This window comes from Bombina bombina, chromosome 1 (assembly GCF_027579735.1).
Source record: "Bombina bombina isolate aBomBom1 chromosome 1, aBomBom1.pri, whole genome shotgun sequence".
Lineage (NCBI taxonomy): Eukaryota > Metazoa > Chordata > Amphibia > Anura > Bombinatoridae > Bombina > Bombina bombina.
This window is the reverse complement of record NC_069499.1, coordinates 1,321,460,040-1,321,604,218: the sequence shown is the minus strand read 5'-3', so window position 1 is coordinate 1,321,604,218 and position 144,179 is coordinate 1,321,460,040. Positions and strand designations below refer to the sequence as shown.

At 38.7% G+C, this 144,179-nt stretch overlaps 1 protein-coding gene across 2 annotated transcripts; it reads left to right on the top strand.

Annotated features, from left to right (window-relative positions):
• Nucleotides 1-29,928: 29,928 nt before the first annotated feature.
• Nucleotides 29,929-137,195, top strand: MYLK3 (myosin light chain kinase 3). 2 transcript variants are annotated; one of them, XM_053701886.1, is made up of 14 exons: nucleotides 29,929-30,522; nucleotides 38,518-38,706; nucleotides 73,291-73,387; nucleotides 99,370-99,721; nucleotides 101,786-102,201; nucleotides 105,220-105,325; nucleotides 107,701-107,794; nucleotides 116,406-116,515; nucleotides 117,401-117,542; nucleotides 119,624-119,694; nucleotides 120,241-120,369; nucleotides 125,197-125,349; nucleotides 125,582-125,714; nucleotides 134,866-137,195. In XM_053701886.1, exons 1-14 carry the CDS (start codon nucleotides 30,007-30,009, stop codon nucleotides 134,935-134,937), a joined length of 2,580 nt encoding a protein of 859 aa, XP_053557861.1. In that variant the 5' UTR covers nucleotides 29,929-30,006; the 3' UTR covers nucleotides 134,938-137,195. The 2 variants fall into 2 exon arrangements, with proteins under 2 accessions (XP_053557861.1, XP_053557870.1); XM_053701895.1 differs by lacking the exon at nucleotides 38,518-38,706 and having other exon boundaries at nucleotides 29,933-30,522.
• The last annotated feature ends 6,984 nt before the right edge of the window (nucleotides 137,196-144,179 follow it).

Sequence of the window (144,179 nt, the reverse complement as noted above, 5' to 3'; positions counted from 1 at the left end):
AATCACACCAATCTTCTGGTGACGATCAATTCTGATCTCTGTGGGTGTTAAGTTTCTTATCATTATGGGAAAATCTTTACACCAGTGATTCCGCCAGTCTTTCACCTCAGGTATGAGAGTCCACCCTTTTTTTGCATCCTCCTCAGGCAAGGACTCAATGAGGTATTGCCTGGTTCCTCCTGATATTTCATGGTGCATAGATGCTATGGCTCGTAGAGTCTTAGTCTCTCCAGGCCTTACAAATAAAGGTTCTTTCCCCGAGTAGTGGCATGATCCTGGTCTAGCTTGTAGGGCTAGTCGATGGCATTCTTTCCCTAGAACAGGGCTGACTTCCATCAGTCTGGTTAGAGATACATCTCCCACTTCAGTTAGGTAGGCCCTGAACATGTCCTGCACCATTCTTGCGTTGGTACCCAAAATTATTGGGGCGCACATTGTTTTCTTCATGGAGCATACAAGAGCTTCCAATTCCATAGGGCAGATCATTCCTGTGTTTAACTGTGGGATTGTTATTGTCACTCTTATACATCCCTCTACAGGCTGGGCCTGAGATCCCACTCCCCACAACTGCAACTCTCCTGCTGGCTCCAGGGGAATATGTTTTAGATGATGGTCATAGAAGTCTCTATTAATGATGGTGACCTGGGATCCAGTATCTAACAAGGCCGAGGCATGAATATCTTCTATTTGTAACTGTATCAGAGATTTGGGCCCGATCTTGGCCCCCACAGATAATATGGGTGTGGTTCTTTTTCCTCTTTTCCTGAAAGGACTGGTAGCTTGAGCCTCCTCCAGCTCAATAGCTAGCACATCCACTTCTGTATCTGATGAATTAGTGGGACACTCCCGCTTGAAATGCCCTGATTTTCCACACTTAAAACAGTTCCCTCGGGGGGACTGTTCCTCTGGGAATAACCTTCCTGTGGTCTCCCTGCGGTGCTGCCTCCTGGTAGGAGAATAATCTGTTCTTCTTGGCGATGACTTAGACAATAATTCTAATTCAGCTACCTTTTTTTTAAGGACGAACAGTTCCATATCCTCTTTATCTGCAGCTTTAGAAGAATTTCCTTTTTGTGGAGGAGATGGGGACATTTGGTTCTCCAGTATTTTTGCTTTTCGGATCAGTGTGGAATAGGACAAGACTTGATCATCCAACTTAACTCTTAACATGATCATGACTGGATCATTGCTAAGGCCTCCCTTCTGAATTTGTTTGGATAGTCGAGCATCCAACTCAGATGCAGTGACTGCTCCATTATGAAACAGTTTTCCCAGTGACAATTGTAATCGATTGATATAGTCTGAAGCTTTCTCATGTTCCTTCTGTTTAGTGGCTAGGAACTTGATTAATAGATCATCAGAGTCCTCAGATTTTCCATACGCATCCTGCAAAACTTTCAGGTAATCTTGTGCGGTAGCTTGTTCATTCACTCCCCTAAACAGCCTTATCATATTTGTAGCTGGGAAACGAAGACTCTCCATTATCCGTTGTTTTTTTATGTTATCCGTACAAGACCATTCTTCCAATAATTGTACAGCATTATCCTTCCAGGCCTTAAAGGGCTCCTCCCCGGCAGGAACAGGTTGATTCCCAGAAAACACTTTCAGCTTACGGTAACTGTGGGTATGGGTAGCTGTTACTATGGCTTCTGAGAGTTTTTGCAGTATTTCAGATATGTTACTCTCTCCTGAACTTGTGGTTCTCAATAGGGAATCGCCTGGTTTTGGGGATGTTGGAGATGAGGGAACCACTAGATCTGGGGTCTTAGGGGCAGTTGTCCCTTGCACACTGGAAAAGTAGACATTTCGTTTGGGGATGGCCCCAGTCTCTACAGGGGTAACCGGTAATCTCCTGGGGGGTTTCTCTGACAAAGGGGACAGAATCTGGGAATAACTTGATACATTAAAGTCTCTTTGGCCTATAGTGGAGGGTTGCTGCAGTGTAACCCCTTCCTCCTTATCAGGGAGAGCGTACACTAAGCGACATCCTTCAGGAGCTGTTTCAAGAAGGTATAGACATGTAGGCCTATGACGGCCTCTCAAATCTGCATGGGAATATACTAACATGTAAGTTTGACCGTATGAATCATGCAGGATGTCTCTGATCCCAGTATAATCTCTACGCACTTGGTGACATGTTTTATCTCACTATAGGGAGGTACCTGGCATATCATCACTGCATGATGCAATGGTACCTTCTGTTGCTGGGCCCAATCTGTTACAAATGGGAGTGTGGGCCGGGGAATTAACGGATCCTTACTGGGTGTACCCCAATTTATCTCAGCAGTACCACCAAATGTAACGGGGTTTGGCCTAGGCCCACAATTACCCCTGTGGGTCTTTACCCCAGCTACCTCCATGTGCTCTGCAGGCTGATCCTGAGTCTCCGCTACCTGGGAGTTGGGGTACATGACTGTGGCAGTGCCTCCACCTGACTGGGCATCCAGGGCAAGAATGGGTTTCCCAGACAGGAACATAATAAATAACTACAACACACACAGTAATAACAGTAAAACAGTATGAACATGTATTAAAGGATTATGGTAAATAAAAATAAGGCAAGAAATACAGTGGCTAACTAACACACCGACTCTCTCTAACCAGGCCCAGCACCCTCCCAAACCACCTGCGAACCCACCCTCAGGCTTCACCCTAATGGCTGATGGGTACCAGTTGGTGCACATAAATGTTGGGGCCCTTTAAGGTAATCCACATGCATTTAAACAGTTGCAGCTCATAGGAAACTGCAATCCACAGGAAGAGCTGTTTATAAGTTTATGTGATGGACAGAATGCCCTGTCAGTATGACAAGGAGAGAGGATACTTCTTACCACTGACAGGATTCTGCACAGGCTGAAAGAAAACTCCAAGGTCTGCCAGTCATTTACTTTGTCTGCATTCTTCTCCACAGCTCTCTAACAGGGACAGACTGCAGCTGGCAGCATACACTAAATCAGCAGAGGGATGCTGTTACTTTACAAGATGAAGTCTGCAGCTCTCACACAGCCAGGCCTCACACACACACCTTCACTGCTCTGACATGTCTGCTTCCTCCTGTGTCTTACACTCTTCTTTCAGTTTCACTTGATCACATGACCAACCAGTCTAATAGTTGCCTAGGCAACTTCTCCTGCAGACTGTATACAGGTGTAAATGTTCAACAGGAAGGGCTACACATATATACAGGCATATATATATATTACTAAATGGGACATAAAACAATTTTTTCTTTTATGATGCAAAAGATCATATAATTTTAAACAACTTTCCAATTTACGTCTATCAAATTTTATTTATCAAATTGTCTTTGTTCTTTGGTATCCTTTGTTAAAAAAAAGCAGGTAGGTAAGCTCAGGAGCCTGCACGTGTATGAAGCACTATATGGCAGAAGTTTTGCAAAACTGTTATACATTATCAAGAGAATTAGATGGCAGCACTTTGTCCAGGGACAAATCCTTAAAAAAAACTTAGTGTTTATCTAATTTCTTTTGCTGCAGCCAATTAGGGACATAAGCAAATAAGCTCCTGTACTGATCAAGCAATCATATTGTGTAATCATGTAGGGCTGAGCTATAGGAACCTGCAGTTTCTATTCCAGCTATTTTGTTGTTGAAATGAAAAAGCACTAAGTAGTTGCGTATACTTAAAAGAGCTAATTAGAATATGTATTATTCATCTATTTAAATTTATTAAAACTTGTATTCATTTTTTACACTACATTTGTGCTTCCTGTCACAGTCCTACAAGGAGGAGACCTTTGCAGGAAGGTTTATCTTAGCCTGATGTCATATTTTGGCCTAGGCAAACAAGGCACTTGCCTAGGGCAGCAGATTGGAGGGGGCAGCACATTTTTTGTGGCTATATTTATAAGAAATTTACAGATATTTTAGAAGTATTATATATAGTATATAACCAGATATTTTGCCCAAGGAGCTTACATTCTAGGGGCCTAAAAAGAGAGTGTCCATGGAGCTTACAGTTTAGAGGTATATTTAGCTAGCTGTTGCCTTTAGTTCTGTTGGCTTTCAGCACTCAGTATTGTGTTTAGGGAAGTATTGTTTTTAAGAAATCTGTTTTTTTGATAGATTTATTTCAGGAATAGATAGATAGATAGATGTGTGTCTGTCTGTGGATTTCTGTATGTGTGTGTATATATGTATGTGTGCGCACGTGGCAATGTATGTGTGCGCATAACTGTGTGTGACTATGTGTGTATGTGTGTGTTTGTTTATACGTATATTTGTGTGTGTGTGTGTGTGTGTGCCTGTGTATGAGTGTATGCAAGTGTTTTGCAAGTCCTAGAGAACATTTACTTTGGAAATGCCTTAAATAAAAAAACAATCACGTTATTCCCTGAGCAAAAAATATTATGGTCAAAAAAGGCCTAAAACCTAGGTGGGCAGCAGAACTTGAGTGCCTAGGGCAGCACAAAACCTAAATACGCCACTGTAGTGAATAGACTACATAACAGGAGGTCAGAGTTGCTCATGCCCAGAACTGACAGAAGAAAAACTTAGGTTTATATCCTATGCTCTTATCGCACTGGACAGGAGCTACACCGAGAATTTAAAGTGCTACTTTTGCAAAAAAACAAGTAAGTTATTTGTTAATTTTTACACAATCTTTTTCTTTTTATATTTATTATGATTTAACATATTTGTTTTTACCAAAAGAGCACTGTTTAATATCCCTTTAAAGGAACATAAGAGTGCACAAAGAAAATGTTCTTATGGGGTTATTATTGCACCCTTACTTGCATATAACTGTGTGTTTAAAGGGATATTAAACAGTATTAGATTGTAATATCAAATGTTTAATTATAAGTTGTTAAAAAAAAATACAATAAACTTGTCCTGTAATTTTACTGTGAAAATTGTTGTTTTTTAAATTGCACTGAGTTTCTGTAAAGGAATGGGCGCCAGCATGTTTTCCCCTTATCTTACTGTCCTGCGAACAATTAGGGACAGATGTAAAACAGGCAATAAAACAGACTATCCAAACAAGGCTGCCTGGGTTATCACACAGCCTTGTTTACACAAATTCTATTTATCGCCTGGTCTATATATTATTCCCTAATTGTCCACTCGACCTGTCACCAGCTAGCTTATCTAGATATACATTTAACAAAGGATACCAAAAGAACAAAGTGATAATTAAAGTTAAAAAATTGCAATGCTCTTTCCGAACCACAAAAGTCTAAGTTTGACTTTCATATCCCTTTAAACATGTTATGGGGACTGAAACTATGAGTTTAAAGGGACAATAAACACCTTCAGATTTTTATATAAGATGTTTAGTTATGCCTAATGAAACAACTTTGCAATATATTAGCAATATTTATTTTTCCACCCTTTCATGTAGTTTATCTCTGAAAATGATAGCCTTGTTGCTTGTGGACTAAAGCCCATATTGGTTCATCCAAATAAGGCAAATGGTCTGTGCAGTTTGGCTATTGAAAAATAACTGCAGGAAAAGCATTTTAATTTGTTTTAATGGACCACTCGGTGCAGTAGAATAACATAATTAACAAGTGCATAATAAAAAGACACTGAAATTGCACCTACTCTGAATTTCAAATAAGCAGTCGATTTTTTTCTGACAGGTTTATTTGTTCTCCCATTTTCCAGCCCCCTGTATCATGTGACGGACATCAGCCAATCACAGACAAGTATAGGTATACCCTATGAGCTTGTGCACATGCTCAGTAGGATCTTGTTCCCCAGAAAGTGTGAATATAAAAAGACTGCAAAATTTGATAATGGAAATAAATTGGAAAGAGTCTTAAAACTGCTGCTCTGTCTGACTCATAACATTTTTATTAGTTTTTATTAAAAACATTAAGGCTTGGCTGATATGTTATTTTATAGCAACACAAGAGAAATGCAATTGCAAAGGGCTAGATTACAAGTGGAGTGCTAATTTATCTTGTGCCCGCATTTGCCAGTTTACGGGCGCGCAATAAATAACCAGCCATTACAACTGGCTGGTAGCAATTAGTGCTGGTTCATTTTTTAAAAGTGCCCCAATTGGCTCTAAAATAAAGTGTGAGCTCCCTTTTTTAAAAACAAAACAAAACATGTAGCATATTTTGTTTGTTTGTTTTTAAAAAACTGCACATCATCGCTGCGCCACTTACCCCCTTCACTGCGTTAGGTTCTCATGACATGAGAACGAGGTTCGCATTGCAGGGGACTTCACATACCAGAACAAGTTTGCATGCACTGGTATTATGAGTGGAGCGCAGAAAAAAAAAAGTGTTTTACTGTCCCTTTAATAGTCCTTTAAGTGAGTATATTTATAAACTTCACATGCTTTAATCCCTGTCACCATGACATACTGTATAAAGTTCACAGTACTTTTTAGCATAGCTTTCAGGATTGGTTTATAAATATGCAGCATGTAAAAAACTCTTATGCATAACAAAAATATGCCTCATTCTTTCTATTTATAGTTAATAATATTTTGGATGGTGCTACAAGGGTTTATAAAGTGAGAAGTATTAGCATAGTGAGCTTTTCATCTGTCTGTAGCTTGTATATAATTTCTACAATACAGCAGCCTCTCTGAATTTATTTTCCCCCAATTATTTTATAAAAATAATCTTCTTTTTTATTATTTCATGTTGTATTAACTTGTCCTGAAGCTACCCGTTTTTTTTTTCTATTCTTCATCATAATAAGAACAGCAGCATATTGTCAGTAAGCATTTTAAGCCAAAATATGTAGGTGGTAGCCATATGCTTTTTCAACCAAATGGAGCATCTAATAACAGTGTCTTCATGAATTGACAAGGTTTTTTGGCTGCTATCTCCTGTATTACAAAATAAAAATCAACTTGATTTATAAAAAAAAAAAAAAAAAAAAACATAGCTTTACACAGGAATATGTGTATGAAACAATTAATGCCATTTATATACTAGTTTTAACATACAAAATCATTTTTGGGTGATGAAGTGGTTTGCCTTACACTTTATCTTGCTTTATATCTTGGCTAATACATAAGTTACAAGAAGGACAGACAACCAACCTGACCTAGAGCAGTGAATCTCAAGACAGGTGTTGAGTAGGGTTGTCAGGTGTCCAGCTTTGAACAGTCAGGTATTTCAGCTAGATGTCTAGTAAAAGTCATGTGAGTGGTTCATTTTTTACAGCAGTATGAGTTACTGGCAGGTAAGTGAGCTACACAATTATCTTGCATGTCACTGGAAGCCTGGTAGTGGGTCAAATCACATCTATGTGTAGTTCTAGCAGCCAAATGGGTCACATCATTACTTTGTGTGTGGAAGTCAATGCAGAGTAAAATAACTTCTTGTGTACAAAATGTATGTTATGGGGTAAAGCGTAGAGTGTAGAATAGAGTCTGGTGGAGGGACTATTGTATGATACCACACAGTAACCTGTTGGTTGTCCCCCTTTTTTTTTAGAATGAAGCTAGCAAGCCTAGTGTTGAGGGGTTGTGTCACAATAGCCGCCTGAAGTTTCTATAGTGAGTTAGGATTCTGATGTGCAGCAAGCAGTGAGTGATCAGATATAAATGGTGGGTATATCATAGAGGCAAATATAATGAAGTAAAACCTTAGTAAATACAGATACTATTCATAGCTGAGACTATTCAATGTTGGATATCACATATTGGGGCACTTAACACAATTACAGATATAATAGTGTGGATACCCACAAACAGTAGAAAAGACAGGTGAAGCGAGTCTCGAGAAATCTCGCTTTAAGAAGAAGGCCCTTTCGGTAGCCTAACATGCATCTCTAAATATCAAGGAAGGATTATGTTCATTTTATACTACCTATTTCTTTTACTTGCCTTTTATTTTTTTAATAACTTTAATATTATAAGCATGAGTTTGTTTTTCTCTCAGATTTTTGAGGACGAGATGTAAACAATGTGATCTTTAACCTGTTCAGCATGTGGAAATGTTTATCCAGGTGGAAAAAACACTCCAAATAGTGTCTCTCAGTCTATTAGTATAACTGGAGTGGGTGTTGTATCCTGTTGAGTGAACACTGATGACCTAATGTGATGGTCTGTGCATAACATGTCTCAGGCATTGGCTTCTCTTACAACTCAGTTGCTGCACTGATTCAGCCAACAATTAAAAAAAGGCTGCATTAGACTATAGAAATATGTTTATATGTCACATTTGTACAGCTTCTGTTGATATGAGGATACTGCCTTTAAAGGAACATCATTAACCTCTTAAGGACCGGGAATTTTAGAGAACAACTTGCCCTGAATACCTGTGAATTTTCAGGATTTTTTATATCACTTAATTTAAACAGAAATAGAGCCTTGTTTTTAATTTTTTTTTTATTTACCTATCAAAACTGTATATAGTGTTTTAGTAGAGAACACATGGTATTGAGCTAGGCCCATTTTGCTATATTTCATGTCACTGTTTTGCCGCTAAATGCGATCATATTAAAAAATTTGTTAACTTTTTCACAAACTTTGGGGTTGAAACTGAAGGGGTTAATTAGTTAGCTGGTAAGGGTAACAGTATTAAAATGTATGTATTGCCCTCCCACCTTACACCTCCTACCTCCCTGATCCCTCTCCCCTCTCATTATATTATTTTTCTAGGTAGTGGATACCTCCCTCCCTCTGTGTAAAAGATTTTTTTGCAGCGTAGCAAGACCGCCACCTTCATCCCCATCCAGCTCCCCTCCAGCGGTGTGCTACACCGACCTCCCTTCTGACCCTCCCACACCAGCTACTGCACCACCACAAGCCGATGCAAACAGTAACACTGCATCAGTAACACTGCATCAGTGATCTGCTTCATATGATCTGCTTTACATGGTAATGCTTCGTATGATCTGCTTCATATGGTAATGCCTCATAAGATCTGCTTCATATGGTAATGCTTCATAAGATCTGCTTCATATGATATGCTTCATGTCGTAATTCTTCATATAGTAATGCTTCATTTGATCTGCTTCACATGGTAATGCTTTATATGATCTGCTTCATAAGGTAATGCTTCATATGATATGCTTCACATGGTAATGCTTCAAATGATCTGCTTTATATGGTAATGCTTCATATGATATGCTTCACATGGTAATGCTTCAAATGATCTGCTTCATATCGTAATGCTTCATATGATTTGCTTCATATGGTAATCCTTCATATGATCTGGGGGGGTGTTTGTATTTTTTTTACAGGTAAAAGAGTGATTTCTTTGGGGCAATGCCCCGCAAAAGGCCCTTTTAAGGGCTATTGGTAGTTTAGTTTAGGCTAGGGTTTTTTTTTATTTTGGGGGGCTTTTTTTATTTTGATAGGGCTATTAGATTAGGTGTAATTAGTTTAAAGATCTGGAATTTGTTTTTTATTTTCTGTAATTTAGTGGGTTTTTTTTTTGTAATTTAGCTAATTTTATTTAATTTATTTAATTGTATTTAATGTAGGGAATTTATTTAATTGTAGTGTTAGGTGTTAGTGTAACTTAGGTTTTGTTTTATTTTACAGGTAAATTTGTATTTATTTTAGCTAGGTAGTTATTAAAAAGTTAATAACTATTTAATAACTATTCTACCTAGTTAAAATAAATACAAACTTGCCTGTAAAATAAAAATAAACCCTAAGATAGCACCAATGTAACTATTAGTTATATTGTAGCTAGCTTAGGGTTTATTTTATAGGTAAGTATTTCGTTTTAAATAGGAATAATTTAGTTAATGATAGGAATTTTATTTAGATTTATTTAAATTATATTTAAGTTAGGGGGTGTTAGGGTTAGGATTAGATTTAGATTTAGGGGTTGATACATTTAAAATAGTGGCGGCGACGTTGGGGGAGGCAGATTAGGGGTTAATAAGTGTAGGTAGGTTGCAGCGACATTGGGGGCGGAGGATTAGGGGTTAATAAATATAATGTAGGTGTTGGCGATGTTGGGGGCAGCAGATTAGGAGTAAATAAGTATAATGTAGGTGGCGGCGATGTCTGGAGCCGCAGATTAGGGGTTAATTTGTATAATGTAGGTGTTGGCGATGTCGGGGGCAGCAGATTAAGGGTTAATAAGTGTAAGATTAGGGGTGTTTAGACTCAGGGTTCATGAAATGTGTTTCCCCATAGAAATCAATGGGGCTGAGTTACTGAGATTTATGCTGCTTTTTTGCAGGTGTTAGACTTTTTCTCAGCCGGCTCTCCCCATTGATGTCTATGGGGAAGTCGTGCATGAGCACGTACGACCAGCTCACCGCTGACTTAAGCAGCGCTGGTATTGGAGTGCGGTATGGAGCACAATTTTGCTCTACGCTCACTTCTTGCCTTTTAACGCCGGGTTTATAAAAACCTGTAATACCAGCGCTGTAGATAAGTGAGCGGTGAGAAAAAAACTGCACGGTAGCACCGCACAACTCATAACGCAAGACTTGTAATCTAGCTGTTATTTTTTTGTGTGGATTACATTTTTTCAGTGGAAATAGCTGTTTTTATTTTATCCCTCCCTTTCTAGTGAATCTCCTGTGGTCTTCCACATCTTGGGTATTGCTATCCCATACGTCACTAGCTCATGGACTCTTGCCAATTGCATGAAAGAAAACATAATTTATGTAAGAACTTACCTGATAAATGAATTTCTTTTATATTGGCAAGAGTCTATAAGGCCCACCCTTTTTTTGGTGGTTATGATTTTTGTATAAAAGCACAATTGTTTTTCCAGTTCCTCTTTTTGTATGCTTTTTTACTCCTTATTTTATCACCCCACTACTTGGCTATTCGTTAAACTGAATTGTGGGTGTGGTGAGGGCTGTATTTATAGCCATTTTGAGGTTTGGGAAACTTTGCCCCTCCTGGTAGGATTGTATATCCCATACGTCATTAACTAATGGACTCTTGCCAATATGAAAGAAATTAATTTATCAGGTAAGTTCTTACATAAATTATGTTTTTATATAACTGCATGTAACAGACAGACACTACTATAAAAAAAGAATATGCACAGATACTGATCTAAAATTCCAGTATAAAACCTTTTAAAAACTTACTTAGAAGCTCCCAGTTTAGCACTGTAATGAGGTTAGGCTGGGATAACCAGTGAAGGGGGTTGGGAAAGCAGACACTCCCCCCTTCAATGTATATGAAAAGACAGATTACACAAACAGGAGTCAGCAGGAGTTTGTAATCGTGCGTGTACATTTAATACTTTGGGGCTTGTTTAGGAGTCTAAAAATCAGAACTATGTTAATAAAAAATAAACAGCACTATACATCGTTACAAAACACTCCCAGATGGGCTTTATAAATGGTTTATCTACAAAACAGTTATGCAAAGAAAAATCTAGCATACAGTGTCCCTTTAACCTCCTAAAAAAACATACTTGTATGGGGGTTGATTAGGTTAGGGCATCTTAGAGGTTAATAGTGCATTTATCTACAATGTTTAAAATATTTTTCATTCTTATGTATGATGCATATTCTTTTAACTATTATATATAAATTAATATGTATTTATTTATTCTTGTGTTTTGTATTGTAAACATAACTATATTTAAAAAAAATTATATTTATGTTACAAAAGGCATTAGTATTACAATTGCATTACTACATAACAGGCATGCAGTTATGTAATACTATAATTATAATGCAACTGTCTTTTATAACATAAATATATATTTTAAAAATATATTTATATTTAAAATAAAAAACAAATCAAGCAAGAATATCTACATTTTAATTTATATCCAATACTTAAATTAATATGCATTAATTAATATTCCCAATTGCATTTTAATTTATATGCAAATATTAATAATATGCATTCTACATAACAATGCATCATTTTAAATATTGAATAGTATGTGTAGGGCCTTAGCTTCTACAGTTAGTATTAGGTTATGGCAGTTAAGGTTAAAATTATATAGTCATTAAAGTATTGTATATATCTATAGATTAAAAGGTATTTAATGATGCTTTATATTATTTTAAACATAAACATATGTTTTCATACCTGACGTGTCCCTTAAACGTGTTGTGATATCGATATTGAGTAACACAGGTCTGGCCAGGCAAGTGTTTCTGTTTTGCTCACTGTCATTTTGGAGATTTTTTATAAGATTGTTTGTCTTTTTTTTTTTTGTTTTGTTTTAAATCATCTGTTAATTTGTATGTGCGCAGTAAATGGGTAGATAGTCGTGGAGATCTAACGGCGACACATGTGATATACTTTACGCCAAGTTAATTTCAATGGCAAAATTCCTTTAATACACTATATACAGACAAATCGAAGGTGAAATATGGCACATATTCTTCCTATTATTGTGCTATATTTGGACACTTTGTCTGCTACTACATCCTATTTGATATGGTTTTATTATGTATATATGTCAAAGAAAGACCCATATGCTGTGCTATATTTGAGACAAGAGTCTCTTTTTGTTAAAACTTTGATTACATATTAAAGATTTTAAAGAAATACAATTTTGTGTATAGCACCATTTTGTGTATAGCACATAGCACGGCTTGTGTTTGTAAAATATTAGTAAGCAACCATTAAATCCTTTTTATGATATCTACAATACTTTAAATAATCTACATTATACATGACAATGCATATTTTGTCAACAAGATGTGGTAAATGTCCAGCGCTTCTTAAAAGGGGTGCCGATCGAGCAGGGTGCAGGGGATCATGTCGCCCTTTTAGTATGTTGTTGGCAATTTGATGAAGCACTATAATTCCTGTCCCCCATTCCTCTCAGAAGGTAGCACCCCCAAACAAGTGGTATCCCTAGGTAAATTTAAAGTGTCTTAAAAGGACATGCTGTATCTGAATCAAGTTTCCAGTTTACTTCTGTACCCTAATTTGCTTTGTTCTCTTGGCATTCTTTTATTGAATAGCATACCTAGATAGATAGATTCAGTAGCAGCAGAAGACTACTGGTAGCTAGCTGCTGATTGGTGGCTGCACATGTATGCCTTTTGTGATTGGCTCACCTGTTGTGCTCAGTTAGCTCCCAGTAGTGCATTGCTGCTCCATAAAAAGGATACAGAGAGAATGAAGCAAATTTAATAATAATAAGTATATTAGAAAGAAAAATGTCATGGTTATATGAATCTTGAAAGATTTTTTGTTCCCTTGAATTAAACTTTTTTCAAGGGGTTCAAGTTTTCTATTGTCTATTTAATTGTTTGCGGTACAATGAGGGAGCAGAAAATCAGGGTTAAAGGGACAGTCTACAATATAATTTTTATTGTTTTATTATCCATTCCCCAGTTTTGCACAACCAACCGTTATATTAACATACTTTTTACCTCTGGGATTACCTTGTATCTAAACATCTTCTGGCAGCCCCCTGATCACATGACTTAAAGGGACACTGAACCCAAAATTTTTCTTTCGTGATTCAGATAGAGCATGAAATTTTAAGCAACTTTCTAATTTACTCCTATTATAACATTTTCTTCATTCTCTTGGAATCTTTATTTGAAATGCAAGAATGTAAGTTTAGATGCTGGCCCATTTTTGGTGAACAACCTGGGTTGTCCTTGCTGATTGGTGGATAAATTCATCCACCAATAAAGAAGAGCAGTCCAGAGTCCTGAACCAAATAAAAAAAAGCTTAGATGCCAACTTTTTCAAATAAAGATAGCAAGAGAACGAAGAAAAATTGATAATAGGAGTAAATAAGAAAGTTACTTAAAATTGCATGCTCTATCTGAATCAAGAAAGAAAAAAATTTGGGTTCAGTGTCCTTTAAGTTATTATCTATTGACTTGCATTTAGTATTGCGTTGTGCTAAATCTTAAACTCCTCGCTGCTTGAACACAATGTTATCTATATGGCCCACATGAACTAGCAGTCTCTTGCAAATACAAAAGCATGTGATAAGGGGCTGTCTATAGTGGCTTAGAAACAGGCAGAACTTTTGAGGTTTAAATGTTATAAAGTTTAATAATATATCAATGTTGGTTGTGCAAAGCTGGGGAGAGGTTAGTAAAGGCATTATCTCTCTTTTTAAACAATAACAGTTTTAGTGTAGACTGTCCTTTTAAAGTGAAGGTAAACTTTGATGAATGAAAGCCCGTTTTTAAAAAATACTATTAAAAACAGGGGCACTTTCATTCATCAAAGTTTAGAAAGCAGCCGTTTTGATTAAAAACTTAGCTTTGTTTTTTTCACAGCCACAGCAGCTTTCCCCACCCGGAGATCCTCTCTTCACACGTCATCAATGACTAATCCAGCTTCCTCTAATCACTGATTTCCCCCCAGGGTAGTCATTGCTGCTTTCCCCCCAGGGTAGTCATTGGGTAGTCACGGCTATGCCGTGATTGGAGGAAGCTGGATTAGTCATTGCTGATGTGTGAAGAGAGGATCTCCGGGTGGGGGAAGCTGCTCTGGCTGTGAAAAAAACAAATGTAAGTTTTTAATCAAAACGGCTGCCTTCTAAACTTTGATGAATGAAAGTGCCCCTGTTTTTAATAGTATTTTTTAAAAACAGGCTTTCATTCATCAAAGTTTACCTTCACTTTAAGCCATAATCTCATATGAAAACAAACACTCCAAATAGTGTCTGTCACTGTCTATAAATTTGAACTAATAGCTCTATACTTTGTGCTGGGTCTTGAAGAGTGCACAAGGTAGCCACCAATCAGCAAGCACTACCCAGCATTTTGAACCAAAAATAGGCTTTCTCCTAAGCTTAGATTCCTGCTTTTTCAAATAAAGATAGCAAGAGAGCAAATACAAATTGATAATAAGAGTAAATTAGAAAGATTAAAAATTGCATGCTCTATCTGAATCATGAGAAAAAAGATTTGGGTATAGTATCCCTTTAATATACTTTATAACCTTAAATCTCTGTCTGTTTCTAAGCCTCTGCAGGTCACCTCTTATCTGAGTGCATTTAGTTAGCTTTTCACAGCCAGACAGTACTAGTTCATGTGTGCCATATAGATAACATTGTGTTCACTCCCGTGCAGTAATGCAGGAACCAGCACTAATTGGCAAAAATGCAAATGTGTAAAAAGCACTGTGATAATGGGCAGTCTGCAGAGACTTAGATACAAGGTAATCACAGAGGTAAAAAGTATATTAATATAACAGTGTTGGTTATGAATAAATTTCAATTAAACGGTCCTTTTAATTAATTTTTTGTTGTATGCATTTGTTCCTTCATTGACTCGTTAAATGAACCTTTCCTTTATATATAAAAAAGAAAAACAATTTGAATGCACATATTTACTTTGTACTATTATGTTTGTGTCACTGATCATAAACAGAGCTCTGAAAATTGTCTTTATTAGCCAACAAATACTCTCTGTCTTGAGATTAATTGCTCACACGTGTTTTTCTTGTTCATTTCAAAAACAATATAAACTGGTTTTGCTTGACTTTTTTATGTTGCTTAGATGTTAAATGTGCTTAAATAGTGCTAGATTGTTTTGTATTTAACCCTTTAAGGACACAGCTTTCAGTTTGCTCAATTGTTTTATGTACTTAAGAGGTTAATATCCCTTTAATGTGTAGCTTGTATTTTTATTTTTATGGGTCAAGGTTGTAACAAAGGTAAAAGCAGAAAAGACATATCTTAAAGGGACATGAAACCCAAAAAATGTCTTTCATGATTCAGATAGAGAAAGCATTTTTTTTTTTTTATTATTTATTTATAACCAGCAATGAATACAAAATCCATAATATAGAAATCAGAAAACGGAAAATATTTTAGTTGTCATACATGTTATGTCAGCATCAAAGAAAAACAGGAACAAAGATCAATTGAGAAAAAACAAAACAAAAGCAGACATACATGAAATGTATATTACAGGTCATATACACAAATAATTGAACTGAAATATTTACCAATTTACTTACTACTCATTGTTGGGGTTTTTATTATTTATATAAGAAGAAGAAAGAAGAAAGAAAATAATAAAATAAAAAAGAAGAAGGAAAGAAAGAAGAGAAAAAAAAGGGGGGGGGAGGGAGAAGGGGAAAGGGGAGGGGAAATCCCGATTCTCTCTAACCCTCACCAATTTACCAAATACCAAGCAGAACTATCTCTTCTAGTTCTTAAATGGAAAAATCAAATAATCAATTTCTCTCTCAGGGAATATCTTAATGAACAGTGCCCATTTATCAAAAAATTTCCTTACATCTAATTCATTATCTATGTTTGTATTTTTTTGTTCTAGAACACATTGTTTCTTTAGATGATTCCTAATTTCAGGGATGGTTGGTAATGATCTCGATTTCCATTTCTTGCAAATCAAGTATCTAGTAGCTAAAATGGACAGGTTTACTAATTTCTCATTAGGCTGAAATCTATCTTCAGATTTTAGACATAGTATGATCTGAAACAGTGAAAGAGCTAATAGTTCAATTTTTAATTTATTCTTAAGCCAGTATTCTAACTTAGTCCATAGATTTCTCAGTCTAGGGCATTGCCAGAACATATGAATTAGATCAGCAGCTATGTAGGAGCATTTGGGGCATTTATTAAATTCCTGATTTCGAACTCTGAGGCCCCTTTCCGGGGTGCAGTATGCCCTGTGCAAAAGTTTTAAATGTGCATCACGCCAGTTAGAAGAAAGGGTTGTTTTTACTACTTTGTTCACTGATAGTTGAATAGTTTTCGGTTCAATGTTACTACAGGGAGTGCAGAATTATTAGGCAAGTTGTATTTTTGAGGATTAATTTTATTATTGAACAACAACCATGTTCTCAATGAACCCAAAAAACTCATTAATATCAAAGCTGAATAGTTTTGGAAGTAGTTTTTAGTTTGTTTTTAGTTATAGCTATTTTAGGGGGATATCTGTGTGTGCAGGTGACTATTACTGTGCATAATTATTAGGCAACTTAACAAAAAACAAATATATACCCATTTCAATTATTTATTTTTACCAGTGAAACCAATATAACATCTCAACATTCACAAATATACATTTCTGACATTCAAAAACAAAAGAAAAACAAATCAGTGACCAATATAGCCCCTTTCTTTGCAAGGGCACTCAAAAGCCTGCCATCCATGGATTCTGTCAGTGTTTTGATCTGTTCACCATCAACATTGCGTGCAGCAGCAACCACAGCCTCCCAGACACTGTTCAGAGAGGTGTACTGTTTTCCCTCCTTGTAAATCTCACATTTGATGATGGACCACAGGTTCTCAATGGGGTTCAGATCAGGTGAACAAGGAGGCCATGTCATTAGATTTTCTTCTTTTATACCCTTTCTTGCCAGCCACGCTGTGGAATACTTGGACGCGTGTGATGGAGCATTGTCCTGCATGAAAATCATGTTTTTCTTGAAGGATGCAGACTTCTTCCTGTACCACTGCTTGAAGAAGGTGTCTTCCAGAAACTGGCAGTAGGACTGGGAGTTGAGCTTGACTCCATCCTCAACCCGAAAAGGCCCCACAAGCTCATCTTTGATGATACCAGCCCAAACCAGTACTCCACCTCCACCTTGCTGGCGTCTGAGTCGGACTGGAGCTCTCTGCCCTTTACCAATCCAGCCACGGCCCATCCATCTGGCCCATCAAGACTCACTCTCATTTCATCAGTCCATAAAACCTTAGAAAAATCAGTCTTGAGATATTTCTTGGCCCAGTCTTGACGTTTCAGCTTGTGTGTCTTGTTCAGTGGTGGTCGTCTTTCAGCCTTTCTTACCTTGGCCATGTCTCTGAGTATTGCACACCTTGTGCTTTTGGGCACTCCAGTGATGTTGCAGCTCTGAGATATGGCCAAACTGGTGGCAAGTGGCATCTTGGCAGCTGCACGCTTGACTTTTCTCAGTTCATGGGCAGTTATTTTGCACCTTGGTTTTTCCACACGCTTCTTGCGACCCTGTTGACTATTTTGAATGAAACGCTTGATTGTTCGATGATCACGCTTCAGAAGCTTTGCAATTTTAAGAGTGCTGCATCCCTCTGCAAGATATCTCACTATTTTTGACTTTTCTGAGCCTGTCAAGTCCTTCTTTTGACCAATTTTGCCAAAGGAAAGGAAGTTGCCTAATAATTCTGCACACATGATATAGGGTGTTGATGTCATTAGACCACACCCCTTCTCATTACAGAGATGCACATCACCTAATATGCTTAATTGGTAGTAGGCTTTCGAGCCTATACAGCTTGGAGTAAGACAACATGCATAAAGAGGATGATGTGGTCAAAATACTCATTTGCCTAATAATTCTGCACTCCCTGTATGTGGAATTAGGGCATTCCAAGTCAGGGCCAGATTCTCCATAATAGAAGTACCTTTACTATGACCCAGAATATAATAGCAGGGAGCAATGGACATGGAGCTATTTTTAGTTATTGTTAGCCAGTTTTCCAATTTGCCCAGAGTCCAGCTCCATCCAACCTTATGGATAAGATCCAAGACATAATGCCTTATCTGCAGATATGCAAAAAAGTCTTTGTTTGGCAGATTGAATTCACTCCTCAGCTCTTCAAAGGACTTAACACACTTTCTATCCTGATCAATTAAATATATAACCCTATCCAGACCATTATTATGCCATCTATTAAAGACCAAAGAGTCTAGGCCTGGTTGGAAATTAGGGTTTCTGGTCAAGGGAAGGTATTTTGATGCTATACAGTTTATTGAAAAAGATTTGGTTAACTTATACCACGCTTTGAGAGGATTCATAATTAATTTAAGTTCTTTAATGCCTATTGGGAGGTCTCTAGATTCAGAGTGCGCCAAAGCTACTGGTGAATACGGTTCACATATGTTTAGTTCGAGTTCATTGTTTAAAACAAAGTTCTTAGAGGAAAACCAGTCCGCTACTATGCGAGCTAGGAAACATAAATTGTAAGATCTTAGATTTGGTAATGCTAGACCTCCCAGCTCTCTTGGCACTCCCAGTTTAGAAAGGGCTATCTTAGATCTTTTCCCCTGCCAAATAAATTGCCTAATTGAAGAGTTCATTAGCTGTACATCTTTTTCAAATAAGATTACTGGGACATTCTGGAGGATGTAAAGCAGCTTTGGAAGGAGAACCATCTTAAATAAAGCTGACCGACCAGATATTGATAGTGGTAGATTTTGCCAGGCCTTAAGCCTTTCTTTTAGCTGAACGAGCATTGGGGTTACATTTACTTTATATAGGTCTCTCAAATTGATTGGGATATTGATTCCTAAGTATTTCAAAGATTCTGTTACCACTCTGAAAGGTAAATCTAAATTACTTCTAGTGCTTTTCCTAAGCTAAATTAACTCGGATTTTGTAGCATTTACTTTATACCCTGAAAATGCACCAAAATGATCAGTGATCTGTAGAAGCTTTGGAATATTCTGATCAGTATTGGACAAGTAAACAAGTAAGTCGTCAGCGTATAATCCGATTTTCATTTCATGATTTCGGATTTTTATATCCTCCAGAGAGCTCCTTATCATAATTGCCAAGGGCTCTATAGCTACATCGAAGAGGAGCGGGGAGAGAGGACAACCCTGGCGTGTGCCCCTATTCAATGCAATTGGAGAGGAGATGTCATTGTTAATAATCAGGCTTGAAAAAGATTGGTTATATAAATTCTCTACAAACTTAGGGAGATTGCCCTCAATCCCAAACTTTGTTAGGGAAGTTATTATATGCTTATGAGTTACTAAGTGAAAGGCCTTTTCTGCATCGATTGACAAGATGGCCAGGTCCGGGAGGTCCTCTCTCCCCGCCCCCCCGTGCGCGTAACCCTTGGATATATTCCATAGTAACAAGTAGTTCCCTAATTTTTGCTGAAGAGTTGCGATTATTAAGGAAGCCAGCTTGGTCCGGATGGATTACTTTTGATAAGATAGTCTGAAGCCTGGTTGCTAAGATTGAAGAGAGGATTTTGTAGTCCGAATTTAACAGAGCGATTGGTCTATAAGACTCTTTGCGTGTGGGGTCTTTCCCCTCTTTTAAAATCAAAGTAGTGAATGAAGAAGAGAAAGAGGATGTAACCTGTTTATTATTAATAAAGATATCATTATACAAGTTGCCCAAGTAAGGGACTATCTCTGATGATAAAATTTTGTAGAACTCATTGGGTAATCCATCCAGGCCAGCCGCTTTGTTAAGAGAGAGTTTGGTGATCGTTTTTTCTATTTCTTCCCTTGTGATAGGGGAATTAAGTCTATCAATTGCTTCAGGAGTAGCTATGGGGAATGTAATTTTATTCCAAAATTCAGTCGCTTTCTCTAGGTCAAACTCTTTGCTAGTGTATAGTTCCTGAAAATATTGATGAAATATACTTGAGATTTCTTCAGGCTTTTATAGATGTGTCCCATTATGCAGAATTTTGTCAATAATAGATTTTTTTGTTCTCGTTCTTGATTAATTTGGCTAACATTTTTCCGGACTTGTTACCAAATCTATGCATTTTGGCTTGCAGTCTAAGCTCGTTGTGAGTTTCCTGGGTTAAACAAAAGGTATCTCTTGCGGCTTTGGCACGTATATATCTTGCCCAATTTAAGGGAGTTCTTTCAAGTAAAAAAAGATTATAAGAATTGATCACTGAGTTACAAACTTCCTTCTCTCTTGCCTTCCTTCTCTTGTTTTGTATAACAGTATATGCAGTAATTTCCCCTCTGAGAACTGCCTTAGCAGTTTCCCAGAAGATATCTGTATGACCTACGTAGTTATTATTAAAGGGACAGTAAAGTCAAAACTAAACTTTCATGATTCAGATAGGGCATGCAATTTTAAACAACTTTCCTATTTACTTTTATCATCAAATTAGCTTTGTTCCCTTGGTGGTATTTTTGAAAAGCTAAACCTAGCTAGGCTCAAACTGATTTCTAAACAGTTGAAAACCGCCTCCTAGCTCAGAGCATTTTGAAAGTTTTTCACAGTTAGACTGTGCTAGTTCACATGTGTCATATAGATAACATTGTGCTCACTCCCGTGAAGTTATTTAGGAGTCTTCACTGATTGACTACACTGCATGTCTGTCAAAGGCACTTAGATAAGGAGGCTGTCTGCAAAGGCTTAGATACAAGGTAATCACAGAGGTAAAAAGTATATTAATATAACTGTGTTGGTTATGCAAAAACGGGGAATGGGTAATAAAGGGATTATCTATCTTTTTAAATAAGAAAAATGTTGGTGTAGACTGTCCCTTTAAATTGAACATATTCCTTAAATTTATTCCTAAACCAATCTTTAAACTTCAAATCAGTAACAGAGTAATAAGGAAAAAAGAATCGTAAGGTCTTTAATTTCGGTTGAACAAAATTAAGCTCAAGGGAAATAGGCCCATGATCAGACAGAAAAATCGGCATTATCCCTGTTTTTACCTTTGTGATGCTTAATCATCATCGATTAAAAACAGGTCAATCCTAGATAACGCTTTGTGAGCCTTGGAAAGACATGTGAAATCCTGAATATCAGGATTCTGAGATCTCCAAGGATCTGTTTAATTGTATTAATAATTTTAAAATCAAGGCTATCTTTCTTTTGTTTCAAGAGCTTGGTGTCTCTTCTAAGTCTGTCTATAGGACATTGTGGGGCCATATTGAAATCTCCTCCCAGGATTAGATGGCCTTCACTGCTTAGAAGGAGTTTGGCCTGTAACAAATCCCAGAACTCAGGATCAGTTTTATTTGGGCCATAGACATTACAAATTGTATATTTCACCTGACCTACTTTCATTTTGAGAGTTGGCCTCAGAGTATAAAATCTCCACTTGGGCTCTTTTACCTATAAGTATAGCGACCCCCCGTTTCTTTCCAAAGCTCGGAGCAGCAATAACTTCCTTTACCCAAGATGACTTTAATTTTAATGATTCCTCTAGTTTTAAATGAGTTTCCGGTATAAGTTCAATATCAGCTTGGGCTTTCCGTAAATGTGTCAGAATTGCCTTCCGTTTAATGGGGGCCAAATTCCCCCTACGTTCCAGGATACGAATTTAAGATTGTCTAATTTTTGCGTCATTTATCTCTAAGAAGTATAAAGAGATAAAGAAAGATAGGAGAACGGGGGGGGGGGGGGGGGGGGGAGAACCGGGCGGGGAGAGAAACAAGAGAAGAGAATTTTCTGCAGCTTGACCATCCTCAAATATGTGTTGTCTCCTTTACTACCACTCTAAGTTTAGAGGGATAGATCAGAGCAGCTCTATACCCATGTTGGATAAATTTGGAGCAGATCGGGGCCAGCTCTCTTCTCTTAAGGGCTGTATCCGCCGAGAAATCTTGAAAGATCAAGATCCTGTTGTCCTCTATAAAAATTGGTTGATTTTTACGAAAATGCTGCAGTAGTAAGTTATTATCTTTATAATTGAGTAGTCTTGCGATTACAGGTCTAGGTCTGCTACTGTTATTACTGTCTGAGCGGGGGGCACCTATTCTGTGGGCTCTTTCGACTATAATCGGTGGGTGTGTGGGTGAAATTTTTAAAGCTTTAGTGAGTCTGTCAGATATGAAAGTATCAAGGTTTTCAAATTGTTTTCTTTCAGGAAGACCTATTATTCTTAAATTGTTCCATCTGGAACGGTTTTCAAGATCCTCCAGCCTATCAATTAGTTTTTGCAGATTTTTAGTTGAGGTCTCAAGTTTAGCACTATGTGAAATTACTTGATCTTCCAAATCCGAGACCCTCTGCTCTACTTCCTGCAGCCTATTCGAGAACTGCCTTACCTCTTGAGTTAAGGAGGAGATATCTTGTTTAATTTCAGATTTAAGTGTCAGATTTAAGTGTCTCAATGTTAGTCACTAACGTCTGCATGTTGAAAATTTCTGGTATTGCTGCGGCATTAATAGGATTTATTTGAGGGTCAGTAATCGAATCCTGTGTGTGCTTAAGTTTCCTATCCCTAAGCCTACCTGTCATATTTGGGGAAGGTGTTTTAAGAGAGTTGGAGAGAAATTTATCCATGTACCAGGTGATTAGAAAAAGAAGTGAAGAAGGAAGTATTTAGTAAAACGTTTCTACTAGTTGAGTGCAATAAAAAGAAAAGGGAGGGGGATTGTGAATGTGATGTGTGATGTTAAAGTTATTAATTAATAAAGGGTGAAGTTGTGCCAGTGCGAGATGAGTGAGAAGCTTGTGTAATGGGGCACCAGAAGCCCAAAAGTGCAAAAAACTCAAAACCAATTAGTAATGTGAATTATGGAGAGTGATACAAGTTTGTAAGTTATAAATTATGTAACATTTTGTGGAAACACTTTTTTTTAGAGGACCCCACAGCTTATGAAGAAGTGCAAGCTTATTATATAGCGGCCAGCTATTGCTCTTACCATGGTTTCTTGCCTTGCTTCTATTGTCTTTCTCATCTCTATTATTCATGCAGAGTAGATTATGGTTGTGTCTATTATGTTTCAGTCAGCGTACAAAATTTATTTCCTTAGTACAGTTTCTTGCTGAATGATTTTTGCTCTAATCCTATCTCCCCTCTTACAAGTGAATAACAACAAATCTTAATAAACTTGTTATTACAATTAGCAGAGTTCCCTCTTTATCTCAAGTGGCCCCAAGGTGATCTTCTTAACCTAATTATGTCTTGTTAATATTAACCCTTTGTGTTATCCAAAGTTTGCGGGCAGTTTTAATTTTATAGCAAACAAGTTGATTTCTATTTCAAAGAAAAAAACAATCAAGAATTCTAAAATACCGACTTTTAAATCTAGAGTTTAGGACGATTCTGTCCGTAGAGGATTAAATAAAGAGCTATACCTTTATTAGTTTGGGCAAACTTTCAGGAGTGAATTTTACAGCCCCTTCAAAAGACTTACTGTGTTTTCTTTAGTCTGTTATTATATAAGAAAACGTGGGAGATAAGGAGCCTTTTTAGAAAGGTATACAATTAAGTCCTCATACAGAAGACAATTTAATATGGTATAAACACTTATCTAAGGGTCCCAAAATGTTCTGAAAAAATATATTCTTTCCCTATAGTTAGACAATAAATATTGTGGATATAAGAAAGTTTTTACTAAAGTACAGGTAGTCCGTAACAATACACCCTCTTAATTTTAAGCCAAGTGGTTTCTATCTCAATAAACAAGCAAAGATTCTAATATACAATCTTTTAAGCCTAGAGCTTTTAAGTGTTATTATTTATAAAGGGTTGGAAAAAAGGCTGTATCTTTGTTGATTTAAACAATTATTCAGAGATTAAATTTTACAACCCCTTCATGGGATTCACTCTATCTTCTCCAATCTGTTATTAAGTAAAACAAAGATGAAAAATAAGGGACCTTTTGGAGAAGCACACAGTTAGATCCTCCTAAGAAAAACAGTAGAGCATGCTAAAAACACTTTTCCACAAGTCCCTAGATGTTATATTGAACCATTTGTATCTTATTAAAAGTAACCATTTGTAACCATTCATGTGATAGTGGTTGTATCAAATTTTAGACCGGCCTCTTATGCTTCTATAAAAGAAGCAAGGGTTCTAAAGTACACAGCTTTTGAGGCAATAACTTTTATCTATTATTTATACAAAGTCTCCAAGGGTTGTTTATGAGAGAGAAAGATAGATTTTCCCTCTTAGGTTAGACACAAACTAGAGAAAAAAGAAAAAAAACATAGCACTTATAGGGAACTTTTTCTGATGTAAACCAATCAGTGGCAAAATAAATAATGGCCATATATACTCTACTGTATAAATCCTTATCTAATTAGTGTTTTACGTCCAGGTGTTATGTCAGTTTCTATTTTTATCTTTCTTTTTCCTTTCTTTCGTTCCCCTCCTTTTTATAATAAATTTTAAACAACAGTGATAAATCTTCGGCTCGTTTCTGAGTCCTTTCAAGGCAGAGTTTTTTCCTTCTTATGGGCCTTAGTATTAGAGGTACAAATCCCCAGCGTTAACCATGAGATGAGAAGTCTCTCCCTGTGTTCCCTCACGAGAATGATTCACACACTCACCTCCTCCTTCCCCACTCAACCGCTGGTAGTCTTCCTGCTAAAGCTCCTTCGGGGAGACTTACTTGCGTGCCGGATTGCTAGGGGATTCCCCCTCACCGCTCCTCCTCGGCGTTCGTAGCTCAGCCGCTAACCTACCTCCTCTCACGTAGCAACGGTGGGAGAGGAGGCGGAGGGATCCAGGCAGAGGTCCGTCAAACGGGTCAGCGATCCAAGTCGCATTCCTCTGCTACGCCCCTGTACCCCCTCTCACGCAGCACCGGTGGGAGAGGGGGAGGGAAACACTAAGAGCTGAACCGAGTCCTTTCACGGATTCCAGAGCAGAGGCAGTCCGCTCCTGTCAGCAAGTTGCAACTCTGTGGCAAAAGGGTCTCAGCTGTCGCTGGAGGTGGGAAGGAAGAGACAGGTGAGGAAGACACAGGGGGTGCCAAGGTATCCTTCAGCTGTATGTCGGTTCAGTTAGTTTCTTTTCTGCCTCTTTAGATTAATTGGAAAAAAAAAAAAAAACGGTAGCCACTGTATTGGAGCTCCTTAAGGTGGTTAGGTGTAGAAAACAGTACAAGTGTCCCTTTGTAGCAATCTGAATATAGGGTATGTCTATCAGCTTGCTTGCTTTATCAGCGGGATGTAGTGCCGCTGAGTAGGTTCCTTGAGTGTTAGCATTGACTGTCCTAAAAGCAGGCTCCCAAACTTGGGAGAGGCGCGAGAATCACCGCCAGCAGCTGTGGGACTGGAGACCAAAGCTCAGCTTCACCTGCTTGCTCCTCCTCCACCGGAACCGCTGCCTGGGAATCAGAGAATGCAATTTTAAACAACTTTCTAATTTACTTATATTATCTAATTTGTTTTATTCGTTTGGTATTATTTGTTGAAGGAGCAGCAATGCACTACTGGTTTCTAACGGAACACATGGGTGAGCCAATAGCAATCGGTACATATATGCAGCCACCAATCAGCAGATAGAACCTAGGTTATTTGCTGCTCCTGAGCTTACCTAGATAAACCTTTCATGAAAGGATAACAAGAGAAGGAAGCAAATTAAATAATAGAAGTAAATTGGAAAGTTGTTTAAAAATGTATTCGCTATCTGAATCATGAAATAAAATTTTGGGGCTTCATGTCCCTGTAAGCACTCGTAATGAGAAGAAATCTGACTCAGAGGACAGAATAAGGAGATTGTCCCTTCTCAAAAAGATATTTAAAATAGTTTTGAGTCAACAGCACAGATCAGAAGATTTACACTGCCAGGAACTGGTGATTAATCATGTCGATGCCTCATATGTTTAGAGTGAACATACTGTACTGGTAAAAAAAAAAAAGTAACATCACATCTATCTATTTATCTATCTTTCCATCCATATCTACACAAATATCTATCTGTCTGTGTATATCTATCTATCTTTGACAAATAATTCTATATATAATTAATATACATACATGTAGGCACTTATATCTGTGGGGACCCTAAGATACAGAATTAAAGCTTGTAAGGAAGAGGGAGGGATGGGGCACTATACAACAGAAAAAAATGCATAATCAGATGGGGGGGGGCGCAAAATGATTACAGGGAGGGGAAGCGTGAGGGGGGACTACTATGCTACAGCAAATATATATATATATATATATATATATATATATAAAATCTCTACACTAGGTACTGGGAGACAGCTGCCACTGTCAGTACCTAAATAGCTGAGTTTGTGCGCGAGCTTGAGCGATAATTACCGCTCCATTCATAAACAGGGCCACTGTGTAGCAGGGCTTTCATTGTAGTAACACCTAAATTCATACAAAATATTCATAATTTCATAAGTAATAATAGTGTAAATAGTTCTTTAAAAAAAATATATATATATTAATTGAAGGGACATTACACAAAAGCTTGCTATAATGATGTATTTACTATTTAAAGGGTTAGTAAACTCACATTTTTTATTTCATGATTCAGATAGAGCAGGCAATTTTAAGCAACTTTCTAATTTACTCCTATTATCAATTTTTTTTCATACTGGTATCTTTATTTAAAAAGAAGGAGCCGGGCCATTTTTTGTTCAGCACCTGAGTAGCTCTTGTTGATTGGTGGAAAAATGTAGCCAACAAACAGCAAGCGCTACCCAGAGTGCTGAACCAAAAATGGAACGGCTTTTAAGCTTACATGTCTGCTTTTTCAAATAAAGATACCAAGAGAACGAAGATTTTTTTTTTATAATAGGAGTAAATTAGAAAGTTGCTTAAAATTGCATGCTCTATCTTAATTATGGAAGAAAATATTTGGGTTTTCTATCCCTTTAACTAATATCTTTGTGTCACTGTTCCTAAACAGAGCTCTGAAAATTGTCCTTATTAGCCAACAAATACTCTCTGTAAAAAAAATAAAGTAACATAACATCTATCTATCCATACATATCTTCCTATATCTATCTGGCTGTCTATGTCTATCTATCTTTAACAATAAATCATAGAATTATATATATAATTACATACATAAATGTAGGCACTTATATCTGCAGTATCCTAAGATACAGAAACAAAGTTTGGAAGGGAGAGGGAATGATGGGGCACCACACAACAGAAATAATGCCTAATCATATGGGGGGGCATAAAACACATTCAGGGAGGGGGAGCGTGAGGGGGAACCACTATGCTACAGCAAAAAATGTTAATAAAAAAGAAAATTCTCTACACTAGGTATGGGAGACAGCTGCCAGTACCTAAAATGGCTGCCACTAATGGCAGGGGAAGGGTTAGAGAGCCGCTTGGGAGGGTTCAGGGAGGTTTGAGGATAGATTGCTATAATGCAGAAAAAATATTAATAATAATAATAATAATAAAAGAGCTCTAAACAGCATACTGACAGACTCTGTGCCAGTACCTAAGATGGTGGTGAGGAGTGTGGGTGGGGGAGAGAGCTGTTTAGGAGGGATCAGGGAGGTGGGAAGTGTCAGGTGGGTGGATAATAACTGCATATGATAGGCAAATACCCTTATCAGCTAATTAACCCCTTCACTGCCAGGAATTTCAGAACTGTGGTGCGCAGCTGCAATTAATGGCCTTCTACCATTTTTTAATCTGATAACAGGGTGTGCAGCTAAGGGGCGTATACTGCATTTTCGTATGGGAAGTAGATGCGGACATTACAAAAGTGCACAATAAAATTCATATTTTTAAAATCTTACAAAACGAATAATTGAACCATTCACAAATATCGTAACAACATACGATTGTTGGTGAAGAATTCTATCAAAAACATAAAATTTGTATGTAAATTACACAGGGATAAATCTCATTAAATATAAACAGCGTAAATCGTTATTTAAAGGGACATGAAACCCAAAAGTTTTCTTTTATGATTTAGGTAGAAAATACAATTTTAATCACCTTTCCAGTTTACTTCTATTATCAAATTTGCTTAATTCTCTTGGTATGCTTTGTTGAAGGAGCAGCAATGCACTACTAGTTACTGACTGAACACATGGGTGAGCCAATGACAATTGGTATATATAGGCAGCCACCAATCAGCAGATAGAACCTAGGCTGTTGCTGTTCCTGAACTTACCTAGATAAACCTTTCAGAAAAGGATAACAAGAGAAGGAAACAAATTTAAAAAAATTGGGTTTCATGTCCCTTTAAGTACCCTGGATGTGCAGAAAACACTGCTTTTTTTTCGTAAAACGGGCTAAACATTTTCTTTCCATGGGCGTATATGAAATTGTCTCTCTAATCCCAGCGTAATTCTGTAAAGATTTTTGCACTGAAGATCTCTCAGCTTTTTCCAGCAAACTTAAAGGTGGCAAGCTTTTCTCTAAACACTAAAAAATACTTAGAACCCTAATATAACCCTAATAGAAAAACACATGCATACTAAAATCAGGCAATTTAAAAATATTATACACAGAAAGCCGCGTAATGCGATTTATATTGGCTGCAGGATTTAATTTTAAAAGTACGGTCCCTGCTCACTGCTAATTTTACTCCACGGAGCAAAGTGTCCCTTTCCAGCGAGCTCCATAACTTTTAATAGGAGCCATCTCGCCATCGTAGGGACTGCCCCATTGTTTACGATAATTCCACCAGGACAGCGAGAAAGTTTAGATTATCAGGCCCATAGAGTTCCACAGTGACTAGTACAAAAATGACATCCTCCTACAGATAAGAGCATGTCATTTATACACTGCAATGTCTCTTTTTTTTCTGCTGCAGAATGAATTCTGTCACTTTCAATACATTATGCCACCATCTTCAAACAGATGAAAACAATCTCTAATGATATTTGTGGAACAGACATATTATTGACCTGACATACATCTGCTAAGGTTTTCTGCTTTATTTAATTATTTGGACTCTCCCTTGCTGCTTTACCACTATAAATAAATCATATTGTAAACTGAAGCAGATCCAGTTAATGTTGTATCTAAAAACAAAAAAAAAAGAAATTAAACATTTAAAAAAATGTGTTAAGGCGTCAGTTTAGTCCTGTCTGTCAGCAATGCAAACAACTGCACTATTTTTTGTTTTCATGAAGAATATGTATTGATGTTATGATTTAATTAATTAGCTACAGTGCAATGTTGGAAAATACCAAGCCACGGGAACGTTTCAGTTTACAAAGATGTCCCTGTGCCAGATATGTGTGCTGTTCATATCCTTGTCATTGTCATCTATTTTTAACCTCAAGTGACAACCCATTTGACAAGCTGCTCAGTATCAGCAATGTGTTGTTTCTCCACATAGACTTGATTCCAATAAGTAGATAATGCTCTTATATTTTTAACCTTTTTTTCCCTTTGGAGTTAGTATAATAATTTTTTTTTGATGAGGTTTGTTGTGCCAGGAAGGAAAGACAAGTGTCATATTCTATGTTTTGGATAGGCCCTGTTTGGCTCCATGTCATGTCAGCTTCCAGCATTCTCAATTCTTAACATGCTTATCCATCAACAGCCTCTAAGGAAAGAATTTGAACTCTCCCTGTGACGTCAAAGGACACCGAAAAAACCCCAGTGCCAAGTTTAGGCAGTTGTTTAGAGTCTTCACAATGAAAAAGACTGATAGCCTAACTTAAACCTTTGCACATAGGGAATGTAACGCCCATCCAGCCATATAGAGTTACCATGAAGTAACTGGTGTTTGTCTATAAAACCGCTCTATAGATACAGAAATAGGAGAGGGATTACATGCATTAGGTCAGACAGATTTCTAAGAAAATGAGCAAACAAGACTCATTAGCATCTTGTTTGGCTAAAATGTATGAAAGCAAATTTGACCATGTGACAGAGTCGGGGAAACCCAAAGGCAAGACTACTGGAGGATCTACCAACTTGGACAAGAAGTTGAATCTGCTTAATGAAAAAGTAGACAAGCTTTTGCATTTTCAAGAAGATGTTTTAGGGAAGTTGGAAACAGTGAATCATGGTATGGACATGCTGGAGAGAGAAATTGACAAATTTGCATCATTTCATGACACATATCATGGAAGTTTTTTGGAGAAAGATTTTTCCCAGCAAGCCCATGGACATGGTAATGGATCAGAAATAATCAGGCTGTTGAAGACAGTCCATGATGATTCGTTGATTCATCAAAAAAAATTAGACAGCCTTGAAAAAATGGTGTCTACCATAGATAAGGTGGTAGCATTTATGGGAAGTACCTTTAAACATTCAAAAGTTGTGGAGTTCATTTTGAAGGGTGTAGTACCTTGGAGAAAGGAGACAACAGTTGAGGTTGGTTTTTACTTGATTTCTATTATTTTTTTTAAATATTATATATATTATTAAAATTCAGGTTGTTAATTGCATACATAAACAAATACTGGAACTAGACAATAGGCCATATTAGATTCTTCAGCAGGTTTAAAGTGGATTTTCAAATATTTTTGCTCACTTTTATCTGTGTTTTTAATGATGTTGGTGTTCAAGAGAATTTCCTGTAGCTCCTTCTCATTATGTGTCAACCAAGTATGCTACATTGTAGGTCTCTCGGTCAATTAAGGGGTTAAATGAGTAAGTCTATTCATTCAGCTATTCTTCCAGCTTACATCACATTAAAGGGGCACAAAACACCAACATTTTCTTTCATTATTTGCATAGAGCATGCAATTTTAAAATATTTGACTTATATTATCTAATTTGCTTCATTTTCTTGGTATTGTTTATTGAAAATCATACCTAGTTAGGCTCAGAAGCATAAATGCACTACTGGGAGCAAGCTGCTTATTGGTGGCTGCACATACATGTCTATTGTCATTGGCTTATAGTTACCGGATGTGTTCAGCTAGCTCCCAGTATTGAATTGTTGCTCCTTCAACAAAGGAATGAAGCTAATTTGATAAATGAAGTTAATTAAGTTGTTTAAAATTGTATGTTCTCTCTGAATAATGAAAGAAATTTTTTAGGTGTCGTGTCCCTTTAACAATATTTCTTAAACCACCTTCTGGCTTTCTGATGTTGAAGAGCACTCCAATAAACGTGAGATCCATTCTACCCCATAATGTACAGTGTTAAAAAGTTAGGATAGCAAACCTTATACCACTTACCATAAGGAGATACATAAGATATTTTCCTCATCTTCCTTGGTCTCCCCCTCTTTTGCTGTCTGTCGATTTTCTGGTCTGCTTGTTCCTTTTTCTATTTTCTCTGTTTTTTAAAGTGACATAAGGGTAGTATCAAAGTTTAATCTTTCAGAATACGCTTTTTAAAATTTTGCTTTCTCTTGGTATCTTTTGTGAAAACTTAGCTCTTTCCAATGAGCATACCTAGATAGGCTCAGGACTGTGCACATGTGTTCAGTAATGGAAAGGCATTACGCTTCAACAAGTTTCTTATTTTGTCTTTTTCCAATATTCTCTATATCCGTCTGTCTATCCATTACTACCACATTTTAAAGGGACATAAAAACCCAAATTTTCTTGTTCATGATTTAGATAAAGCTTACAATTGTAAACCATTTTCTAATTTACTTGTATTATCAATTTTGCATTATTCTCTTATTATTATTTCTTTAAGGAGCAGCAATGCACTATTGGGAACTAGCTGAACACACTGGTAAGCCTATCACAAGAGGCATATATGTGCAGCCACCAATCAGAAGCTAGCTCCAAGCTCCTAAGCCTATCTAGACATGCTTTTCAACAAAGGATACCAAAAGAATGAAGCAAATTAGATAAAATAAGTAAATTGGTAAAATGTATGCTCTATCTAAATCCTGAAAAAAAAGGTAGTAAAGTTTGGAAACTGGTGATAACATAAAAATTCTCCATAGACTTTAATGGAGATAAATGTTTTTACCACCTCAATGAAAACTAGGCCTTAGTAATTAGTGGATTAGCTTCATTTGACAAAATAGGAACTTCCTATGTCCCATATTAAGGTCTGGGAATTTCTTAGTAAAATTAAGCTATTGAGTAAGAGAATGAGCTAGAGACAAGGGATAATAGAGACAAGATGCCCTTCTGAAGCCTAGTTTCCATTGAGGTAGTAAAGTTTGGAAACTGGTGGTAACATAAAAATTCTCCATAGACTTTAATGGAGATAAATGTTTTTACCACATCAATGAAAACTAGGCCTTAGTATTTAGTGGATTAGCTTTATTTGACAAAACAGGAACTTCCTATGTCCCATAAGGTCTGGGAATTTCTTAGTAAAATGAATCTATTGAGTAAGAGAATGAGCTAGAGACAAGGGATAATAAAGACAAGATGCCCTTCTTAGGCCTAGTTTCCATTGAGGTGGTAAAGTTTGGAAACTAGGCCTTAATGTTCTTTACCGCATTTTTCTTGCTGTAGCACTGTGCTCTCATAGTAAGGGCTAGATTTATCAAAGCCATTCTCCTGTAATATTGTCCAAAATAACGCATACAAACGGATCCTCATATTTATCAAAGCACTCTGCACCTATAATTGCGCAAATCTGAAAGAAACTTCTTCGCACTGCACTTGCACTCGCCTAGCCGCACAGGCGCGCTCCCGAGTGCACCAATATACATTAGTAATAGGCGTAATTTAACAGCCCGACCTACAAATACGCCCAGTTGCTTATTCATCATTGCTTTGCGCCGATAATTCCGGCTGTAATTGCGTGTTATATATTGCGCCATACAGACTGAGTCGAACACCATTATAATACATGCTTTTACATCTTGTGATGCAGTACTTTACTCTTTTAACTAATTTTTCAAAAGTTCAGCGCAAAGAAGATACTGTTATTCCCAGTAATTTGCGCTTCCACAGGCGCATATGGTACTAAAAGTTTTATATGTATATATCGATATATTGATATATTCATTTTTGTGTCAACTTATGGCACAAACAGCACAGAAACATTGTGTAATATAGATATTAGCTAAATAGTTACCTAAAAAACGTTTTTTTAATAATCAAAACATGGCGGCGCAAATATTTATAGGGATGTACTGTGATAAATAGGGAGTAAATAGTGAGTAAATGCTGTTCCCGACGGGCGCAATTTAACATTATTACGCCCCAGCTCGCCTGCGCAAAGTTACGTCTATTTTTTTTATAAATTTAGGCGCACATGTGCGCCTCTCCGGAGGCGAGCTGGGGCGCAGTTACAGGCGAAGAACATACAGAGTTCGCCTAGCCTTTGATAAATCTAGCCCTAACTGTGCATTTCATATTTGACATAAAATATTGTTGCTATGCGTCTTCAAGTGCAAATTGATTTTTTTTAAACTTTGTTATTAAATCAACTAGTTTCATCTTACTTCCTCATTTATATCACACATGTTAATGGGGTATTCATTTATATTTTAGCAATCACGCATTGTTTGCAAAATATCTGCGCATAAAGTTCAAGGGCCATTGTAGCTGAAAAATTACAAGATCTAATTCATTAGAGTAGGGATTTTCAAACCTTGCCTTAGGTTCCCCAACAGGTCAGATTTTCAGGATTACATTCAGTGAGAGCAGGTTAATAACCCTCGGCTAGATTACGAGTTTTGCGTTATGAGGGGTGCGGTGCTAACTTGCACGTTATTGTCATTGCTCACTTACCTACAGTGCTGGTATTACAGGTTTTTCTAAACCCGGCGTTAACAGGCAAGAAGTGAGCGTAGAGCAAAATTGAGCTCCATACCGCACTCCAATACCAGCGCTGCTTAAGTCTGCGGTGAGCTGGTTGTACGTGCTCGTGCACAATTTCCCCATAGACATCAATAGGGAGAGCGGCTGAAAAAAAGCCTAAAACCTGCAATAAAGCAGCGTAAAGCTCCGTAACGCAGCCCCATTGATTCCTATGGGGAAACTAAATTTAAGTTTACACCTAACACCCTAACATGAATACCGAGTCTAAACACCCCTAATCTTACACTTATTAACCCCTAATCTGCCGCCCCGACATAGCCGACACCTGCATTATACTTATTAACCCCTAATCTGCCGCTCCGGACATCGCCGACACCTACATTATACTTATTAACCCCTAATCTGCTGCCCCCAACATCGCCGACACCTACATTATATTTATTAACCCCTAATCTACCGCCCCCAATGTCGCCGCAACCTACCTACATTTATTAACCCCTAATCTGCCGCCCCCCAACGTCGCCGCCACTATAATTTACATATTAACCCCTAAACCGCCATACTCCGGCCTCGCAAACACTAGTTAAATATTATTAACCACTAATCTGCTGCCCCTAACATCGCCGCCACCTACCTACATTTATTAACCCCTAATCTGCCGCCTCAACGTCGCCGCCACTATACTAAAGTTATTAACCCCTAAACCTAACCCTAACACCGCCTAACTTAAATATAATTAAAATAAATCTAAATAAAAATTTATATCATTACCTAAATAATTCCTATTTAAAACTAAATACTTAGCTGTAAAATAAACCCTAAGCTAGCTACAATATAACTAATAGTTACATTGTATCTAGCTTAGGGTTTATCTTTATTTTACAGGCAAGTTTGTATTTATTTTAACTAGGTAGACTAGTTAGTAAATAGTTATTAACTATTTACTAACTACCTAGTTAAAATAAATACAAATTTACCTGTAAAATAAAACCTAACCTGTCTTACACTAACACCTAACCTTACACCACAATTAAATACATTACATAAATTAAATACAATTACCTAAATTACAAAAAAACACACTAAATTACACAAAATAAAAAACAAATTACAAGATATTTAAACTAATTACACCTAATCTAATAGCCCTATCAAAATAAAAAAAGCCCCCCCCAAAATAAAAAAAAACCTAGCCTAAACTAAACTACCAATAGCCCTTAAAAGGGTCTTTTGCGGGGCATTGCCCCAAACAAATCAGCTCTTTTACCTGTAAAAAAAATACAAACAACCCCCCAACAGTAAAACCCAACACCCACACAACCAACCCCCCAAATAGAACACTAACTTAAAAAACCGAAGCTCCACATCAGCCAATAGGATTTTTTCAACATTAATTCCGATTGGCTGATAGAATTCTGGATGAAGATAGAAGATGCCGTCTGAATGAAGACTTCTGCCCATCTGGAGGACCACTTCTCCCAGCTTGGATGAAGACTTCTCCCGGCTTCGTTGAGGACTTCTTGCCACTTCGTTGAGGACTTCTCACAGCTTCGTTGAGGATGGATGTCCGGTCTTCAAAACTGTAAGTGGATCTTCGGGGGTTAGTGTTAGGTTTTTTAAAGGGTTTATTGGGTGGGTTTTAGTTTTAGATTAGGGTTTGGGCAGTAATATAGCTAAATGCCCTTTTATGGGCAATGCCCATCCAAATGCCCTTTTCAGGGCAATGGGGAGCTTAGGTTTTTTAGTTAGGGTTTTATTTGGGGGGTTGGTTGTGTGGGTGGTGGGTTTTACTGTTGGGGGTTGTTTGTATATTTTTTACAGGTAAAAGAGCTGGGCAAAAGGCCCTTTTAAGGGCTTTTGGTAGTTTAGTTTAGTCTAGGGGTTTTTTTTTATTTTGGGGGGCTTTTTTATTTTGATAGGGCTATTAGATTAGGTGTAATTAGTTTAAATATCTGATAATTTATTTTTATATATATATGTATAATTTAGTGGAGTTTTTTTTTGTAATTTAGATAATTGTATTTAATTTAAGTAATTGATTTAATTGTAGTGTAAGGTTAGGTGTTAGTGTAAGACAGGTTAGGTTTTATTTTACAGGTAAATTTGTATTTATTTTAGCTAGGTAGTTAGTAAATAGTTAATAACTATTTAGTAACTATTCTACCTAGTTAAAATAAATACAAACTTGTCTGTAAAATAAAAATAAACCCTAAGCTAGATACAATGGAGCTATAAGTTATATTGTAGCTAGCTTAGGGTTTATTTTACAGGTAAGTATTTAGTTTTAAATAGGAATTATTTAGTTATTAATAGTAGGTTTTATTTAGATTTATTTTAATTATATTTAAGTTAGTGGGTGTTAGGGTTAGACTTAGGTTTAGGGGTTAATAACTTTAGTATAGTGGCCGTGACATTGGGACGGCAGATTAGGGGTTAATAACTGTAATGTAGGTTGCGGCGATGTTAGGGGTGGCAGATTAGGGGTTAATAATATTTAACTAGTGTTTGCGAGGCGGGAGTATGGCGTTTTAGGGGTTAATATGTTTATTCTAGTGGCGGCAATGTCGGGGGCGGAAGATTTGGGGTTAATAATTTTATTTTAGTGTTTGCTGTGCGGGAGGGCCTCAGTTTAGGGGTTAATAGGTAGTTTATGGGTGTTAGTGTACTTTTTAGCACTTTACAGGAAGTGCAGAATTATTAGGCAAATGAGTATTTTGACCACATCATCCTCTTTATGCATGTTGTCTTACTCCAAGCTGTATAGGCTCAAAAGCCTACTACCAATTAAGTATATTAGGTGATGTGCATCTCTGTAATGAGAAGGGGTGTGGTCTAATGACATCAACACCCTATATCAGGTGTGCATAATTATTAGGCAACTTCCTTTCCTTTGGCAAAATGGGTCAAAAGAAGGACTTGACAGGCTCAGAAAAGTCAAAAATAGTGAGATATCTTGCAGAGGGATGCAGCACTCTTAAAATTGCAACGCTTCTGAAGCGTGATCATCGAGCAATCAAGCGTTTCATTCAAAATAGTCAACAGGGTCGCAAGAAGCGTGTGGAAAAACCAAGGCGCAAAATAACTGCCCATGAACTGAGAAAAAGTCAAGCGTGCAGCTGCCAAGATGCCACTTGCCACCAGTTTGGCCATATCTCAGAGCTGCAACATCACTGGAGTGCCCAAAAGCACAAGGTGTGCAATACTCAGAGACATGGCCAAGGTAAGAAAGGCTGAAAGATGACCACCACTGAACAAGACACACAAGCTGAAACGTCAAGACTGGGCCAAGAAATATCTCAAGACTGATTTTTCTAAGGTTTTATGGACTGATGAAATGAGAGTGAGTCTTGATGGGCCAGATGGATGGGCCCGTGGCTGGATTGGTAAAGGGCAGAGAGCTCCAGTCCGACTCAGACGCCAGCAAGGTGGAGGTGGAGTACTGGTTTGAGCTGGTATCATCAAAGATGAGCTTGTGGGGCCTTTTCGGGTTGAGGATGGAGTCAAGCTCAACTCCCAGTCCTACTGCCAGTTTCTGGAAGACACCTTCTTCAAGCAGTGATACAGGAAGAAGTCTGCATCCTTCAAGAAAAACATGATTTTCATGCAGGACAATGCTCCATCACACGCGTCCAAGTACTCCACAGCGTGACTGGCAAGAAAGGGTATAAAAGAAGAAAATCTAATGACATGGCCTCCTTGTTCACCTGATCTGAACCCCATTGAGAACCTGTGGTCCATCATCAAATGTGAGATTTACAAGGAGGGAAAACAGTACACCTCTCTGAACAGTGTCTGGGAGGCTGTGGTTGCTGCTGCACGCAATGTTGATGGTGAACAGATCAAAACACTGACAGAATCCATGGATGGCAGGCTTTTGAGTGGTCCTTGCAAAGAAGGTGGCTATATTGGTCACTGATTTGTTTTTGTTTTGTTTTTGAATGTCAGAAATGTATATTTGTGAATGTTGAGATGTTATATTGGTTTCACTGGTAAAAATAAATAATTGAAATGGGTATATATTTGTTTTTTGTTAAGTTGCCTAATAATTATGCACAGTAATAGTCACCTGCACACACAGATATCCCCCTAAAATAGCTATAACTAAAAACAAACTAAAAACTACTTCCAAAACTATTCAGCTTTGATATTAATGAGTTTTTTGGGTTCATTGAGAACATGGTTGTTGTTCAATAATAAAATTAATCCTCAAAAATACAACTTGCCTAATAATTCTGCCCTCCCTGTAGTTATGAGTTTTATGCTACAGCATTGTAGTGTAAAACTCATAACTACTGACTTTAGATTGCATTATGAATCTTGGCCTCCAAAAAAAAGCTTGTAATATCGGCGCAAGTGAAGTGCCATTGAAAAAAGACTTTACGAAAATTGCGTAAGTTAATTTGCGGTACGGCCAAAAAAGTGTGCGGTGCAGCTGTACCTCCAAGACTCGGAATATCAGCGGTAGCAAAAAAGCAGCGTTATGAACCTTAACGCTGCTTTTTTACTCATACCACAAAACTCGTAATCTAGCCGCATGTTTACTAATGTCATATTACAGTTTGTGGACTCTTACCCTTTTTCAAGCAAACTCTTTCACACCTGTAATTGGATCATCGCTTTTGCTATAAAGCTCACCTTGCAACTCTCATCTTTGCTTGTTATTCTGTCTCCAATCAAGCTCTGTATCAAGCCCCTCCTCTGGGTGAATTACCGCTCTGAATCGTTGGCTATTCTGACTGACTCCTCATCCTCTGCTCTAACAACTTGCAATTTCCGGCTTCATTGCGGTGACGTCACACGCCGACTTGTCCTCACGGCTGCAGCTGCTACTGCCACGCTCTCCCTACTCAAACTTATTTTCGTGCAGGTTTGATTTCCATTTGACTCTTAATGTTCATAAGCCTTATCTCTGACATTGAATATCATTGTTTGCAAATTTGTGAATATCGTTACTCCATATTTATACCATCTTACTATGTTTACCGGAGTCTCCTTGAACATATGATATTATCCTTACTTAGTTCAGCTACCTCATCTCCATCTTTGATTCAGTATTATCTTTTGAAAGTTATTATTGCAAGTTGCTATATTTTTGTCCTTACTTATTTTTTCCTTGCCATATATATATATGTCTAACATTTACCCTCATATGAGAAATTGGCAGGAATATCCATCTGTATATGAGGTAATATACAGATGCATTTCAGATGCCATAGAATAAAATTGTAAATCTTCTGCGAAGTATAAAGTACTTATATGTTCAGTCTCCGCCAATCTGCAGGAGTTATTACAAACATACATATTGTTTTGCTAGGTATGAGATCTGCAACTGTGATCCTCATAATCATTAAGTTAACTATCTTTCACAGGGCGTTTATGATAACTAATCAGCAGATTATATAACCTGTGCTCAAGTTCAGATATCCTGAAAATCTGGCCTGTAAATGAGGCCAGAGGACAGGTTTGAACACCCCTGCATTAGTGCATGTAATTTTAAAATTAGCTACCCTGTACCTCTATGTGTTCAACCCTTGAAAAGGGGTTAAACACATAGTTAAAGGGACATTAAACGGCTGGGTTCAACTACAGTAGCATGGTTACCACTCACCATGCTTGTGTTTTTCCTCCTGTTCCTACAGCAATTCTCTTATTTAACCTATTCAAAATGCCAGTTGGTAAAGCTTTATATTTTTATACTGGGGGCAGCCATTTTGTAACTCATGTATTGTTGTATGCTGTGATAGAAGCAGTGTGATTTCACAGATTGGTGATGCTACTGAGGTTACAGCCAATAGAATGCGAGCTCAATCTGAATCTGATTGAGCTCGCATTCTATTGGCTGATCGGAACAGCCAATAGAATGCGAGCTCAATCTGATTGGCTGATTGGATCAGCCAATCGGATTGAACTTGATTCTGATTGGCTGATTCCATCAGCCAATCAGAATATTCCTACCTTAATTCCGATTGGCTGATAGAATCCTATCAGCCAATCGGAATTCGAGGGACGCCATCTTGGATGACGTCCCTTAAAGGAACCGTCATTCGTCGGGAGACAACGGAAGAAGAGGATGGATCCGCATCGGCTGCTTCAAGATGGACCCGCTCCGCACCGGATGGAAGAAGATCGAAGATGCCGCTTGGAGAAGATGTTTGCCGGTCCGGATGTCCTCTTCTTGCCGGATAGGAGGAAGACTTTGGAGCCTCTTCTGGACCTCTTCAGCACCGGATGCCAGGACGGATCGGTGATACCTGGATGGTGAAGACAAGGTAGGAAGATCTCAGGGGCTTAGTGTTAGGTTTATTTAAGGGGGGTTTGGGTTAGATTAGGGGTATGTGGGTGGTGGGTTGTAATGTTGGGGGGGGTATTGTATGTTTTTTTTTACAGGCAAAAGAGCTGATTTTCTTGGGGCATGCCCCGCAAAGGGCCCTGTTCAGGGCTGGTAAGGTAAAAGAGCTTTTACATTTATTAATTTAGAATAGGGTAGGGAAATTTTTATTTTGGGGGTCTTTGTTATTTTATTAGGGGGCTTAGAGTAGGTGTAATTAGTTTAAAATTGTTGTAATATTTTTCTAATGTTGGTAAATATTTTTTTATTTTTTGTAACTTAGTTCTTTTTTATTTTTTTGTACTTTAGTTAGTTTATGTAATTGTAGTTATTTGTAGCAATTGTATTTAATTTATTTATTGATAGTGTAGTGTTAGGTTAATTGTAGGTAATTGTAGGTAGTTTATTTAATTAATTTATTGATAGGGTAGTGTTAGGTTTAATTATAACTTAGGTTAGGATTTATTTTACAGGTAAATTTGTTATTATTTTAACTAGGTAACTATTAAATAGTTCTTAACTATTTAATAGCTATTGTATCTAGTTAAAATAAATACAAAGTTGCCTGTAAAATAAATATTAATCCTAAAATAGCTACAATATAATTATAATTTATATTGTAGCTATATTAGGATGTATTTTACAGGTAAGTATTTAGCTTTAAATAGGAATAATTTATTTAATAAGAGTTAATTAATTTCGTTAGATTTAAATTATATTTAAGTTAGGGGGGTGTTAGTGTTAGGGTTAGACTTAGCTTTAGGGGTTAATCCATTTATTATAGTAGCGATGAGCTCCGGTCGTCAGATTAGGGGTTAATAATTGAAGGTAGGTGTCGGCGATGCTAGGGAGGGCAGATTAGGGGTTAATACTATTTATGATAGGGTTAGTGAGGCGGGTTAGGGGTTAATACATTTATTATAGTAGCGGTGCGGTCCGGTCGGCAGATTAGGGGTTAATAAGTGTAGGCAGGTGTCGGCGACGTTGAGGGGGGCAGATTAGGGGTTAATAAATATAATATAGGGGTCGGCGGTGTTAGGGGCAGCAGATTAGGGGTACATAGGGATAATGTAAGTAGCAGCGGTTTACGGAGCGGCAGATTAGGGGTTAATAATATAATGCAGGTGTCAGCGATAGCGGGGGCGGCAGATTAGGGGTTAATAAGTGTAAGGGTAGGGGTGTTTAGACTCGGGGTACATGTTAGAGTGTTAGGTGCAGACGTAGGAAGTGTTTCCCCATAGGAAACAATGGGGCTGCGTTAGGAGCTGAACGCTGCTTTTTTGCAGGTGTTAGGTTTTTTTTCAGCTCAAACAGCCCCATTGTTTCCTATGGGAGAATCGTGCACGAGCACGTTTTTGAGGCTGGCCGCGTCCGTAAGCAACTCTGGTATCGAGAGTTGCATTTGCGGTAAAAATGCTCTACACTCCTTTTTTGGAGCCTAACGCAGCATTTTATTGAACTCTCGATACCAGAGTTAATTTTATGGTGCGGCCAGAAAAAAGCCCGCGGAGCGTTAACAGCCCTTCTACCGCCAAACTCCAAATCTAGGCCTTAATGGGTAAGCGCACACACAGCTAAATGGCAACGTACAGGATTTAAAATAATAAAAGGCACGTCAGTGTAACTGCATTTATATATGCCACCCCAGATTAGGGGTTTCCAAAGTTCACCGGTTCTCAGCGTGTCCACCACCATTAAATAACAAGTCTGGAGCTTAAGCCGCGACCAGTCTGTGTGGAGCCCAATGGGATAGTGCAGAGGCACAGCGTGGTAGTTCTCTACGCGTGTTTTGTCTGAAACCGATCAGACTTTTTCAAGAGAATGATTCACAGGTATCTGGCACAAAAGCTCCTAACCGGCTTATGAGAGGACCAATGTGTCGACTTCCTGTTTAAAACTGTTAGTTGGTCTGCAGTTTCCACCTCCAGTTTCTAACTCCAATTTTAACACCACTTTTAATCAAACAACCACTTAGACTCAGAGAGCCAAGCTCTCTAATTTAGCTGTGTGCGCTTACCCATTAAATGTTTTACACTTGAGTCGGGCTGCGTCTGTCTTCTTTTTTTTCTGTTTCAGCTCTCCTTCGTTTGGGTGCCTCTTTGAAAATACACACCCGGTACTACGGGCAGCAGCAGACGACCTCATTAGATACCACATTTACACGGGACCAGTTTACTACAGGCCTAAGATCTTGGTTATCCCTTCTATTTCACTACTACGGTGAAACCGGCTATCTTTACTCCATATCCTCATAAGTTGACATACCTTTTAAACGGCTGGGTGCCTGATACCGGTACTGTTTTTGTCTTTACATTTAAAGTACCCCTTAGGAGCCACACAGCACTGGTGGTCCCAAGTGGAAATTAATGTTGAATCCCTGCACTACTATTTAGCAGCCAGATGTAAACTAGTCCCTACAATGAGTTAAGCAATCACTCTTATAAATTCACTGAGGTCTCTCTAGAGCAGTGATGGTGAACCTTGGCATTCCAGATGTTTCAGAACTACATTTCCCATGATGCTCATCTGGACTGCAGAGTGCCTAAGCATCATGGAAATGTAGTTCTGAAACATCTGGAGTGCCAAGGTTCGCCATTACTTCTTTAGACTGTTCACAGATCTCGCCAGATAATTTTACCACTTCTCATTTTATTTTATGAAATTGATTTACAATCCCTCCATCCTTTATTCAGTCATTTATATAGAATAGCATTACAACTGGTGAAGCTGGAGACATATCTTAGTGAATTGTTCACACTGTGTAGTACATAGATTAGCAAACTATAACACACTTAAAAGGCCATAGCAGTTCAAGGCACTCTGCATGCAATGAAAAGTGTGTTAAAAATAGTTCCCTAAAGAAACATTTAATAAGAGTCGGCTCAGACACAGTGGTTGTTATGGATGCTCTGTGCACAGTAACCAATCAGTACCCTTGTTACAATAACAAAAGTTTAAGTTGTCTTTTTTCATTTCTAGCTTGAAGCAGCTGTTCCATAACTATTATCTATGTCCCTTTAAGTTACTGGTATGCCATCAAGCCTCTCTGTGGAAAGTAGGAATTCCACAAGTGAATTACAGAAAACAGCAAAAAGGAAAATAAAAAAAGGAGATTAAATGCCCCTTTAATTAGCGCAGACAATTTCGTAAGGCTACTTAAAAATGATAAATAATAGAACATTCCTTAGCTCTAAAGTTTACTAAATATGCATTTGTGTGTTATAAATGAACACAATGTTTAAATTATACTACTGCTATAGCAATGTCATTTTATTTGTGAATTCAGCTGTATCAGTTCACTCTGAGATAAGAAATATAAAAACAGGCAAAGCTGTGCTTGATTAAAGCCTCTTCTTTTATTAATAATAGGAGAATTAACTGTTCAGTCTATCTCTGTCTAAGAATCATTAATTTGCTTTAAACAAAATTAATTCTGGTATAAATTAGCTAATAATTAAATACATCCATAAAACATTTCTGTAATTAAATATGTCAGTGCTACTGCAAGTGATCACTGCTGGGCAGATTAAATTATGTTACAGACAGCCAGAGTTCCTGTTCTGCATATTCAAAACTATCAAACCTCCGAAATACTGATTATTCCAGAAGCTGTCTATTTTGAATTAGCAATATTTCATCTAGTGTTAAAGCGGCTGCCAGATTGCTTTGGGTTTAAAGGGACAATAAAGAGAAATAACACAATTCTATATAATATGTTAAAGCATTCTATTACTGCTATATTTATTTGCCGTTTGCGGGAGCGCGATAATTAAACAGCCATTACAAGTGACTGGTTATTGCTACCTCAAGCTTGCGGTAGCAATTAGAGATCCGAAAATTAACCAGAGATCAGATTAATGGTTATTTTCTAAATGTGCCTAAAATGCCCTCAAAATAAAGGGAATTGTAGTTTTTTATTCAAGAAAAAAATCTAGCATTTTTTTTAATAAAAAAAAAACACTAGGCAATTTTGGTGCTTTAAAGTTGTAGGGTGTTAGAAAAAAACCCTGAAAAGTGCCTTTACATTGCTGTCTATGGGAACTGTGTGTTCCCATAGACAGCAATGTAAATATATATGTATATAATTATCCTATATAATAAAAGGCCAGGTATGTTTGTCAGATGCAGTCATGCGCAGTAGAGACTGCGCAAGGACAAACATACCTGGCCTTGAGCAGCAGAGAAAGTGTTTTTTCGGAAGCTGCCGTGAAAGGGGTGCGTGGCCAAGCGTGCCATGATGGGGGCGTGGCCGAGTGGGCTTGTCATGGTGGGGGCGTGGCCGGCAGATATGACAAGTGGGCGTGGCTGGGCAGGGGAGAAAGCAACAGAGGGGAGAGAGCAAAACAGAGGGGAGAGAGCAAAAGAGAGAAGGGGGTGAGAGAGAGCAAAAGAGAAGAGAGGGAGAGAGAGAGCAAGCAAGAGGGGAAAGAGAGCAAAAGAGGGGGCAAGAGAGGAAAAGAGAGAGAGCAAAAGAGAGGGGGGAAAGAGAGAGAGCAAAAGAGGGGGGGAGAGAGATAGCAAAAGAGAGGGGGAGAGAGAGAGCGCAAAAGAGAGGGGGGAGAGAGAGAGCAAAAGAGAGAAGAGCGAGAGAGAGCAAAAGAGGGGGAAAGAGAGAGCAAAAGAGAAAGGGGAAAGAGAGAGAGCAAAAGAGAGGGGAGAGAGAGCAAAATTGAGAGGGAGAAAGCGCAAAAGAGAGGGGGGAGAGAGAGAGCAATAGAAAGGGGGAGAGAGCAAAAGAGAGGGGGAGAGAGAGAGCAAAAGAGAAGGGTAAAGAGAGAGCAAAATAGAGGGGGGAAGAAAGAAAGCAAAAGAGAGGGGGAAGAGAGAAAGCAAAAGAGAGGGGGGAGAGAGAGCAAAAGAGAGAAGGTAGAGAGAGAAAGACAAAAGAGAGGGGAGAGAGAAAAAAAAGAGAGGAGGGAGAGAGCAAAAGAGAGGGGGAAATAGAGAGAGCAAAAGAGAGGGGGAATGAGAGAGATCAAAAGAGAGGAGGGAGAGAGAGCAAAAGAGAGGAGGGAGAAAGAGCAAAAGAGAGGTGGGAGAGAGAGCAAAAGAGAGGGGGATAGAGAGAGCAAAAGAGGGTTGAGAGAGCAAAAGAGAGGTGGGATAGAGAGCAAAAGAGGGGGGAGGGAGAGAGAGCAAAAGAGGAGAGAGCAAAAGAGAGGGGAGAGAGAGCAAGAGAGAGAGCAAAAGAGAGGAGAGAGAGAGCAAAAGAGAGGAGAGAGAGAGCAAAAGAGAGGGGGAGAGAGTGAGTAAAAGAGAGGGAGAGAGCAAAAGATAGGTAGAGAGAGCAAAAGAGAGGGGGGGGGAGAGCAAAAGAGTGGGAGAGAGAGAGAGCAAAAGAGGGGGGAGAGAGAGAGCAAAAGAGGGTTGAGAGAACAAAAGCGAGGTGGGAGAGAGAGCAAAAGAGGGGGGGGGGGAGGGAGAGAGAGAGAGCAAAAGAGTGGAGAGAGAGCAAAAGAGGGGGGGAGAGAGCAAAAGAGAGGGGAGAGAGAGCAAGAGAGAGGCGGAGAGAGTGAGTAAAAGAGAGGGAGAGAGAGAGCAAAAGATAGGTAGAGAGAGCAAAAGAGAGGTGGGAGAGAGAGCAAAAGAGGGGGGAGGGAGAGAGAGCAAAAGAGTGGAGAGAGAGCAAAAGAGAGGGGAGAGAGAGCAAAAGAGAGGGGAGAGAGAGCAAGAGAGAGAGCAAAAGAGAGGAGAGAGAGCAAAAGAGAGGGGAGAGAGAGCAAAAGATAGGTAGAGAGAGCAAAAGAGAGGTGGGAGAGAGAGCAAAAGAGGGGGAGGGAGAGAGAGCAAAAGAGTGGAGAGAGAGCAAAAGAGAGGGGAGAGAGAGCAAAAGAGAGGGGAGAGAGAGCAAGAGAGAGAGCAAAAGAGAGGAGAGAGAGAGCAAAAGAGAGGGGGAGAGAGAGAGTAAAAGAGAGGGAGAGAGAGAGCAAAAGATAGGTAGAGAGAGCAAAAGAGAGGGGGGGAGAGTAAAAGAGTGGGAGAGAGAGAGCAAAAGAGGGGGGAGAGAGAGAGCAAAAGAGGGTTGAGAGAGCAAAAGAGAGGTGGGAGAGAGAGCAAAAGAGGGGGGAGGGAGAGAGAGCAAAAGAGTGGAGAGAGAGCAAAAGAGGGGAGAGAGAGCAAAAGAGAGGGGAGAGAGAGCAAAAGAGAGGGGAGAGAGAGCAAAAGAGAGGAGAGAGAGAGCAAAAGAGAGGGGGAGAGAGTGAGTAAAAGAGAGGGAGAGAGAGAGCAAAAGATAGGTAGAGAGACCAAAAGAGAGGGGGGAGAGCAAAAGAGTGGGAGAGAGAGAGCAAAAGAGGGGGGAGAGAGAGAGCAAAAAAGAGGGGAGAGGGAGCAAAAAAGAGGGGAGAGAGAGCAAAAGAGAGCGGGAGAGAGAGAGCAAAAGAGAGGGGGAGAGAGAGAACAAAAGAGAGGGGGAGTGAGAGAGCAAAAGAGAGGGGGAATGAGAGAGCAAAAGAGAGGGGGAGAGAGAAAGCAAAAGAGAAGGGGGAGAGAAATCAAAAGAAAGGGGGGGGAGAGAAAGCAAAAGAGAGGCGGGAGAGAGAGCAAAAGAGAGGGGAGACAGAGAGAGAGCAAAAGAGAGGAGGGAGAGAGAGAGAACAATAGAGAGGGGGAAATAGAGAGAGCAAAAGAGAGGGGGAAAGAGAGAGAGCAAAAGAGAGGGGAGAGAGAGAGAGCAAAAGAGAGCATGGAGAATGAGCAAAAGAGAGGAGGGAGAGAGAGCAAAATAGAGGGGGAAAGAGAGAAAGCAAAGAGAGGGGGTTGGAGAGAGCAAAAGAGGGGTGAGAGAGCAAAAGAGAGATGGGAGAGCAAAAAAGGGGGGAGAAAGAGCAAAAGAGTGGAGCGAGAGCAAAAGAGGGGAGAGAGAGAGAGCAAAAAAAAGGGAAGAGAGAGAACAAAAGAGAGGGGGAGTGAGAGAGCAAAAGAGAGGGGGAATGAGAGAGCAAAAGAGAGGGGGAGAGAGAAAGCAAAAGAGAAGGGGGAGAGAAAGCAAAAGAAAGGGGGGGAGAGAAAGCAAAAGAGAGGCGGGAGAGAGAGCAAAAGAGAGGGGAGACAGAGAGAGAGCAAAAGAGAGGAGGGAGAGAGAGAGAACAATAGAGAGGGGGAAATAGAGAGAGCAAAAGAGAGGGGGAAAGATAGAGAGAGCAAAAGAGAGGGGAGAGAGAGAGAGCAAAAGAGAGCATGGAGAATGAGCAAAAGAGAGGAGGGAGAGAGAGCAAAATAGAGGGGGAAAGTGAGAAAGCAAAGAGAGGGGGTTGGAGAGAGCAAAAGAGGGGTGAGAGAGCAAAAGAGAGATGGGAGAGCAAAAAAGGGGGGAGAAAGAGCAAAAGAGTGGAGCGAGAGCAAAAGAGGGGAGAGAGAGAGAGCAAAAGAGAGGGAAGAGAGAGTAAAAGAGAGAGGAGAGAGAGCAAGAAAGAGAGCAAAAGAGAGGGGAGAGAGACAAAATAGAGAGGGGAGAGAGTGAGCAAAAGAGAGGGGGAGAGAGAGAACAAAAGAGAGGGGGAGTGAGAGAGCAAAAGAGAGGGGGAGTGAGAGAGCAAAAGAGAGGGGGAGAGAGAAAGCAAAAGAGAAGGGGGAGACAAAGCAAAAGAAAGGGGGGGAGAGAAAGCAAAAGAGAGGCGGGAGAGAGAGCAAAAGAGAGGGGAGACAGAGAGAGAGAGCAAAACAGAGGAGGGAGAGAGAGAGAACAATAGAGAGGGGGAAATAGAGAGAGCAAAAGAGAGGGGGAAAGAGAGAGAGCAAAAGAGAGGGGAGAGAGAGAGAGCAAAAGAGAGCATGGAGAATGAGCAAAAGAGAGGAGGGAGAGAGAGCAAAATAGAGGGGGAAAGAGAGAAAGCAAAGAGAGGGGGTTGGAGAGATCAAAAGAGGGGTGAGAGAGCAAAAGAGAGATGGGAGAGCAAAAAAGGGGGGAGAAAGAGCAAAAGAGTGGAGCGAGAGCAAAAGAGGGGAGAGAGAGAGAGCAAAAGAGAGGGAAGAGAGAGCAAAAGAGAGAGGAGAGAGAGCAAGAAAGAGAGCAAAAGAGAGGGGAGAGAGACAAAATAGAGAGGGGAGAGAGTGAGCAAAAGAGAGGGAGAGAGGGAGCAAAAGAGAGGGAGAGAGTGAGCAAAAGAGATTGAGAGAGAGAGCAAAAGAGGGGGAGAAAGAGAGCAAAAGAGGGGGGAGATAGAGCAAAAGAGGGGGGAGAGAGAGCAAAAAAGAGGGGAGAGAAAGCAAAAAAGAAGGTGGAAAGAGCAAAAAAGAAGGTGGAAAGAGCAAAAAAGTGGGGAGAGAGAGCAAAAAAAGAGGGAAGAAAGAGCAAAAGAGAGATGGGAGAGAAAGAGAGCAAAAGAGAGGGGGAGAGAGAAAGAGAGCAAAAGAGAGGGGGAAAGAGAGAAAGAGAGCAAAAGAGGGGGAGAGAGAGCGCAAAAGAGAGGGGGAGAGAGAGAGTGCAAAAAAGAGGGGGAAGAGAGAGAGAGAGAGCAAGGGGTGGGACCGCTGTACTTAAAAAAATTGGCCCGTGTACACGGGCTTTAGGACTAGTACATATATATTTGTGTTAATATGTGTATATACACATATTAACACATAAATATATATGTATATATTCATATACATATATATTAAAAAATGCTGCAATCGCTGCACTACTTACCTCCTTTGCTGATGTGATGGCATCAGAACAAGGCTCCCATAGGAGTATATGGAAGCGTGCAAGCTTGCGTTTGCATTGCGATTAACTTGTAATACCAGTGCACATTATCGTGCGTGCAAGCGATATTTAGCACTCCACTTGTAATCTGGCCCTGTGTATTTTACCTCCTGCTAAGGTAGGGTTCCCAAAATTCCCTTCTACAAAACCGGGGAAAATTGATATTTGACTGCAATGAGGGGGGTCTCACAGAATCGTACAGGCCGGTAATGGAGCCTGTGTATTGTAGTATCCTGCACTATACAGGTCAGTAATGGTGCCTGTGTATTATATTATCCTGCACTATACAGGTCAGTAATGGTGCCTGTATATTATTTTATCCTGCGCTATACAGGGCGGTAATGGTGCCTGTGTATTATATTATACTGCACTATACAGGTCAATAATGGTGCCTGTGTATTATATTATACTGCACTATACAGGCCGGTAATGGTGCCTGTGTATTATATTATCCTGCGCTATACAGGTCAGTAATGGTGCCTGTCTATTATATTATCTTGCACTATACAGGTAAGTAATGGTGCCTGTGTATTATATTATCCTGCACTATACAGGTCAGTAATGGTGCCTGTGTATTATATTATCCTGCACTATACAGGCTGGTAATGGTGCCTGGGTATTATATTATCCTGCACTATACAGGTCAGTTATCGTACCTGTGTATTATATTATCCCGCACTATACAGGTCAGTAATGGTGCCTGTGTATTATATTATCCCGCACTATACAGGTCGGTAATGATGCCTTTGTATTATGTTATCTTGCACTATACAGGCCAGTAATGGTGCCTGTGTATTATATTATCCTGCACTATACAGCTAAGTAATGGTGCCTATGTATTATATTATTCTGCGCTATACAGGTCAGTAATGGTGCCTGTGTATTATATTACCCTGCACTATACAGGTCAGTAATGGTGCCTGTGTATTATATTATCCTGCGCTATACAGGTCAGTAATGGTGCCTGTGTATTATATTATCCTGCGCTATACAGGTCAGTAATGGTGCCTGTGTATTATATTATACTCCACTATACAGGCAGATAATTGTGTCTCTGTATTATATTATCCTGCACTATACAGGTCAGTAATGGTGCCTGTGTATTATGTTATACTGCACTATACAGGCAGATAATGGTGTCTGTGTATTATATTATCCTGCACTATACAGGTCAGTAATGGTGCCTGTGTATTATATTATACTGCACTATACAGGCAGGTAATGGTGTCTGTGTATTATATTATCCTGCACTATACAGGCCGGTAATGGTGCCTGTATTTTATATTATCCTGCACTATACAAGTCAGTAATGGTGCCTGTGTATTATATTATCCTGCGCTATACAGGGCAGTAATGATGCCTGTGTATTATATTATCCTGCACTATACAGGTCAGTAATGGTGCCTGTGTATTATATTATACTGCACTATACAGGTCAGTAATGGTGCCTGTGTATTATATTATCCTGCACTATACAGGTCAGTAATGGTGCCTGTGTATTATATTATCCTGCACTATACAGGTCAGTAATGGTGCCTGTGTATTATATTATCCTGCACTATACAGGTCAGTAATGGTGCCTGTGTATTATATTATCCTGCACTATACAGGTCAGTAATGGTGCCTGTGTTTTATATTATCCTTTGCTATACAGGTCAGTAATGGTGCCTGTGTATTATATTGTCCTGCGCTATACAGGGTGGTAATGGTGCCTGTGTATTATATTATCCTGCGCTATACAGGCCTGTAATGGGGCCTTTGTATTATATTATCCTGCACTATACAAGTCAGTAATGGTGCCTGTGTATTATATTATACTGCACGATACAGGTCAGTAATGGTCCCTGTGTATTATAATATACTGCACTATACAGGTCAGTAATGGTCCCTGTGTATTATATTATACTGCACGATACAGGTCAGTAATGGTCCCTGTGTATTATAATATACTGCACTATACAGGTCAGTAATGGTGCCTGTGTATTATATTATCCTGCACTATACAGGTCAGTAATGGTGCCTGTGTTTTATATTATCCTGTGCTATACAGGTCAGTAATGGTGCCGGTGTATTATATTGTCCTGCGCTATACAGGGTGGTAATGGTGCCTGTGTATTATATTATCCTGCGCTATACAGGTCAGTAATGGTGCCGGTGTATTATATTATACTGCACTATACAGGTCAGTAATGGTGCCTGTGTATTATATTATACTGCACGATACAGGTCAGTAATGGTCCCTGTGTATTATAATATACTGCACTATACAGGTCAGTAATGGTGCCGGTGTATTATATTGTTCTGCGCTATACAGGTCAGTAATGGTGCCGGTGTATTATATTGTTCTGCGCTATACAGGTCAGTAATGGTGCCTGTGTATTATATTATACTGCACGATACAGGTCAGTAATGGTCCCTGTGTATTATAATATACTGCACTATACAGGTCAGTAATGGTGCCGGTGTATTATATTGTTCTGCGCTATACAGGTCAGTAATGGTGCCGGTGTATTATATTGATCTGCGCTATACAGGTCAGTAATGGTGCCGGTGTATTATATTGTTCTGCGCTATACAGGTCAGTAATGGTGCCGGTGTATTATATTGTTCTGCGCTATATAGGTCAGTAATGGTGCCGGTGTATTATATTGTTCTGCGCTATACAGGTCAGTAATGGTGCCGGTGTATTATATTGTTCTGCGCTATATAGGTCAGTAATGGTGCCGGTGTATTATATTGTTCTGCGCTATACAGGTCAGTAATGGTGCCGGTGTATTATATTGTTCTGCGCTATACAGGTCAGTAATGGTGCCGGTGTATTATATTGTTCTGCGCTATACAGGTCAGTAATGGTGCCGGTGTATTATAATATACTGCACTATACAGGTCAGTAATGGTGCCGGTGTATTATATTGTTCTGCGCTATACAGGTCAGTAATGGTGCCGGTGTATTATATTGTTCTGCGCTATATAGGTCAGTAATGATGCCGGTGTATTATATTGTTCTGCGCTATACAGGGTTGTAATGGTCCCTGTGTATTATAATATACTGCACTATACAGGTCAGTAATGGTGCCGGTGTATTATATTGTTCTGCGCTATATAGGTCAGTAATGGTCCCTGTGTATTATATTGTTCTGCGCTATACAGGTCAGTAATGGTGCCGGTGTATTATATTGTTCTGCGCTATACAGGTCAGTAATGGTCCCTGTGTATTATATTGTTCTGCGCTATACAGGTCAGTAATGGTGCCGGTGTATTATATTGTTCTGCGCTATACAGGTCAGTAATGGTGCCGGTGTATTATATTGTTCTGCGCTATATAGGTCAGTAATGGTGCCTGTGTATTATATTGTTCTGCGCTATATAGGTCAGTAATGGTGCCGGTGTATTATATTGTTCTGCGCTATATAGGTCAGTAATGATGCCGGTGTATTATATTGTTCTGCGCTATACAGGGTTGTAATGGTCCCTGTGTATTATAATATACTGCACTATACAGGTCAGTAATGGTGCCGGTGTATTATATTGTTCTGCGCTATATAGGTCAGTAATGGTCCCTGTGTATTATATTGTTCTGCGCTATACAGGTCAGTAATGGTGCCGGTGTATTATATTGTTCTGCGCTATATAGGTCAGTAATGGTGCCGGTGTATTATATTGTTCTGCGCTATACAGGTCAGTAATGGTGCCGGTGTATTATATTGTTCTGCGCTATACAGGTCAGAAATGGTGCCGGTGTATTATATTGTTCTGCGCTATACAGGTCAGTAATGGTGCCTGTGTATTATAATATACTGCACTATACAGGTCAGTAATGGTGCCGGTGTATTATATTGTTCTGCGCTATATAGGTCAGTAATGGTCCCTGTGTATTATATTGTTCTGCGCTATACAGGTCAGTAATGGTGCCGGTGTATTATATTGTTCTGCGCTATACAGGTCAGTAATGATGCCGGTGTATTATATTGTTCTGCGCTATACAGGTCAGTAATGGTGCCGGTGTATTATATTGTTCTGCGCTATACAGGTCAGTAATGGTGCCGGTGTATTATATTGTTCTGCGCTATACAGGTCAGTAATGATGCCGGTGTATTATATTGTTCTGCGCTATACAGTCAGTAATGGTGCCGGTGTATTATATTGTTCTGCGCTATACAGGTCAGTAATGATGCCGGTGTATTATATTGTTCTGCGCTATACAGGTCAGTAATGATGCCGGTGTATTATATTGTTCTGCGCTATACAGGTCAGTAATGGTGCCGGTGTATTATATTGTTCTGCGCTATACAGGTCAGTAATGGTGCCTGTGTATTATATTATACTGCACGATACAGGTCAATAATGGTCCCTGTGTATTATAATATACTGCACTATACAGGTCAGTAATGATGCCGGTGTATTATATTGTTCTGCGCTATACAGGTCAGTAATGATGCCGGTGTATTATATTGTTCTGCGCTATACAGGTCAGTAATGGTGCCGGTGTATTATATTGTTCTGCGCTATACAGGTCAGTAATGGTGCCGGTGTATTATATTGTTCTGCGCTATACAGGTCAGTAATGGTGCCGGTGTATTATATTGTTCTGCGCTATACAGGTCAGTAATGGTGCCGGTGTATTATATTGTTCTGCGCTATACAGGTCAGTAATGGTGCCGGTGTATTATATTGTTCTGCGCTATACAGGTCAGTAATGGTGCCGGTGTATTATATTGTTCTGCGCTATACAGGTCAGTAATGGTGCCGGTGTATTATATTGTTCTGCGCTATACAGGTCAGTAATGGTGCCGGTGTATTATATTGTTCTGCGCTATACAGGTCAGTAATGGTGCCGGTGTATTATATTGTTCTGCACTATACAGGTCAGTAATGGTGCCGGTGTATTATATTGTTCTGCGCTATATAGGTCAGTAATGGTCCCTGTGTATTATAGTCTCTTGCACTATACAGGTTGGTAATGCTGCCCTGATCTGTATATTTTATTATCCTGCATTATACAGGCCTCAATCACCTGGCAGGCCCAACCTGAAGTCACACTCACAGTAGCTATACAAGCTGCAGCTCCCAGCTTGACACTAAAATCACCAGCATAAATTGTAGCCAGAAGCTGATCGCCGAGCTCACCCAGCACGCGGCATCATGGGAAATGTAGTCTTATTGCACAGAGGCTCTACTGCTATGCTTAATGACCTCAACAACTTCACCCAGGTGCAGGGCGTTTAAAATGTCTCTTGTCAGCGGAAAAATGCCATGTTGGTGGGGGGAAATTCTTATTTGTAGCCAGGAGCATGTGCGTGTTTACATGATGTGTATGGTGGTGGTGGGTGTGTCTTTTAGCTGCAATCAGTTGTGGTATTTGCTCTTACTCACTGGCACTGGGTTTTCAAGCAATATATTATAAATCATTTTTTTTTTTTAAATGTGCAATAATAAAAACCGGGATGTATGGCAATCCCAAGTTAAAGGGACAGTCAAGTCCAAAATAAACTTTTATGATTCAGATATGGCATGTAATTTTAAACAACTTTCCAATTTACTTTTATCACCAATTTTGCTTTGTTCTCTTGGTATTCTTAGTTGAAAGCTAAACCTAGGTAGGCTCATATGCTAATTTCTTAGACCTTAAAGGCTGACTCTAATCTGAATGTATTTTGACCAATAGAGGGTGTTAGTTCATGTGTGTCATATAGATAACATTGAGCTCATGCACGTGAAGTTACCTAGGAGTCAGCACTGACTGGCTAAAATGCAAGTCTGTCAAAAGAAATGAAATAAGGGGGCAGTTTGCAGAGGCTTAGATACAAGGTAATCACAGAGGTAAAACATGTATTATTATAACTGTGTTGGTTATGCAAAACTGGGGAATGGGTAATAACATAAATTATGGTTACCTGATAATTTAATTTTTTTTCCGTGGAAAAGAGTCCACAGCCGCATTCATTGCTTGTGGGAAATAAGAACCTGGCCACCAGGAGGAGGCAAAGACACACCAGCCAAAAGGTCAAATTCTCCACCCACTTCCCCTATCCCCCAGTCATTCTGCCGAGGAACAAGGATTAATGGAAGAAATATCAAGGTGAAAGGGTGCCAGAAGACTATACACGAAAAACGCGTCAAAAAACAGGCGGGGGGCTGTGGACTCTTTCCCACGGAAGAAAATGAAATTATCAGGTAAGCATAATTTATGTTTTTCTTCCTAATGGGAAAGAGTCCACAGCTGCATTCATTACTTCTGGGAAAATTATACCCAAGCCAAAGAGGACACTGAATGCCAAGAACGGGGGGGTAAGAGGCGGCCTAATCTGAGGGCACCAGGACTGACCCACATCCCATAAATAAAAAAGTCCTGCTTCATCCAAAAGCAGTGAGCAAAAACATGAAGAAAAAAAAAAGGGCCCCAAGGACACAAACGACAGTCCCAAGCCTGGGTAAAAACCACATGCAACACCACCGAGCCAACAGGACTCGAAGCGCACTATCGCCCAAAGGCAGATCCCATACACACGCCCCCATAAGGGAACCCAGACCAACAACTCCCGAAAGGAAGAAGCAAGGTAGAGGGATAACTAACCAGATCCCTGATGTCCAAAAGACAGATCAAACTAGCTCGGGAGACTCCAGAAAGCCTCACTAGATGTTAGAAAAAAGGGCATCATCAGCCAAACGCGACTAAGTCTGAGACCGAAAGAGAAACAGAAAACCACACAGATGACTAAGTAGCACGTTATAATGCAGCCACAGATAGAGGGAAAAAAACCCCTTGTCCAGCTCCCCAACTGGAGGGAAACAAGGAGTTCACCTTAAACCGAAAAAGAGACTGAGGCGCCTCCCTACGAGAACCCCGCAGCTCGGGAGAAAAGGAACCAGCAAAAACAAAGTTCCTAGACAAAACACCCCTCCATGGAGGGAAAATTCAGAGATCCAAACCCCCCCCCCCCCGAGAGCTCAGAGAGCACCTCAACAGGGACCCACTGCATCCAAAAGAAACAAAGGCATCTGAAAAGTCAAAAGATGACCAGAACCACAGTTTAGGATCCTGAGATAAACAGGGAGGTCCTCAACTACCGCAGAATCGCCACAACGAGGACCGCCCACACACGGAAAGACCAACCTGTCAATGACAGTGAAAAGTCCAGGGACTCCTTGAACGAGAGGGAGGAAACACAACCAGCCACCTCGAAAGAGTGTGACCAGAAACACGGGGAGAGTCCCACCAGAACCAGAGGAACACCGAACCCAGAAGTCCATCTCCATCCCTGAACCAGGGACAAATAGGAACACACCCCCCAGAGAGAAAAAAGTCCCCCAAGGGAAGATGGAGGACAAGGGAAACCTTGCCCCCCCTGACACAAAACTCGACACAGGAGTCAAAACGAAACGAAAATGAGCCAGCCCCCAAAGGAGCAGAGACTACCCGAGGTAGCAATCTCGGGGCCCCACAACAGATACCGGAGTGGAAGATATGAGGACAAAGTGACCCTTACCAAGGCACTACACAGGAATGCTGATGCAAGGTCAGAGCACCAGAACAACAGACCCCAAAGGAAGTCCAGAACACATTCCCTCACAGAAAACAAAGGAAGGGGACCAGGCTCTCTAAAGAGAGAAAAAGAAGAACCACTTCCAGACGCAACCGAAATACCAGAGGGAAAAACCGGGACAAGCATAGACAGAGCTATACCAACACCACCCGGAACCCCATCCCAATCCCAGATCCATAAAAAGACCAGAAGAAGAGGACCCCGACCAAAATTCCAGTCAGACACTCCTCACCCGAGGAAGGAACCCGAAAAAAACGGGAACTCTAGCAAAGCCCTAAGAAAAGGACCGCGAAAAAAAGCAGAACCGATCTCAAAGCGATAGAACCCATGAAACAGAGCTAAACTCTGCGACATTCAGAAACTAGGGTCCCACGTCGGCGCCCGACCCTAAGAGGGTGGATACAATTCTGGAAAAAAACAGAACCAGAACTGAAATGAAACAAGCGACCCAAATAAAACTGGGTTCCAGCTAGAAGAGACCTCCAGCAGTGAAGAAGGCGAAACAGGCCGCAGTGTGGCAAGTCACAGGCTAGCCACCCCAAAGCACTGCTGCCGGATCACAGAGAATGCAGGCTTGATCCCGCTATGTCTCGCATACCAATCAAGCGCTCCAGCGCTAATCCACAAAGAGGATCCATTAAAAGCGGAACAAAACGAGGTCCAGAGACCCTAGGAGTCTAAACCACCCAAAGGGTAGCAAGAAGACCAAGGTTCAAAAACCGTCTTAGTGGAGCAGACCCTGCCCCCCTGAAAGGAGAGCCAGAGCGATGCGGCGGAAGCCACTGACCAAGCCCCGGGAACAGAGTGGCACGCCCAATCTCTCCCAGTATGCGAACCCAAAGGTCCGGATGTAGATGTATAGTGTAGTTTGTGAAAACAAACAATAAAACACTCAAGGTCACGCCGGACCCACCAGGTGCAACATGCGTCATTGATAACTCAACAAAGTGCATACAAACTCCGGACCAAACAGTCCGCGAACAACTTCCAAGGAAGTAATAAAAAGCAAGTCCATCACAGAAATTCCCAAAGGAATAATCAAATAAAAAAATATCCTAACCTGGTGAAAGAAAATAAGGCAGCCCGAAGGCATTCGCCAAAAAAACTCTGGGAAAGGACACGACCGACCGACCGACAGGAGACATCCCCAATAGTCTAGCTCGAAGCACCATTTGAGGACACATTCCCCGACTGATAGAGGAGAGGGTCCCCCAATAAGTCGAAAAGACGACAGAGTAGAACGTGCAACCATGCGATCCGATAGCGAAACTTGAAACATGGAGGAATATTCACCCCCGGAGGAGACTGAATAGACCCACCCGAAGTCTGGTCACCCATGATAATCGGGCAAGAACACAGCCATGCAGAAACCTCCGCTCCTGCAAGTGAACCAGAGCCATCAATATATTGAAGCGGAAATGACCCACCATCTCCAGGGGAAACAAACCACCCTGTGCGGAGAGAGAATTAACATTAGGGTTACTTTCAAATGTAGAGGAAGGGTGCTGTTGGGAATCCGCCGTTTGAGGGACAGAGCCCCCAGAGGCAGATGGCTCAATAGGCCCCTGGTTCCCCAAGCCCGAGGAACCAGGCACTCTAAGAAGGCACAAGAGACAGGACTGATAAACTTGCGTCAGTGGGGCTGAAGCACCTTCCTCACAAGAGGAAGAATCGGAATCAGAAACAATGACAGTCTCAGCTTCAGAATCCTCCATGGTTAAAACCAAAGAGAAAAATAGGACTATGTAAAAAAAAAACGAATGGCACCTGACACACACAATGGCTGGGGCACTCACCACCTCCTATGACCAGACCCAAACGAAGCAGAAAGTCTTCATCTCTGCACGGTCAGGAATGCGGAAGAGTAAAAACCCAGCGTAACAACGCCCGGTTATAAGGTAAACCGTAAAGTCCAAAAAATGCAACAACTAGGCCCCACTAAACCCTTCAAACAATTCTCCTGTCTCAGCCCCAGAGCCAATACCCACTACACAAAGCAGGGAGATCACATAAGAAACATGATTAAGGAACCCCACCCTGTTCACAAATCCCCCCTAAGGAAGGAATTTTCCCATGATTCCCAGATCCGTAAAGAGGAGTCTCACTGAGACCCATACCTATCTGTCACATAACATTCAAATTGATAAAATGAAACAATCTTACTGGAATCTACGCCGTGCAACAGGAACATGGCCCTTCAAGTGTGACGGATAGTAGCATCGCCTCCGTCATGGACTTGAGAGAAGACAGCAGGTAGCGAAGTGAAGGATCGGCAACGCCAAGTGCTAGAGGAGCTGTTAATACGAGTCGGGATGATGTCGCAGAGAGAACTCCCACTGCATCTCTGGACTCTATCATTTGCTCAGGCCCTCACTGAGAGACTAACAGGACTACTTAAAACTCCTGTCCTATTGCGAAGAGTACTACCCTCCTTTAGAGACACACATAAAAATTTATAAAAGTACTTTCTTTAAAAAATAAAACTTCTGACTCTTCTCTGCCAACCTCCTGGGACGAAAGGCAAAGAAGGACTGGGGGATAGGGGAAGTGGGAGGAGTATTTGAGCATTTGGCTGGTGTTTCTTTGCCTCCTCCTGATGGCCAGGTTCTTATTTTCCACAAGTAATGAATGCGGCTGTGGACTCTTTCCCATTAGGAAGAAAAAAGGGATTATCTAGCTTTTTAAACAACAAAAATTCTGGTGTTGACTGTCCCTTTAAGGGGTTAAACACATTATTACAGTCAGCACCACACTACTGGTCCCTAGCGGAACACTGAGTCAATCAGAAGCAGCATATGCGCAAAGCCACCAATCAGTGTTCACCTTAGGAAGGACAACGTAAGGACATTGAAGTTTATTTTTATAATGCGTTTAACCCGTTTGAGAAGGCTAAACACTTCTTCAAGCAATAACATAGTACTAAAATGCTTTAGCACATTGGATCATTTCATTATTGTTCCTTTATGTCTATTTAAAGTAACTTTGAACTCAAAATACTTTTAGGGCTAGTTACGAGTTGAGCACAAAATATTGTTTACGCTAAAGCGATATCTGCGCTCAACTGAGTAATACACATTAGGGTGTGCTGCTATTACGAGTTAGGTGAAATGAGAACGTTGCCTCGCATCCGCATTGCACGGAAGCATTGCGCTCATGAGAGGGCACTTCCATAGGCTCCAATGGGAGCGTCATTCTCATGCGGTGAGACACGATATGAGAACATGGAACAGCAAAGGAGGTCAGTCATGCAGCGATGGGCAGCAAATGTAACTATATACAGTATGTATATGAATATGTATATACACATATTTACACATAAATATATATGTATATATTCATATATATTTACAAGGAACACACAGTTCACATAGACCATGATGTAAAGCCACTTTTCACTGACGTATTTTCTAACACCCCACAGCTACCGACTTAAGCCCCCAAAAACTGCTAAGTGCAGTTTAAAAAATAAATGCTACTTTTAAAAAAAAAAAAAAAAAAGAAAACTAACTGAACCCATTTTTTTTTCTTTCATGATTCAGATAGAGCATGCAATTTTAAGCTACTTTCTAATTTACTCCTATTATCAATTTTTCTTTGTTCTCTCACTATCTTTGTTTGAAAAAGCAGGAATGTAAGCTTACGAGCCAGCCCATCTTTAGTTCAGCACCTGGGTAGCGCTTGCTGACTGGTAGCTAAAAGTAGCCAACAATCATCAAGTGCTATCCAGGGTCTGAACCAAAATGGGGTTGACTGCTATGCTTACATTCCTGCTTTTTCAAATAAAGATACCAAGAGAAAGAAGAGACATTGATAATAGAAGTAATTTAGAAAGATGCCTAAAATTGGGTTCAGTACCCCTTTAAGTTTGGGGGCATTTGGGGGACATTTATAAAATTAAAGGGACATGAAACCAAAAGCTTTTCTTTCATGATTTAGGTAGAACATACCATTTTAAACAACTTTCCAGTTTACTTTTCAAATGTGCTTCATTCTCTTTGTATCATTTAGTGAAGAAGTAGCAATGCACTACTGGTTTCTAACTGAACACATGGCTGACCCAATGACAATCGGTATATATATGCAGCCACCAATCAACAGCTAGAACATAGGTTATTTGCTGCTCCTTAGCTTACCTAGATAAACCTTTCAGCAAAGGATAACAAAAGAAGGAAGCAAATTAAATAATAGAAGAAAATTGCAAAGTTGTTTAAAATTGTATGTTCTTTCTAAACCATGAATGTCGAATTATGACTTTACTGTCCCTTTAACCAGAGTTCTATCTGATCTCTGGATAATTTTATAAACGTTAATTGCTATCGCAAGCTCGCGGTAGCAATAACCAGCCACTTGTAATGGCTGGTTATTTAACGCGTGCCCGCAAACGGGCAAATTTGCCCATTTGCAGGTGCGAGATAAATTAGCGCTCCACTTGTAATCTAGCCCTATATATTTTAGCCAGAGTAAAGGTTTAGTTAAAACTGTTTAAATTGATGATGAATCTGTCAGTACAAACATTTGTAAACAACTGACACCAGCAATAGTAATAGGCACCATTGCTAAGTCATCTTAACCCCTTGAATGTAAGAGAATCATAGATAACGTAATGGTAAACTCTTCCCTTTAAAAAAACAAACAAACAGATCTGTAATATTAGTGATATTTTAGATGGAGTTTAGTTTATCAGATGTAATATTGATGCACTATAACTTACTATTTAATATAGATCTGAAATTCAAATTCCCCCGCACTTCGCTGCCCACTTCAAAAGTAAATTTTTCTTGAGCTAATGGTTTAAACTGTTCTCCAATCAGCGCTCTCCCCTTAAGGCACTTTTGTTGTAGCTAGAGCTACTTTAATATAGAAATAATTGACAATGAGATTCTTACACTGCGATGTCACAAGTGGTTAAATCTCGGCTTATCTCTGTGACATCCTTGTTGCAAGACTGTGGTCTGTCATCTCATGGACGCTAAATTTGCGTCTTATTAAAGTATCCATTGTTCGCTGACTGATACCGCCCATATGCTGTATCGGTTGATAGTTAGAAATCTCCACAAGGATGAGTTTAAAACAAAAAAAAAAATAAAAACAAATACATTTTAAAATATTTTTAGTTGCAACAAGTTTAATGTGTCTTTAAAATTAGGGTTTGATTATCCCCTTAGTTTCTAAATAAGGCTACAGAGCATTACTTTACTGACCCATAATGCAGCCAAAGGGTTAACTGACCTTGACATATGCAACATGTGAAAATGCACCATTTGAAATACAGACATTTCAAAAAGGCGACCTTTAGAATCAGTGACTTTTAAGCAAGCAACATTTAAATGCCACTTTATCGTTGCCAACATATTTAACAGTAACATGCTCAGAGGGGCAGGGAAGCTTTTGAACACTCAAGTAAACAGACATACAGAGACATGCAATGAACAGATGACAGGAACATTGCGGAAAGACAAGTTAGACAAACAGAATATAACAGACACATGCAGGTGCGGGGAGATGCTACAAAAAGGATATAAAAAAATAAGACAGTGTTGTAGTGTTTTGTGACCACTCACTAAGTTGCTGTATGATCTACAACACAGCAGTGCCCTCTGAACACGATTACCAATGTCATTTTGTGACATTTTTATCATTTACATTTTTAAACATTCTGATAAATATGTTTCACAGTTTGTGATTTTATTTATTTGTTATTCGATAAGAAAACAAATGCTTATCATGTGAACTGAGCAAGCATGGAAACAATAAGTTGTGCGTTAGGCCAAGATAAAACTGATAAGCAAAAAGCTGTTTGAAACTTGTGCAAAGCATCAGTGGTTTATGTGTTTTTAAACAACTTGAAAACCACATGGTAATTGATTAAAATAATTGATTAGAAAGGCGAAGAGAAATTACATAATGTAACGGCTAGATTACGAGTTTTGCGGTAAGATGAAAAAGCAGCGTTAACAGGTCCTAACGCTGCTTTTTCACTACCTCTGCTATTACGAGTCTTGCAGGTTTAGGGGCACCGCACACTTTTTTGGCCTTACCGCAAACCGACTTATATAAACTTCGTAAACCCTTTTTTCTATGGGACTTCCATAGCACTGGTATTACGAGTTTGTCCTAGGAGGCCAAAAAGTGAGCGGTACACCCTCTACCTCCAAGATTCCTAAGGCATTCTAAAGTCAGTAGTTATGAGTTTTACACTACAACGCCATAGCATAAAACTCATAACTAAAGTGCTAAATAGTACACTAACATCCATAAATTACCTATTAACCCTTAAACCGAGGCCCTCCCACATCGCAAACACTATAATACATTTTTTAACCCCTAATCTGCCGCTCCGGACATCGCCGCCACTATAATAAACATATTAACCCCTAAACCACCGCACTCCCGCCTCTCAAACACTAGTTAAATATTATTAACCCCTAATCTGCCGTCCCTAACATCGCCGCCACCTACATTATACTTATTAACCCCTAATCTGCTGCCCCTAACATCGCCGCAACCTACATTATACTTATTAACCCCTAATCTGCCGTCCCCATGGTCGCCGCCACTATTCTAAATTTATTAACCCTTTAAACCTAAGTCTAACCCTAATCCTAACACCCCCTAACAAATATAATTTAAATAAATCTAAATAAAATTAATATCATTAACTAAATTATTCCTTTTTAAAACTAAATACTATACCTATAAAATAAACCCTAAGCTAGCTACAATATAACTAATAGTTACATTGTAGCTAGCTTAGGGTTTATTTTTATTTTACAGGCAAGTTTATATTTATTTTAACTAGGTAGAATAGTAAATAAATAGTTATTAACTATTTACTAACTACCTAGCTAAAATAAATACAAATTTACCTGTAAAATAAAACCTAATCTATGTTACAATAACACCTAACACTACACTACAATTAAATGAATTCCCTAAATTAAAAACAATTAAATAAATTAATTTAGCTAAATCACAACAAAAACCCCCACTAAATTACAGAAAATAAAAATCAAATTACAAGATATTTAAACTAATTACACCTAATCTAAAAGCCCTATAAAAATAAAAAAAATAAAAAAAAACCCTAGCCTAAACTAAACTATCAATAGCCCTTAAAAGGGCCTTTTGCGGGGATTGCCCCAAAGAAATCAGCTCTTTTACCTTTTAAAAAAAATACAAACAACCCCCCAACAGTAAAACCCACCACCCACACAACCAACCCCCCAAATAAAAGCCTAACTAAAAAAACCTAAGCTCCCCATTGCCCTGAAAAGGGCATTTGGATGGGCATTGCCCTTAAAAGGGCATTTAGCTCTATTGCTGCCCAAAGCCCTAACCTAAAAAATAAACCCACCCAATACACCCTTAAAATAATCCTAACACTAACCCCTGAAGATTCACTTACCGGGAGAAGTCTTCATCCAAGCGGCAAGATGTCCTCAAGGAAGCCGGCAGAAGTGGGCTGCGTTACTGAGATTTACGCTGCTTTTTGGCAGGTGTTAGACTTTTTCTCAGCCGGCTCTTACCATTGATGTCTATAGGGAAATTGTGCACAAGCACGTACGACCAGCTCATCGCTGACTTAAGTAGCGCTGGTATTGGAGTGCGTTATGGAACTCAATTTTGCTCTACGCTCACTTCTTGTCTTTTAACGCCGGGTTTGTAAAAACCCGTAATACAAGTACTGTAGGTAAGTGAGCGGTGAGAAAAAAACTGCTTGTTAGCACCGCACAGCTCATAAAGCAAAACTCATAATCTGGCCGTAAATTTCCATACTTAGGGCCAGATTATAAGTGGAGTGCAATATATCACTTTCACTGAAGCGATATTTGCGCTCCTCTTTGTAATACCAGAGAACACCAATGTGCACTGGTATTACAGGTTATGTGCAATGCCAAAGCGACCCCGCGTTAGTATTGCACGGAAGAATTGTGCTCATGAGAGTGTGCTTCCATAGGCTCCAATGGGAGCCTCGTTCTGATGCTGGCAGAGACGGCATCAGAACCTCACGCAGCGAAGGGGTAAGTACTAGTGCAGTGATGGCAGCATATTTTTAAATATATATGTATATGACTATATACATATATATTTATGTGCTAATATGTGTATATACACATATTAACACATAAATATATATGTATGTTGCCATATACATATTTATTTACTGGGAACACACAGTTCCCATAGACCGCAATGTGCCGTTTTTTTTTTAACACCCCACTCCCACCAGGGCCACCAACTTCAGACCCTAAAAACTGTCTAGTGCAGTTGTTTTTAATGAAAAAAATGCTCTCTATATTTGGGGCACTTTTAGAAAATTAACCAGAGATCGCGGGAGCAATAACTAGCTACTTGTAATGGCTGGTTAATTATCACACCCTCAAACTGACAAATTTGCCGTTTGCGGGTGGCCTTAAAGCGTAAGTCAATCCTAGCGTTTGTGAAACGCTACTATTGACCACTGAAACAAATAAAGAGGACGTTCATTTATGAAGTATAAAGAAAGCTCCTTTATTTGTTTCAGGCGTTTGCCGCACTGAGCTGCTCAGGCAGCCCACGGCAGAACGATTTATTGCTTGAGAGATGAAAGTCCCCTTTATTTGTTCCAAAGGTCAATCCTAGCGTTTCACAAATGCTAAGATTGTCTTTCACTTTAAGGGGTATATTTATTAATGTGCGAGCGGACATGATACAATGTAACGTATCATGTCCGCTGCACATCGATAAATGCAGACAGCATTCATTGTCGGCATTTATCATTGCACCAGCAGTTCTTGTGAACTGCAGGTGCAATGCCGCCCCATGCAGATTTGCAGCCAATCGGTCGCTAGCATGGTGTGTCAATCAACCCGATCGGGTTGATTTCTGTCCGCGGCCTCAGAGCAGGCAGACAAGTTAGGGAGCAGCGGTCTTTAGACTTCTATACGGAGCTTGATAAATTGGCCCCTTTGTGTTTAATTATTTTTCCAAAAACATTTAAGCAGAATAATTCTATTGCTATGTAATATTTCTATGATACTTCACATATACATAAAACTTACCTCATGAACATACAGGATTCATTAGAGTTTCAAAGTGGCTAATATTTTTGTAAAAACGGTCTTTGCTCAGAGACGGTACTTTTGTTAAATCCATAGCACTTGCTTTTACATGAAAAGAAAAAAAAACTTTATAGACATGTAAGACTTTTTTAATGCATGACACAAAATGTGTGACTCCCTGTCTCTTTAAAGGGATAGAAAGGTCAAAACTGAAATGTGCATGGGTACATTTCAATTTTAAATCAAATTAAAGGAAAATTAAACTTTGTTTTGTGTAAAAATGGTGCCACATTCACTAGAGGGGACAAAAATAAAATTCAATAACCTAGATTTTCTTTAAAATACTGTAATTTGCTTAAAACAGCTGATTTACCGGTCACAGAATTTGCATTTCAGCCACTTCAGGGCGTGTGTAGTACAAGCACAATTTTACACCACTTAAAGGGACACTGAACCCAATTTTTTTCTTTCATGATTCAGATAGAGCATGCCATTTTAAGCAACTTTTTAATTTACTCCTATTATCAAATTTTCTTTGTTCTCTTGCTATCTTTATTTGAAAAAGAAGGCATCTTTTTTCTTGGTTTATAACGCTGGACAGCACTTTTTTATTGATGGGTGAATTTATGCACCAATCAGCAAGGTCAACCCAGGTTGTTCACCAAAAATGGGCCGGCATCTAAACTTACATTCTTGCATTTCAAATAAAGATACCAAGAGAATAAAGAAAATTTGATAATAGGAGTAAATTAGAAAGTTGCTTAAAATGCCATGCTCTATCTAAATCACAAAAGAAGTTTGGGTTCAGTGTCCCTTTAAGAGGTGTTTACTGTCCCTGTGAAATGCAATAACTAAATATGAAATTTTATACTACTGGGAAATAACTCTCTAGAGTTAGGGCCCCTCTTAGCATTTGAGGGGCTCTGGGCAAGGCAAATAAATTTGTGGGACCCTCAGCCCAGCCTCCTTATTCAACCTCTCCCTTTATACCCAGCCACAGTGGACCTACTCAACAGCGAGCTCTGGTGCAAACTTTATTTTGGGCCCCCTAAAGGTATCTTTGTATTAAAGGGACAGTCAAGTAAAAAAAAAACTTTCATGATTTAAATAGGGAATGTGATTTTAAACAACTTTCCAATACTTTTATCACCAAATTTGCTTTGTTTTCTTGGTATTCTTAGTTTAAAGCTAAATTTAGGAGGTTCATATGCTAATTTCTTAGACCTTGAAGACTGCCTCTAATCTGAATGCATTTTGACCACTAGAGGGCATTAGTTCATGTGTTACATATAGATCATGTACGTGAAGTGACCTAGGAGTGAGCACTGATTGTCTAAAATGCAATTCTGTCAAAAGAACTGAAATAAGGGGGCAGTTTGCAGAAGCATAGCTACAAGGTAATCACAGAAGTAAAAAGTGTATTTCTATAACAGTGTTGGTTATGCAAAACTGGGGAATGGGTAATAAAGGGATTATCTTTCTTTTTAAACAACAAAAATTCTTGTGTTTACTGTCCCTTTAAGCAATAGTAATAAAATACATGCTGCTCTGTATAATAATTTTGAGGATATATATGCACTACTGAAAGGCTCCCCTGCATTAGGATTGTATACATTATGCACATGTGTAGACTGGCTGCTATGCCCCCCAGCACCTGCACCTGCTGCACCAATGGTAGTTCTGCTCCTGATGCCCAGTCCATTGTATGGCTCACCTGGTCCCAACATTCAGTGTTACTTATATAAAGAATAATACTATCTATTAAACCGCCTGATACCATAAGCACTTCTTCCTAAACTAAATACACTAAATAATGGCTGTACATTGCACCTTCTCATACCCTCACTCCTGACAGTGTAGACTCACAAAGCACTGGCCTCAGGGTGGGTGCCCCTCTTGCTCTGCCCAGAAGGCAAGCCTGTCTGGAGTGATAGGGTAAACATCCCTGTGGGGTCTACTGCCTCAGATATACTTTGCAGAATTGTGTAAAACTAAAATGGAACATCAATAGCCCCAAATATCTGCAGTTATGGAAACAAAGCTTTGAAAGTCAGATCTTACATTGGATAGCATCAAGCATTTCTTAGACTCACCAGGATGCGCTTTAAATGTATTCTCAGTTGATCCTACAACAAAGATATAAAATATCAAATAATTTTATATCCCCAGTAGCACATTTTTGAATTGCTTTCTGCTCCTTTTTGATAACTATTTCTTATGAATTGTCAAAATAAAAAAGCCCCCAGACTATAAATGTTCTTGTGAAGTCCCTGTGACTTCCTGACAAGACTGTAAATGAATATGCCAAAAGGCTTATATTTTGCACATTAAAAAGAAAATGCATCTGCTATTTTAAAAGCAGGTTAAATTTTTTTATAGATTACAGTCCTTAAGATAAACAAAATAGAAAAAATCATAATTCAAGTATTAAATCGTTGGCTGTTAGAAGTAAATGATTGTAGTCCTCTCTGGTAGGCAATTACATTAACCATATTCTGTTTCTGTTTACAAACTTTTTTTAGATAGGATGACAGATAGATGTAATAGTATATCTACTGGAGTGACAGGAGCAAAATAAATAAGGGACTTTAAACACATATCATGCACCTCCCTCTGATTATGGGTGCCACCATTCTGGAATCTAGGTTAAGGTCGCCACCTTTAGTTCAGGCCAAACCCGAACACTCTTGTTCCTTTGTAAGGGATGGAAAACTTTTCATGATTCCATAAACAAATGATTAATCAATAGTCAAGGTATTAGCAGTTTATATTACCACTTTGCTTATTAAGGAACATATATATACAGTATGCAAATATTAGTTTAGTATGTATACATGAAAATGCCTTTAAGTTACACTGTTTCACATATATTTCTGCTGCCACTGTTTTTGCTCTGCTATCTGTACACAGACAGCGTTTTTATCTCGAAGGTGGAAGGGGGGTCACATTCCAATGCGTCTGAAAAACTGTCTGTGAGAGAATATACACTTTATTTTGAGAAGTTTTCCAGCCATTAAAACAATTGCTACAAAATTTGGTCGACATAACACTTAGACACGCCTGCAAAATAAGGGCCAGATTACGAGTGGATCAATAACAGTTATGCAAAAAGGAAGTTTATTGTGGGTTTTTGTGTGCGTTTCTCTAGTATTTCAAGTTAAAAGTAAACGCATTTGCTTGAGAGCAACTGTTAATAGTTAATGCTCGTTGGGATAGCGTGTGCTCTGGTTAACTGTTTCGTGAAACAAAAAAGTGGAACAAAATACATCAAAAATACATTACAAAGTATATTACACTCATAATAACACTATCTAATTGAAATGATTAAAATAAAACATATTGCACAAGACAAAAATTATGAAGGCTCAAAGATATGAGGTCTCAGGCAAGCAAAGTGAATTGGAGCCCTTTGCAGTTAAGTAGTTGAAAACATTTAAAAATATATTTATGCAATATTCATATTTTAAAAAAAGTGTTATACTGTGTACTTACTGTAAATATTTAACATTACAATGTACTTCATATAGGGGAATATGTTCTGTGTATTTTTTTTTTATTATTTTTTTTTTTTAAAGAAAGGCATACTGTCACATGCAGCGCCTAACTTGGATGTGTCTGAAGACTTGGAGCTTGACTACCCTACGTTTCTCGTCCAACTGAAGCTTGTTTGGAGTTTCTAGCAGAGGAGCGCAGCTATTCATATACCCTTGGACCGAAGATCCATGATTCTCTACCGGGAGTGGCCATCCTCTGCGACCGAGCGTTCAGTTTCGGGAGGGACGCATATAGAGCGGTGAGGGAGGAAGGGGACACCCGCCTAGCCAACCAGATCAGCCAAATCAACCCTAGCAATCAATGGGGTGACAGATGTCGCAGCCAGATCGCCCTCACATCCATGTTCTGTGTATTTTTAAATACATATTCAAATATATATATGTATATATCTTTACCTATATATAATCATGTATACATAATGGTATATATATATATATATATATATATTTATATATTATACCAAAATACCATTAGATATAAATAGAAATATGTATTTATGAATAAATAGAACATATTCTGCTATGTGAAGAACATTGGAATGTGAAATATTTTTTCATGTCTGGTTAGTACACTTGGGAATATGCGATCGGGATTGCGCACAGCTAGGGTGTTTTCCACTTTTTTCGTTTAATTGACTTTTATGGGTAAATACGTTATCGCGAATGAAATATTCGAAGTTTGGCCTTTTACGTGTGCTGTGTTAGCGGGCGAGCGAAATAGTTTACATTCGTCTTCTAATACAAGCGCTTTGCGATGCGAGTAAAAAGCTTACTTCTAGTGGAGTCAGTGCTTGAGCAGGACCTTTAAATGCTGCTCCACTTGTAATCTGGCTCAAACTTTTTTAATTATTAGAATTATTAAGGGGGTTGACTAGATTGAAGGAGACAACATCTGAGAGTGAAACTCCTGTCCATAGTCATTCTTCTGCCCACTCTTATACACTGATAGAAGAAACCTTCCCCTGGGTGACCTTAATCTGAAACCCGTCCTCTATCCCTGAGGATCCTGTACAGTTAGAGACCAGGCTTTATGAAAAAGGCTTAATTTGCCATTGTGATTTAGGAGTGGAGGAAGATTTTTTGGACTGTTAAAACTTGTTCCATGAAGGACTAGCTTTCCAGGAAGATCTGAAAGAGTCCTTGTTTCTAATTAGAGGAGAAGGATCATTGGTTCCTTAACTGACAAAAGGAACGAAAATGGTTTGAAAATTTACCTTTTCCCCTTAGACTTGTCTTGAGGAATAAAAGCTCCTTTACCTCTAGTAACAGTAAAAATTATAGCGTCTAAATCAGGACCAAATAAAATCTTTCCCTTAAAAGGAGTAAGCAGTCTAGACTTAGAAATCATATCAGCAGAGCAAGATTTGAGCCACAATACTCTCCTTGTCAAGACTGACAGAGCCATGTTTTTTGGCATTCAACTTGACATCACAAATAAAGGCTTTTGCAGAACTAATTTGTTTCAAACAAGATTTGAAATCTTCAGCAAATCTGTTCAGATAAATTGTTACATCAAAGTGTCGTAGCTGCTGCCACACAAGCAATACTAATTGCTGGTTTAAATAAATATCCTGCTTGAATAAAGGCCCCTCTGAGGAAAGACCCAATTTCCTGTCCATAGGGTCTTTAAAAGAGGTACTATTCTTTGGAGGAATACTAGCCCTTCTTGCAAGAGTAGAAATAGCACTGCCTACATTTGGAATTGTTTCCCAAAGCTCCACACTAGTAGTAGGAAAAGGGAACATCTTTTTAAAAGCAGAAGTTGGATTTGTTGGAAGACCATTGCACCATTCAGTTGAGTCTTTACAGCAGATTTAGAAGTGTATGTTACATCAGATAAAAGCTGCTTCTTGGAGACTTTCTTGTGCTTACTTGGAGGAGGCATAGCTGCCATCATCTCAGATACAGTAGAATGCATATCATTTCTAAAATCTGGAGAAAATCCTGAAGAACTCCCTTGGACTATACAAATACAAGAAGGACAGACTCCTTTAGAGGCAAGAGCAGCAAAAAAATAAAACTGATTAGCTGGAGGTGTGAAAGGATTTAATTGCAAAATATACATTTAACATTAGGGACAATTCCAGAATGCTCCATGAATAATGACAAATTAACCTCTCCAGAGCCAACATTTATATAAGATAGAATGGTATTCAAAGGCGGGAGCACAAACACAGTAACAAGAATCAGCGTTTACTACTGTGTAGAAAAAGTCGGAATGCACAAAATAAAGTTTATATTATAATTAATCACCAGGGAGCACGATAAATAACCAGAGTGTCGGGATCATGCTATAAAATACAAAAAAAAAAATATAATAAAAAATAGTGGACACAGTAATACAAAATAATAGAAAAAGGAGCATGCAAACTACGCAGATTACGCAAAATTTGGGCCTCAACTCAGTCTGAGAACCCCTGTCTCAAGAAAATCTGAAGAGCATGTCCGTTCTTCACCACCCTTCCAGTTAAGTTTAAACTGGCATACCAGTGAGGTGGGAGGGATAGAGTGCTCTTGAGAGTTTTGGAAAACTTTACCTCCTCCTAGTGGCCAGGGAGTGAATCCCATGCCTCTCACCACCTTATGAAAGAAATAGATTGTAAGATACTATACACTACTAGCAGAGTAATCTGATTTGTAATGCCTGCAATATTTAATTTTTAAAGTGCATCCCCTGCTCCCTACTAACTTCCCTCTCCAACAAGCAAATCAGTACATAAGAATAATGCACATACTATCTAGAGTAGCAGTATTATTGGAAAATAGTGGTTTGTGTGTGCAATTAAAGGAACACAGTGGTCAACTTTTTTCTTTAGTTTTATCTAAAAGAGGGGATTTGAAATTGTATTTCAGGGTTTTATTATTTTTAACTTATGTTCTTAACCTAAAGAAGAAAAAACTTTTTATGGTTTGGTGATAGTTTCCTTCTCTGCCAGTAACATAGCGGCAATTGCCCTAATCAGCCACTGAAATTTAATAGGAAGTACAAAACCAATAATTAAGTAATAGTTTCAGTATAAACCTAAACAGCTTTTACTTAAAGGGCTAGAAAGGTCAAAATTCCATTTAGATGAATACATTTCAATTTAAATAGAATCATTTTTGCAATTTACTTCTATTAGCAAATATGCTTCTAGTAAAAGTTATTACTATTTCAGCAGTATACGCACATATGCTACATGTGACTAGAGGATTAGGATTCAAACACCTGCTCAGAGAACTGGTGGGGGTATGTAGTGAGAATATGAGTGATACAAGCCACTGCTGTCTCTTTGCAAAGGGGTGTTGTTTGAATGCTGGTGCATGGGGCACTCACAGCATATGTGTGTATGCTGCTGAAAAACAGTAATGACTTTTACTATAAACATTTTTGGTAATGGAAGTATATTGCAAACATGCTTTTATTAAAAACGTAAACGCACCCATGCACTTTTCAGTAAAATAAATTCATAAATAATTTGACATATGTAAATGCTGCTCATTCATATACATGAAATCTTTTGAGTACAATGTTAAATGAACCTGTTAAATACAGAACATAGGGAATGTATCATCATTTTGCCGGTGCAGTAAACAGATTATATAGAGCAATGCAATGGTCAAATGCTCGCACTAAAAGGATTCTTCTAGTTCTATAAACCTACTAATGAGTACGGAGCATTCTTGGGGCCCCGATTTATGATGGCCCGAAAGGGGTCATATCGCCCTGTTTCCGCGCGAACCTTCAGGCTCGCCGGAAACCGCAGTTAAGAAGCAGCAGTTTTAAGACCGCTGCTCCTTAACTGTATCTGCCGCCTCTAAACGGCGTACAGCAATCAACCCAATCCTATATGATCGGGTTGATTGACACCCCCTGCTAGCGGCCAATTGGCCGCGAATCTGCAGGGTGCGGCATTGCACAAGCAGTTCACTAGAACTGCTTGTGCAATGCTGAATGCAGACAGCGTAGGCTGTCCGCCTTCAGCGATGTCTGTCGGACATAATACGCTGCAGGGTATCATGTCGGACAGACATTAGTAATTCGGCCCCTAGGAGTCTTCTAGTCAGCTGCTATTATCACTATGATTGCTGTCTGTGCTTTTCAATTATGCTTTGATACTTGTTGAAAAGTGAAATTTTATCCACATTACTTACATTTTTTTGAACTCTGCATCTTCTAGTAATGATGTTTAGAGTCAGAATAATATCTTCACCTACTAACTTTTTATAAGCTTTGAGTCTCAGCTGAAAGTTTCAGGTTTAAGGGAATCTATTTAATTCATATTTGCATTTTGTGTTTTGTGTTTTTTTCTTCAAAGGCTAAAGATAAATCTGAAGAGAAAGAAATAATAAAAGCAAAGCATGCTGTCAGCAACCGAGGGGCTCAGTCCGAGGTTCAGAGGCCGTCATTGGCTGGTAAGTAAAAAGTATTTGCTTCGTAGAATTAATGCACATTAAACATACAGAGGAGCCAAGTACAACTTTTTTTATTTTAATTATGAACTTATCTCTTAATTAATGTACACACAAACACATATATATATATATATATATATACATACATGCTCATATAGACACATATACAGGATTTTTATGTTTAAATCTTTTTATTAAGAAAATAACTCATTGAGGCCTATTTATCATATGTCTGTCGGACCTGCAGGCTCGCCAGAAACAAATCTAAACAAGTCAGGAGGCTTGCTTTCCCCAGAAAACATCTGGATAGACGGGTTCCAATGTAGCAAAGGATTCTGGGTAAGATATGCAAATGAGGTTCACAATCACTCATTTTCTTTCATGTAATTGGCAAGAGTCCATGAGCTAGTGTCGTATGGGAGATACAATCCTACCAGGAGGGGCAAAGTTTCCCAAACCTCAAAATGCCTATAAATATACCCCTCACCACACCCACAATTCATTCAGTTTTACAAACTTTGTCTCCTATGGAGGTGGTGAAGTAAGTTTGTGCTTAGATTCTACGTTGATATGCGCTTCTCAGCATTTTTAAAGCCCGATTCCTCTCAGAGTACAGCGAATGTCAGAGGGTTGTGAAGGGAGTATCACCTTTTGAATGCAATGGTTTTCCTCACGGGAGATCTATTTCATAGGTTCTCAGTTTTCGGTCGTAGAGATTTATCTCCTACCTCCTTTTTTCAGATTGACGATATACTCTCATATTCCATTACCTCCACTGATAATTGTTTCAGTACTGGTTTGGCTATCTGCTATATGTGGATGGGTGTCTTTCGGTAAGTATGTTTTCATTATATAAGACACTCTCAGCTAGGGTTTGGCACTTTATGTTTTAATATAAAGTTCTAAATATATGTATTGTACTTATATTTGCCATGAGTCAGGTTTATGTATATTTCCTTTTGCAGACTATCAGTTTCATATTTGGGCAAATATTTTTCTTACATGGGGTATAGTCTTTTTTCAATTGACTGTTTTTTCATTTAAATTCGGGGGCAAAATTAGGCTTGCGAGGGCACAAAATGCCAAAGTTTATTGCTTCATTCTTGGCGCAATAGTTTTTTGGCGCAAAGGTACGTCTGTTGACGCAAATTCGTAATTTCCGGCGTCTTAGTTGACGCCGAGTTTCTTGCACAGGTTGCGTCTTCAATTACGTGAGTGTGTCATTTCCGGATGTTATTGGCGCCAAAACATTTTAAGTTACGTTGTGCGTCATACTTGGAGACAAATAATTTCATTATTTAAAACCCCATTTCTATGTGTCTCTTGCCTTTTTCTATGTCAGAGGGCTATGCTGTTTGCATTTTTTTTCCCATTCCTGAAACTGCCATATAAGGAAATTGATCATTTTGCTTTATATGTTGTTTTTTTCTCTTACATTTGCAAGATGTCTCAATCTGATCCTGTCTCAGAAACCACTGTTGGAATCCTGCTGCCTGATAACAGTTCTACCAAAGCTAAGTGCATTTATTGTAAATTTGTGGAGATTATATCTCCAGCTGTGGTATGTAATAGTTGTCATGATAAGCTTTTACATGCAGAGAATGTGTCCATCAGTAATAGTATAATGCCTGTTGTTCCTTCAACATCTAATGTACATGATATACCTGTTAATATAAAAGATTTTGTTGCTAATGCAATTTAGAAGGCTTTGTCTGCCATCCCGCCTTTTTCAAACCTAAAAGGTCTTTTAAAACTTCTCATAAAGTTTATGAAATTTCAAATGACCGACAACATACTGAATTATCCTCCTCTGATGAGGATCTATCTGATTCAGAAGATCCTTCCTCAGATATTGACACTGACAAATCTACTTATTTATTTAAAATGGAGTATATTCGTTCCTTGTTAAAAGAGGTGTTGATTACATTGGATATTGAGGAAACTAGTCCTCTTGATATTAAAACTAGTAAACGTTTAAATTCTGTTTATAAACCTCCTGTGGTTACTCCAGAGGTTTTTCCAGTTCCTGATGCTATTTCTGATATGATTTCTAAGGAATGGAATAGGCCTGGTACTTCTTTCATTCCTTCTTCAAGGTTTAAAAAATCGTATCCTTTGCCAGCAGTTAGATTGGAGTTTTGGGAAAAGATCCCCAAAGTTGATGGGGCTATTTCTACTCTTGCTAAACGTACTACTATTCCTATGGAAGATAGTACTTCTTTTAAAGATCCTTTAGATAGGAAACTTGAATCTTATCTAACTAAATTCTGGCCATCTTCTCAGGCCTGCGATTTCTATGGCTGATGTTGCAGCTGCATCAACTTTTTGGTTGGAAAGTTTAGCGCAACAGGAAATGGATCCTGATTTCTCTAGCATTGTTCGTTTGCTTCAACATGCTAATCATTTTATCTGTGATGCCATTTTTGATATTATCAAAATTGATGTTAAATCTATGTCTCTAGCTATTTTAGCTAGAAGAGCTTTGTGGCTCAAATATTGGAATGTTGACATGGTATCTAAGTCTAGATTACTATCTCTTTCTTTCCAAGGTAATAAGTTATTTGGTTCTCAGTTGGATTCGATTATTTCAACTATCACTGGGGAGAAGGGAATGTTTTTGCCTCAGGATAAAAGACCTAAGGGTAAATCTAAAGCTTCTAATCATTTTCGTTGCTTTCGACAAAATAAGGAACAGAAACCTAATCCTTCCCCCAAAAAATCTGGTTCCAATTGGAAACCTTCTTCAAGTTGGAGTAAATCCAAACCGTTTAAGAAACCAAAGCCAGTCCCAAAGTCCACATGAAGGTGCGGCCCTCATTCCAGCTCAGCTGGTAGGGGGCAGATTAAGATTTTTCCAATACATTTGGGCAGATTGTGTCCAAAATCAATGGATTCAGAGTATTGTCTCTCAAGGGTACCGAATAGGATTCAGAGTAAGACCTCCTGTGAGAAGATTTTTTCTCTCACGCATCCCAGCAAATCCAGTGAAGGCTCCGGCTTTTCTGAAGTGTGCTTCAGACCTGGAGCTTTCAGGGGTAATCATACCAGTTCCGTTTCAGGAACAGGGTCTCGGTTTTTATTCAAATCTATTCATTGTCCCAAAGAAAGAAAATTAATTCAGGCCAGTTCTGGATCTGAAAATTTTGAATCGTTATGTAAGAGTGCCAACTTTCAAAATGGTGACTATAAGGACTATTCTGCCTTTTTTTCAGCAAGGGCATTATATGTCCACAATAGACTTACAGGATGCATATCTTCATATTCTGATTCATCCAGATCACTATCAGTTTCTGAGATTCTCTTTTCTAGACAAGCATTACCAATTTGTCGCTCTTCCATTTGGCCTAGCGACAGCTCCAAGAATCTTTTCAAAGGTTCTTGGTGCCCAACTCTCTGTAATAAGAGAACAGGGTATTGTGGTGTTTCCTTATTTGTACGATATCTTGGTACTAGCTCAGTCTTTACATTCTGCTGAATCTCACACAAATCAACTAGTGTTGTTTCTTCAAAGACATGGTTGGAGGATCAATTTACCAAAAAGTTCTTTGATTCCTCAGACAAGGGTCACTTTTTTAGATTTCCAGAAAGATTCAGTGTCCATGACTCTGTCTCTAACAGACAAGAGACGATTACAATTGGTTTCAGCCTGTCGGAAACCTTCAGTCTCAATCATTCCCTTCAGTAGCTATGTGCATGGAAGTTTTAGGTCTCATGACTGCAGCATTGGACGTGATCCCCTTTGCTCATTTTCATATAAGACCTCTTCAGCTTTGTATATTGAAACATTGGTGCAGGGATTATACAAGATATCACAATTAATATCCTTAAATCCCAATGTTCGACTATCTCTGACTTGGTGGTTAGATCACCATCGTATAGTTCAAGGGGTCTTTTTTGTTCGACCAACCTGGACTGTGATCACAACAGATGCAAGTCTTTCAGGTTGGGAAGCTGTCTGGGAATCTCTGACAGCACAAGGGGTTTGGAAATCTCAAGAGGTGAGATTACCAATCAATATTTTAGAACTCTGTGCTGTTTTCAGGGCTCTTCAGGTTTGGCCTCTGTTGAAGAGAGAACCGTTCATTTGTTTTCAGACAGACAATATCACAACTGTGGCATATGTCAATCATCAGGGTGGGACTCACAGTCCCCAAACTATGAAAGAAGTATCTCGGATACTTGCTTGGGTGGAATCCAGCTCCTGTCTAATTTCTGCGGTTCATATCCCAGGTATAGACAATTGGGAAGCGGATTATCTCAGCTGTCAGACTTTACATCCGGGGGAGTGGTCGCTCCATCCAGATGTGTTTTCTCAGATTGTTCAGATGTGGGGTCTTCTAGAAATGGATCTGATGGCTTCCCATCAAAACAAGAAACTACCCAGGTACCTGTCCAGGTCCAGGGATCCTCAGGCGGAAGCAGTGGATGCGTTAGCAGTTCCTTGGTGTTACCAACCTGCTTATATCTTCCCGCCTCTCGTTCTTCTTCCAAGAGTGATTTCCAAGATCATCATGGAACAACCGTTTGTGTTGCTGGTAGCTCTGGCATGGCCTCACAGGTTCTGGTATGCGGATCTTGTCTGGATGTCCATTTACAGATGAAGTAAACATATACACAGTTATTAGCGCATAGCGCTAGTTGTATTTCTAACTGACAACACAATAATCAGAAGTTCCTCATATTCCAGCCAGAGCGTGTTTTTTTAGCACTCGAGTGCCTGGCTGGGGAATCTCTTACATCTGTTTTTTTTGCACAGCAATAAGAAGTTCGTTTATATTAATACCAGAGCGTGTTTTGAACACTCAAGTGCCTGGGAACAATTTCGAACTTACAAGACTTCTATTATCATGCTGGTTATATTCTTTTGCCCCATATACCTCTTTTGGCAGTGCTAAATCTAATACCTGATACATGTGTGTGTTTTTTTCAACTCTAAATTATTAATCAGCTGTTTTTTAGCAAGCTTTTGTGAGTCGCATACTGCAGTATCTAGTCAAGATTTTGGTATTCTTTCAGCGTTTTTTGCGCTTTTTCGCCTCTCATGCTTTTTAATTTTGTGTGTGTTTTGTCTGTTTGGAATTTGGGTGGAGAATAGACAACCCAGATTCTTTGTGAATCCCAAGTGTATATATTTAGTAATAAAGCATTTAGACCTCTGTGCAGCCTTGGTCCTTCTTTGATTGAACAGATAGCACATTCAATCCTTTTCTCAGATCATAGTTTCATATTATTCATTTGGGACTGCTAGCACTTAGGATTCTAAGCACCAGATCATTTGTGTAGCACCACATTTTTATTATTGTTTTTCAATTAAACTACTTTCTTGGAAAGTATTGTTCCTTTTGGCCATCTCTTCTGCTAGAAGAGTTTCCGAATTATCTCCTCTTTCTTTTTCATCAGGATAAGGCAGTTTTCATTTAAATTTCTACCTAAGGTTGTAAATTCTATCAACATTAATAGAGAAATGTTGTCCCTTCTTTGTGTCCTAATCCGAAGAATTCTTTGGAGAGATCCTTGCATTCTTTGGATGTGGTAAGAGCTTTGAAGTATTATGTTGAAGCTACTAAAGATTTCAGGAAGACTTCTAGTCTATTTGTTATCTTTTCTGGTTCTAGGAAAGGTCAGAAGGCTTCTGCCATTTCCTTGGCATCGTGGTTAAAGCTTTTGATTCATCAGGTTTATTTGGAGTCGGGTCAGGACCTGCCTCAAAGAATTACAGCTCATTCTACTAGATCAGTCTCCACTTCGTGGGCTTTTAAGAATGAAGCTTAAGTTGATCAGATTTGCAAAGCAGCAACTTGGTCTTCTTTGCATACATTTACTAAATTCTACTGTTTTGATGTATTTGCTTCCTCGGAAGCAGTTTTTGGTAGAAAAGTTCTTCAGGCAGCCGTTTCAGTTTGATTCCTCTGCTAATGTTTGAGTTTTTTTCTCTTTTCATTATTAGAATAAAAACGTATATTTTGGGTTGTGGATTATTTTTTTTCAGCGAAAAAATGGCTGTTATTATTCTGTCCCTCCCTCTCTAGTGACTCTTCTGTGGAGTTCCACATCTTGGGTATTGCTATCCCATACGTCACTAGCTCATGGACTCTTGCCAATTACATGAAAGAAAACATAATTTATGTAAGAACTTACCTGATAAATTCATTTCTTTCATATTGGCAAGAGTCCATGAGGCCCATCCTTTTTATGGTGGTTATGATTTTTTTGTATAAAGCACAATTATTTCCAAATTCCTTTGTTGATGCTTTTTACTCCTTTCTTTATCACCCCACTACTTGGCTATTCATTAAACTGAATTGTGGGTGTGGTGAGGGGTGTATTTATAGGCATTTTGAGGTTTGGGAAACTTTGCCCCTCCTGGTAGGAATGTATATCCCATACGTCACTAGCTCATGGACTCTTGCCAATATGAAAGAAATTAATTTATCAGGTAAGTTCTTACATAAATTATGTTTTTTTTACTTCAGTCTGCTTTTACGCAGACTCCCTTTACACCATAGCATCGCTGTATACACAGCTTTTAAGCTTAGCTAGGGTTAGTACGGTGATTCAGACCATCCCAGGACAGCTGTTTCATGGTTTTTGCCACTCATCAGCTGGGAGTAGGGGAATCACTGCTGGGTGAAGTTGATTTCTGGGCGATGAGTGGCAAAAACCACAAAACAGCTGTCCTGGGATGGTCTGAATCACTGTACTAACCCTAGCTAAGCGATGCTATGATGTAAAGGGAGTCTGTATAAAAGCAGACTGAAGTAAAAAGTGAGTCATTGTGAACCTCATTAGCATATCTTACCCATAATCCTTTACTGCATTGGAAACAGTGTATGTGGATGATCGCAGAGGCATAACTAGAAACATCAGGACCCCAGAGCAAGAATACATAACCCCCCCCCCCCCCCCAAATGTGATTTTTATACATTAAATTATATTTATTTTTTTGCAATTTGGTGCCCTTCCCAATAGTGTTTTAAACAGTAACAGTCAAAGAGTGATTGTCACATCGTAACAGACACACAGCACAGGTACATTGCCAAAGAGTGTCACACAGATCAAGGACTACAAAATGTGTCACACACAAGAACAGTGTCAGAGAGTGTCACACAGCACAGGGACAATGCCAGAGGGTGTTAAACAACACAGGGACAGTAACAAAATGTGTTACACGACACAGGAACATTGCCAAAGTGTGTGCCACACAGCACAGGGCAGTGCCAGATTGTGACACAGCACAAGGACAAACATTTTGGCACACATAAAAATGTTATACTAATAATGGTGACATAAAAATGTCACTGGATTTCCAAAAATGATTTTAAAACATTGATCCTAACTAAATGTCACACTAGGCAAAACATGTGTAATTGTTACACTAGGCAAAATAACAACTGTCCAGTTAATACTATTAAGAGCTAGGAGAAAACAATTTTTCAGGACACTAAAGTCCCAGGCAGTCTGACTATTTTTATAAATAGCAGTATATGGAATATCAGATTTTTTTTTTATAGATAACCATATGCAGAGCATGAACATTTCTTATGTTACTGTGGAATGTGACGAGATTAGTAGCCCCTGGATATTCTTTATGTTCACAATAAATTAACAAAGTCAGATAAGCAATGAGTCACAGTGCTATTGCTAACATTAGGGAAGGGAAATTCTCTCTCCACTCAAGCCAGAGCCGAAATGACACGACCCCCCACCCTGGATCTATAATAATCCATCAGGTTGAGAGCTCCCATAACGCTCACAGATTTGTGTCGGGTCATTATCAATCTTGAGATTCTGGCGGTCTTTTTACCTCTGTCTTTTTACCTCTGTCTTTTTACCTCTTATAAATACTAGTATTTCGGATTGTAGGGTGGCTAATTCTGAAGTTGGGATTCTGATTGGTAGTGCTCTAAAAATGTATAATAGGCTGATTAGTATATTAATTTTTACTGCTGACAATCGACCTAACCAGGAAAAATGGTAAATTTATTCATTTTTGGAGACCTCTTCATATATCTTTAAAAGGTGGAATATAATTATGTTGTATAATTATGTATTATGTTGGAACTGAGTGGTCAAATGGATCCCTAGATATTTAAGAGAGTGTTTAGCCCATTGGAGGTCAAAGTTTATTTCTATGGATTTTAGTGTATGGGGGGGTACCGTAATTGATTAATCCAATACCCTGATATTTTAGAGAATTTATTCAACAGTTATATAGATTTGAAAGAGTGATAAGTGGTTTGGTGATCGTGAGCAGCATATCGTCCACGAATAGGGTCAATTTATATTCAGTGTTTTGTATTTTAACGGCTGAGATACCTGGGCTTAGTCTGATATTAGCTGCAAGGGGTTCAATACAAAGGGCAAATATAAGGGGTGAAAGAGGGCAACCTTGCCTGTTACCATTTAATATGGGGAAAAGTTTTGATTTATAGCCAGCTGAGGAGACCTGCATCTTTGGTGCAGAGTAGAGCACTGTAAGGGCATCTATGAAGAACGCATTAAACCCCATATGGCAGAGTACTGACAGCATGTAATTCCAAACAATTCTATCAAAGCCTTCTCCGTATCCAAGGAGAGGAGCAGAGAAGGCGTCCGAGACTCACTCAGGTAATTCATGACATTAACCATGCATCTAATGTGGTCAGGGGCTTCCCTATCTTTAATAAAGCCCACCTGGTCTGGATGTATCAAAGATGGCAATATCTGTTTGAGGCGATTGGCTAAGATTTTGGCAAAGAATCTTTGCTAACTATTAGTGCTAACTAATGGGGACCACAATAGACAATATATCCCTGAGATCAAGACAATTTAAAAATAAAAAGGCCAGTCTAATAGTTGCTTGTAATGAAGGCAACAGTCACTGAGAATGGAACAACATCGGCCTTATATCGCAAAACCGGAAGTGATACTATTACATAGTGCACACTTCCGGTTCCGATAACTCAGCCTATTAAACCCTGTCTGATACGGAGTGGAATAACATCGGCTCCACATCGCGAACCGGAAGTGATACTATTACGTAATGTACACTTCTGGCTCAGGCGATTCAGCATACTAAACCTCGATCTGATATAAGAGCATAAAAGACAGGACATTTTTTATAAACATATCCTATATAAGTTTCATCAGGTTGAAAGTTGCTAATAGTGGGAAAATTTAACAAATCGGAAAAATTTCGGCAGGATATCGCGAACCGGAAGTGATACTAATACTTAATGTACACTTCCGGTTTCGGCGATTTATGTATTTCAAATGGCACAAATTTAAAGCTAATCATAGAACACACAAGGATAATAAGGGTGGAATAAACAATGGATAACTCATATTACTTTTATTGTTACTTTTACAAATATATAAGAATAGGAACAAAAGCATTTTGATATTTGAATGGGATAGTAATACTTCCGGTTCAAAGGCACAACCTTTTTTGGTGCAAAATTAGCACATTCTGATTGGTACACTACAATATAAAAGGAGGCTTAATCAGTGCTTACCACAATACAGTCTTGAGAAAGGCCCAAGGAAGGGCTGAAACGCGTTGGCTATTGATGGTAAGCCTCATTTCATCTAGCATAGGAATATTATAGCGTTATTGCACTATTTGTCTTTTTTTGTATTCCACAGGTACACTGGGAATTTTTTTGCATTTTTTACGATTCACTTTTTATATTTTATATTTTATATTTTACTTTTTTTCACATTTTGTATTTTATCAACATAAGGACACTCATTTTTTTTATACTTCTTTGTTACATTTTTTGCTGCATTTTTAACCCCTTAATGACAAGTGACGTACCAGGTACGTCCTGCAAAAACTTGCAGTTAGTGACAATGGACGTACCTGGTACGTCACTTGTCTAAGAGAGTGCTGGAAGCGATCGCAATCGCTTCCAGCAGCTCTCAGGGTATTGCAGTGATGCCTCGATATTGAGGCATCCTGCAATACCCTTTAGAAAGCATCCGATGCAGAGAGAGCCACTCTGTGGCCCTCTCTGCACCGGTAGCGATGCGGCCGTTCGTTGGTGGGTGGGAGCTTACAGGGAGGAGGGTGGGCGGCCCATCGCTACCCGGCATCCGGTTCCTTCAAGTGTATTGTGCACGCCGGATGCCGGGAGCGTGCGGGGGCTGCGTGCACGCACGCGCGTGTGTGTGTGCGCGCGCGCGCGCAGCAATCACTGGCACTGCCACCAATGAATTTAGGTAAGGATCTGGATCTGGATCTGGGGGGGGTGGGGGGGGGGGTGGTTGGGGCAGCTACACTTGATCAGGATCTGGATCTGGGGGGGGTGGGGGGGGGGGGGTGGTTGGGGCAGCTACACTACAGAAAAAATAAAACATGTCACAAAACAAAACACTTTTTTTGGGGGGGAAAACTGGGTACTGGCAGACAGCTGCCAGTACCCAAGATGGTGGCAATTAGGTAGGTGGGGAGGGTTAGAGAGGTGTTTGGGGGGGATCAGGGAGGTTGGGGGTTAAGGCAGGGGTCCATCACAGCTGAATAATTTAAAAAAACAAAAAACAAAAAAAAAACACCTTTTATTTTAGTACTGGCAGACTTTCTGCCAGTACTTAAGATGGCGGGACAATTGTGGGGTGGGGGAGGGAAGAGAGCTGTCTGGGAGGGATCAGGGGGTGGGATGTGTCAGGTGGGAGGTTGATCTCTACACTAAAGCTAAAATTAACCCTGCAAGCTCTCTACAAGCTACCTAATTAACCCCTTCACTGCTGGGCTTAATACAAGTGTGGTGCGCAGCAGCATTTAGCGGCCTCCTAATTGCCAAAAAGCAACGCCAAAGCCATATATGTCTGCTATTTATGAACAAAGGAGATCCCAGAGAAGCATTTACAACCATTTGTGCCATAATTGCACAAGCTGTTTGTAAATAATTTAAGTGAGAAACCTAAAATTGTGAAAAATGTCACTTTTTTTTTTATTTGCTCGCATTTGGCGGTGAAATGGTGGCATGAAATATACCAAAATGGGCCTAGATCAATACTTTGGGTTGTCTACTACACTACACTAAAGCTAAAATTAACCCTTCAAGGTCCCTACAAGATCCCTAATTAACCCCTTCACTGCTGGGCATAATACACGTGTGGTGCGCAGCTGCATTTAGCGGCCTTCTAATTACCAAAAAGCAACGCCAAAGCCATATATGTCTGCTATTTCTGAACAAAGGGGATCCCAGAGAAGCATTTACAACCATTTGTGCCATAATTGCACAAACTGTTTGTAAATAATTTCAGTGAGAAACCTAAAGTTTGTGACAAAATTTGTGAAAAAGTGAACAATTTTTTTTATTTGCTCGCATTTGGCAGTGAAATGGTGGCATGAAATATACCAAAATGGGCCTAGATCAATACTTTGGGTTGTCTTCTAAAAAAAAATATATACATGTCAAGGGATATTCAGGGATTCCGGACAGATATCAGTGTTCCAATGTAACTAGCGCTAATTTTGAAAAAAAGTGGTTTAGAAATAGCAAAGTTCTACTTGTACTTATTGCCCTATAACTTGCAAAAAAAGCAAACAACATGTAACCATTGGGTATTTCTAAACTCAGGACAAAATTTAGAAACTATTTAGCATGGGTGTTTTTTGGTGGTTGTAGATGTGTAACATATTTTGGAGGTCAAAGTTAGAAAAAGTGTGTTTTTTTCCATTTTTTCCTCATATTTTATATATTTTTTATATTAAATTATAAGATGTGATGAAAAAAATGGTATCTTTAGAAAGTCCATTTAATGGCGAGAAAAACGGTATATAATATGTGTGGGTACAGTAAATGAGTAAGAGGAAAATTACAGCTAAACACAAACACTGCAGAAATGTAAAAATAGCCATTGTCATTAAGGGTAAGAAAACTGAAAAATGGTCCGGTCATTAAGGGGTTAAAGCACACGGCATTTAATCTCCTTCTTGGACACCTTCACATCTTTTAACCATAGGATATACTTATCAAAGGTTGGATCACCTACAAGGAACTTGGAGCGTCCACGCACATTTTGATTTTTTCACCACACCTGGAATTTTTTCACTACACCTGGAATTTTTTCACTACACCTGGAGACACGACACATTTTTTATTTATTGTCTTTGCTAGACTAACAATCTAGATCGCCATCTTGGACTGCCATCCATATCAGCCAATTTGGGGAAATTTATCTATTAGACCTTTTTACCATTTTGAGATAGTTTCTTTTACCATTCAGGAATATATGTTTTTTATCATGTTATTTATCACATTTTTATTGTAATCATGGATCCATGAATATTTTTATGTATGTTTTGTGATTTTATTTATGTATGTGAATCTATGAGATTAGATATATCGTTGTGTTGAGTAACTTTAACACTATTTTTTAACCTTGTTCAATAAATATATCTGTTATATATCATCTATACCTGCAAAGTGTCATCCAATATCCCTGCCCACTGTGAGGCGCTCCCTAGATCTTTATTCAATACGTATTTTAGAATCTGAAGACAAACTAGGTGTCTTGCTTTTCTGGGGAGCTAGTAGGATATAGAGAAGGCGCTGAGAAAACCTAAAATATTTCACATGGATGATGCACACCAGTCTAGCCATAAAAGGAAATGCAGGAAATGAGCAGCATCCCCCACAATGCACCATAGTCAGCAAGAGAGGTGAGTAAAATGGCTGCCAGCAGCACATGGCAAACAAAACAGGGAAAAAACCCTAACATATTGGGTGCAAAATTACAAGCCATTATTGTTTCCAGCAATGAAACACACTTTTGAAAAACAGATGAGACCCTGGTACTCATGCCACTGCTTTTGTATGCAGCATATTACATTGAAGGTGGCTGTATTTGACATTCTGAATTGAGACTGCAAACTTCCTAACATTTGAAGGTGATGGAAATCTTTGCCAACAATAGTAATGTGTATTTCCAAAAAACTTGGTTAATTCGAAAGATTTGGTTCAGGAGGAATTTGGTCGTCCGAATGTTGTAGGCAGTAGCGTTTAGCTTGGCCCAATATACAGATAAGAATTTCGTTCAAACACAAAATTAATTCAGTTGCATTAGTGTCTATGGGAAGCCCACAAAACATTAATTTTTACAACAAAATTACACTTCTAGGAAATGCCAACACTTAATCAAAAGATTCAGTGCTAACTTGGACACGAGAACATACAGGAACTAGAACAATTTTTACAAGGAGAATTACAATAATAAATTTAAATGAAAAGCATTTGATAATAACAATAACATCAATTATTCAATAATATGACCTTTTTCCGCCACCCTATTGTCTCCCCCCTTCTAACCTTTAACTTCCCACCCAGGGACGGAACTTCTAGTGTAGCAACGTTCGCGGCTGCGACCGGGACTCTGGGGAGGGCCCGCTGCCGGCCAGATATAGGAACGAATCTGATATATACTGTGTGTGCTGCAGTTCATAAATAAGCAGATGACGTGTTATCATGCAAAATGTCCTGTGAATAAGAGAGGGAACACAGTAACAAGTTAAGTGTACGCCTTCAAGCTCTTCCCTGCTACATTCACATGGCGTTCCCGCCAGCAGATCAGCTTCACACTGACTGGTTCAGATTTTTACCATCTTTTGTCCAGCCACGCTCCTATATTCAGCTCAGCATTGGTTCATGGCAGCGCGACGGCATTGAACCGGCGGCACCTATCTCCCCTGGCCAGGACAGCAGCACTGTTAGCACCTAGGAGCAGGACAGCCACCATGGCGGTAAGTACCCGGGGGGCTGTGGGCTCCAAGCTCACCCCTGCAAGCCCTACTATATTCAGCCAGTGTCCATGCCAGCAGGTCAGCTTCACATCGGTACAGACTTTACCACTTTTTGTCTAGTCACGATGCTGAGTTGCGCATCTGACTTGGCATAGATAACTACACATTCTGAATAAAAAGATTAATGTGGAGCGAGCTAAGGTGAGTCGGGAGCGCAACTCAGTAACGCTGCTGGACAAAAAGTGGTAAAGCCTCAACCAGTGTGAAGGTTTAGCGCTCTACCATTCTCCTTTTTCATCAGGCAGCATTGAAGGTTTTTGGCAGTGTGACTGCAAAGTAACAGCGGTCAGCAGCACCCCCTCCCTGGGCCAGTGCAGGGCAGCAGCACCCAGGAGCACAGCAAGCACCAGGAACCAGCAGCACAACTATGGGTTAAGTACCAGGGGGAATTAATGGGGCTGAGGCATAATGACTCATGGGAAAGGAATTAGTTACGATCTGGCTATCGAATGTAGTGATAAATTAGCCCATTCATTGGGAAATATGGCCCTTATTTTTAAAGCCTTACGATTATGTATACTTCATCATGTGGTCTGGGTACACCAGTATTACTTTTCCCCTTGGCATATACAAGGTTAAGGACAGGTCATGTGGTATGTTTAGGAACTAGGCTGTCAGGTTGCCTTTGCTAGCGTGTTATTTTTACATATATGGACCTAGTACCATTTTCTAAATGTGTTTAATTAAATATGTGTGTGTATGAGTGTGTGTATGAGTGTGTGTGTAAATATGTATATGTGTGTATGAATATGTGTGTGTGTGTGTAATTATGTGTTTATCAATGTGTGTATAAATGTGTATGAGTGTATGTATAATATATGTGTAGGTGTAAATGTGTGTGTAAATATGTATATGTGTGTATGAATATGTGTGTGTAGTTATGTGTTTATCAATGTGTGTATAAATGTGTATGAGTGTGTGTGTGTATGTATAATATATGTGTAGGTGTAAATATGTGTAAATATGTATATGTGTGTATGAATATGTGTTTGCTTTTGTGTTTATCAGTGTGTGCGTATAAATGTGTATGAGTGTGTGTAAATGTGTTTGCGTATGTGTGTGTATATATGAGTGTGTGTAAATTTTTATGTGTGTATGAAAATTTGAGTGTGTGATTATGTGTTTATCAGAGTGTGCATATAAATGTGTATGAGTGTGTGTAAATGTGTGTGCATATATGAGTGTGTGTGTGTGTAAATATTTATATTTGTGTATGAATATGTGTTTATCAGTGTGTGTGTGTATAAATATGTATGTATGTGTAAATGTGTGTATAAGTGTGTATGTGTGTGTGTATGAGTATGTATAATATGTGTGTGTGTAAATATGTGTGTGTCCTCTATTTGTGAGGGGGGGGGTGCGGCTAGCGGAACTCTGTTATTGGGGAGTAAAGTGTTCCTCTTTGGCTATATTAAATGTTGGGAGGTATTTAAAGCTGGTGCTTTGGTTAAAAAAAAAAAAAAAAAGTTTGTCTGTCATACCTGGAAATTGCATGACTGAATATACAAAAATAACACCCAGGCTTCCTATTCAGACAAGTACACACACAGGTAAATATAGTAATATGCTGGTGGGCTAGGCTTGCAATATCCCATATCTATAGATAGTATGTATATATGTATGTGTGTGTGTGTGTGTACTTTCTTGTTCAAATATTTCATGCTAAAGTACCCATAATCCTCACTTTCTCACACAGCTGCTCCGTAACAAGTTTATAGTTAGTTATCCATGGAGACACAATAAAAAAAAAAGGGCAGAATGAGGAGAGGTGGCACCAGCAGGCAGAAGAGTTGCTGAATTAGGTAATCCAGTCAATTAATCTGCTGTGAGAATCCAATTTTATAGGGCTTCAACTAGCCTCTGATTACAGTATTATTATTATTATCATTTATTTGTATAGCGCCGCCAAATTCCATAGCGCTGGGTACAATGATAGGGGTATACAACGACAAAGATTTGTGATACAATACAAAACATATCAAGACTAAACAAATCTAGCACAGGAGGAAGAGGGCCCTGCTCCGGAGAGCTCACAGTCTATAGGTTTAGGGTGCAGAGACATAAGGTTGGGGTAGCTTGTTACATCAGTTGTATTTGCAGCAGTGAGTCAGGCAGTTCATGTACATGTATTAGCTTGGTTCGGAGGCGGGATGGAGGAGAGATGGTAAGCCTCTCTGAATAGGTGGGTTTTCAAGGATCTTCTGAAGCTATACAAGGTTGGAGACAGTCTGATGGAGCGGGGTAGAGAGTTCCAGAGGACAGGAGCAGCACGTGCGAAGTCTTGGAGGCGGGAGTGGGATGTAGAGATAACAGGAGTGTAGAGACGTAGGTCAGAGGTTGATCGAAGAGGACGGGATGGGGAGTATTTCACGATGAGAGAGGAAATATAGTTGGGAGTTAGACTGTTGAGTGCTTTGTAGGTTAGGGCTAATACTTTAAATTGTATTCTGGAGTGTATGGGGAGCCAGTGTAGAGACTGGCAGAGCGGGGCAGCTGATGTAGATCGTCGACTTAGGTGGATGAGTCTAGCAGAAGAATATATAATAGATTGGAGGGAGAAGAGGCAGTGTTTTGGAAGGCCATTTAAGAGTAGATTGCAATAATCAATGCGTGACAGGATGAGGGAATGAATAAGTAGTTTTGTAGTTTTTTGAGTAAGGAAGGGACGAATTCTGGAAATGTTGCGTAGGTGTGAACGTCAGGATTTGGTAAGCGCTTGTATATGTGGGTTGAATGTGAGTTCTGAGTCTAGTGTGACCCCAAGGCAGCGGACCTTGGGTGAGGTGTTGAGAATAGAGTCTCCAACCATCAGAGAAATGTCAGGTGTCAGATGTCTCGAAGAGGGGGGAATAAGAAGCAGCTCAGTTTTGGACAGATTGAGTTGGAGGTAGTGTGAAGACATCCAAGAGAAAATTGCAGAGAGGCAGTCAGAAATCTGGTTGAGTAAAGAGGGAGAGATATCAGGAGAGGAAAGATAGATTTGGGTATCATCAGCATATAGGTGGTACTGGAATCCAAAGGAGGCTATAAGTTTTCCATGGCAGGAAAAGCAAGGGGCCCAAGACAGTGCCTTGCGGTACTCCAACTGAGAGAGGCATAGGATCACAAGATATGTTGTTAAAGGAAACTGAAAACGAGCGGTTTGAAAGATATGATGCAAACCAGGAGAGGGCTGTGTCTCGGATGCCAAATGAATGTAGTATTTTTAGGAGGAGAGGATGGTCAACTGTGTCAAAAGCTGCGGACAGGTCAAGAAGAATTAGTAAGGAGCAATGGCCTTTTGCTTTGGCTGTTCTGTTGAGTTTTTAGGGATGGAAACCAGATTGTAGTGGATCAAGTAAGGAGTTAGTTGTGAGAATAAACCTCAAAAGTACACCTCAATGGGAGGAGGGCAAACATGTTTGTTTAAAGCCCCTTGGACACAAACCACAAAAATACACCTCCAAGGAAGCAGGACAGGCATGGTTAGAGTCCCTTGGACACAGCGGGTAACAGTTCATTATGATTTTTTACTTTAACTAATGATGAGCACCACAGAGCAGGTAGGGCAGGACAGGAGAGGCAGCAGAGTTACAGAACTTCTGTTACCAAACTCCAAAAATACACCTCCAAGAGAGGACACACACATGCCTAGAGACCTTTGGACACAGCGGCTATCAGTTTGCAATGATTTATTACTTTATCTGATGATGACCATCACAGAGCAGGAAGGGCAGGAGAGGCAGCCTCAGGCAGCAGACTTAATGAACTAGGTAGGCCTCCAGTACACAAACCTCAAAAACAGACCTCCAAGGGAGAAGGACAAACAAATGCTTAGAGACCCTTGGACACAGCGGCCAGCAGCGTAGCGCATAATTTACCGCCACTGCAACTCTCAATACCAGCGGTGCTTACGGACGCGGCCAGCTTCAAAAACGTGCTTGTGCACGATTCCCCCATAGGAAACAATGGGGCCGTTTGAGCTGAAAAAAAACCTAACACCTGCAAAAAAGCAGCGTTCAGCTCCTAACGCAGCCCTATTGTTTCCTATGGGGAAACACTCCCTAAGTCTGCACCTAACACCCTAACATGTACCCTGAGTCTAAACACCCCTAACCTTACACTTATTAACCCCTAATCTGCCGCCCCCGCTATCGCTGACCCCTGCATATTATTATTAACCCCTAATCTGCTGCTCCGTACATCGCTGCAACCTACGTTATCCCTATGAACCCCTAATCTGCTGCCCCTAACCCCCGCCGACCCCTATATTATATTTATTACCCCCTAATCTGCCCCCCCCAACGTCGCCGCTACCTACCTACAATTATTAACCCCTAATCTGCCGACCGGACCTCACCGCTACTCTAATAAATGTATTAACCCCTAAAGCAAAGTCTAACCCTAACACCCCCCTAAGTTAAATATAATTTTTATCTAACTAAATAAAATAAATCTTATTAAATAAATTATTCCTGTTTAAAGCTAAATACTTACCTGTAAAATAAACCCTAATATAGCTACAATATAAATAATAATTATATTGTACCTATTTTAGGATTAATATTTATTTTACAGGCAACTTTGTATTTATTTTAACCAGGTACAATAGCTATTAAATAGTTAATAACTATTTAATAGCTACCTAGTTAAAATAATTACAAAATTACCTGTAAAATAAATCCTAACCTAAGTTACAATTAAACCTAGCACTACACTATCATTAAATAAATTAAATACAAATACCTACAAATAAATACAAATAAATACACTAACTAAAGTACAAAAAATAAAAAAAGAACTGTTACAAAAAATAAAAAAATAATTTACAAACATTATAAAAATATTACAACAATTTTAAGCTAATTACACCTACTCTAAGCCCCCTAATAAAATAACAAAGCCCCCCAAAATAAAAAAATGCCCTACCCTATTCTAAAATAAAAATTGAAAAGCTCTTTTACCTTACCAGCCCTTAAAAGGGCCTTTTGCGGGGCATGCCCCAAAGCATTCTGCTCTTTTGCATTGAAATAAACATACAATACCCCCCCAACATTACAACCCACCACCCACATACCCCTAATCTAACCCAAACCCCCCTTAAATAAACCTAACACTAAGCCCCTGAAGATCTTCCTACCTTATCTTCACCACGCCGGATATCACCGATCCGTCCAGAAGAGGGTCCGAAGTCTTCCTCCTATCCGGGCAATGTCTTCATCCAAGCGGGGGCTGAAGAGGTCCATCATCCGGGTGAAGTCTTCATCCAAGCGGGGGCTGAAGAGGTCCATCATCCGGCTGAAGTCTTCTATCAAGCGGCATCTTCAATCTTCTTTCTTCCGGCTCCATCTTCATCCCGCCGACGCGGAACATCCTTCCTCCACGACGAACTCCCAACGAATGAAGGTTCCTTTAAGGGACGTCATCCAAGATGGCGTACCTCGAATTCCGATTGGCTGATAGGATTCTATCAGCCAATCGGAATTAAGGTAGGAAAATTCTGATTGGCTGATTGAATCAGCTAATCAGATTCAAGTTCAATCCGATTGGCTGAATGGATCAGCCAATCAGATTGAGCTCGCATTCTATTGGCTGATCGGAACAGCCAATAGAATGCAAGCTCAATCTGATTGGCTGATTGGATCAGTCAATCGGATTGAACTTGAATCTGATTGGCTGATTCCATCAGCCAATCAGAATTTTCCTACCTTAATTCCGATTGGGTTGTAATGTTGGGGGGGGGGGGTATTGTATGTTTTTTTTTACAGGCAAAAGAGCAGAATTCTTTGGGGCATGCCCCGCAAAAGGCCCTTTTAAGGGCTGGTAAGATAAAAGAGCTTTTCAATTTTTATTTTAGAATAGGGTAGGGCATTTTTTTTATTTTGGGGGCTTTGTTATTTTATTAGGGGGCTTAGAGTAGGTGTAATTAGCTTAAAATTGTTGTAATATTTTTATAATGTTTGTAAATTATTTTTTTATTTTTTTGTAACTTAGTTCTTTTTTTATTTTTTGTACTTTAGTTAGTGTATTTATTTGTATTTATTTGTAGGTATTTGTATTTAATTTATTTAATGATAGTGTAGTGCTAGGTTTAATTGTAACTTAGGTTAGGATTTATTTTACAGGTAATTTTGTAATTATTTTAACTAGGTAGCTATTAAATAGTTATTAACTATTTAATAGCTAGTGTACCTAGTTAAAATAAATACAAAGTTGCCTGTAAAATAAATATAAACCCTAAAATAGCTACAATATAATTATTCGTTATATTGTAGCTATATTAGGGTTTATTTTGCAGGTAAGTATTTAGCTTTAAATAGGATTCATTTATTTAATAAGATTTATTTTATTTCGTTAGATAAAAATTATATTTAACTTAGGGGGGTGTTAGGGTTAGACTTAGCTTTAGGGGTTAATACATTTATTAGAGTAGCGGTGAGGTCCGGTCGGCAGATTAGGGGTTAATAATTGTAGGTAAGGTAGCGGCGACATTGGGGGGGCAGATTAGGGGTTAATAAATATTATGTAGGTGTCGGCGGTGTTAGGGGCAGCAGATTAGGGGTACATAGGGATAATGTAGGTTGCGGCGGTATGCGGTCGGCAGATTAGGGGTTAATAAAATTTAATAGAGTGGCGGCGATGTAGGGGGGCCTCGGTTTAGGGGTACATAGGTAGTTTATGGGTGTTAGTGTACTTTAGAGCACAGTAGTTAAGAGCTTTATGAACCGGCGTTAGCCCAGAAAGCTCTTAACTCCTGGCTTTTCTCTGCGGCTGGAGTCTTGTCGTTAGATTTCTAACGCTCACTTCAGCCAAGACTCTAAATACCGGCGTTAGAAAGATCCCATTGAAAAGATAGGATACGCAATTGGCGTAGGGGGATCTGCGGTATGGAAAAGTCGCGGCTGGAAAGTGAGCGTTAGACCCTTTCCTGGCTGACTCTAAATACCAGCGGGCGGCCAAAACCAGCGTCAGGACCCCCTAACGCTGGTTTTGACGGCTAACGCAGAACTCTAAATCTAGGCGTTAGTTTGCACTTGTGCAGTCATGTTTGCTTTAAACTTGTAATACACGTGCAAATTAGCATAGATGCAGATTTTTATTATTTTGGGGGGCTTTTTATTTTATTAGGGGGATTAGATTAGGTGTAATTAGTTTTAAAATTTTTTAATTATTTTATTATTTTCTGTAATTTAGTGGGATTTTTTTCCGTACTTTATTTTATTTTATTTCATTGTAATTAATTTTAGCTAATTTAGGGAATTAATTTAATTATAGTGTAGTGTTAGGTGTAATTGTAACTTAGGTTAGGATTTATTTTACAGGTAAATTTGTACTTATTTTAGCTAGGTAGTTATTAAATAGTTTAATAACTATTGTACCTAGTTAAAATAAATACAAAGTTGCCTGTAAAATAAAAATAAACCCAAAGCTAGCTACAATGTAACTATTAGTTATATTGTAGCTATCTTAGGCCTAGATTTGGAGTTTGGCGGTAGCCGTGAAAACCAGCGTTAGAGGCTCCTAACGCTGGTTTTAGGCTACCGCCGGTATTTGGAGTCATTCAAAAAAGGCTCTAACGCTCACTTTTCAGCCGCGACTTTTCCATACCGCAGATCCCCTTACGTCAATTGCGTATCCTATCTTTTCAATGGGATCTTTCTAACTCCGGTATTTAGAGTCGTGGCTGAAGTGAGCGTTAGAATTCTAACGACAAAACTCCAGCCGCAGAAAAAAGTCAGTAGTTAAGAGCTTTCTGGGCTAATGCCGGTTCATAAAGCTCTTAACTACTGTGCTCTAAAGTACACTTACACCCATAAACTACCTATGTACCCCTAAACCGAGCCCCCCCCCCCCACATCGCCGCCACTCGATTACATTTTTTAACCCCTAATCTGCCGACCGCCACCTACGTTATACTTATGTACCCCTAATCTGCTGCCCCTAACACCGCCGACCCCTATATTATATTTATTAACCCCTAACCTGCCCCCCACAACGTCGCAGCCAGCTACCTACAATAATTAACCCCTAATCTGCCGACCGCAAAGAGCCGCCACCTACGTTATCCTTATGTACCCCTAATCTGCTGCCCCTAACACCGCCGACCCCTATATTATATTTATTAACCCCTAATCTGCCCCCCTCAACGTCGCCTCCACCTGCCTACACTTATTAACCCCTTAGCTGCCGAGCGGACCGCACCGCTATTATTATAAAGTTATTAACCCCTAATCCGCCTCACTAACCCTATAATAAATAGTATTAACCCCTAATCTGCCCTCCCTAACATCGCCGACACCTAACTTCAATTATTAACCCCTAATCTGCCGACTGGAGCTCACCGCTATTGTAATAAATGTATAACCCCTAAAGCTAAGTCTAACCCTAACACTAACACCCCCCTAAGTTAAATATAATTTTAATCTAATGAAATTAATTAACTCTTATTAAATAAATTATTCCTATTTAAAGCTAAATACTTACCTGTAAAATAAATCCTAATATAGCTACAATATAAATTATATTTATATTATAGCTATTTTAGGATTAATATTTATTTTACAGTTAACTTTGTATTTATTTTAACCAGGTACAATAGCTATTAAATAGTTAAGAACTATTTAATAGCTAAAATAGTTAAAATAATTACAAATTTACCTGTAAAATAAATCCTAACCTAAGTTACAATTAAACCTAACACTACACTATCAATAAATAAATTAAATAAAATACCTATAATTATCTACAATTAAACCTAACACTACACTATCAATAAATAAATTAAATACAATTCCTACAAATAAATACAATGAAATAAACTAACTAAAGTACAAAAAATAAAAAAGAACTAAGTTACAAAAAATAAAAAAATATTTACAAACATTAGAAATATATTACAACAATTTTAAACTAATTACACCTACTCTAAGCCCCCCAAAATAAAAAAAATGCCCATCCCTATTCTAAATTACTAAAGTTCAAAGCTCTTTTACCTTACCAGCCCTGAACAGGGCCCTTTGCGGGGCATGCCCCAAGAAGTTCAGCTCTTTTGCCTGTAAAAAAAAAACATACAATACCCCCCCCAACATTACAACCCACCACCCACATACCCCTAATCTAACCCAAACCCCCCTTAAATAAACCTAACACTAAGCCCCTGAAGATCTCCCTACCTTGAGTCGTCTTCACCCAGCCGAGCCAAATTCTTCATCCAAGCGGAGCAAGAAGAGGTCCTCCATCCGGTAAAAGTCTTCATCCAAGCGGGGCAGAAGAGGTCTTCCATCCGATTGAAGTGTTCATCCAAGCGGCATCTTCTATCGTCATCGTTAGTTTTAATTGTAGATAATTATAGGTATTTTATTTAATTTATTTATTGATAGTGTAGTGTTAGGTTTAATTGTAACTTAGGTTAGGATTTATTTTACAGGTAAATTTGTAATTATTTTAACTATTTTAGCTATTAAATAGTTCTTAACTATTTAATAGCTATTGTACCTGGTTAAAATAAATACAAAGTTACCTGTAAAATAAATATTAATCCTAAAATAGCTATAATATAAATATAATTTATATTGTAGCTATATTAGGATTTATTTTACAGGTAAGTATTTAGCTTTAAATAGGAATAATTTATTTAATAAGAGTTAATTAATTTCGTTAGATTAAAATTATATTTAATTTAGGGGGGTGTTAGTGTTAGGGTTAGACTTAGCTTTAGGGGTTAATACATTTATTACAATAGCGGTGAGCTCCAGTCGGCAGATTAGGGGTTAATAATTGAAGTTAGGTGTCGGCGATGTTAGGGAGGGCAGATTAGGGGTTAATACTATTTATTATAGGGTTATTGAGGCGGATTAGGGGTTAATAACTTTATAATAATAGCGGTGCGGTCCGCTCGGCAGATTAGGGGTTAATAAGTGTAGGCAGGTGGAGGCGACGTTGTGGGGGGCAGATTAGGGGTTAATAATTATAATATAGGGTTAATAAATATAATATAGGGGTCGGCGGTGTTAGGGACAGCAGATTAGGGGTACATAGGGATAATGTAAGTAGCGGCGGTTTACGGAGCGGCAGATTAGGGGTTAAAAAAAATATGCAGGGGTCAGCGATAGCGGGGGCGGCAGAATAGGGGTTAATAAGTGTAAGGTTAGGGGTGTTTAGACTCGGGTACATGTTAGAGTGTTAGGTGCAGACGTAGGAAGTGTTTCCCCATAGCAAACAATGGGGCTGCGTTAGGAGCTGAACGCGGCTTTTTTGCAGGTGTTAGGTTTTTTTCAGCTCAAACAGCCCCATTGTTTCCTATGGGGGAATCGTGCACAAGCACGTTTTTGAGGCTGGCCGCGTCCGTAAGCAACTCTGGTATCGAGAGTTGAAGTTGCGTTTAATATGCTATACGCTCCTTTTTTGGAGCCTAACGCAGCCATTCTGTGGACTCTCAATACCAGAGTTATTTTAAAGGTGCGGCCAGAAAAAAGCCAGCGTTAGATACGCGGGTCGTTAACGACAAAACTCTAAATCTAGCCGTTAGGGTTTATTTTACAGGTAAGTTTTTACTTTTAAATAGGAATAATTTAGTTAATGATAGTAATATTTATTTATATTTATTTAAATTATATTTAAGTTAGTGGGTGTTAGGGTTAGACTTAGGTTTAGGGGTTAATAACTCTATTATAGTGGCGGCGACGTTGGGGCGGCAGATTAGGGGTTAATAAATGTAGTTAGGTTGCTGCGACACTGGGAGCGGCAGATTAGGGGTTAATAAATGTTGGTAGGTTGCGGCAATACTGGGGGTTGCAGATTAGGGGTTAATAAATATAATGTAGGTGTCGACGATGTTGGGGGCAGCAGATTAGGGGTTCATAAGTATAATGTAGGTGGTGGCGGTATCTGGAGCGGCAGATTAGGGGTTAATAAATGTAGTTAGGTTGCTGCGACACTGGGAGCGGCAGATTAGGGGTTAATAAATGTTGGTAGGTTGCGGCAATACTGGGGGTTGCAGATTAGGGGTTAATAAATATAATGTAGGTGTCGACGATGTTGGGGGCAGCAGATTAGGGGTTCATAAGTATAATGTAGGTGGTGGCGGTATCTGGAGCGGCAGATTAGGGGTTAATAAATGTAGTTAGGTTGCTGCGACACTGGGGGCGGCAGATTAGGGGTTAATAAATGTTGGTAGGTTGCGGCAATACTGGGGGTGGCAGATTAGGGGTTAATAAATATAATGTAGTTGTCGACGATGTTGGGGGCAGCAGATTAGGGGTTCATAAGTATAATGTAGGTGGTGGCGGTATCTGGAGTGGCAGATTAGGGGTGTTTAAACTCAGGGTTCATGTTAGGGCGTTAGGTATAGACATAAATGTTCTTTCCCCATAGGAATCAATGGGGCTGCGTTAGGAGCTGAATGCTGCTTTTTTGCACGTGTTAGGGTTTTTTTCAGCTGGTTCTGCCCCATTGATTCCTATGAGGAAATCGTGCACGAGCACGTTTAGCCAGCTCACCGCTACCGTAAGCAGCGCTGGTATTACAGTAAGATGTGGAGCTAAATTTTTCTCTCCGCTCACTTTTCTGCGGCTTACGCCGGGTTTAAAAAAACCTGTAATACCAGCATTGTTTGTAGGTGAGCGGTGAGCAGAAACTGCTCGTTAGCACTGCACAGCTTTACCGACAAAACTCGTAATCTACCTGAAACTCTTTCTCTTATGTAGGACAAAATACTTTGGGCATAGATTGTTACAGACTTTAGAGAGGCTTATGTTTCTAGTGAACAAATTTCAAGGGTAAAATTAAGGTTAAAAAAACAAACATGTTTATAATAGGGAAATTAACAGTTGAATAATCATTCTCAGAGCAGCACAATGAAGCCTCTTAGAATTGAGTTTAAAATAGAATGTTGCATGAATAGAACATAATGTATTTGCATGTGAGATTCAGTAAAGGAAAACATAACATTCTTTTGCAAAAAAAAAAAAAAAAAAAAAAAGTAAAAAACAACAAATGCTGGGCGTTAGGCAAATATTTTTTAATAGCTTGAAACAAATGTAGCCAACATTCTTTATTTTAACTAATATGGTGAAACATTTGCCCATTTATGGCCAAGAACGAGAGACAAAAAAAAAAAGGATTCTATTTTCATGAATGACATAAATACAAAGCATTTTCTTTTCTAATCTGGATATTTCTTTTGCAAAATGTATTTACTTTTTTTTCTACTTTTCAGATACAATAAATGTCACTGCCCTGGAAGAACATAAAGAGGCATTCCAGAACACACAATGTGGCAGTAACTCCAGCAATCTATTGTGTCCTAAAGTGCTGACCCAAGATAGACTGGCTCCTGTGCAAACATGCAAATCTTTTGATAAAGCACAAGGCCCTAAACAATGTGTGCAAAAGACTTCAGAAGAGGAATCTCGAGGTGCACATTCTGTTGCAGATGTTCCTTGCAATCAGACTATGTCAAAATCAGGGTCAGAACAGAAGGAAGGACAGAAATCTGGAATCACAAGTGGGTCACTTTCATCTGCAAGCAAATGTCCACCAGAACCAGTTGTTACTGTAACAGCTCCAAGGTAATCTGAAATTGAACAGTAATTTACAGGAAACTTCTTTTACACAGTTTTTTTTTAATTCTTTATAGGATTAGATATTTTACAAGTATAAGTTTGATTCATGTTATTATTATTATTCTTTATTTGTAAAGCGCCGACAGATTCCGCAGTGCTGTCCATGGGTACAAGAATAACAGTACAATGGAGAAACAATACGATAAAAGACAACATTTGACAAAGACAAATACAGGGGGAATTGAGGACCCTATTCCCATGAGAACTTACAATCTAGATGATTCATGTTTAGAATTTACAGGAAGGAAAGTGAATTGTGAGGTCTCAGTATAACTAATAGCACATCTTTAAACTGGCAATTCTTTATTAAAGGGACAGTAAACACCCTGTAATTATACAACATTTTTGCAATATTGCTAAAGAATAACGTCAGCCAAGTCTAAACATTTTTTTAAACAAATTAACATCCTTTTTACTGCAATTATTTTCAATAGCAAAAATCCACCCACTATTTGGAGGAGCCAATCTGGGCTTTAGTCCACAGACAACAAGGCTAGCCACAGTCATAAAGTTAGGATATAATGCATTTTTTTTGCAGTTGCTATCTGATAAAGCCAATTAGGGGAAGCTGTGTAGCAGGGTTAGCCTTGAGAAGTCAGCAGGGTGCATTCCAAGTTTATAAAATTAGAATTTGCACAATTGTCAGAGTTAAATTGCATAAAAGGGGGACATAATAAAGAATGAATGTATATTGCAAAGTGTTTCATTACGTATAACTAAACATTTTATATAAAAACCTCATGGTATTCTAAATTAATGATTTCTACTGTAAATTGTAAATGCAGTTTCCAGTTTATCCCAATCCTGTTTTTGGCACTATTTTCAAAAATGTTCAATTATCTCATGTTATAGTATTGAATAATTCAGTCCCAGTTTATTCAGTTTAAGAAGATTTTAATTAAGCAGAATCCTGACAACTAATATAACACAAATAGTATTAAGATATAAAACATTTAATAGTAATGAATATATTTCATTCTGTTTAATTCTCAAAACAAGATTCTAAAACTATAAATCATATAAACATCAAATAGAAAGAAACTATAGTATAAAGGAAATAAACCATTGATCATTCAAACATCAAACAAAAACTGCCACTTAAGGGAAACGTGTTTCTCATCATTCTAAAAAATAATTATATGTATTCATTGCATAATCTTTAATCTTGTTCTTCTGTGGCAGAGTGCACTAACCTGGTTAAAAAAAAAACAGGTACAACTTCTGGGGCACTCTAATAGAGCACAATTAGTATCCATTAGGTTGTTTAAAACACAGTTTTTGTAATGATGGAGGAGGTATTTGCCTCAACTACCAGCCATACATTTTTATCTATGTCAAATTGTAAATAGTTTATTCAATAAACTCACTCACTCACGAGGATCTAAATGTGTCTGTGACTTTTTTGAGTAAATATTTCTAACCATAAAAAAGCTGATTTTTGGACAATACTTCTACATATAGTAGTAGGAACAAACCTAACCCTATCCGTCTTTTTTTTTTTTTTTACATCTATTTTATTGTGTAATATCACCTGTGTAGAAATGTCCCCTTTTAGGTCTCCTATGTGCTTTCAAACCTCTGTCGTCTTGACATTTTGATGAAGAGTTTATTGTAATAGATACTGAGCTTGGTGGCTGACTGCAAGTAATCATCAGGCATGGAAAGGAATAAAAAGAATTGTACATAAATTTGATCCAGTTAAGACAGTTATATGTATACTTATAAATGATTATATACACATTATTAATTACAGAAAGTGTTTAAAGTTTATGAATGTGATTATCAATGTTAATGGTTATGAAAGTGCTAACAATAATAATAATAACAATAATAATCAGATTAGTAGTCTGTGATTAATTTAGTGGGCTGTAAGTAATATTTAACATTAGGTCAATATGCTGTTAGAATGGAAAAGTAAAAGCTGATTCTTCTTTTGAGCAAGCAGGCATACACCAGCTTCTTTTCTAATGGTACTAAGAACAGCTGTAAAGAACAAATCTTTCCTTGCAGTGTGCACATGGTGGCAGAAGTCAACCATGGCAGTAATACTGAAGAATTAACAGTCACACGGAATGGACAATCTCAAGATATGGCTAAACATAAAGGATCCTCTCACAATGTCAGAAGTGAGGCAATAAAAATGGAAAAAGATCAGTCTCCCTGCCAAAAAAACACAAAATGTCTTAAAAGCCAGGAAAGCTCTGAGATGACATCTCTAGCACCAAAGAAGACAAGTTGCACTGAGACAAAAGAAAAGTTAGAGGGAGTGAAAAAAACAGATAAAGAAGGACAGAGTGTAATGTATGCTGTAAAAGAAGGTGATCTTGTGAAAAAGGAATTGTGTCCCCACCAAACTCAAGAAGAGACTAAAACATCCACATTACCAGTCAGCACTGAGTTGGGGGCATCTTCTGAAGATATCATTGGTAAGCAGCACTTTATGAGAATAATGGTTGCTTACATAAAATTACACAGAGATGTTATGTACAATCCAACAGGACACAGGTTAAGTCTTGACGGTCAATACATAATAAATATATTTTATAGCTTTACCTGGTTCTTGCCACATATCACCACCATAAATTATACTTGTCCTAATTTTAAGACACCAGTAGATGATCCCTGAATATTTGTGCCATAGAAACATAGAATTTGACAGTAGATACTGTAAGAACCAAAAGGCCCATGAAGTCTACCCATATTACATGTTACTGTTTTCTTAGGATAGGCTTTTGCATGTACAAGGCATGTTTTAAATCTTTTACAGGCCCTGTGTGTACCACCTCTTTTTGAAGTTTATTCCATTAATCCACCACCCTTTCTATAAAAAATGCTTCCTCACATTTTTCCTGAATCTACTACCCTGTAACTTTTTGGTATTTCTTTTTTTTGTGGAAAATGCTTTTAGCTTCCACTTTATTATTATTAAGTCCCTTCATATATTTGAAGGTTTATATCACATCACTCTTTCCCTTCTCTCCTCTTAACTATTCATATTTAGATCAAAGAGTCTTTCTTTTTATGTTTTATGTTTTTGACCATGTACCATTTTAGTAGCCCTCTTTTGGACAGTTTCTAGTTTATATCCTTCTGGAGATGTGGTCTCCAGAACTGTACACAGTATTCCAGATTAGGCCTAACTAATGATCTGTAAACTGGCATAAGAACCTTACTATTTCTGCTACTAGTCTCTTACCCAATGCAACCAAGTATTCGACTGGCCTTACTGACTGAACTGTTGCATTGTCTACCAATAAAGTCTCATCACCATAGTGACAGTTTGTGTGTTATCTACATCTGCAATAGTATTAGAAGTATAAGAAAAACGCAAACACATGAAATACAGTGCCCCAAAAGCTTAAAACTTGAGCTAATTATGTTAAACTAAAGTTAAATACTGTTTGTAATCCAAGAGACAAAATTTACAAATAAGAACAATGATAAAATAAATTAAAAGGAAAACAAAATATGATTATTAATAATATTATTATTATTATTATTAATAATAATAATAATAATAATAATTATTATTAATAAAAAAAGAAAAGGTGACTCTCAATAGAGGGGTCTACTGAAATGAATACCTAACTCTACCTCCCCACTTACTCAACAAGCCAACAACACTGACCCCTGTGCCATCCCCATATCCTTGCCCCCTACCTAACTTATCTTCTTCCTTCTCTGTTTACTTTCTTTCCCCTCTTGGTTCACACCTATTTCCATTCAACTCCACTCTGTGACAGTTTACTGTAAAATTGGTTTCCCCTTAATGTGTTTCCAATGAGCAGACTTAGGTTGTCTGTCTAGTTATTTATACAAAGTCTTCCTTATGTATCACTGTTTCCTAAAACACCAATACAGAGAGAGAACAATTGGAAATTAACATTTTTGTACCTTTCTGTCACAGCCTCCCCACTGGGAGCATTATTTTATCTAAACCTTCTTGTTTACGTATTTTTTTTGTAAACCAGAGCTTAGGTTCAGAAATGTTCAGTATAGGTGGGGATACGACAGGCAACATCAGTCTTTTCAAATGCAAAAATAAAGGTAAAGGTGTAATTTGTAAACAAATTTGAATCACGTAGTGGAGTACTTCATAAATTCTGTGCTATACTATTTCAGTGAACTTAAGCATAAAATACTTGACCCCTTCCCAATCCCGCCCCTTGTCATATACCATATCCCAATTCTCCCACAAAGCCTCTTTTCATTAATAAACCTTTGTTTCCTAAATATTAAATTTACAAAGAATATTATGCTTCATTTGCAGCTTTTGAGGCTGCAAACACAAATTTAATAAGTATAAACTGTTTCTTTAGCCTCTCTGCCACCTCAAAGATGGTGAGATAAATCACCCTGACATTTGCTTTTCAGGGTGATTGACAGGCACTGCTCTCACCAAATTGAATGTGCCAATGCTCTTGTGTAATTTTAAGTTGTGCCACGTGATGTTGCATTGCAAGTGGTGATTACAAGAGGACAGGTTCTCCTGATAGCGTCCTTCTGCAATCTAGATACATTTCCCACTATATATATTTCCTTAGCATTTTCATGTGCTTTGTTATGCAAACTAGCAAGCAATAATTGTTTACTTTAGGTTTCAAATTTTCAAGGTAATTTTTTTAAGTATTTTGGGCTTTCTACAAAAAAAAGATGCTGAATCTTTCCTCTCAAATTTTCTGTATTTTAATGTTTGAATATGAATAAGAAATAAAAATAAAATGAAAGGTGATTATGGCAGATGCTGAAAAGTGATTTTTTTTCTAAAATGGGAATATTTCTCAAGTGTGATTCCTTAAAGTGAATGTAAATTTTGATGCTAAAGTGTCCGTTTTTTTAAAATTCGATCAAAAACAGGGGCACTTTAATTCATCAAAATTTACATTTCACTCCTGTTGTGAAAAAAAAAGTTACCTTTTAAACTTGACAGCAGCTCCAGCTTCCTTAGGTCGTCGCAAGCCATTTCTGATGTCAGAAATTATGGATAGGTCATCCTCCAATCACAGCTTCCCCCCCGGGGGAATCAGTGTCTGATTCAACACCGTGATTGGAGGAAGCCTGATTCCTCATTTTAGACCCAGGAAGAGGCTTTGCGACGGGTGGAGGAAGCTGGAGTGGCTGTCAAGATTAAAAGGTACGTTTTTTTCACAACACGAGTGAAATGTAAATTTTGATGAATTAAAGTGCCCCTGTTTTTAATCAAATTTTTTAAAACCGGGCACTTTTGCATAAAAATGTATATTCACTTTAAGATAAATGCCATCTTTTGTATCAAACATCTTAGGTTAGGTACAAGTCAAAATAATTATACTGTAGTGAGAACCCAGGGCACATGGAGACATCACATTGAGATACCAACAGGATCCTCTTACATCTTCAGACAAAAATAATTACTTAACAATAAATAATTTAGAAGACCTACTAAGTTGTATTATTTTATTTAGATGATGGGCCTCCCCCACCTGCACCTTTCAGTCATCGGATAGTGAGCATCAAGCAAGCCATCTTGTCATCTTCTTACACTGTGTGTCAAAATGAGGTACTAGGAGGGTAAGTTGGCTACTGGACAACTTGTAAAAGAAATGAAAACCAATAAATGTTCTGCCATTATTGTATATTACTGTGGTGGACGCCATACTTTACACAAATTATATCTACTAGTGCCATCTAGTGTCTACTAGATGCAATGATTAGTGATTTGGCAGATCTAACTGTAAAGTGGCAAAAAGATTTATGTTAAAATATATTATTTTTGATTATATATAGAAATTTTATAATTTATTACGATACGAAAAAAAAGCCAATTTTCGGACAACCATTTGTGATAAAAAAATAAATATTAAAATTCCTGATTGATCATATCCTACAATAATGTGTCAGACACAGCAACTAAAGCATTTAGCGACTAACTTGTGACACTGTAACTACTAATAATACAGCAACTTTGATTTTGGAAAAAGTCCCGTATATCATGATTTGTGCCTGTTAGAGAATGATGATCACTCTGTATCTATCATGTGGGGAGTCAGTGGCAACCTATATTTCACCTTAACAACTATGCTTACTGGGAACGTGAAAACTGCTTGGACTGAAAACAGTTTCTAGGGAAGAAATCTACATTGTTTAACATACACCCTGTATATGTAGAAACTGTTAAAATGAAATCTTTCAATATTTTTCAAAGTAGAATTTTTATTTTTTACAAAACTTTCTGCAATGTTTCTTTTCTTTGTTTGAAACGTGTTTATTTACTAAGACCCAAACAGCACTGGAGGCAGATATTTTATCTAATCTATTTGTAGCCCACATATAAGTGGTCAAACTCCTTCTAGAAAAGTCATGTAAGCTAGAGATGAATGTGTACATTTAAAGGGACATGAAACCCAAAAAATTATTTCATGATGCAGATAGAGCATACAATTTTAAACAACTATGCAACTTACTTCTATTAGCTATTTTGCATCATTCTCTTTGTCTCCTTTGTTAAAAAGCACACCTAGGTAGGCTCAGGAGCTGGGAGCTAGCTTCTTATTGGTCGCCGCACATATATGCCTCTTGTCATTGGCTTATTGATGTGTTCAGCAAGCTCCCAGTAGTGCATTTAATAAAGGACACCAAGAGAATAAAGCAAAATTGATACTAGAAGTAATTTTGAAAGTGGTTTAAAATTGTAGTTAAAGGACCACTAAATGCAGTAGAATTACATCACTAACAAGTGCATGATAAAAAGACAAAGTAATAACACCTACTCTCAATTTCAAATAAGCAGTATATATTTTTTCTGACAAATTTATTTTTTTCTCCCATTTTCCGGCCCCTTGTATCATGTGACATACATCAGCCAATCACAGACTAATATAATATACTCTGTGAGCTTGTGCACATAATCAGTAGAATCTTGTTCCCCAGAAAGTGTGTATATAAAAAGACTGTGCACAATTTGATAATGGAAGTAAATTGGAAAGTGTCTTTCTTAAAACTGCATGCTCTGGGGCATATTTATCAAGCTCCGAATGGAGCTTGATGCCCCGTTTTTCTGGCGAGCCTGCAGGCTCGCCAGAAACAGCAGTTATGAAGCAGCGGTCACAAAGACCGCTGCTCCATAACCTGTCCGGCTGCTCTGAGCACGATCGGGTTGATTGACACCCCCCTGCTGGTGGCCTATTGGCCGCGAGTCTGCAGGGGGCGGCGTTGCACCAGCAGCTCTTATGAGCTGCTGGTGCAATGCTGAATACGGTGAGCGTATTGCTCGCCGTATTGCTCGCCGTATTCAGCGAGGTCTGTCGGACCTGATCCGCACTGTCGGATCAGGTCCGACAGACCTTGATAAATATGGGCCTCTGTCTGAATCAAAACCATGGAAGGGTGTTGTGAAATGTTTAACGCTATCCAAAAGCACATAACTAAATTCTTTTGAAGATAGAAAAAAATAGTTTGGAACTCAAGCAGTTTCATTCCACATCTACGCTAGAAAAAGAAGACTTCTGTAGCAGCAATAAAGTATTGGTTTAAAAGAACTCTGCACAAGAGAAGTTTTAGCAATGCTTTTTTTTCTTTTTAACTTTAACTAATATTCCTGGAAGAAGGAAAGAAAAATGTTCTTCTCCACCAATAGGTCAGTGGGATTTGCCGCTCAATTTCCTTTCATCATTGCTTTAGTTTAAACCTAAATAGATTTTCTTGGTCTGTTCTCATGAAACCAATGTAAACGGATGCTTTTTCATATTTAGTAGAAATAGGTTGAATACAGTGTCCCTTAAAGAACAACTCTGCAACTTACTTCTATTAGTTAGACAGATGTGACTTATTCCCTTTTTGCATTTTATGAATTAAGAAGCATAATGATTTTTAACACTTTATTTGTTCTTTTTACAGTGACCTCATAAATTTGTGTAAATTAGTTTTTTTTGTTTTTTTTTTATCAGGGGCCGCTTTGGTCAAGTTCACAAATGCATTGAAGTATCCACTGGGCTCCGGCTTGCAGCCAAAATAATTAAAGTGAAGGGGGCAAAGGACAGGGTAAATATGAGTTACATTTGTTTGCACATTTAGTACAGGTTGTTTGTCTTTCTTATAAATGCAAATAAATTATTTAGCAATTGTATTGTATATGAAATGTAAGTCACAAGCACATTTGTCATCCCTCTTATACCTCATATCTATGCAAGAGGTATCATATTATAGCATATAACACTCTGTTTACGTGCTGCATTTGACAGAATAAATCTGTTTACGTGCTACATTTGACAAAATAAATCTGTTTACGTGCTGCATTTGACAGAATAAATCTGTTTACGTGCTGCATTTGACAGAATACATCTGTATACGTACTGCATTTGACAGAATAAATCTGTTTACGTGCTGCATTTGACAGAATACATCTGTTTACGTGCTGCATTTGACACAATACATCTGTATACGTGCTGCATTTGACAGAATAAATCTGTTTACGTGCTGCATTTGACAGAATACATCTGTTTACGTGCTACATTTGACAAAATAAATCTGTTTACGTGCTGCATTTGACAGAATACATCTGTTTACGTGCTGCATTTGACACAATACATCTGTATACGTGCTGCATTTGACAGAATAAATCTGTTTACGTGCTGCATTTGACAGAATACATCTGTTTACGTGCTGCATTTGACAGAATACATCTGTTTACGTGCTGCATTTGACAGAATAAATCTGTTTACGTGCTGCATTTGACAGAATAAATCTGTTTACGTGCTGCATTTGACAGAATACATCTGTTTACGTGCTGCATTTGACAGAATACATCTGTTTACGTGCTGCATTTGACAGAATAAATCTGTTTACGTGCTGCATTTGACAGAATACATCTGTTTACGTGCTGCATTTGACAGAATACATCTGTTTACGTGCTGCATTTGACAGAATAAATCTGTTTACGTGCTGCATTTGACAGAATACATCTGTTTACGTGCGGCATTTGACAGAATGCATCTGTTTACGTGCTGCATTTGACAGAATACATCTGTTTACGTGCTACATTTGACAGAATACATCTGTTTACGTGCTACATTTGACAGAATGCATCTGTTTACGTGCTGCATTTGACAGAATAAATCTGTTTACGTGCTGCATTTGACAGAATAAATCTGTTTACGTGCTGCATTTGACAGAATACATCTGTTTACGTGCTGCATTTGACAGAATACATCTGTTTACGTGCTGCATTTGACAGAATAAATCTGTTTACGTGCTGCATTTGACAGAATACATCTGTTTACGTGCTGCATTTGACAGAATACATCTGTTTACGTGCGGCATTTGACAGAATACATCTGTTTACATGCTGCATTTGACAGAATGCATCTGTTTACGTGCTGCATTTGACAGAATACATCTGTTTACGTGCTACATTTGACAGAATACATCTGTTTACGTGCTACATTTGACAGAATGCATCTGTTTACGTGCTGCATTTGACAGAATACATCTGTTTACGTGCTGCATTTGACAGAATACATCTGTTTACGTGCTGCATTTGACAGAATACATCTGTTTACGTGCTGCATTTGACAGAATACATCTGTTTATGTGCTGCATTTGACAGAATACATCTGTTTACGTGCTGCATTTGACAGAATACATCTGTTTACGTGCTGCATTTGACAGAATACATCTGTTTACGTGCGGCATTTGACAGAATGCATCTGTTTACGTGCGGCATTTGACAGAATGCATCTGTTTACGTGCAGCATTTGACAGAATACATCTGTTTATGTTCTGCATTTGACAGAATACATCTGTTTACGTGCTGCATTTGACAGAATAAATCTGTTTACGTGCTACATTTGACAGAATGCATCTGTTTACGTGCGGCATTTGACAGAATACATCTGTTTACGTGCGGCATTTGACAGAATACATCTGTTTACGTGCTGCATTTGACAGAATACATCTGTTTACGTGCGGCATTTGACAGAATACATCTGTTTACGTGCGGCATTTGACAGAATACATCTGTTTACGTGCTGCATTTGACAGAATACATCTGTTTACGTGCGGCATTTGACAGAATACATCTGTTTACGTGCTGCATTTGACAGAATACATCTGTTTACGTGCAGCATTTGACAGAATACATCTGTTTATGTTCTGCATTTGACAGAATACATCTGTTTACGTGCTGCATTTGACAGAATAAATCTGTTTACGTGCTACATTTGACAGAATACATCTGTTTACGTGCTACATTTGACAGAATGCATCTGTTTACGTGCGGCATTTGACAGAATACATCTGTTTACGTGCGGCATTTGACAGAATACATCTGTTTACGTGCTGCATTTGACAGAATACATCTGTTTACGTGCGGCATTTGACAGAATACATCTGTTTACGTGCGGCATTTGACAGAATACATCTGTTTACGTGCTGCATTTGACAGAATACATCTGTTTACGTGCTGCATTTGACAGAATACATCTGTTTACGTGCTACATTTGACAGAATACATCTGTTTACATGCTGCATTTGACAGAATACATCTGTTTACGTGCTGCATTTGACAGAATACATCTGTTTACGTGCGGCATTTGACAGAATACATCTGTTTACGTGCTGCATTTGACAGAATGCATCTGTTTACGTGCTGCATTTGACAGAATACATCTGTTTACGTGCTACATTTGACAGAATACATCTGTTTACGTGCTACATTTGACAGAATGCATCTGTTTACGTGCTGCATTTGACAGAATACATCTGTTTACGTGCTGCATTTGACAGAATACATCTGTTTACGTGCTGCATTTGACAGAATACATTTGTTTACGTGCTGCATTTGACAGAATACATCTGTTTATGTGCTGCATTTGACAGAATACATCTGTTTACGTGCTGCATTTGACAGAATACATCTGTTTACGTGCTGCATTTGACAGAATACATCTGTTTACGTGCGGCATTTGACAGAATGCATCTGTTTACGTGCGGCATTTGACAGAATGCATCTGTTTACGTGCAGCATTTGACAGAATACATCTGTTTATGTTCTGCATTTGACAGAATACATCTGTTTACGTGCTGCATTTGACAGAATAAATCTGTTTACGTGCTACATTTGACAGAATGCATCTGTTTACGTGCGGCATTTGACAGAATACATCTGTTTACGTGCGGCATTTGACAGAATACATCTGTTTACGTGCTGCATTTGACAGAATACATCTGTTTACGTGCGGCATTTGACAGAATACATCTGTTTACGTGCGGCATTTGACAGAATACATCTGTTTACGTGCTGCATTTGACAGAATACATCTGTTTACGTGCGGCATTTGACAGAATACATCTGTTTACGTGCTGCATTTGACAGAATACATCTGTTTACGTGCAGCATTTGACAGAATACATCTGTTTATGTTCTGCATTTGACAGAATACATCTGTTTACGTGCTGCATTTGACAGAATAAATCTGTTTACGTGCTACATTTGACAGAATACATCTGTTTACGTGCTACATTTGACAGAATGCATCTGTTTACGTGCGGCATTTGACAGAATACATCTGTTTACGTGCGGCATTTGACAGAATACATCTGTTTACGTGCTGCATTTGACAGAATACATCTGTTTACGTGCGGCATTTGACAGAATACATCTGTTTACGTGCGGCATTTGACAGAATACATCTGTTTACGTGCTGCATTTGACAGAATACATCTGTTTACGTGCGGCATTTGACAGAATACATCTGTTTACGTGCGGCATTTGACAGAATACATCTGTTTACGTGCGGCATTTGACAGAATACATCTGTTTACGTGCAGCATTTGACAGAATACATCTGTTTACGTGCTGCATTTGACAGAATACGTCTGTTTACGTGCGGCATTTGACAGAATACATCTGTTTACGTGCAGCATTTGACAGAATACATCTGTTTACGTGCTGCATTTGACAAAATACATCTGTATACTATACGTACTGCATTTGACAGAATACATCTGTTTACGTGCTGCATTTGACAGAATACATCTGTTTACGTGCTGCATTTGACAGAATGCATCTGTTTACGTGCTGCATTTGACAGAATACATCTGTTTACATGCTGCATTTGACAGAATACATCTGTTTACGTGCTGCATTTGACAGAATACATCTGTTTACGTGCTGCATTTGACAGAATACATCTGTTTACGTGCTGCATTTGACAGAATACATCTGTTTACGTGCTGCATTTGACAGAATACATCTGTTTACGTGCTGCATTTGACAGAATACATCTGTTTACGTGCTGCATTTGACAGAATACATCTGTTTACGTGCTGCATTTGACAGAATACATCTGTTTACGTGCGGCATTTGACAGAATACATCTGTTTACGTGCGGCATTTGACAGAATACATCTGTTTACGTGCTGCATTTGACAGAATACATCTGTTTACGTGCTGCATTTGACAGAATACATCTGTTTACGTGCGGCATTTGACAGAATACATCTGTTTACGTGCTGCATTTGACAGAATACATCTGTTTACGTGCGGCATTTGACAGAATACATCTGTTTACGTGCTGCATTTGACAGAATACATCTGTTTACGTGCGGCATTTGACAGAATACATCTGTTTACGTGCAGCATTTGACAAAATACATCTGTTTACGTGCTGCATTTGACAGAATACGTCTGTTTACATGCGGCATTTGACAGAATACATCTATTTACGTGCAGCATTTGACAGAATACATCTGTTTACGTGCTGCATTTGACAAAATACATCTGTATACGTACTGCATTTGACAGAATACATCTGTTTACGTGCTGCATTTGACAGAATAAATCTGTTTACGTGCTGCATTTGACAAAATACATCTGTATACGTACTGCATTTGACAGAATACATCTGTTTACGTGCTGCATTTGACAGAATAAATCTGTTTACGTGCAGCATTTGACAGAATACATCTGTTTACGTGCAGCATTTTACAGAATACATCTGTTTACGTGCTGCATTTGACAAAATACATCTGTATACGTACTGCATTTGACAGAATACATCTGTTTACGTGCTGCATTTGACAGAATAAATCTGTTTACGTGCTGCATTTGACAGAATACATCTGTTTACGTGCTGCATTTGACAGAATGCATCTGTTTACGTGCTGCATTTGACAGAATACATCTGTTTACATGCTGCATTTGACAGAATACATCTGTTTACGTGCTGCATTTGACAGAATACATCTGTTTACGGGCTGCATTTGACAGAATACATCTGTTTACGTGCTGCATTTGACAGAATACATCTGTTTACGTGCTGCATTTGACAGAATGCATCTGTTTACGTGCTGCATTTGACAGAATACATCTGTTTACATGCTGCATTTGACAGAATACATCTGTTTACGTGCTGCATTCGACAGAATACATCTGTTTACCTGCTGCATTTGACAGAATACATCTGTTTACATGCTGCATTTGACAGAATACATTTGTTTACGTGCTGCATTCGACAGAATACATCTGTTTACGTGCTGCATTTGACAGAATACATCTGTTTACGTGATGCATTTGACAGAATACATCTGTTTACGTGCTGCATTTGACAGAATACATCTGTTTACGTGCTGCATTTGACAGAATACATCTGTTTACGTGCGGCATTTGACAGAATACATCTGTTTACGTGCAGCATTTGACAGAATACATCTGTTTACGTGCGGCATTTGACAGAATACATCTGTTTACGTGCAGCATTTGACAGAATACATCTGTTTACGTGCAGCATTTGACAGAATACATCTGTTTACGTGCTGCATTTGACAAAATACATCTGTTTACGTGCTGCATTTGACAAAATACATCTGTTTACGTGCTGCATTTGACAAAATACATCTGTTTACGTGCTGCATTTGACAAAATACATCTGTATACGTGCTGCATTTGACAGAATACATCTGTTTACATGCTGCATTTGACAGAATGCATCTGTTTACGTGCTGCATTTGACAGAATACATCTGTTTACATGCTGCATTTGACAGAATACATCTGTTTACGTGCTGCATTTGACAGAATACATCTGTTTACGTGCTGCATTTGACAGAATACATCTGTTTACATGCTGCATTTGACAGAATACATCTGTTTACGTGCTGCATTCGACAGAATACATCTGTTTACGTGCTGCATTCGACAGAATACATCTGTTTACGTGCTGCATTCGACAGAATACATCTGTTTACATGCTGCATTTGACAGAATACATCTGTTTACGTGCTGCATTTGACAGAATACATCTGTTTACGTGCTGCATTTGACAGAATACATCTGTTTACGTGCTGCATTTGACAGAATACATCTGTTTACGTGCGGCATTTGACAGAATACATCTGTTTACGTGCGGCATTTGACAGAATACATCTGTTTACGTGCGGCATTTGACAGAATACATCTGTTTACGTGCTGCATTTGACAGAATACATCTGTTTACGTGCGGCATTTGACAGAATACATCTGTTTACGTGCGGCATTTGACAGAATACATCTGTTTACGTGCTGCATTTGACAGAATACATCTGTTTACGTGCAGCATTTGACAGAATACATCTGTTTACGTGCGGCATTTGACAGAATGCATCTGTTTACGTGCTGCATTTGACAGAATGCATCTGTTTACGTGCTGCATTTGACAGAATACATCTGTTTACGTGCGGCATTTGACAGAATACATCTGTTTACGTGCGGCATTTGACAGAATACATCTGTTTACGTGCGGCATTTGACAGAATACATCTGTTTACGTGCGGCATTTGACAGAATACATCTGTTTACGTGCGGCATTTGACAGAATACATCTGTTTACGTGCTGCATTTGACAGAATACATCTGTTTACGTGCTGCATTTGACAGAATACATCTGTTTATGTGCGGCATTTGACAGAATACATCTGTTTATGTGCTGCATTTGACAGAATACATCTGTTTACGTGCGGCATTTGACAGAATACATCTGTTTACGTGCGGCATTTGACAGAATGCATCTGTTTACGTGCTGCATTTGACAGAATACATCTGTTTACGTGCTGCATTTGACAGAATACATCTGTTTACGTGCTGCATTTGACAGAATACATCTGTTTACGTGCTGCATTTGACAGAATACATCTGTTTACGTGCGGCATTTGACAGAATACATCTGTTTACGTGCGGCATTTGACAGAATGCATCTGTTTACGTGCGGCATTTGACAGAATGCATCTGTTTACGTGCTGCATTTGACAGAATATATCTGTTTACGTGCTGCATTTGACAGAATACATCTGTTTACGTGCGGCATTTGACAGAATACATCTGTTTACGTGCGGCATTTGACAGAATACATCTGTTTACGTGCTGCATTTGACAGAATACATCTGTTTACGTGCGGCATTTGACAGAATACATCTGTTTACGTGCTGCATTTGACAGAATACATCTGTTTACGTGCGGCATTTGACAGAATACATCTGTTTACGTGCTGCATTTGACAGAATACATCTGTTTACGTGCTGCATTTGACAGAATACATCTGTTTACGTGCTGCATTTGACAGAATACATCTGTTTACGTGCTGCATTTGACAGAATACATTTATAATAGTAATCATCATTTTAAGCAGGGGGTTAACAACAGGGGTCTCTGAGGTTTCTATTGAGACTGGGGGGCCGAATTATCAAGCTTTGAATGGAGCTTGATACCCCTGTTTCTGCGCAAGCCTTCAGGCTCGCTGGAAACAGCAGTTATGAAGCAGCGGTCTAAAGACCGCTGCTCCATAACTTGTCCACCTGCTCTGAGGCCACGGACATCAATCTGCCCGATCCTATATGATCGGGCTGATTGACACACCCTGCAAAGGGCTGATTGGCCGAGAATATGCAGGGGGTGGCATTGCACAAGCAGTTCACCAGAACTGCTTGTGCAATGATGCGCTGTCGGCATTTATCGATGTGCGGTGGACATGATACGCTACATTGTATCATGTCCGCTCGCACTTTAATAAATCGGCCCCCTAGCCTTTACCTCTAGGGGCCCCTTTGGCCCTGCAGTCACTAGTGGCATCACTTCAGGGGGAGCACTATGGAGGAAAAAACCTGCCCCACATTTTTACAGGAAATCTGCAAAAGTGCAAATTATCTGGTGCTGACTAACCAATGGGGAAGTATGATTCACGGTCACAGAGAAGCAGTTCCTCTTGTTCCTATGTTATTGTTCAGCTTCTGCTGATTGAAAACAGCTAGAAATGGCTCTGTTCAAATAGTAGGGCCTTGACACAGCCTTTGCCATAAGGCCCAGTGAGGTCCAGTTATGCCACCGATTTTAAAGTTTTTAAATATGTGATTTATAAATGTAAAGATGACCAACTTGATTAAGGAGCATATTAAGTCAGCATAAAATACATAAGTGTTACAGTATGTTATCCCCCAATCAAAAAATTCTGGATATTTTGCAAAACCTACAAATATTTTTTTACTTAGAAAACACATTTGTGAATAATTAAATTACCCTCTCTCTAGTCATATACTACTAATTTCAGAGTTCTGGGACTTTTTGAAAACTGCATGAGAAATGTATCTTTCAGTAATAAATAACTTGTTTATTTTTGCTTTGACAGGATGAAGTAAAAAACGAAATCAATGTTATGAACCATTTAAATCATGTGAATTTAATACAGCTCTATGATGCATTTGAATGCAAGAATGACCTGACATTAATTATGGAATAGTAAGTATTGGCACATAACAACCAGCTTTATGTATTATGTACTATGCATTTTTTTTGCATATAAGACTCCCTTCTTTAGCATACAGAGTCTTATTTTCCATGTGCATGAGAGTTTGTATTCCCCTGGCTGTACTGTATATAAATGCAATTTCTTGTATATTACAGAGTATTTAATATGCTTCAAAATATGGTATATGGTCAGACAGTTTGGTTTCTATTCTATAACCCAAATTACAGTATATCGTTTGGTTTTTGGAATTCCATAAAGAGTGGCACTGGAATGGCATTTAACACTCATGAATATTTATGTACATGTTTAAAACAGAAAACATGGTTTATAACTTATGTATTGCATTATATTAGAATCTTTAACATTTCTAAAGTCAAGATACTTTACTTATTCTTTCACTACTAGTGGTGGCTCTACTGCGGTGCATCAGGATACAAAAGCACCCCCAGTATTTTATATTTTGCATCCACTGCCTCTATCTGCTTAGCTTAACCCCCAAACCACCTAGATATGTCCCAAACCACCCTACTCTGTCCAAGGCACACAACCTCCTTAGAACAGTTATTAAACCCCCTACCATGAATTGTCTTTCCCCACGGCCTCCTTACATATTCGCCAACTTCCTAGCTTTATGCATGGGATTCTGCAGGGTGTTTGTTGCCCCAAACTTTATGCTCTAGAACTGCCCCTGGTCAAATTACATTTCTATAAAATACAACCAAAAAGGCAGATTTCTTGCAATTTGTTATAGCTAGTCTGGCATTGTCTGCTACCTTTGTAAACAACCCATACCTTTTTATGGTCCTTTAATTTTGTATGTGGGCTGTCCCAAAAATAATTTGGAGAAAATAGACTAATATTCTTTTATTCTTTAGCCTTGACGGTGGTGAATTGTTTGATCGTATTACGGATGAAAACTACAACCTGACTGAGCTGGATGCAATAATGTTCACCAAACAAATATGTGAAGGAATTTACTACCTACATCAACAGTACATACTCCATCTGGATCTTAAGGTCAGTTGATATGGAAAATTGCAGTGATGACGAGATGGGGACACAAAGGATGTAGAATGAGAGATAGAGGGACAGATTCACTGACCATGAAGAGGCACAAAAGTTGTGTCTCTACAAAACACTTCTTAAATGGCTATAAAACTCAATGGATATTTATGTAAAAAGTTTAATAATATAATAAATAAAAAATTGTCAATAAAGTAAAATGTAATGTAAACATTTCTTAGTTCCCCCAACAGAGGGCAAGATTATAAATGGAGCAATATTTTTTGCTCCAGCTCACGCGCTAACTGCGCTTGGCTTTCTGTTTTTCGGGTGCCACGGGTATTATAGCAGGGATAGGCACAGACAAAGGTTGTGGTGCATATTTTCCAAAGTACAGACCTTAGTGAAGGACACCAAGGTACATTTGAAATTAAAAACATTTTTTTATAGTGCTTGGTGTTATTATACTGATGCAGATACCACTGATCCTATAACCAGCCCTCCTCTGGCTATACCCCTGAGCCAGTGTCACTACTGTGTCATTATATAGTGCTGAATGTTATTATACTGATGCAGATACCACTGATTTTATAACCAGTCCTCCTCTGGCTATACCCATGTGCCAGTGTCTCTACTGTGTCATTATATAGTGCTGGGTGTTATTATAATGATGCAGATACCACTGACCCTATAACCAGCCCTTGTCTGGCTATACCCATGTGCCAGTGTCACTACTGTGTCTTTGTATAGTGCTGGGTGTTATTATACTGATGCAGATACCACTGATTTTATAACCAGTCCTCCTCTGTCTATACCCATGAGCCAGTGTCACTACTGTATCATTATATAGTGCTAGGTGTTATTATACTGATGCAGATACCACTGATTCTATAACCAGCCCTCCTCTGGCTATACCCATGTGCCAGTGTCACTACTGTGTCATTATATAGTGCTGAATGTTATTATACTGATGCAGATACCACTGACCCTATAACCAGCCCTTGTCTGGCTATACGCATGTGCCAGTGTCACTACTGTGTCTTTGTATAGAGCTGGGTGTTATTATACTAATGCAGATACCACTGATCCTATAACCAGCCCTCCTCTGGCTATACCCATGTGCCAGTGTCACTACTGTGTCATTATACAGTGCTGGGTGTTATTATACTGATGCAGATACCACTATTTCTATAACCAGCCCTCCTCTGGCTATACCCTTGTGCCAGTGTCACTACTGTGTCATTATATAACGCTGGGTGTTATTATACTAATGCAGATACCACTGATCCTATAACCAGCCCTCCTCTGGCTATACCCATGTGCCAGTGTCACTACTGTGTCATTATATAGTGCTGGGTGTTATTATATTGATGCAGATACCACTGACCCTATAACCAGCCCTTGTCTGGCTATACGCATGTGCCAGTATCACTACTGTGTCTTTGTATAGAGCTGGGTGTTATTGTACAGATGCAGATACATCCAGTATTTCACTCAGTCTTTATTTATTCAATAACTTATCACCCACTTTCGCTAGCAGTCTCTTGACAAGCCACTAACTTTATTCAAACTACATTTCTTTTTTTTATTCCTATTATTTAATCAGAAAGTAAAGATATAATAAGGTTGTGGCGGACACTGCAAGCGCTAGTCATGGAAACCAGTTTCCGTGTACGGACATCTTGCCTATCCCTGTATTATAGGGTAAATTTATCAACCCCTTCGCCCCCCCGCTACGGCTGCAGGTGCTCACAAGAGAACCTACAATCTGTATTTAACAAGCAGCGGTCATCATACCTCTTAGGTGGCAAATTTCTATCTCCAGCTCCTCCTCAAGTCTGTCAAAAAAAACTGAAATAAGGGGGCAGTCTGCAGAGGCTTAGATACAAGGTAATCACAGAGGTAAAAAATATATTAATACAACTGTGTTGGTTATGCAAAACTGGGGAATGGGTAATAAAGGGATATTCTATATTTTTAAATAAAAAATCTGGAGTAGATTATCCATTTGCATGCCTGTTTAATACTGTACTTCTCTATAAAACAAATGATAAGATAAAGGCTATGTCTGTAAGTGGATACTTTTTCATTTTCAGCCAGAAAACATTCTATGTGTCAGTCAGACCGGAAACCAAATCAAAATCATTGACTTTGGATTAGCGAGGAGGTGAGATGTCTCTTCTATTTTTTGTATAATGCTGTGTAATGAAAGGGTATCTGTATCTTAATTATACCCTAAATGAAACCCGTCTCTAAGTCCTCTGCAATCAGCTTAAGTACTATATTTATATGACTATTCATTTGGGGAACTTGATGAAATTATGACTAAGTGATTATATAAATAATAGTTATGAAATGTGTCCTTTTTTAAAGCATAAAAATGAAGTGTAATATTAATGTACAATCTATAAAGGGACATGCTACCCTAATAATTTAAAAGGGTTAAAAAATAAGTAATCATTCCCTAAACAAAGGAACTATTAAAAAAAAAAAAAAAAACCTCACAAGTATAAATCCCTATTTTTGTTGTATAAAAAAATCATGCTGAAAGAGGAGTACAAAGCTACAGACCCTATACCCATGTTTTTTTTGTAAAATGACCTAAAGTAAGCTCATTATTCCAGGACCAGAAAGTGTTAATTCCAGGTAGACTTGCAAGGCTCAGTGGAAGCTAACTTTATGGCATAGTCAATATCAGCTCTTTGTTTTTTAGGTACAAGCCACGGGAGAAGCTCAAGGTAAATTTTGGAACTCCAGAGTTCCTGGCTCCTGAAGTTGTGAATTATGACTTTGTGTCCTTCCCAACAGACATGTGGAGTATAGGAGTCATTACGTATATGCTGTGAGTACATCTCTGGATGCATGGCTGACAATTTATCTGTAATTGAGCCACCTTGATTAGAACTGTGAAGGACAAATTATGATAAGAGCTCTAAAATATGTTTCTTATGACCCTATCCTGTCCATTGCAGAAAGAAAAAAATTCCTATTTTTACCATCAAGATATATAGTTGTGCTCAAGTTTGCACACTCTTGGAGAATTGGTAATATACAGGTGAAACTCGAAAAATTAGAATATTGTGCAAAAGTTCATTTATTTCACTAATGCAACTTAAAAGGTGAAACTAATATATGAGATAGACTCATTACATGCAAAGCGAGATCGTTCAAGCCCTGATTTGTCCTAATTGTGATGATTATGGCTTACAGCTCATGAAAACCCCAAATCCACAATCTCAGAAAATTAGAATATTGTGAAAAGGTGCAATATTCTAGGCTCAAGGTGTCCCACTCTAATCAGCTAATTAAGCCATAACACCTGCAAAGGGTTCCTGAGCCTTTAAATGGTCTCTCAGTCTGGTTCAGTAGGAATCACAATCATGGGAAAGACTGCTGACCTGACAGTTGTGCAGAAAACCATAATTGACACCCTCCATAAGCAGGGAAAGCCTCAAAAGGTAATTGCAAAAGAAGTTGGATGTTCCCAAAGTGCTGTATCAAAGCACATTAATAGAAAGTTATGTGGAAGGGAAAAGTGTGGAAGAAAAAGGTGCACAAGCAGCAGGGATGACCGCAGCCTGGAGAGGATTGTCAGGAAAAGGCCATTTAAAAGTGTTGGGGACAAATGAATGTCCTACCAAGACTGTTATATCTATTTAGAGCCTTACCTATTAAAATCCCAATAAAAGAGCTTGAAGAACTACAATCTGTAATTATTAAATTTATAAGAGGACATAAAACAGCTAGAATAGCTGCTCATATTTTAAAACAACACAAGCTATTGGGAGGTGTAGGAGTCCCTAATCTTAGAGATTATTATCATGCTGCCAGACTGGCACAAAATGCTCTTTTATGGATTGCCAGGGGATGACATGGCCAGGTATTGAAGCGGATATTGGAAGACTAAGCACTCTGGGAGATATATTATGGAAACCCTCAGATCCAAAAGACCAGAGGGTAATTAAACTAAAAACTACAGAAGATTCTAAGCTTATGTGGAGGTCACTAACGCATACAATGAAATTATTCTCGCCACACACTAGTATAATACCTCTAAGTACACTACTCCCAAAAGAATTTCAAAAACAAATAGATAAGTGGGGAAATAAAGGCCTCTATAGGGTAGCTGATTTCCTAGACAATGGGAAGTTGTTGACATTTACACAATTAGGAGATAAAATACACCCAAATACATTGCACTGGTTTTTATATCTCCAAATTTCCCGTACTATAAATACATATAGACTAGGCAGCATCCCAGCCTGCCCAAAAACTGCTCTGGAACAAATGATAATGACACCCGGTAGAAATAAAAAAATTAGTACACACTTATACTTAGCCATTCAAGAAGCAAATAGTTCAGCAAAATTGGTAATTTATGACAAATGGGAACAAGATTTAGCTATAACCTATGATAGAGAAGATTGGAGACAGATTTTCTCCTCAATGAGGAGAAGCTTAATAGGGGCAGACCTTATCGAAAACTCAATAAAAACCTCATATAGATGGTACCTTACACCACTGAAATCCTCACATTACACCACACAGGGTAGTAGATTATGTTATCGGGGATGTAAAGGGATAGGGACCTATTTTCACATGTGGTGGGAGTGTCCAAAGATACAACCTACATGGGACCAGCTTTCTCAACTATTTAAGGTGATTCTAGACGACTCCTTTACATTATCAGCCTCACAGGCCTTACTACATATCCCCCAGGAATCACTGAACTCAATTACTAATAGATGGGTTAATATTATATGTACAGCTACCAGAATATGTATAGCTAGAAAATGGAAAGTGGGGGCTCCAGAATGTGGTGAGGTAATGATCAAAATAGAAGCTGTTTATAATATGCTAGAATCAGCTGCATGGATACAAGGGACATCTGAGAGATTCCAAAACATGTGGATACACTGGATTTTAAATAAACAGAAATATGTAGGTACATACAGATCAACACTAAGTAACCAATAAGGCTTGTTTAGGGCAATTAAATTGGAGAGAATAGGAACTTTCTTAAATATAGATATAGCGTTCTAAAGAAATCGACAACATTGTCACTGCTCGACGGGAAAAGTTTAAAGTTAAAGGTTTTTCTTTGTATACAGTTATGAAGTTTAGGTTTAGGGAAATGGGATAAGAGGGGGGAGGGGTGGAGAGGGAGTTAGGGAAGGCAGAGGGGAAGAGGGGAGAAAAATTGATGAAAATGATATAAACAGGGTGCTAAAAACTTTAATTGTTTTAAGAATACTAGGACATTGTAACCCAGCACACTGTTTTATTATGTTGTATTTGATGTGATCCATGACAATAAAAATTATTTGAACTAAAAGTGTTGGGGACTTTCACAAGTAGTGGACTGAGGCTGGAGTCAGTGCATCAAGAGCCACCACACACAGACGGTTCCTGGACATGGGCTTCAAATGTTGTATTCTCTTGTCAAGCCACTCCTGAACAACAAACAACATCAGAAACGTCTTACCTGGGCTAAAGAAAAACATACCTGGTCTTTTGCTCAGTGGTCCAAAGTCCTCTTTTCTGATGAGAGCAAATTTTGCATCTCATTTGGAAACCAAGGACCCAGAGTATGGAGGAAGAATGGAGAGGCACACACTGCAAGATGCTTGAAGTCCAGTGTGAAGTTTCTACAGTCTGTGTTGATTTGGGGAGCCATGTCATCTGCTGGTGTTGGTCCAACGTGCTTCATTAAGTCCAGGGTCAACGCAGCCGTCTACCACTTCATGCTTCCTTCCGCAGACGAGCTCTATGGGGATGCTGACTTCATTTTCCAGCAAGACTTGGCACCTGCCCACACTGCCAAAAGAACCAAAACCTGGTTCAATGACCGTGGGATTACTGTGGTTGATTGGCCAGCAAACGCGCCTGACCTGAACCCCATAGAGAATCTATGGGGCATTGCCAAGAGAATGATGAGAGACATGAGACCGAACAATGCAGAAGAGCTGAAGGCCACTATTGAAGCATCCTGGTCTTCCATAACACCTCAGCAGTGCCACAGGCTAATAGCTTCCATGCCACGCCGCATTGAGGCAGTAATTGCTGCAACAGGGGCCCAAACCAAGTACTGAGTACATACAGTATGCATGCTTTTTTCAGAGGTCCGATATTGTTCTATGTACAATCCTTATTTTATTGATTGCATGTAATATTCTAATTTTCTGAGATAGTGGATTTGGGGTTTTCATGAGCTGTAAGCCATAATCATCATAATTATGACAAATTACGGTTTGAACTATCTTGCTTTGCATGTAATGAGTCTATCTCATATATTAGGTTCACCTTTTAAGTTGAATTAGTTAAATAAATGAACTTTTGCACTATATTCTAATTTTTCGAGTTTCACCTGTATGTACCATTTTAAAGAAAATATGAGTGAGCAGGCAAAACACATTTCTTTTATTTTTTTAATGGGATTCATACTCAACTGCAGGTCATAACAGAATAGCACAATCACAAAACATGGCAACAAATAAAAAAAATTAAATGACCCCTATTCAAAAGTCTGCATACCCTTAGTTCTTAATACTGTGTATTGCCCCCTTTAGCATCAATGACAGCGTGCAGTCTTTTGTAATAGTTGTCTATGAGGCCCCAAAATCTTGCAGGTGGTATAGCTGCCCATTCGTCTTGGCAAAATGTCTCCAGGTCACACACTACACACACTCATGCATGCCCGCACATGTGGTCACTCTGCATATACACATGCCCGCACTTGTGGTCACATTGCATATACACATGCCCGCACTTGTGGTCACATTGCATATACACATGCCCCCACTTGTGGTCACACTGCATATACACATGCCCGCACATGTGGTCACACTGCATATACATATGCCCGCACATGTGGTCACACTGCATATACACATGCCCACACTAGTGGTCGCACTGCATATACACATGCCCGCACATGTGGTCATACTGCATATACACATTTCCGCACATGTGGTCACACTGCATATACACATGCCCGCACATGTGGTCATACTGCATATACACATGCCTGCACTTGTGGTCACACTGCATATACACATGCCCGCACATTAATTCACACTGCATATACACATGCCTGCAATTATGGTCACACTGCATATACACATGCCCGCACATGTGGTCACACAGCATATAAACATGCCCACACTAGTGATCACACTGCATATACACATGCCCACACTAGGGGTCACACTGCATATACACATGCCGCACATTAATTCACACTGCATATACACATGCCCGCACATGTGGTCACACAGCATATACACATGCCCACACTAGTGGTCACACTGCATATACACATGCCCACACTAGTGGTCACACTGCATATACACATGCCCGCACATGTGGTCACACTGCATACACACTATGCACAAATACACTCACAAACACACAATACATGTGAACACTTGCCTATGGGTCTAGAAGAAAAGTATTGCCTTTTTAGTACCTGTCAGCAGTTAGTTCAGCCCTTAGAATGATACTGGCTGCTCATCACTGCAGGGTTACATTGTGATAATGAAGTTAAGGACCAAAACATTTTGTATAAACTGACACCCATATATAATAATATTATACACAAACCATACACGCACAATCATTTACTGTTAACCAATGGTCATTTAACCTACTGGGTGATCTTTGTGTGCAGAGTCAGTGGTCTGTCCCCTTTCCTTGGTGAAAGTGATGCTGAAACAATGAACTACATAGTGAACTGCAACTGGGACTTTGATTCAGAGACATTTGAGGAGGTGTCGGAGGAAGCTAAAGATTTTGTTTCCAAGCTCCTGGTCAAAGAAAAGAGGTATTTTATTTTACTTATCTGCACCTCAAACCCCACAATGTTTTGTTAGGCCCATAAAATGGTCCTGTTAGATGAAAGCATCTATGGTTTCATTTAATCCTCTGGCTAACATTGTACCACAATTTATCTTCCTGTTGAAATGACTGGCATTGAGCGGACATTTTACCTATGTTTATTATTACATGGGACTCTATTTTTTTACTTTTTCTGGGTTTATTTGTGTTTTCTGCAGTGGCAGGTTGAGTGCTGGGCAATGTCTAAAGCACGAATGGTTGGTTAACCTGCCCTTAAAAGCCAAGAAATATAAAGTCCGCCTGAAATCCCAGATTCTTCTCCAGAGGTACCTGATGCAGAAGAAGTGGAAGGTAAATATTCTACTCCTGTCCCAGACACTGTGTCACTTAAAGGATTACTTTCTGTTATAATTTTTAAGCTAAACAACTAACATATTAAAGTTAATAAACATTAATTAAAACCTACTGACCTATATTTTCTCGAAAACGAAGTTTCATAACGTTTTAAAAGTTATATCTTTTATTCGCCGATGATGTCACGTTATCCTGCCCACTATTTTCAGCACTGCATGTTCAAAATACTTAAAACAATAACTTTGTGTTTAAAGCGCCATTTTGAAACCTAGGTATTGTAAACGGATTGGTACAGAGCAAAGGAGACCCACGGAGTGGGTTTGGGAAACAATTAAATTTGCAGACAAGATTTCTGATATACGGTAGAGATATGTTAATGAAATGCTATTGATGAAAAGTGTATTTGGGGTAGTTAGTTAGTAACAGGCATAGAAAATATTTACTTACAGTGGCCCTTTAAGTATTACATCATTTTATCTTAGTTCTGTGTAAGCCAATGTATCCAATCTTTATGTCGCAAGGGCATAATAAACAATGCAGTAAGATTTAGAATGCCTTCATTAGATTCAACTAATGTCAAGGCCCAATTAAGGGCCAGATTACAAGTGGAGCGTTATTTAACGCTTCCGCTTGAGCGTTAATTATGCTAAAAGCTTTTTGCGCTCATCAGGTTGTGCTCGTATTACAAGTTGAAAGTAAACTGTTTTTGTTCACGAGCTAACCCAACACACGTAAAAAGCTAAACTTACAATATCACGCGCGCAAAATATCCTATTTTCCCATATAAGTTTGTAACGCGTCTGTTGGTGTCGCCAGTTGCGCACGCATCCTCAAAGGAATGTTGGCTTCCTTCACCACCCTGTAATTTTCGGAATCCACCTGGATGTAGCGTAGGCAAACCCGAAGCCTTAAAAAAAACAACAACACGCAATAAATAAATAAAAAACACATTATCGCCTGCACGAAATAACAAAAAACCTAACCGCCCGCACGAAGTATAACAAAAAATACTAACCTCCAGCACGAAGTATTAACAAACACCTAAACCGCAATCCCCCACATCGCAAAATAATAAAGTAATTAACCCCTAATCCGCAAATAACATAATTAAAATATTAACCCCTAAACCGCAAACCCCCACATCGCAATAAACCTAATTAACCTATTAACCCTGAACTGCCAAACCCCCACATTGCAATAAACCTAATTAACCTATTAACCCCTAAACCGCCAAACCCCCACAACGCAAATAACTAATTTATTTACTAAGCCCCCTAACCTAACACTCCTTACATTAACTACAATACTATGTTACATGCTATCTTCATGCGATCGTCCGTCGCACACTGAAGATTCAATGCAAGGTATCCCATATTTATTGGGGTACCTTGCATTCCTGTTGGCTGAAATTTTGAAATCAGCCGATAGGATGAGAGCTACTGAAATCTTATTGACTGATTTGAACAACTAATAGGACTTCAGTAGCTCTCATCCTATTGGCTGATTTCAAAATTTAAATTGAATGCAGTACCTTGCATTCAATCTTCAGTGTACGTTGGACATAAGATGAAGCAGAACCTCCACGCTGCCGATGAGGACCGCCGCCGTTGAGGACCATCTCTGAGGATCCACGCAACGGGGAAGACAGCTCCGCACCTCCGCTCTGCGTCGCCTTTATTCCAGATGAAGATAGAAGATTTTGGAGCCGCCTGGAAGAAGATCTTGCCTGCTGGACTTCAGGAACGGTGAGTACCTATTTGGGGCTTAGTTTTAGGTTGGGTTTTTTTTAGATTAGGGTTTTTTGGCCTGGAAAAGAGCCCTTTTAAGGGCAGTAAAAGAGATGAATGCCCTTTTGAGAACAATGCCCCTACAAATGCCCCTTTAGGGAAAATGGGTAGTTTAGTTTTTTTTTAGTGTTAGGTATTTTTATTTTGGGGGGTTTGGTGGGTAGGGGCTTTTACTGTTAGAGGGTAATTGGTAATTTGTTTAGGTAAAAGAGCTGATAATTTTAGGGCAATGCCATAAAAAGGGCTATTTGTTGTTTAGTATTAGATTAGGGGTGTTTTTATTTTGGGGGGGATTTTTTTATAGGGGTATTTGTTTAGATTTAATTTTTTTATTTTTGATACCTTTGTTTATTTTTTTCTGTAATTCTACATTTTTTATTTTCTGTAACTTTAGCTTTGGGGTTTTTAGTTTTTTGTAAAATAGACTGCCCTCTGGGCAGGCTTATCGCCTAGTATATATATATATTGTCAGGGTGCCAGGAATCAGACTGAGACGAGAAGTGCAAAAATAATCACACCTTTATTAATAGCAAAAAACTATAAAATGTCCATAAGTCAAATGACAAGCCAGGAGTCAAAACCAGAGCTGGTAGTCAGACGAGCCGAGTCAGGAGCCAAAGCGAATAGTCAGACGAGCCGGAATCAGGAACAAGGAGAACAGCAGAGTCCGGAACAAGCCAGGGATCAGGAACCAGGAAGGACGTCAGGCAGCCAGGTAATACACAGGAATTCTCACAAACAGGTCTCAGACAACGCAAAGGCAAAGCATACTGAACAGAGGCCCTTTAAATAATAAATGATGACATCACAATTCTGAGACTGCATCCTGTCTCACATGGATGATGCACAACAGTCTGGCCATAAAAGGAAGTGCAGGAAGTGAGCAGCATCCCCCACAATGCACAAAGTCAGGAAGAGAGGTGAGTAAAATGGCTGCCAGCAGCACATGGCAAACACAACAGGGAAAAACCCTGACATATATATATATATATATATATATATATATATATATATATATATATATACAAAACACGGAAGAGGACTGCACTCTCATACCGGACCGGGTACATATCCCATGACCCTGTAACATGATCAGCCCTGGGTGCTCACGGGCACTCACAGGAAGCTGGGCTGTCCCCAGAGTCACAGGCAGTTAACCCCAGACAGGTCTGGGTGCAAGAACCATAGGGAAATTACTAAACAAATTAATACAGCACACAGAGAAAGTCCAGCACTCACTTACAAGCTCTCAGCTAAGATTTAAAAGCAAAAATGGAAAGGTTATAACCTTTCCATTTTTGCTTTTAAATCTTAGCTGAGAGCTTGTAAGTGAGTGCTGGACTTTCTCCCTGTGTTGTGTATATACAGGGAGTGCAGAATTATTAGGCAAGTTGTATTTTTGAGGATTCATTTTATTATTGAACAACAACCATGTTCTCAATGAACCCAAAAAACTCATTAATATCAAAGCTGAATAGTTTTGGAAGTAGTTTTTAGTTTGTTTTTAGTTATAGCTATTTTAGGGGGATATCTGTGTGTGCAGGTGACTATTACTGTGCATAATTATTAGGCAACTTAACAAAAAACAAATATATACCCATTTCAATTATTTATTTTTACCAGTGAAACCAATATAACATCTCAACATTCACAAATATACATTTCTGACATTCAAAAACAAAACAAAAACAAATCAGTGACCAATATAGCCACCTTTCTTTGAAGGACACTCAAAAGCCTGCCATCCATGGATTCTGTCAGTGTTTTGATCTGTTCACCATCAACATTGCGTGCAGCAGCAACCACAGCCTCCCAGACACTGTTCAGAGAGGTGTACTGTTTTCCCTCCTTGTAAATCTCACATTTGATGATGGACCACAGGTTCTCAATGGGGTTCAGATCAGGTGAACAAGGAGGCCATGTCATTAGATTTTCTTCTTTTATACCCTTTCTTGCCAGCCACGCTGTGGAGTACTTGGACGCGTGTGATGGAGCATTGTCCTGCATGAAAATCATGTTTTTCTTGAAGGATGCAGACTTCTTCCTGTACCACTGCTTGAAGAAGGTGTCTTCCAGAAACTGGCAGTAGGACTGGGAGTTAAGCTTGACTCCATCCTCAACCTGAAAAGGCCCCACAAGCTCATCTTTGATGATACCAGCCCAAACCATTACTCCACCTCCACCTTGCTGGCGTCTGAGTCGGACTGGAGCTCTCTGCCCTTTACCAATCCAGCCACGGGCCCATCCATCTGGCCCATCAAGACTCACTCTCATTTCATCAGTCCATAAAACCTTAGAAAAATCAGTCTTGAGATATTTCTTGGCCCAGTCTTGACGTTTCAGCTTGTGTGTCTTGTTCAGTGGTGGTCGTCTTTCAGCCTTTCTTACCTTGGCCATGTCTCTGAGTATTGCACACCTTGTGCTTTTGGGCACTCCAGTGATGTTGCAGCTCTGAAATATGGCCAAACTGGTGGCAAGTGGCATCTTGGCAGCTGCACGCTTGACTTTTCTCAGCTCATGGGCAGTTATTTTGCGGCTTGGTTTTTCCACACGCTTCTTGCGACCCTGTTGACTATTTTGAATGAAACGCTTGATTGTTCGATGATCACGCTTCAGAAGCTTTGCAATTTTAAGAGTGCTGCATCCCTCTGCAAGATATCTCACTATTTTTGACTTTTCGGAATGTGTAGAAAACTGGAATATGAAATATTTACAGTAAATACATTGTTAAAACCTTTATTAAATATGAATATTGCATAAATATGATTTTACCGACAGTGTTCTGAATAGGACGCATTTTCTGCAGGCTCCAACGGAATCCTTAATAATCCGCCGATTATTAACATTGTACAGCAAGAATAAGATCATTTTAACAGAAAACCTCACAGTTCTGGCAACTGGAATTCTACATAACTTATTCTGGCTGTTTTCATGATATTGGGGACTCAGATCGGAACAAGGCCTAAGGCGGCGGCCTACTATTAGGTATACACCTCCCCCCCCCGGGAAGAGCCGGGTCATCAGTGCTGTCGAAGACTCGACTTACTGAATCTCTTCATTATCTCCCTCTGGCTAGATATTAAGGGAACTCTTTGAGAAATACACCTGGAAGCTTGTGAACAGAAAAGCTGTGAACGGCAATGTTTGCATTATCCCTCACAATGACCTACATCAAAGAATTGGAGCCATACTGCTACTCAACACCATCTTTTGAGAAATTAGAGAGACTCTTTGACAAATTAATCAACAAAGCCCCTTACGATTTCCTAATAAATAAAATATGTACAAAAATACACTGAGCACTTCGCGAGAGAGTCTTCCTGAATTTATCAGCCAAAATGGCAATATCTCTACAGCGCGCCTAACAGCAGGAGCAGAGGTATACGAGGAACCCACAAAGCAACAAGGCTATACCCCACGTCACGGAGAGCCACAGAAGCTGGGGGTTTCTAAACCCGCCTCAGGCTACTTACTTACCAAAGGAGGGGGAACCATAACTGGGCGTCTTAACAATGGGGACCGCCGCCTAGCATCACCTGCTCTTCAAATATTGATACCCGTGGGAAAACCAAGCAGGCCTCAGCAGATCCAAATCAGAAACACATTGAGCTTCTGGAGGAGATTGAGGGCTCACAGAAAGGTATGTCAGCTGAGATGGAGAATGGTGAAGCGGAGATTGACCCCAGGGCACACTATGACACAGGCGATGGTCTTGTTTACAGTTGGTACACAGGTATTTGGAAAATGGAGACACTGGGGAGTCAGACAGCTACATGCTCGGAAGACCCGCAGGGCATTATTGCATATACTGTTACCCTAAAATTGCTGGGTGAGACAAGATTGTGGAATCATACACTCACTCCGATTAAGGATGCCTCTTGCTTTCACAGCGATGGACACTTTCCAGACACAGGAGAGGGGTAGTCTGCAGATACCCCTCTCAGACAGAATACATCTGACTGAGCTCACTGGGTAAACCCGCTAACAAACAGCTAGTTTTATTTTTACTTTCTCCATGGGCTCTCTAGAGGAACGTTATTTACCAATATATGTAGTTAAGCCTTATTTTTCATGTTTAAAAGTTAATTGGTTATTTCCTAGATTGTTGTGAAGGCAAAAAATGTGTATAATAATACTAAATATTGGCTGATGTGTTGTGGAAGAAAATAACTGGTGGCAGACAAACGTACTGATTGCTCTTGATTGCAACCATGCTATATGGACGCTGATAATTCTATGATGTCTACTTTAAATCTTGAGAGGCCAGGTACTGTAACATGTTCAGGCTAATTCTGTTTATTTTCCTACCATATTCACATTTTTAGATGTGGACGTAGTTACACTTTATATATGTGCCTGTTATATACTACTCACTCCTAACAGTACATGTTTTCACCTTGCCTAATGGTAGCTTGGCGCTGCGGACACAGTTAGTGCAGAGCTCTTATACAGCAAAGATCGATTCAAATAATTCTAGCTTCACTGACAACTTGACCCTCGCTCTGCGGCTTATGGCCGGGGCCGTCAGGCGAGAGGGAAACTCTTTGGCTGTGCGCTTGACACAAACAACACTAATATACAAGCTTTAGCAGTTCCGGATACATTGAAGGTGCTGACATACCCGCAATTAGAATCACCGATAGAGTGTAAACCTTTGTCTGCCGAATGCCTAATCTCCTCAGTTTCCATAGCAAGGCTTAATTGAATAGCATATTAGCATCTTACCCTCTTACACAATACTGTCTTATAATATTTTTTACGTTCCCCAGCTGGGTTCCTATGTCACTAATTGTAATTGCTTATAGATTTTAAAGACATGGAACGGTCTATCTCACACTGAGGGGCGAACATAGCAATAAAGTCATTTACCAAATACAAAATATATCTTAAATATAGTTTGGCCCTATAGATCTTAGTTATCCCCACTTATGGCCAATACAGCTGTCTCTTATAACTGATCAGTTTTTGTACAATTTTTCTCAGGGAAGCATATGCCGGTGTATATGTGTTCTGATATAACCCCTGCCTATCATAGCTTATCAATTTAAAAGCACATGAGTGACTTGATTACAGCTAGGGGGAGAGAATAATAAGGAAAGAGCATTATCAAGTACATTAATGTTTGTCAATTATCTAGTTATGACACTGTACAACCCTGTATATCAAATATGACGTGAATATTTGAGCTCTAACCTGTACCTTACATTTTGTCATCCAGTTTTGTGTATGTTTTGTTTATGTTTATTTATCCCTACATGTTTCATATATATTGTAAATAAGGATCCAAGAGTGGTCCATAATATGTCTAAAAGGGACCAAAATGAGGAAAATCAACCAAGAACCACCAGAATGTTTTCCATATCGCTGAATGTATTATTTTTGTTTTTATTTATTTATTTTCTTATATATTTCTTTTCTCCCTTCTTTGATGTCTCAAACCACTGAAATATGCAATTCCTCAATAAAAATGTTTAATAAAATATGATTTTACCTGTTTTCATCTACATAAAATGAATGTAAATTTTGATGCAAAATGGACCGTTTTTTAAAAATTTGATTAAAAACAGGGGCACTTTAATTCATCAAAATTTACATTTCACTTGTGTTGTGAAAAAATACTTACCTTTTAATCTTGACAGCCGCTCCAGCTTCCTTCACCCGTCGCATAGCCTCTTCCTGGGTCTAAAATGAGGAATCCGGCTTTCCGGGGGGAAAGCCGTGATTGGAGGATGACCTATCCATCATTTCTGACGTCAGAAATGGCTTGCGGCGACCGGAGGAAGCTGGAGCAGCTGTCAAGTTTAGAAGGTAAGTATTTTTTCACAAGTGAAATGTAAATTTTGATGAATTAAAGTGCCCCTGTTTTTAATCGAATTTTAAAAAAACAGGCACTCTAGCATCAAAATTTACATTCACTTTAACTGCAAAGGGCTCTAATGAACTTATATATATATATATATATATATATGTATGTGTGTATATATATATAAATATATATATATATGTGTGTGTGTGTACATATATATATATATATATGTATGTGTGTATATATATAAATATATATGTGTGTGTGTGTACATATGTATTTATGTGTCTATATGTCTGTAAATACATACATACACATATAAATACAAATGTACACATATGTACACACACACACACACACACACACACACACACACACATATATATATATACTAGTCCTAAAGCCCGTTCACACGGGCCGTGTTGTGTTATATTTAATTTTCTCTCTCTCTCTCTCTCTCTCTCTCTCTCTCTCTCTCTCTCTCTCTCTCTCTCCTGTGCTGCCCGGTTCTCCCCTGCGCGCGCGATCAGCTGTGCTGCCCGGTTCTCCCCTGCGCGCGCGATCAGCTGTGCTGCCCGGTTCTCCCCTGCGCGCGCGATCAGCTGTGCTGCCCGGTCCTCGCGCTGCTGTCGGGTGGGTGCGCGTGCGATCAGCTGCAAGAGTTTGTCTGAACTGCGCATGACGGCTTCAGACAAACTCTTGTCTTTTATAATATAGGATATATATATACAGTATATATATACATGCAACTTCATCTTTAGACATGTATATGTATGTATGTCTATATTAAAGCCCTTTGGCTGCCTTTTTTTCTCTAACCCCTAAGACTTCATATATTTGAGCCCTTATAATTTTTGTGTAAAATATGTAATTTGTAATGTATTTTTCATGTGTTTTGTGATACTTTTTTGTTTCTGCAAAACAATTAACCACAGCTGTGAGGCCACGGTAACCCGATGCGCATTAACTTGAATTGACCTAAAGCATTTACTTTCAACTTGTAATACGAACGAAAAACCCAACGTGTGCAAACTGCCGCGATAAACCCCTCATCACTTGCGCGTAGCTGTTAGCGCTCCACTTGTCATCTGGTCATAAATGTGCAGACACAGAAACTGTTATACAGGAAATTAAAACAAACGTAAAAAAAATAAACGAACCACAAGCCACATTGCATGCTTATTTTGTTCAATGCAGAAAATATTTTTTTTCATAAGCACGAGCACAATTCAGTGCAAGGTTGGTAAATTATGACTTCACATCTGTGCTTACACGCACATTAACCTCTTAAGGACATATGACGGAATTTTTCCGTCATAAAACAATTGAGCAAACTGAAAGCTGTGTCCTTAAAGGGTTAAAATATACTCTGGTCTATATTATACTTGAATAGCAAGTTATTTTACAACACTGCAAGTATCAAAATGATAATTGCTGCTGGTAAACATCAGTTAGTTACAAAACATAGATACTATCAGAACATAATGTCTATTTAACATGTAATACTCAGCATTTTAATATTACCTCTGTAAAATATAATATATATTTTTTCTAGAAACATTTTCATGTGGTTGCTGCAGCCAATCGTCTTCGGAAGTTCCAGCTTCTTTCTCTCAAACCTTCATAAAAAGCAAGACAGGATTAACTCAATGCCTAAATGCAACCCAACCCTGAACTCAGACACAGCCTGAATGGGCATCCAAGGTTTTATACAGGACTGTGTGGGTCTGCAAAGTGCCATTACTTAAAGCTGGATTTCCATTGTTTATAAGAAAATGTGTAGTTACTTTGTATATAGGGCATTGCTTGCCATAGGCCATATCCTATGATTGGGTTATCGGATAAGGCTTTATTGCACCTGTTTGTAGATTTCCGTTTGCCTACATGATTGAAAACAGGAGAACCTATATAAACTACAGCTAATATTTCCACCACAGCCACTTAACTAATGAAGAAGCTAATTGCTGAATAGCATATCTGTACTGTACGCCACACACAAGCAGTTTAAAAGGACTCTGTCATCATATAAAAACTTTATTTTTTAGGAGTCTTAAAACTACAACTGTATTTATTTAATAAAAAGGTTACATTTAATTTTTTAAGGTTTATTTAAATGATTTTTATTTTGTTTTGTTCTTTAACATTATTGACTTTTGTCTACAGAGCCAAAGGTCGAAAACAAGCCATATGAACTTTAAAAATAGTGAAGGCTATCTCACAAAAGGGGACACGTCAGTATAGGCGTAAAATTTAATTTATTTATAAAGAGCATATTCAAATTTTTTCTTTCAATATCTTACACTGAAAATATTTTTAGAGGCAAGGTTTTTAAATGATGTCAGAATCCCTTTAAAAACCTTCTGTATATTTGCACAAATAGCACACTAGTATTTTTATTTAATGGCTGAAGTGGTTTAGCCGCTGTGAATATAAAAAATGTTTTGTTTTATGGAAAATTATGATATAAGTTTTTTTTAAGAAGGAAAGTATCTAATATATAAAATTTAAAAAAACGTTTGAGGCTTTGGAATGTAAATTTAAAGTCATTTTGGGGAAATTTTGATAGGGCTCATTGTTAACCCAGTCTGATCACTTATGCACTTTTGTGTTAGCAAGGTTAACACGCTACAAGAATACATGTAGTAAAACACTCAGCTGTATAACATTTATATCCTGCTATTTTTTTTTATTGTTGTTATTTTCAATTTTGAAATAAATCTATTTTTAAGTTAACCCACAAAAACAATAGAGAATAAGACAAGACAGAATATAAATTTGGAAATGTTTAAAATGAAAGCCCCTCCTAGGACTACAGACAGAACGGGCACAAGGATTTTATGCAAACCTTGGTGAAATTTTAAATTTGTGCCCTAGTTATTTTCTGTACCACACACACACACATATATATATACACATCATCATCCATATTGCATCACCTGTAGAGACACTGCACAAATGAGGTTAAAAAATGAAAGTTAGACTCCTTTTAAAATGATGAATAATACATAATGCAATTGCAATTTCTATTGAGTATAACCCACTGTTTAGTATTCTTTTTTAATTACAACAATGAAACATACTGTTTAATATCCCTTTAAATATTTTGACATGATGGAGTTATCTAAATTTTAGAAACCTTATCCTTGTAACCATCAATCTACAATCAGCTTTGCACTGGTATCTCACCAGCAAAAAAAAAAATCACTATATAAAAAGGAAGCTGAACATTTTATATAAAACAGTGGGAGTATACATGCATAATACAATTGTACTGTTAAATGTAATATAGAAAGCCTGATAGTTCTAAGCCTTGTTAAAATATATTGATGGCTTAATCTTTGCAGAGCTTTAACAACATCTAAATGCACTGTCACAAAAGCATTATATCTCATAGAAATAGCAAACTAAATATTATTGGAACTACTTGGAAGTTCTTTATCTCATGGCTTGACAAATACGATCTCCCATTTTCTTTATTAAACAAAGTGTCTCATTCATCCTGCTACATGTAACATTTGTAATTTAGAGGTGTGAATTAGTGTGAGTTTTATGTAACTGTGGTAAACAAATAATTGAAATGTATTTTTGTACTGAAACTAAAGGTTGTAAACAAAGTTTTTAAAACGCCTTTTATGCTTAGATTCACAAATGGTTAAAGAAAGGAAGACATTAGAAAAAAAGGATTTTGAAAATACTAAAATATTGCTTTATTATGAGTCTTTGTTATACTTTAGAATATTATAATAGAGTTCACAAACTATTTTCCACTACCTCTAGCATTTCACATATATCAAATTGTTAATGTGTTCGACATTCTTTCTGTGAGAAATATGCCTTATTTTTTAAAACGACTTTATTAAAGGATATGTATTGTCTACACTGCCATTATTTTTTTCTCTCTCTCATTATGTGCTACACTTGTTTTATTATGTTAAAGAATTATATCAGTACGGGTATGTAATGTATATGGTCTCTGAGTTCTTGAGTAGGCAGAAAGCCTCCAATGAACCTTAGGAGTTGGCTATTACCCCTAGAAAACACAGTCTCATTCCTGATTTAGTTAGTTAAATATTTAACTATGTGGAGTAAAATATATTGAGCAGGTTCTCTGTTTCAAAGAAGTTGTTTAGAAAAAATATTGATGCATTGCTGCATCGTGATAGCAACTGTAATGACTTTGTCATTGGCCCCGTTAATGGCTAGAACTATCTGCCCAGCGTGACTATGGGGAGAGTGTAGGCATGCAGGGGTTAAAAGCACTCAGCTTCTGGTTACTTTATACCTATACTGCTACAAAGGCATAAAGGGCCACCAAATTAACCCCCAAATCCTGCCTGCACCACCCCACATTAAAGGGATGGGAAAGTCAAAATTAAACTTGCTTGATTCAGACAGAGCATGCAATTTTAAGACACTTCTAAATTAACTTCTATTTTCAAAATTGCTTTGTTCTCTAGGTATCCATTGTTGAAAAAGAATGCGCACATATCCTACAGTAGTTGGAGCTAGCTGATGATTGGTGCCTGCACACATTTGTCTCTTCTGATTGGTTAACTAGATGAGTTCAGCTAGCTGCCAGTGGTGTAATGCTGTTCCTTCCGCAAAGGATAACAAGATAATGACGCACGTTTGATAATAGAAGTCAATTGGAAAGTTGCTTAAAATGATATGTTCTATCCAAATCATGAAAGAAACGTTTGGGGTTTTTCTGTGCCTTTAACTATGTTGCCACTACCCAAGAATATGGGTGTCTTGGGAACCCCAATTACACTATAGTAATACAACAAAGGCTAAACATTTAACAGTAAGCCACACAAGTAACTAGGGTGACCACGTGTCCCGGATTGCCCGGGGCAGTCACGCATTTTGCAGGTCTGTCCCGGGTCCCGGGCACCTTCATTCCGGGACAATGCAGTGTCCCGGAATTAAAACTGACAGCAGCGACACAGCCGCAGATTGACCTAATCTCAGCGCCGGGTTCCGTTTTGGAAATGCATCTACGAATTTACAAATCACCTGGCTGTGGGAAAAGAATATAATAAAAAAACATAATTTATGTAAGAACTTACCTGATAAATTCATTTCTTTCATATTAGCAAGAGTCCATGAGCTAGTGACGTATGGGATATACATTCCTACCAGGAGGGGCAAAGTTTCCCAAACCTTAAAATGCCTATAAATACACCCCTCACCACACCCACAATTCAGTTTAACGAATAGCCAAGAAGTGGGGTGATAAGAAAAAAGTGCGAAAGCATATAAAATAAGGAATTGGAATAATTGTGCTTTATACAAAAAAATCATAACCACCACAAAAAAGGGCGGGCCTCATGGACTCTTGCTAATATGAAAGAAATGAATTTATCAGGTAAGTTCTTACATAAATTATGTTTTCTTTCATGTAATTAGCAAGAGTCCATGAGCTAGTGACGTATGGGATAATGACTACCCAAGATGTGGATCTTTCCACACAAGAGTCACTAGAGAGGGAGGGATAAAATAAAGACAGCCAATTCCTGCTGAAAATAATCCACACCCAAAATAAAGTTTAATGAAAAACATAAGCAGAAGATTCAAACTGAAACCGCTGCCTGAAGTACTTTTCTACCAAAAACTGCTTCAGAAGAAGAAAATACAACAAAATGGTAGAATTTGGTAAAAGTATGCAAAGAGGACCAAGTTGCCGCTTTGCAAATCTGATCAACCGAAGCTTCATTCCTAAACGCCCAGGAAGTAGAAACTGACCTAGTAGAATGAGCTGTAATCCTATGAGGCGGAGTCTTACCCGACTCAACATAGGCAAGATGAATTAAAGATTTCAACCAAGATGCCAAAGAAATGGCAGAAGTTTTCTGGCCTTTCTAAAACCGGAAAAGATAACAAATAAACTAGAAGTCTTTCGGAAAGACTTAGTAGCTTCAACATAATATTTCAAAGCTCTAATAACATCCAAAGAATGCAACGATTTCTCCTTAGAATTCTTAGGATTAGGACATAATGAAGGAACCACAATGTCTCTACTAATGTTGTTGGAATTCACAACTTAGGTAAAAATTCAAAAGAAGTTCGCAACACCGCCTTATCCTGATGAAAAATCAGAAAAGGAGACTCACAAGAAAGAGCAGATAATTCAGAAACTCTTCTGGCAGAAGAGATGGCCAAAAGGAACAAAACTTTCCAAGAAAGTAATTTAATATCCAATGAATGCATAGGTTCAAATGGAGGAGCTTGAAGAGCCCCCAGAACCAAATTCAAACTCCAAGGAGGAGAAATTGACTTAATGACAGGCTTTATACGAACCAAAGCTTGTACAAAACAATGAATATCAGGAAGAATAGCAATCTTTCTGTGAAAAGGAACAGAAAGAGCAGAGATTTGACCTTTCAAGGAACTTGCGGACAAACCCTTATCTAAACCATCCTGAAGAAACTGTAATATTCTCGGTATTCTAAAAGAATGCCAAGAAAAAATGATGAAAAAGACACCAAGAAATACAAGTCTTCCAGACTCTATAATATATCTCTCTGGATACAGATTTACGAGCCTGTAACATAGTATTAATCACAGAGTCAGAGAAACCTCTTTGACCTTTAAATTTAAGGATTTCAGATCCTGATGGAAAAAAGGACCTTGAGACAAAAGGTCTGGTCTTAACGGAAGAGTCCACGGTTGGCAAGAGGCCATCCGGACAAGATCCGCATACCAAAACCTGTGAGGCCATGCCGGAGCTACCAGCAGAACAAACGAGCATTCCTTCAGAATCTTGGAGATTACTCTTGGAAGAAGAACTAGAGGCGGAAAGATATAGGCAGGATGATACTTCCAAGGAAGAGATAATGCATCCACTGCCTCCGCCTGAGGATCCCGGGATCTGGACAGATACCTGGGAAGTTTCTTGTTTAGATGAGAAGCCATCAGATCTATTTCTGGAAGTTCCCACATTTGAACAATCTGAAGAAATACCTCTGGGTGAAGAGACCATTCGCCCGGATGCAACGTTTGGCGACTGAGATGACCCGCTTTCCAATTGTCCATACCTGGGATATGAACCGCAGAGATTAGACAGGAGCTGGATTCCGCCCAAACCAAAATTCGAGATACTTCTTTCATAGCCAGAGGACTGTGAGTCCCTCCTTGATGATTGATGTATGCCACAGTTGTAACATTGTCTATCTGAAAACAAATGAACAACTCTCTCATCAGAAGAGGCCAAGACTGAAGAGCTCTGAAAATTGCACGGAGTTCCAAAATATTGATCGGAAATCTCACCTCCTGAGATTCCCAAACCCCTTGTGCCGTCAGATACCCCCACACAGCTCCCCAACCTGTAAGACTTGCATCTGTTGAGATTATAGTCCAGGTCGGAAGAACAAAGAAGCCCCCTGAACTAAACGATGGTGATCTGTCCACCATGTCAGAGAGTGTGGAAAAATCGGTTTAAAGATATTAATTGAGATATCTTTGAGTAATCCCTGCACCATTGGTTCAGCATACAGAGCTGAAGAGGACGCATGTGAAAACGAGCAAAGGAGATCGCATCTGATGCGGCAGTCCTATCAATGTTAAACTTCTCCTGTCTGACAAGGACAGAGTCATAGACACTGAATTTATCTAGAAACCTAAAAAGGTTACCCTTGTCTGAGGAATCAATGAACTGATTGGTAAATTGATCCTCCAACCATGAACTTGAAGAAACAACACAAGTCGATTCGTATGAGATTCTTCGAAAATGAGAAGACTGAGCAAGTACCAAGATATCGTCCAAATAAGGAAATACCAAAACCCTATTCTCTGATTACAGAAAGAAGGGCACCGAGAACCTTTGAAAAAAATTCTTGGAACTGAGGCTAGGCCAAACGGTAGAGCCACAAAACTGGTAATGCTTGTCTAAAAAGAGAATCTCAGACACTAAAAGTGATCTGGATGAATCGGAATATGCAGATATACATCCTGTAAATCTATTGTAGACATATAATGCCCTTGCTAAACAAAAGGCAGGAAAGTCCTACAGTAACCATCTTGAATGTTGGTATCCTAACATAACGATTCAATAATGATAGATCCGGAACTGGTCTGAAGGAATTGACCTTCTTTGGTACAATGAAGAGATAAAATAAAACCCCAGCCCCTGTTCCAGAACTGGAACTGGCATAAATACTCCAGCCAACTCTAGATCTGAAACACATTTCAGAAATGCTGAGCCTTTGCTGTGTTAACTGGGACACGGGAAAGAAAAGAATCTCTTAGCAGGAGGCCTTAACTTGAAGCCAATTCTGTACCTTTCTGAAACAATGTTTCTGAAACCAGAAATTAAGAACGGAATTGATCCAAATTTCTTTGAAGAAAACGTAATCTGCCCCATACCAGCTGAGCTGAAATAAGGGCCGCACCTTCATAGGTACTTAGGAGCTGGCTATAGGTTTCTATAAGGCTTGGATATATTCCAAACTGGAAATAGTTTCCAAACTGATACCGCTCCTGAGGATGAAGGATCAGGCTTTTGTTCCTTGTTGTGAGGAAAGGAACGAAAATGATTATTTACCCTGGAAAGAAAGGGAAAGCAAAGTTGACTTAGAAGACATGTCAGCATTCCAAGTTTAATCCATAAAGCTTTTCTAGCTAAAATAGCTAGAGACATATACCTGACATCAACTCTAATGATATCAAAAGATGGTATCACCAATAAAATTATTAGCATGTTATAGAATAATAATAATGCTATAAAATTATGATCTGTTACTTGTTGCGCTAAAGCTTCTAACCAAAAAGTTGAAGCTGCAGCAACATCCGCTAAAAATATAGCAGGTCTAAGAAGATTACCTGAACATAAGGAAGCTTTTCTTAGAAAGGATTCAATTTTCCTATCTAAAGGATCCTTAAATTAAGTACTATCTGCCGTAGGAATAGTAGTACATTAGCAGGAGTAGAGACAGCCCCATAACCTTAGGGATTTTTGTCCCAAAAAACTCTAATCTGTCAGATGGCACAGGATATAATTTGCTTAAACGTCTAGAAGGAGTAAATAAATTACCCAAATTATTCCATTCCCTGGAAATTACTTCAGAAATAGCATCAGGGAGATAAAACACTTCTGGAATAACTACAGGAGATTTAAAAACCTTATTTAAACATTTACATTTAGTATCAAGAGGACCAGAATCCTCTATTTCTAATGCAAATAATACTTCTTTAAGTAAAGAACGAATAAATTCCATCTTGAACAAATACAAAGATTTATCAGCATCAACCTCTGAGACAGAAACCTCTGAACCAGAAGAACCATTATCAGTATCAGAATGATGATGTTCATTTAAAAATTCATCTGAAAAAAGAGAAGTTTTAAAAGACTTTTATGTATACTAGAAGGAGAAATAACAGACATAGCCTTCTTAATGGATTTAAAAAATAAAATCTCTTATGTTATCAGGAACACTCTGAAAATTAGATGTTGACGGAACAGCAACAGGTAATGTAACAGTACTAAAGGAAATTTTATCTGCATTAATAAGTTTGACATGACATGCAATACAAATAACAGCTGGAGAAACAGATACCAAAAGTTTATAGCAGATACACTTAGCTTGGTAGCTCCAGCACTGTGCAGTGATTTTCCTGAAGTATCTTCTGACTCAGTTGCAACGTGGAACATCTTGCAATATGTAAAAGAAAAAAACAACATATAAAGCAAAATTGATCAAATTCCTTAAATGACAGTTTCAGGAATGGGAAAAAATGCCAGTGAACAAGCTTCTAGCAACCAGAAGCAATAAATAATGAGACTTAAATAATGTGGAGACAAAAATGACGCCCATATTTTTTAGCGCCAAAAAAGACGCCCACATTATTTGGCGCCTAAATGCTTTTGGCGCCAAAAATGACGCCACATCCGGAACGCCGACATTTTTGACGCAAAAAAACGTCAAAAAATGACGCAACTTCCGGCGACACGTATGACGCCGGAAACAGAAAAAAATTTTTGCGCCAAAAAAGTCCGCGCCAAGAATGACGCAATTAAATGAAGCATTTTCTGCCCCCGCGAGCCTAACAGCCCACAGGGAAAAAGTCAAATTTTTTAAGGTAAGAAAAAATGATTGAAACAAATGCATTTATCCCAAATATGAAACTGACTGTCTGAAAAATAAGGAAAGTTGAACATTCTGAGTCAAGGCAAATAAATGTTTGAATACATATATTTAGAACTTTATAAATAAAGTGCCCAACCATAGCTTAGAGTGTCACAGAAAATAAGATTTACTTACCCCAGGACACTCATCTACATGTTTGTAGAAAGCCAAACCAGTACTGAAACGAGAATCAGCAGAGGTAATGGTATATATAAGAGTATATCGTCGATCTGAAAAGGGAGGTAAGAGATGAATCTCTACGACCGATAACAGAGAACCTATGAAATAGACCCCGTAGAAGGAGATCACTGCATTCAAATAGGCAATACTCTCCTCACATCCCTCTGACATTCACTGCACGCTGAGAGGAAAACCGGGCTCCAACTTGCTGCGGAGCGCATATCAACGTAGAATCTAGCACAAACTTACTTCACCACCTCCATCGGAGGCAAAGTTTGTAAAACTGAATTGTGGGTGTGGTGAGGGGTGTATTTATAGGCATTTTAAGGTTTGGGAAACTTTGCCCCTCCTGGTAGGAATGTATATCCCATACGTCACTAGCTCATGGACTCTTGCTAATTACATGAAAGAAAAACTTTTTCCCAAAACAGTTATTTCAAGTTTTTTGCTACTCTTGTATCTCTACGTGGAATCCCCTACGCTTGAGAAGTAGAAGCAGGAAGTATTGAAATACTGAATAGCGATTCCCAGACACGGCTACTGCCCACTGCCAGAGAGCTCAACA

Bases quoted from the DNA above. Each gene is read 5' to 3' on its own strand.
- MYLK3 (XM_053701886.1), top strand. From the start codon at position 30,007: ATGAGCAAACAAGACTCATTAGCATCTTGTTTGGCTAAAATGTATGAA. The intron at 38,707-73,290 runs GTTTGATTTCCA...TTTTCTTCAAAG, and splicing joins TCAAACTTATTTTCGTGCAG to GCTAAAGATAAATCTGAAGA. The intron at 105,326-107,700 runs GTAAGTTGGCTA...TTTTTTTATCAG, and splicing joins CAAAATGAGGTACTAGGAGG to GGGCCGCTTTGGTCAAGTTC.